This window comes from Lagenorhynchus albirostris, chromosome 7 (genome assembly GCF_949774975.1).
Source record: "Lagenorhynchus albirostris chromosome 7, mLagAlb1.1, whole genome shotgun sequence".
Taxonomy (NCBI): Eukaryota; Metazoa; Chordata; class Mammalia; order Artiodactyla; family Delphinidae; genus Lagenorhynchus; species Lagenorhynchus albirostris.
In genome coordinates this window covers 34,352,555-34,457,863 of record NC_083101.1, presented here as the reverse complement: position 1 = coordinate 34,457,863, position 105,309 = coordinate 34,352,555, and the positions used below count along the sequence as shown (strand labels likewise).

The following is a 105,309-nucleotide window of genomic DNA, read 5'->3' as shown; positions in this document are numbered from 1 at the left end:
AACTACTAAGTGGTTAGTGACTGGCTTGTGACCCACAGGATACAGCAAGAGTGACGGGAGGTCATTTCCAAGATGTAATGACAGACAGTCTGTCCCTCCCCTCTTACCTGCTGTCGCCTGTGTTCCCTCCCCCTCCCTTCCCTCCCTCCTGCTCACTGCCTCTTCCCAGCCCCACACCTCTCTACTGCGCTCTCTCTCTCTCTCTCTCTCTCTCTCTCTCTCTCTCTCTCTCTCTCTCTTTCTCTTTCTCTCTCTGTTATATCTCTGGATCTGGGAAAGCAAGCACCCATGTTATGAGCTGCGCTGAGTAGTCGTCCACCCAAGCGCGAACTGAGGGAATGCCCAGGCCAACAGACAGAAAGGAACTCAGACTCTAGGTCCGAACAGAATCCTGCAGCCTGTGAATGAACTTGGGAGCAAGTCCTCCCCAAGTTGAGCCCAGATGAAGCCACAGCACCTGCCTGTGAGACACCTTGAAGCAGAGCAACCCAGCTACGCCGTGAACAGATTCCCAGTCCACACAAATGGTGAGATATTAAATATTTGTAGTTTTAAGGTGCTAAATTTTGGAGCAATGTTGTCAGAGAGGAATACACAGCTAACATAGGCTGCGGGCCCCATGACCCAGTCCCTCCCTCCTCCCCTTGCCCTGCTCCCCGCTCCAGCCCCGCAGCCGCCTCCCTACACCCTCTGGCCAAACTCACTTCTGCCTGCCAGTCTCTGCCCCAGTGGTGCCTTCTCCCTCTTGTCATCCGGTCCCAGAAAATGTCACCCCAGGGAGGCCTTTCAGGGTCTCCTACCCAGTGACTCCCTCATCCTCCCTCATGGCACCCTGCTTCATTTCAGGCAGCGCACTTGCTCTCTCCTTTCACATGTCCCTGGTGTCATGCTTTTGTCCATCTCCCCTCCAGACTATGAGTTCCTTGCGGGCAGAGACCACTCAGTCATCTTCTGTACTGCACCTGGCCTCCCAGGGCACCTGGAACAGGCTGAGTGCTTGGCTGCTCAGTGATTAAAGGGGAGAATTTGGGAGCACCTCCCTTCTTGATTTTTACCAGCTCAGTCTGTGGAGATGAACACTAGTAACAGGAGGTCGAGTTGCCTCTGAGGCCGGGGGACAGCCAGAATGACCTCTGTGTAACTCTTTCTGCTCCAGTTGCTCCCCCGAAGCTTGGTGGACACCATAGACCCAGGAGGCTGCCTGCCCCCTGGCGTCCAGCACTAGAACTGCAGCCCCAGGCCGGGATACGGCCAAACCAAACAGGCACCTTTATTTGTGTGACCTTTCAAGGCAGTTGCTCTCCAGAGTCCCAGATAAGCAAAGAAGCAGGACCTGCAGGCTTCAAGGGCAGTGCCAAGGACCTCGGAAGCCTCCCTTGCCCCCTCTCTCTGTCCACCCCAGGTGTCCTCTTCATGCGTGAGGCATCCTCATCTCGGCCAAGACAGTGATTCTACCCCCTGCTTCCAAATGAGAACCCTGAGGGTCCAACAAGAGCTAGTCCTGTCCCTGGACATTGGACTTGGTTTGTGGTGCCTCTGCCACTATGACAAGGAGATATATGCCAGAGGAGAGACCTGTCTTGTCCAAGGTCACATAGTGATTCAATGGCAAAGCTCATACTTTGGTTAGGATTAGATTCGGCTGCATATATCAAGAAATCCCAAATAATGGTGGTATAAACAGGGGAGAGAGATTTATATCTTTCTCATATTAAAGAACCCTAGAGGCAGGCAGTCCATACTAATCCTGGGCTGTCCATCATGGAAGATGATAGATCATCTGTCCTGCTCCAGCATCTTAGTATATAATTTCCATCATCAAAATGGTCCAAAATGCCTGCTGGGGCTCCAGCCTGGACCAGCCATCATGGCTGCCTTTCAGATGGCAGAAAGGAGAAAAGAATGAGGGCACAGGGGACCCCCTCGGCTCTGTCAGTTCCATCTGACCTCCTCAAAATCTCACACCATACCTCTGGTCACATGGTATTGGCCTAAACTTCGTCTGGTCACTCTTATAGCTGCAGGAGAGATTAGGAACTCTAGTCTTTTAGTTTGGTGAATTGCTGCCTGTATTCAAACTTTCTCTGTTTCTAAGCAAAGGGAGAATGAAAACTGCGAAAACTACCAGTGCTCTCTCCCTACACAGAACTCCAAGATGAAGAGAAGGAGATGGTGTTATTTTCAGAGGCATAGGGCATTTGCTCACCTACCACAGGCTCTCTTTTCTTGGTGTTTATTCATTCACAGACAGAACAAAAAGTCTTGGCTCCAAACCAGGATATATGAGTGGGACCCTTGCTTTTTGTTCTCAGCAAAATTATCAAAATCACTCTGTTGGCTTTTGTCTGCTTGTCCCTTGTAAGTAGATCTGGGAAAATCCTTTCCTATTTCATAAATGGAGTGGGGTGGGGTGGAGTGGGGATTGCGGGGACTTTTAAGCAAGCAGCGTGTTCCTTAAAAAGATGTATCAAAATTATTTCTCTATAAGTCAAAGAATAGAATGCATTGACCCCACCATTTTTGACCCTCATGGTGAATATAGTAGGAAAAATAATCCACAAAAAATAAAACTGATAGTGGTTAAAACTGCTCATGGTAAACTTTATCATTAACTAAAAATTAGTGGAAGAAAAATATATTTGAAAACATTTTGATACGTATAATTTGACCCTGGAAAACTGACTTGGTAGAAAGAATGATCCCTAAAATTTACAATAACAGAATCTATAGTCAGTAAATTATGATGTGGACCCCAAATAAAGTAATTTACATTTAAAAATTGATCCTGATAAAAATAATTTCAGTGAATTGAGAATAAAAGTGGATAACCTAGAATTGATGTTCTGTTATATGTTTTATCTAATATTATCTCATTTACTTTTCTAAATTTATTTTTTATTGAAGCATAGTTGAATTACAGTGTTGTGTTAATTGCTGCCGCACAGCAAAGTGACTCAGTTATACATATATATACATTCTTTTTCAGATTCTTTTCCATTATGGTTTATCATAGGATGTTGAGTATAGTTCCATGTGCTATACCGTAGAACCTTGCTGTTTATCCATTCTCTGTATACCAGTTTGCATCTGCTAACCCCAGACTCACACTCCATCCCTCTCCCACCTCCTCCCCCTTGGCAACCACCAGTCTATTCTCTATGTCCCTGATTCTATTCCTGTTTCATAGATAGGTTCATTTGTGTCATATTTTAGATTCCACATTCATTTACTTTTTTAATACTTAATAAACTTCATATTTTAGAGCAGTTTTAAGTATATAGAAAAAGTGAGGAAATAGCACAGAGTTCCCATATATTCCTTCTCATTGTCCCTCCCCCGCAATTTACTCCATTTTTTAACCTTGCAATAATGTGGTTCATTTGTTAACATTTATGGACCAATATTGGTACATTAACAACTAAAGTCCATAGTTTGCATTAGGGTTCACCGTTTTTGTTATACAGTTCTGTGAGTTTTGACAACTTCGTAATGTCATGTATCCACCATTACAGTATGGCCCAGAATAGTTTTACCACCTTAAAATCCCCTGTGCTCCACCTATTCTTTCCTCTCTCCCTCCCCTCAAACCACTGACTACTGATCTTTTCACTCCCTCTATAGTTTTGCTCTTTCCAGAATGTCAGATAGGTGGAATCATACATTATGTGGTCTTTTCAGATTGGCTCCTTTCACTAAGCAATATGTATTTCAAGTTCCTCCACGTTTTTTGGTGGCTGGATAACTCATTCCTTTTTACTTCTGAATAATATTCCGTTGTATGGATGTACATAGCACTGTTTGTTTATTCAGCCACCTACTGAAGGGCACCTTGATAGCCTCCAGTTTAGGGCAATTATGAATAAAGCTGTTAAATATTTGTGTGCAGGTTTTTGTGTAGACATAAGTTTTCAACTCTTGTTGGGTAGATACCTAGGAACATGGTTGCTGTATCATATTGCTGGTGAGACTATGTTAAGCTTTGTAAGAGACTGCCAAGCTGTCTCCCAAGGTGACTGTACCATTTTTGCCTTCCCACCAGCGATGTTGTTCCACACCATCACCAGCATGTGATGCTGTCGGTTTTCGCATTCAGCCCTTCTGATGGGTGTTTGGTGGTATTTCGTTGTTGTTTTAATTTGCAGTTCCCTAATGATATATGATGTTGAGCACCTTTTTATATGCTTCCTGCCATGTGCTTATCTTCTTTGACGAGATACCTGTTCGGATCTATTGCCCATTTTTAAATTGTTTGAGTTTTGTTTCTTGAGTTTGTGAGAGTTTGTTTTCTCTGTGAGACCTTGTTTGTCAAGATGCTGTTGAATTTTAGGAGTTCTTTGTGCATTTTGGATATGCTTGCTTGCCGTCTTTATATCTTCTTTGCTGAGGTGTCTATTCAGATCTTATAACCATTTTTAAATTGGATAGCTGTTTTCTTATTGTTGAGTTGGAAGAGTTCTTTGTATATTTCGGACAATAATCCGTTATTAGATAGGTGTTTTACAAATATTTTCTCTCAGTCTGTAGTTTGTCTTTTCATTTTCTTAACAGTGCTTTTTGCAGAGCAGAAGTTTTTAATACCAATGAAGTTCAACTTACCAACTTTTTCTTTTGTGGATCAAGTTTTTGGTGTTTTATCTAAAGAGATTTTGACAAACCTAAGGTCACCTAGATGTTTTCCTATGTTATCTTCTAGGAGTTTTTAATTTTCCATTTTCCATTTAGGTCTGTGCACCATCTTGAGTTAATTTTTGTGAAAGGTCTACGTCAAGGTTCATTTTCCTTTGTTTGCATGTGGATGTCCAGTTGTTCCAAAATCCTTTGTTAAGTACTGTCATTTCTCCATTAAATTACCTTTGCTACTTTGTTAAGAATCAGTTGACCACGTACATATGGTCACCTTAGTTTTGATAAAGGAGGCAAGAATATACAATGGAGAAAAGACAGCCTCTTCAATAAGTGGTGCTGGGAAAACTGGACAGCTACATGTAAAAGAATGAAATTAGAACACTCCCTAACACCATACACAAAAATAAACTCAAAATGGATTAAAGACCTAAATGTAAGGCCAGACACTATCAAACTCTTAGAGGAAAACATAGGCAGAACACTCTATGACATAGATCACAGCAAGATGCTTTTTGACCCAGCTCCTAGAGAAATGGAAATAAAAACAAAAATAAACAAATGGGACCTAATGAAACTTAAAAGCTTTTGTACAGCAAAGGAAAACATAAACAAGACAAAAAGACAACCCTCAGAATGGGAGAGAATATTTGCAAATGAAGCAACTGACAAAGGATTAATCTCCAAAATTTACAAGCAGCTCAATATCAAAAAGCAAACAACCCAATCCAAAAATGGGCAGAAGACCTAAATAGACATTTCTACAAAGAAGATATACAGATTGCCAACAAACACATGAAAGGATGCTCAACATCACTAATCATTAGAGAAATACAAATCAAAACTGCAATGAGGTATCACATCACACCGGGCAGAATGACCATCATCAAAAAATCTAGAAACAATAAATGCTGGAGAGGGTGTGGAGAAAAGGGAACCCTCTTGCACTGCCGGTGGGAATGTGAATTGGTACAGCCACTATGGAGAACAGTATGGAGGTTCCTTAAAAAACTAAAAATAGAACTACCATACGACCCAGAAATCCCACTACTGGGCATATACCCTGAGAAAACCATAATTCAGAAAGAGACATGTACCACAATGTTCATTGCAGCTCTATTTACAATAGCCAGGACATAGAAGCAACCTAATTGTCCATGACAGATGAATGGATAAAGCTCATGGGGTTTAAAACAATGGCTGCCAACCTCCGTCAGCCTTTCAGCAATCAAAAGCAGCAATGAGGCAGTTAGCACTCAGAATACACAACCCAATATTTGGAAGACAAGGTCCTTATCTCTCATCCTGGCTCCAGCAAGTGCATCAGGAACATGGCTCTAAGGCTGCTTGTCACAAGAATGGAGGTTGGGGGATTGTAGCTATACCATGCAAAATTTGCTGAAGTTCACCCAGATTTACCAGCCTCTTCATGAAGCTCTCCTCTGAATGCTGTAAGTATAGTTGGACTAGACTCCAGAGTTCCAAAATAATTTTTCAGACAGTGGTGGCCAATTCAGCAGTTGTTTAGGTAGAGTGATGGACTCCTGGAGCTTCCTATTCCACTATCTTACATGATGTTACTCTCAATACCTTTTGTGGCTGATAATATTCCACTGTATGCATGTACCATATTTTGTTTATCCATTCATCATAGGGAGGATTCTACTGTTTCTCTTCAGCCAATAGGTGGAACTAGGGCCCATGGGTAGACATTCTAGAGAGGGAGCTTTGAGATCAAAATGGCATTTTGACCTTCACAGCTGCCTGCCCAAAAAAAGAACAGGGCTCACACACAAAGGGAAGTTCCCCACTGATGCAGAGGTGGTCCACGCAGAGGTGTGACATATTGGAACTAGCCAAGAAGGGCTCCCTGTCTAGTTGATTGGCCTGTTGATGCCAACAGTAATCTGGAGAAAAATTAAATCACACTCCTCCATTGTTCTCCATTGTACCATCCAGGACCCACCAGCCCTGGAGGTGAACAGAGAGCCTGTCCAACTTCCCCAGGAAGGAAAGGGTACAGAGAAGGAAATAGGAGGAACTGATTGGAAACTTTTGGAGCTCTATCTGAAAAGAGAAATTCTAGGGATATAGAGTGACAAAGTAAAGCTCAAGGCTCTTTCTGAACAATTGTCAGCCCAGAAATTGGTTTCTGGATTTGGGGCAAGCTATTTGCTCACCTATGTTATGTAGGGTCTGTGGCTCCTCACAGAGGTTTTGATAGGGGAAATATTTTTTACTCGGTTTTCTTTTTTAGTGTAAGATTATAACACATTTCTCTTTATAGTAAAAGCAAACAGAAAATCAGTTAGGATACAGTGGAATAACAGGAAGAGTAAACTTGACCTAATTAACATGCATAAAATAATACACACAAAAACTGAATAATACACACTCTTCTTAAGTACACCTGGAACATTTCAAAAATTTACCATATTATGGACCACAAAGTAAGGTTCTACAAATTTCAAGCAACTAAAATCATACAAAGTATATTCTGGGTCACAGTGCAATTTATTTAGAAACCAGTATCAAATATTCTACTGGAATATCCCTGTTGATTTAGAAATTAAGAAAATATATGCTTAAGTAAATCAGGGCTCAATGAAGAGAATATATTGAAGATTATAAAATAGTTTTAACTGAAGGATAATAAAATTATCAAGTATCAAAATATGTACGTTATAGTTAGAGTCATGCTTAGAGAAAATTTAGAGCTTTAAAAAGCACATATTCAAAAAGAAGAAAAGCTAAAAGTCAATGACTTATGCATCTATCTCAAAAAGTTTAAAAACAACAAAATAAAATCCAAAGAAAATAGAGGGAAGGAAGAAATAAAGTTAGCATAAATTATATAGAAAATAAATAATAGAGAAGATCAATAAAATTCAGATATTGTTTCTTTTAGGACATTAGTAAAATTTTTAAAACCTCATATTGATACTAATGAGAAAAAAAGAAAAAGGATGAAAAAATCATTATCAGCAAGAAAAAGGGGACATGGACATGGATTACGTAGACCTGGAAAAGTTTACAGTAGGGTAATATGGACAACTTTTTGCCAGTTTGAAAATGTTGAAGTAATGGAAATTTCTAACAATATACTTTTTAAAAAAAATCTTCATTGGAGTATAATTGCTTTACAATGGTGTGTTAGTTTCTGCTTTATAACAAAGTGAATCAGTTATACATATACATATATCCCCATATCTCTTCCCTCTTGTGTCTCCCTCCCTCCCACCCTCCCTATCTCACCCCTCTAGGTGGTCACAAAGCACCGAGCTGATCTCCCTGTGCTATGTGGCTGCTTCCCACTAGCTATCTATTTTACATTTGGTAGTGTATATATGTCCATCCCACTCTCTCACTTTGTCCCAGCTTACCCTTCCCCCTCCCCATATCCTCAATTCCATTCTCTAGTAGGTCTGCGTCTTTATTCCCATCTTGCCCCTAGGTTCTTTATGACCATTTTTTTTTTTTAGATTCCATATATATGTGTTAGCATATGGTGTTTGTTTTTCTCTTTCTGACTTACTTCACTCTGTATGACAGTCTCTAGGTCCATCCACCTCACTACAAATAACTCAATTTCGTTCCTTTTTATGGCTGAGTAATATTCCATTGTATGTATGTGCCACATCTTCTTTATCCATTCGTCTGTCGATGGGCATTTAGGTTGCTTCCATGAACTGCCTATTGTAAATAGTGCTGCAATGAACATTGCGGTGCATGTGTCTTTTTGAATTATGGTTTTCTCTGGGTATATGCCCAGTAGTGGGATTGCTGGATCATATGGTAATTCTATTTTTAGTTCTTTAAGGAACCTCCATACTGTTCTCCATAGTGGCTGTATCAATTTACATTCCCACCAACAGTGCAAGAGGGTTCCCTTTTCTCCACACCCTCTCCAGCGTTTGTTGTTTGTAGATTTTCTTATGGTGGCCATTCTAACTGGTGTGAGGTGACACCTCATTGTAGTTTTGATTTGCATTTCTCTAATAATTAGTGATGTTGAGCAGTTTTTCATGTGGCCTTTATTCTTTTTATACATTTTCCTTCATTTGTTTCTTAAGTCCCTTATTTCATTCATCAGGTATACAAAGAGGTGGCATGGCATTGCAGGAAGAGGATGGACTTGACATCTCTTGAATAAATATTTATTGTTAGCCTGCCTATGTGTGCCAAGCACTGGAACATTGCAGTCACCATGATTAGAGCTATATATAAATATATATGCTTTGTAAATAAAGCTCCCATAATTACAGTGATATTAACAAGTGGTTTATAGTTCAACCTTCAAACACATTTTCAGCCACATGTACTGCACAGAGGGAGGGAAATTCTGTGTTAGTGCTGACATACTGTACTGCTCTCAGATTAAGAACCACTTTGCTAGAGAAAATCTCCTCTAGTGGCTTACCCTGGCCAGCAGCTAGCTAGCTCCTTTCTTAGACAATAGCTAGTCCCCAGGTGTTATAAATTTCTAATTGCAAATATAAAACATCCTGTTTTAAGGAAGTTGCTGCTGAGAACCAGGGATCCAGTTTTAAATGAAAAAGACTAAGTGTGAGGGCATGAGAAGACAATTGGGAGGAAGACCAGCTCCTTTACATGTCGTGGGGAGATGTGACTTAGTGTGAAGTGAACTCCAGGAAGAACCCCCAAAAGAGTGGTTTTATCTTCCTCAACTGGTGGTGAGTGCTGGGGAATATCAGGTAATGTGGTAGTGGTGGGATGCAGAACTCTAAGAAGCATATGTATCCAACCCTATGTCTGCTGGAGTAAATAAGAATGTCTTGTTCAGCTTCTCTTTGGGTGGGATTGGCTGCCGGGGGGTTTCTAGAAGCAGCACCCAACTCTATATGACTCTTTTATAACAAATATTTTGTAATCCCCTCTTCTACTCCCCTGAAATGAAATTCACAGATAAAGTAGCCTAGAAAATTGACTGTATAGTAAAACTGTGAAAAAGTTATTTGTGTTTATATGTAAAGCAGAGTTTTTTCCTCTACATGAGTGACTGGCAAGACAGTCACATGTGAATTAGGACAAGGACAAGGTTAGAGAAACTTCTCCAAAATGGGGGACTGTTCTGTACACAGCAGGACAGTAAGCGTCCAGCTGGCCCGCTAAATGCCAGGAGGTGCCCCTGATCATTGTGACAACCAAAAATAACCTTGTGAAAGTCCAAAGTGCCCCTGGGGGCTTCCCTGGTGGCGCAGTGTTTGAGAGTCCACCTGCCGATGCTGGGGACACGGGTTCGTGCCCCGGTCCGGGAAGATCCCACATGCCGCGGAGCGGCTGTGCTCGTGAGCCATGGCCGCTGAGCCTGCGCGTCTGGAGCCTGTTGCTCTGCAACGGGAGAGGCCACAACAGTGAGAGGCCCGCGTACCGCAAAAAAACAAAAACAAAGTGCCCCTGGGGGGAGATGTTGATCCCACAGAGAACCACTGATGAATGGAAATTGACCAAACAGCCCCAAGAGAATGCTCTTTTGCTATTTATTGGGTTAACTTTGCCACTTAAGGGAATCTGAGGCTAGAACAAGACCAAAGGGCTCCCAATTTAACAAAAGACCAAGCCCCAAATGATTTACCCAAAGTCAAACAGCACAGGGGCAAAGGTCCTCCCTGAATAGTACACTTTTAATCTGAACCCGCACTTTGTGAGCACTGTCTGCTTCTTTGATTTCAGGGTCAGCTAACCTGCACGGAGCACCTGCTGTATGCTATGTTGTTTCTTCTCCCTGCCTCCTTCCTTCCTCACCCCTAACATCTAGTAGAGTATAATTTTTGTACCAACTGGTTTATTGACTGTTACAGAATCATTAATACTGTAGTTGGTTGCCTTGCTTACAGTATTTGTTACGCCACCTCCGTGCCCTACCCCACAACTGGGCCTTTAACCAGATGATAACTCAATGTCTGCATCCTTGGAATCATCCTTATATCTGGTCCTTGTCCAAGGCTGAGCGGTGTGAATGACCCACAGCTCGAGAAGGGACCAAGATGTTCTCTGAGAGCCAAGACCCTCCCCTGTGGGTCTAGGACCTTTCTCTACACAGTATGGCTTTAAGCTTTCACTATCCCCTGTTTTCCAGTGCTCCGTGCCTGTGTGGCCTCAACAGCTTTAGCAATCAGTCCCTTCTGGGGATTAGCCTCTTTTAGCTGACTCATCTTGGAGGCCTTTGTGCGCAGATTAGGGAGTTTTGCTTGATCAGCACATCCTTAGCTTTACCAGGGCCTGGATTTTAGCAGGATTCCCAGAATCTCTGTCGTTTGTTTTTTGTTTTGTTTTATTTTGTTTTTCCTTACTCAGTTAAAACGAATGCAATTGTCTAGAAATTTCTTTCCATTTTGTTCATGAGGCAATAGCTGATGGGAGAGGGAGTGATCATGGTGTCAATGATTCACCAAAAGTAGATCTGTCCAAAGATTCCTTTTGTCGTGGATCTATTTTTCCTGACCTTTTATGTAAGCAGAAATCCCCAGGAGGCTGGACTTCATCCACATACATACCTTTGAACATGTTGTCTAGCTTCAAGAAGGAGTTAAAATTGTTATTACTAAAATTATTTGCATTTAAATAACAGGGTAAAAAGACAAATAAAATCTTTTCAAGCTGTTCACAGGGAGATAAGACATAGAATCACTTCCTACATCCTCCTCCACTGCAAACAAGTTTGAGGGATAAATAAGGGGCTCCAGGAGCTTAGCCACAGACCCACTTTCAGGTGGGGACTTCAAGGAAGATTTCCCGGGAAAGGAATTACCTAAGACACTGAATAATACCACAGCCAAGTCCCGGGGGCTCATTTTGTTGTACATAAAGTGATAGAAATGAGAGTTTTGGGTTTGGTCTTCTTTTTGGAGGCATTATAGAGAAGATACAGGCAAAATCAGATGGGAAGTGAGATGAGGGCAACCAGAGGTGTCTAAAATTGCCTCTCTAAATTTTGGAGGGTGGGAGAGCTACCTATGGCAGCTGTGAAGTCAGAGAGGCTCTGAGAGGGAGGATGAGGTGTGTCTCTTTCTTGGGCTCTATTGCAAACACCAAAACACCCATCAGGTGAGATAAAAACAAAGTGAGCCACAGGTATATTCTTGGAACGTTGTTGCTATTTCCCCTTAATTCTAAATGGTGTTTGCTGAACTGAGAGAAGGAGGGGAGGGCGGGACAGAGATTCAACTCAACCAACGGCTCTGGCTCTGTCTGCTTTTTACAGGTGTTTTGGTGTTTGTGTCCAATGTGGTGGCTCTCTCCAAATGAACGGTCTCCCCAGGTGTGGATAAAAATACTTGAAGGGCTTTAGATGAAGGTTTCACACTTGAAATATTTCCTCCTTTCTCAGCCCAGGATAAACTGGCAACAAATCCATCTTCCTTCCTCATCCTTGGGCCTCACAGCTGGGCATGCCCTTTCTATGATAACCTCTCTTGGGAAGTATCTGGATGGGCACAGAATGCTTGCCAGGCTGCTGCCTACTGGCCAGCTGTTCTTGATCCCCCTACTATCCGCCTTGCCTACCCCTGAAAGCCACCTGAGCAGATCATTAAGGACCTCTTGACAGCCCTTGGGGATGGGAAGGGTGCCTGCCTTTCCTGAAAGAGTGACCCAGATGCTCCTGGCCCCCACTCCTGTCTTCCAGGGATGAGCTTGAGCTTTTGCTGAGAGAGAATGCCTTCCACCTGAGTCTTGTCCATTCTGAAAATTCTGCTTTACAGCCTCATGACATATGCCTTCATCTAAGGAAGTTTTTAACAGGGGTTCATAGTAGGACTTCAGTCTACTGAAACCTTCTCTGAAATCATGTGCCAAATTTTGTATCTATCTGTTGCTTTCACGTATTCTGACTCCTTTCCCCACAAAATGGTAAGAACCATTGTGTTCAAAGAGTAGCCAATTTGTGTCATCTCTGATGTCCCTTAATTCCCCTGAAATCCAATTATATCCAGGGCATGGGAATTAATTTTTGAGCTCCCTGGGTCTTGGACCATTCCCAAGGAAAATAAAAACAACTTCGTAGCCTGTCCTTGCTATGTCAGCTACCCAAGGACTTCTGAGAACCTCCTGATATGTGTCAGCCAAAAATCTACCTGCCAGAATGGACACTTCACCCAAGCACATATCTGAAGGGGCAATAAACACATGAAAAGATGCTCAATATCATTAGTTATGGGGAAATGCAAATTAAAATCTCAATGTGATATCTTTACAGATCCACTGGCATGGCTAAAATTAAAAAGTCTGACAATTCCAAGTATTGGACAGGATTTGGAACAACTGGAATTCTCATACATTGCAGGAAGGTAGAAGAAGGGGAGCCCAAAATGATGTAGTCACTTTAGAAAATAATTTGACAGTTTCTTGTAAAGTCAGACATACACTTTATCCTACAGCTATCAATTCTATTCCTAAGTCTTTATGCAAGAAAAGCACATGACCACACAAAGACCTGCATGTGATTGGTATAGCAGTGTTATTTATAACAGCCCCAAACTGGAAACAACACAAAGGTATATCAAATGTGAATGGATAAACACATTGTGACATATCTATACAGCAATAAAAAGGAACAGACTACTGATATATGTTTACAACCTGGTGATTCTCAAAAGCATTATGCCAAGGGAAAGAAGCCAGACAAAAAAGACTACAAACTGTATGATTCCATTTATATGACATTCTAGAAAAGGCAAAGCTATAGTGACATAGATCAGTGGCTGCCAGGGGCTGGAGGTAGGAGGAGGAAATTAACTGTAAAGGGGCACAAGGAATTTTTTTGAAATGGTGAACTTGTTCAATATCTTGATTGTGGTGATGGTCACATGTCTGAATACACTTGTCAAAATTCATCAAACTGTACATTTAAAATATGTATTATATGTAAATTATTCACCAATATAGCTGACTTGTTTTTAAAAACTAGCTGCAGAGCATCATTTTTCTTTATATATAGGACAGTCCAAACATGGAACTCTTTTTTGCAAGGATAAAGGATCTCAGACTTGGGGTCAACACATATCATTTTATGATATATTTTACATATTGGACTCTGGAGTTTATCCTAATTTCCTACTCCAACTGGCACTCTTTCAATTGGGAGCTGCTTTTTACATCTTTCCCATCTTAAATGTGGAGCCAGGGGATGTTACGAGCACTGCAGAGTCCAAATTGTGTCTGGTTGTATTTTAGGTCTATTAAATCCACTGCAGTGTTTGGAGCAGACTGGAGGGGAGAGAAGGAAGAGATCTGAAATAGAGTGAAATACAGCACTGGGGATGGAAAGAAGTGCCAGGGAGAGATATTTCAGCAGACTTTGTCAGGGACTAGATAAGGGGTATAAAAGAGAGCAAACAGTGTTCAGAGAAGACTTTGAACAGTTTCCCATTGCTTTTGAGAAAAAGCCTGAACTCCTGAGCATGGGCTATCAGGCCTTCCATAATCTACTTCCAGTCTCCCTCTTCATTGCCCACTGCCTCTTTTCACTGAATCAGAAGCTCTGCAAGCACAGAATTCTGTTACTTAACAGCAGCTGTTCAGTACATACTGGTTGTATATACATATATACAAATGTCCATTCACCTACTGATGGACACTTGTGTTGTTTTCATATTTTGGCTATTACAAACAAAGCTGCTATGAATATTCTTGTCCAGGTCATTGTGTGGACATATGCTTTCATTTCCCTTAGGTAAACCGTGGCAATAGAATTGCTGGGTCATATGGTAGGTGTAGTACATCCATACAATGGAATACTACTCAGCAATAAAAAGACAAACTATTGGTGCACACAACAACATGGATGAATCTCAACGTGCTTCTGCTGCGTGAAAGAAGTTGCATACTCTCCCACCCCAGCAAAAAGACAGCCAGGATGTATGATTCCATTCATATAAAATTCTAGAAACAGCAAACTAATCTATAGCAACAGAAAGCAAACCAGCAGTTGGGAGGGCAAGGGACAGTGAGGCACATAGGGTGAGGATTATAAAGGTGCATGGGGAGGCTTTTTTGGGGTGATGGATATGTTCATTATTTTTATGGAAGTGATAGTTTCACAACTGTATACATATATCAAAACATCATACTGTACATTTTAAATATGTGCAGTTTATAGTATGTCAATTATACCTTAATAAAGCTGTGAAAAATACTGTTTGAATAAATAGCAGGCCCTCCGTAAATGCATATAGAATGAATGTAGAGAAATGTTCATTGTTGGTTTAAGGGATACAAACCAATATGCCCAATAAATATTGGTAGAATTAATGTACAGAAGAAATATGTGACTAAATAGTAGGTGTTCAATAATTTTATAAGGAATGAGTGAATGAATGAATGTATTTGACAAATGTTTATGTCAGCCTATCATGTGCCTGGGACTATCCTAGGCTCTGGGAATAGATTGGGGAACAAAACAAAGATCCCTGAGTTCACAGCTTTAATTTGAGGAGGACAGTAAACAATGAAAAGATAAGTAAAACACATATAGTGTGCTAGACAGGTGCCAAGGAGAGAGAAAGCTGAGAAGGGGGACAGGGAATGTCAGGGAAGGAGACTGACATTTTTGAGATTGTGGCCACCCTCCTCCCAAGGGTGACGCTTGAGAACAGACCTAAAGGAAATGAGCGGACCAGGTGGGTATCTAGGAGAATAAAAAATGACGGCCCCAGAATTGAAGAAAAGAATAAGCAAGAACTGAATGAAACTTCTGACGAATGAAACGTAATACCAAGAGCGCGTAAGTGCTAATAAAGACGGCTGCGGCCCGGACCCTCCCGGCCCGCCGATCCTTGCGTTGTCCACGAGGAGGCGCTCCTGCTCCCGCCCCGCAGTCGCCTTCCGCCAATGCGTGGGCACGCGCAGAAACCGCTAGGCGGCGTCGGTTTCCCTTCCCACGCGCGGACGCCAGCGTGGGCCGACGCAGCCGGGGTGCCCGCGCGTGCGCAGAGCCGAGGCCAGTCTGCCCTTGGGGCGGGGCGGAGCGGGGCGGAGCCAAGCAGGGCGGGGCGGGGGTTTGAGGTGATTCCTGAGGCGCGGCGGCTGTTTCAGCCGTGCCGGGAAACCGAAAGTGGGCGGCGGCCACGGCTGTAGCGCTGGCGGAGACGGCGGTGGGAGCCGGGCCCAGAGGCGCGGGGACGGGCCGCGGGCCCGCAGAACAAGGTGAGAGCAAGTCCTGCTGGCTGCGGGAACGACAGGTGCCAGGCGAGGGCGGACGAGGTTTCGGGCGGGCGCGGCGCACCTGGGTGACTAAGAGGGACAGTGGCCCAAGCGGAACTCGAACGGACCCGGGGCCTCTTCCCAGCAGCCGCAGAGGATGCCCTGGTCCCCACCCCGGAAAGCGGGCTGGGCGCCAGGGGAGTTGGCGTTCCAGAGCGTTGTGTTTTAAATCTCTGATGGGACTGTCTGGGGTTCACCTGGGAGTCGGACGGACCCCTGCCGCCTGGGAAACTCAGTGCAGTGGGGGCAGTGCAGCAGGGGGAGGGCGGGTGTGTGGACCTGGGGTGGGAGGTGCTGACCAGGAAGTGGATCCCGGTACCGGCGGGCGGACGCCAGCTGCCCGCCCGGAGCAAGGGACATGCGAGCCCCCTGACTGTTTGAACTCCCACACCGTGAGCTTTTAAGTTCCTCTCTTTACAGACCCGCCCCTGCGGGCCGCTGGAGCAGTGCAGGACACAAATACTATCCGTTTCTCTCAAACCGTGAGCATCTGAGCCCCGGGTGGGTACAGCGCTCCAAGTTAGGAGGGAAATATGAATCCATGAGTGAGTTATCTTAACTTTCACCGTGTTCCCCAATAGTGTCAGGTTCTCAGCCTCAATTTAATGGGAGGGGACTTGGAGCCGGCACAACTGTTCTGCTCCGATCCCCTTGAGTGAGTAGGTACAATACATTTCCATACATAACCAAGGGCACCACTCACTCCCAAACAATTACAAAGAACCGGAAAGGGAAATAGCTATATTAGAAAAAGTCTTGGCCCAAAAGGATTATGAAAGCCATTCTGCAAAACAAAAACATCACTGACCTGTGTCATCCCTCCATCCCTATCCTCCACCCCCCATCCCTATCCTCCACCCCGCCCCCCCCGCCCCTTTCGTGCAGGTGGAAAAACTGCAGAAAAGTGCCCTGCCTAGTGATATACAACTTAAAGCCAGAGGTGGAACTTAGACCCAAGTTCCGGCCGCTTTGATGTATAGGTGTTGCATACTGCAAATAGCGTGGGCTTTGCAGATTTGGGTTGGAATCTGGGCTTCTCCACTTGCTAATTGTGTGATCTTGAACAAATTACATACTTTCGTTGAGCCTGGTTTTCTCTTTATCAATTGGAAATATTTAACTTACTCTGCAAGGCTTTTGTGAGATAACTACTGTAATTCCTTTGGCTCATAATAATAGTCAAAAGTGTTAACTCTCTTCCTTCCACCAAACTTGCCGTATTTTACATAATTGGGTTTCAGTTTCTTGGATGCAGGGACACATCTTTAAGTGCTCTATGTAATATAAATTGGCACATGGTGGAGATTTTTGCAGTTCCATTCAACTGATATTCATGGAGCATCAGTTACATGCACAGGACCGTGCCGGGGGTAGGGAATTGCTCTGGGGCCAGCTGGTTTAGAACCCACGTCTCCTGTGCCCCAGTCCAGGGCCCTTTGCCAGCCCACAGCCCCCCTCTTTGCTAGTTAAACACAGTGAACTCTGAAGCAGCAGTTGGTGGTTCCTTCGGATTTCAGTCCCTGTAGATTGGAAATGAAATGTAATCTCTGCTAATGCCCTTTTAAGTGAACTGACTGAACATGGCTGAATGAACTATTGTATTTTGTACCAAGAGATTTAAACTCCTTGAAGAACCTCTCAGAAGTTCTCTGTGCAATATAATCTAGTTGGAGACCTAATATGAACGTAAAGGAAAAATACTTTATAATCCAACTCTAAGTGCCTACTCTGTGTTTGATCAAGTGCTATTTCTAAGAACTGAGATTTGAGGTAGAGTGAGTACTTTGCCTCTGGGCACTTTCGGGGTCAACACATAAATACAGAAAGGACAGAAGTTCCTTGGTGCCTGGAGTGAAATCTAATTTCATATTTATGTGAATTGGTTTTTCTTTATGCAAAACTGACTTTCTCCTCCCTCTGTTCCCACCCTTATGCTTTTGAAAGCTTCATTCTTTTCAATATTTCCTCATTGGGCCAATTTTTTTAAAATGTTGTCTTTCAAACAAGCTAGAAGTATTGATAATTTGTCATTTTGAGCTGAAAATGTGTGTGAGGATATATGGCAGTTAGAGCTTCTGATCGGCACAAGATACTCAGTGTGACCCCAAAGCAAACTCGATATTTTAGCTATGCAGCTTTGTCAGGAGGAAGCAAACCCATGATTTCCGTTAGGTCTTTGGACCCCCGTTTCAGCACTTGAAGGACTCCAGGGAAAGTTGAGAACCATGGATCTTGCCCATCCTCCTTATCTTCCATATGAAAAAAGCGACCTGAAGTGACTTGCTCAAAGGGTCATAGCTAATGAGAAGAAGACTGGGATTAAGACCCAAACTCCTAACTAAGCCATTTAGGATCTCAGAGCTTTCTCCAGTATGTAGATTTATGGAAAGCCTATATTATTCATACTACATAATTAGTAATGCATGTATAATTTGGAGGTTGAAATTGCAATAATTAAAAAAGGAAAACTGCTCTCTAAAGATACCCTGAGGGAGTATATCACCACCTGAGGGCATTAATTACTATCTTTCTTTTTTTTTTTAAACAGGATTTTAATTTAATAAATTTTATTTTTGGCTGTGCGTGGGCTTTCTCTAGTTGTGGTGAGCGGGAGCTACTCTTCGTTGTGTTACACGGGCTTCTCATTGCAGTGGCTTCCCTTGTTGTGGAGCACGGGCTCTAGGCATGCAGGCTTCAGTAGTTGTGGCACTTGGGCTCAGTAGTGGCTCACAGGCTCTAGACCACAGGCTCAGCAGTTGTGGTGCACGGGCTTAGTTACTCCGCAGCCTGTGAGATCTTCCCGGACCAGGGATCAAACCCGTGTCCCCTGCATTGGCAGGTGGATTCTTAACCACTGCGCCACCAGGGAAGTGCCAACTGTCTTTTTAAAAAGAGTTGGTAAAGGAGTAATTAAGGTGGTAATAAATAGACTATAATTGGAAATAAAAGATAGCATGTTAAACTGTTGCAAGATGAGAAATCACCTTGGAAGAGTCTTAGACAAAAACCTTCCCTCTCTTAGGCTCAGTTTATTGATTAGTAATAAGGGGTTTTGGATAGACTAGATGATGCCTAAAATCTTTTCAGCACAGACATTCTGAATTTTAAGGGCCTGGCTTGTTGCTAAAATAGTGTCTTCATGGAAGAAGGCAGCCATTTACCAGAAGTATGTGCCCTAAGGAAATACTAAAAATTGAGTAGCTGACTAAAGAAGGTAAGAGATTGCTTGGTGATTTCACTTTACCCTAATGATTCTTCAGATTTATTTGTGGGTTTAGTGCCACTCTTCAAGTCAAATTTATGACACACAAAAAAATGCAATGAGGAAAATGAGTCAAATGGTACAGTTGGAAATAGTTGAGAAAAGAGGAACTGAGAGGAGAGAGCATATACGGGAGTGAGACCAGCTTGGCTAAAGGTCTTTGGGCAGCAGGATTGAGGAAACTGCAGCTACAGGAAGCAGATCACATGCAAACGATGGTAATGGTAAAGGCAGGTATCCAGAGGACACCAAAACCTGCTTCTTCAGAATAAGACTCTCCCGGGACCATTTTTAGGTGTATTAGAGAGAAAAGTTGTGAATTTACAAATACAGTTTTGAAAGTGAGAATTATTTTAGGCTATTTACATTGTTTAAACCTTGCTTTCCTAAAGGTTGTCGTTACTTTCCCCTACTCCTTGCCCCACTTCTTGCACATTGTTAGCATTTCGGGATACTCAAGATTAATTGTATAGCAAAATAGAAAAGGAACAGTATAAAAGGATTGAATTTTTGCAGCAGTTGGCAAGTATTTTGGATTTGGGTGCCACACCCTTAAATCAGAATGTGGCAATCCCCATTTCATGCCACTTTAAGGGGTAATCACTAAATATGCCCCAGGGTTGTTCTCCGTATTCCCCAAGTCAGATTTACTTTCAGAAGCCAACTCTGTACATTTGGAGCAGCTGTCTGAAAGGATGCCCCATTTTTGGGAGCCAGAAGACCTGGGTTCTTGTTGTGGGTCTGGCCATAAAAATATGTGAGGCCTGGAATAATTACCCTGGACCTCAGTTTCCTCATTTAAAAAAAATTTTTTTTTACTTTTATTTATTTATTTAATTTTGCGGTACATGGGCCTCTTACTGTTGTGGCCTCTCCCGTTGCGGAGCACAGGCTCCGGATGCACAGGCTCAGCGGCCATGACTCACGGGCCCAGCCGCTCCGTGGCATGTGGGATCTTCCCGGACCGGGGCATGAACCCGTGTCCCCAGCATCGGCAGGTGGACTCTCAACCACTGCGCCACCAGGGAAGCCCTTTCCTCATTTTTAGACTAAACAGTTTGGAGGAGATGGTGTGAAGGTGCCTACTAGCATTCCGCGCTTCTCTCTCGGCTCCCTACTCTGAGGTCGGGCCCACTGTCCTGTCCTGTGCTGTTTTACAATGTCCAGGGACATTGTGGGACATGGCAGTTAAGAGGCTTTTGCCTACTAGTTAAGTGCGAAATCTTGGAGGAGATCTGGTAGCTTTCTTACTAAGCTTGCCAGGTCAAGTATGTTAATGAGGCAAGTAAGAAAACCTGGGAAAACGCTAATATTTCAAATTTGATGCTGTACTAAAAATTTCTCCAGTACACCAATGTCTGTATTATTGCACTCTTAGCTGTGTAATGCAGGTATTCATAGGTAGTTTGCCATCCATACCATGTTTCTAGGAAAATGTAACTACCGAATGTCAAGTATTGTGGTAAGCACATATAACTCTATTTTTGACACTTGTCATTCAGAAAGAGAGGCAAGGAAAGGAGGAGAAAAAGAGTGAGAGGAAGGACATGAAAGTCAAGTGCAATCTGTTGTGATCCTTGTGGCCAGTTTCTTCCTCCTTGACTGGGGTCTTTGCTTGCTGACCTTGGTCAGTTTTTGAGATTAAAATACTCTGATTAAATAATTCCCCAGACTCACCTCCACTTTACTCTGCTCAAGCAGAGGATTCTTATTCAGCTCAAGCTTCCTCTTTATTATCTAGGGAAACCCTTAAGAATTTTAACCTGAATTTAAAGAGATGACCAACTTGATTTCTCCGAACCTCACGTAACTTACGGTCACCAGGGCTTACATAACATTCTCAAAATAAAAGTACGAATTTGAATTCTCTTAAACTCTAAATTGTATTTATCACAACGCTTTTAGAGAGTAGAAATAAGTAGGAAAGTTGAAAGATCAAAATGGCAACTTAAGAAATTTGGGAGCCACACATCATCAAAAGATCTACAAACAATAAATGCTGGAGAGAATGTGGAGAAAAGGGAACCCTTCTGCACTGTTGATGGGAATGTAAATTGATACAGCCACTATGGAGAGCAGTATGGCGGTTCCTTAAAAAACTAAAAATAGAATTACCATATGACCCAGCAATCCCACTACTGGGCATATACCCTGAGAAAACTGTAATTCAAAAAGAGTCATGTACCACAAGGTTCACTGCAGCACTATTTACAATAGCCAGGACATGGAAGCAACCTAAGTGTCCATCGACAGATGAATGGATAAAGAAGATGTGGCACATATATACAATGGAATATTACTCAGCCATAAAAAGAAACGAAACTGAGCTATTTGTAATGAGGTGGATAGACCTAGAGTCTGGCATACAGAGTGAAGTAAGTCAGAAAGAGAGAGACAAATACCGTATGCTAACACATATATATGGAATTTAAGAAAAAAAAATGTCATGAAGAGCCTAGGGGTAAGACAGGAATAAAGACACAGACCTACTAGAGAATGGACTTGAGGATATGGGGAGGGGGAAGGGTAAGCTGGGACGAAGTGAGAGAGAGGCATGGACATATATATACTACCAAACATAAGATAGATAGCTAGTGGGAAGCAGCCGCATAGCACAGGGAGATCAGCTCAGTGCTTTGTGATTGCCTGGAGGGGTGGGATAAGGAGGGTGGGAGGGAGAGGATATAGGGATATACATATGCATATAGCTGATTCACTTTGTTATACAGCCGAAACTAACACAACACTGTAAAGCAATTATACTCCATTAATAAAGATGTTAAAAAAAAAAAAGAATTTTGGAAGCCACTTTGGAGGAGTTGCCATTGAGGCACTTCACTAATAGTTGAAATTCCCATGATAAGCTTCCTTTTGTGCTTCTAGTGGATGACATCCGAGATAATAAACTTGATTTTTATAGTTAGAAGAAAGTATTCTTATATGCATACTGTTTCCAAAAGTTCTTGAGTATAATTGCCATTTTCAGAAAACCTCAAAAAATGCCATGATAACCAAGGAATTAACAAAATTTAGAGCATTCTATAGCAATATAGTAGATTAGAAAATAATAAGTTTTTTAAGCTTTAGTTGTAACATTCTTTTTGTTCAGTGCCTGAAGTGATATTGCTAATGTTGGAATTGCAAACTGGGCTGGAAGAAATTGACAAACATGAGAACAAGACATACATCTAAACAAGATGTACAACCACATTTACCCTTCCAGGTTTTACTGCACTTACCTGTTTCTCATCATCTTTGAGATCCTCAGTCCTATAGTCCGGGGACTGCCCTTCCCTCCAAAAAGTTGTATACAAATAGAGAATTATAGTATTCCTTGAAAATAGCATACTTAAAAAAGGGGAGGGAGAGGGATGCCTAATTCAGATTGTAGCCATGTGGTCAAGCGTTGCTTCCCAGTCTCCTCAAGTATCAGGTTCTTTTTTCTAATTTTTAAAAAAACTTTGTGAAACTTCACACATGAGTAGTTGCACTTCTAATATCCGTTGGTTGATAAAATATATAACTACCAAAAGCTGTTGTAAATTCAATATCGTGTTTGTGACTCTCAACAGTATCTGCACACTGTTTGAAAAACAGGAATACATGTAAGTATGAGACACTTACCAGTGTTCAAGCAGTGCTTGCTTACACATCGGGATGTGTGGACTTTTTGCAGTAATGCTATGGCCCAGACCTGAGCCTGCTCATTGAGAACTCTGGCTCAGAGTGGAAAGGCCCAGAAATAAACTGTGTGATGAATCTCAGTCACAGCTTGGTGACATAATTGGCTATCTCAATCAGTTTACAACAGTCATTAAAATTTGCAAATAATTTTTAATAACTTAAATTTAAGATTATTCCTTTAACTGCTCACATGCACTACACTATTATTTTAGTGAGTAGGAGAGAAAAGGAGTGGTGTTAGTTATATGGAGAATTTCTCATTCATTCACTCAATATGTATTGAGCTCTTTTTGTGGGCTGGGCACTAGGGATTCAGCAGTGAACAAAACCCACCGAAATCCCTGCTTTCATGGAGCTTACATGCAAGTCAGGGAGACAGACAGTAAAATAAAGAATATTGGATGGCATAAGTGCTACGGAGTAAAATAAGGCAGGGGAAGGGTAAAGGGAGTACTGGGCAGCCGGCATAACAGTTCTGGTTTTGAATAGGGTGACCAGGGAAGGCTGTACTGAGAAGGTGACATTTGAGCAAATACCTGAAGGAGGTGAGGCAATGAGCTGTGTCTACCCTGGGACAGAGGGACTGGCAAGTGCAGAAAGAAAAGCAGTGTGGAGTGGAGTGAGTGAGAGAAAAGGGGAGGAGGAGTTGAGGTCAGAGAAGTGGGCTGGGTGCAGATTGTGTAGGGCCCTTTTGGCCCCTCGGAAGACTTTGGCCTTTAGTCTGAGTAAGACAGGAAGCCCTTGGAGGGTTTTGAGCAGAGGAATGACGTGATGGGATTTATGATTTAAAAGGATCACTCTGGCTGTGATGTGAAGAATAGATTATCTGTGAAGTGGAAGCAGAGAGACCTGCACAGAGGCAGTTGCCTCAATCCAGGCAACAAATGTTGTTGGCGTGGACTAGGGTGATCACCATGCAGGTGGTGAGGAGTGGGGCAACCATGAACTGAGCCTGTCCATCTTCATGTGTCACTTAGTGGTGGGGGGATTCGGCGGTGGAGAACCACTAAGACCAAATCCCTTCATCTTACAGATAAGAAGGCGGCTGGGGAGAAGGGATTTGTCCCAGGAAAAGAAGTGCTCTTTGCGTAGTGGTATTGAACTTGGGGAACACAAGCAGGAAGAGGAGGTGTGTGCACAGCCTTCCGCAATCCCCCATCTCTCCCCCAAATAAAGTCAGAATCAAGGTATCATCTACTAGTTGTCAATAGCTTTACTCTTGAAAGAAACATTAAACTTCCTTGGTCGTAACTGTGGATTTAACTATGATAATATGTGCATTTAAGAGAGTGAAACTAGGAGGTTATGTGTGTGGCAGGAGCCTCTCTCAGGTCAGGTTGGGAAGTCTAACTTAGAAAAATTAGTCTAACAGTTGCCAAGAAATGAAGATAGGCAAACATGAGGTTAGGGAGGGTGAGAAAAGTGAAAAATAAGGATGAGCACTTGTGTGCCACACAGATTAGCACTGTTTTTTTAAATTTATTTAACATTATCATCAGTTGCTCACTGTAAATACATACCTTTTATCTGCATGAAGCCTACCTGATAGTCTTGGGGTAGGAGGATAGGATAATCAGGATAGAGGCCATAAGACTACTGTATCTTGGCAGAGTCTAGGTCCCCAAAGAAGAAGACACATTCAAAGAGGGTGGGATTAAGGAAGCAAGCACTGGGCAAAGCCTTACAGCTTTTACTGTATTCTGTGGCAATTAGACAAGCTGTATATGTGGGTGTATGACCTTCTCCCTCCCCAAAATGTGTTAAGTGCTGTGTTTGGGAGATCCCTGATGACAGCTGTTTCAGAACAGAAATAAGGAAGATAGAGGGGAACATTTCAGAGAAAGTGGCCTGAAATTGCTCTCCTTAGGATGGAGGGACCAGGAGTCTTTCATACAGGGCGACCTGTAAAACAAGCCTCTGGTTAGCTTCTAAGATGGGGTTAGAACTGTCTATTCAAGCCAGTATCATATCGGAGTTCTGTTATATCTTAATCATAGGATTTCCATTATTGAATAGAATGCATTTATTAGAGATTTTTTCTCCCATAAATTAGTGGTTGCTGTCTACCCCCTAAGTAGCTGGGGAAAAGTAGACCACAGTGGGAAGGTAACAATGGAACAGATGCTCTTTCCAAAAAGAAGGGAAGGAGGAGGCAGTAGAGAAGGTGATGGGTATGTCCTTCATACCGAAACTGTGGCAGGGGAATTTAAAGTTGTTCTGACTAGGGAGGAGCCAGATATGCTAAATAGTCTAGTTTGATCCTGGTACACTGCTTACACCCAAGAAGGTATATTCCCACATGGGCACTGACCACCTGACTTTATACCTACAAATAATGTGTATATAATTCATAGTCAGGGCCCACTTAGATATGCAGATGTACAAAGAGGTAAAGGCCAGTTTTACTCAGAGGAGCTCTAGATGAGTAGGTGGGAGGGATTGGGTTTGAAGGAAAGAAGAGAGTAGATAGATAGGTAGGAAAGGTGGAGGTCAGAGAGAGAAAGTTGAGAAGGCTTGGCACTAGGAAGTTAGCAAGTGATCCTTTAGTTTCTCCTCTTGCAAATTAAAACTTGGCCAGCCCGCTCGCTTTGTGGTTTTTCTTACTTGAGGAAATAACTGTATACTAAAAGTTCAATGATCTTTGAATCATGAACCATTGTAAATCAAAGCATTTCTCTTGTAATCAGGAGTTTACTATTTAAGAGCCAAAGTTCATACTTCAGTTTTAACATCTGGCAACCTTGAAATATAGGTCCCGAAGCCAGCCTCTCTTTCCTTCTCACCAGCATACTCAAAATGTAGATGGACATCAGGAGTAATGCAGGTGCTCAGACTCTATAGCTGTTGTCTTTCTCTGCCATGAATTTTTAGTCTTTAGAGTGCCTGTCTCCAGTTGTCTCGTTGACTTGGGATCCATACCATACCTTTGAGTAGGCTGAGTCTACTGTTCATTTCACAGGACTGTTTTTTTTCTTCTCTTCAGTTTGCTTTACTGTCTTTCTTGATTGTCTTGTCTCCTGTTGTTAATTCTTCAGGGTTTTGTCTTTTATTTTTTTCAGTACCAGTCAGGGTAATATGATAGAAAGAATGTGGGCTTTGGCATCAAACAGACCAGGACTAAAATCCTGGCTTCCATACATCCTGTGATATGTTGGTTATTTAACATCTCTGAGCTTTGGTTTTCTTATTTACAGAATGAGAATAATACTTTCCTTCCATAGTTATGGAAGTTAATCTTCAGATAGTCCAATTCTCAGAATTTACACGAGAAAGAAAAATATATATCTTTGCAGAGCAGCTTCATTTATTTTTTATTGAAGTATAGTTGATTTAGAATGTTGTACTAATTTCTACTGGACAGCAGAGTGACTCAGTTATACACATATATACATTCTTTTTTTTATATTCTTTTCCATTATGGTTTATCCCAGGAGACTGGATATGGTTCCCTGTGCTATACAGTAGGACCTTGTTGTTTATCCATTCTAAATGTAATAGTTTGCATCTACTAACCACAAACTCCCAGTCCATCCCTCTCTCTCCTTTCCTCCCCCTTGTCAACCACAAGTCTGTTCTCTATGTCTGTGAGTTTTTTTCTGTTTGGTAGATAGGTTCATTTGAGCCGTATTTTAGATTCCACATGTAAGTGATATCGTATGGTATTTGTGTTTCTCTTTCTGACTTACTTCACCTAGTATGAACATCTCTAGTTGCATCCATGTTGCTGCAAATGGCATTATTTCATTCTTTTTTATGGCTGAGTAGTAGTCCATTTTATGTATGTACCAGATCTTCTTTATCCATTCATCTGTCAGTGGACATTTAGGTTGTTTCCATGTCTTGACTATTGTGAATAGTGCTGGTATGAACATAGGGGTGCATGTATCTTTTTGAATTATAGTTTTGTCTTGTTATATGCCCAGGAGTGGGATTTCTGGATCATATGGTAACTCTATTTTTAGTTTTCTGAGGAACCTCAATACTGTTTTCCATAGTGGAAAGCAGCTTTATTTTTAATACCCCAAAGCTGGAAGCACCCCACATGTCTATCAACATTTGAATGGATAAACAAATTGTGGTATATCCATACAGTGGAATACTACTTATCAATAAAAGGGGATGAACTACTAGTGAGTATTGTTTATATATTCCAGTTACCAGGTATGCTATGAAAATATTTTCTCTTAGTCTGTGGCTTGTCTTTTCATTTTCTTAACAGCCTTTAGAAGAGCAGAAGTTTTAAATTTTGATGAGATCCAATTTGTCGGGTTTGTTCATCATGGCTCTAAAAGTTCTTTGCCTATCCCAAGGTCACAAAGATTTATTCCTGTTTTCTCTAGAAGTTTTACAGTATTAACTTTGTCATTTAGGACCTAAATGATTCATTTCAATTTAATTTTTGTGTCTGGTATGAGATTCATTTTTTGTGTATGGATGAATAGTGTTCCAGCACTGTTTGTTGAACTTTCTCCATTGAATTTCCTTGCTATCTTTGTCAAAAATCAGTTGACCATTTATGTGTGGGTCTATTTCTGGACTATGTATTCTGTTCCATTGATGTGATTGTCCTTTTGTCAATGCCACACTATTTTGACTAATATACCGTTATGGTAAGTTTTGAAATCAGTCTGATTGCACCAGCTAGGACCTCTAGTGTGGTAATGAATAGGAGTGAAGAGAATGGACATTCTTGCCCTGTTCCCATTCTTAAGCAGAAAGCATTCATTCTTTCACTATTACATGTGATGTTAGCTGAGGGTTTTTCACAGATACTCTTTATCAGGTTAAGGAGGTTCACGTCTATTCTTATTTTCTGAGAGTTATTAAAATAAATGATTTTTAACTTTGTCAAATGTGTTTTCTTCACCTATTGATATCATGTGGTTTTTCAACTTTAGTCTGTTGATATAGTCAGTTACATTGATTGACTTATGAGTGTTGAACCAACCTTGCATTCCTAGAGTAAACCATAGTTAATCATAGTGTGTTATTTCTCTTACATATTGTTGGATTTGATTTACTAATATTTTGTTAGGATTTTTTGCACTTACGTTCATGAGGGATATTGGTCTGTACTTTTCTTATAATGTCTTTGGTTTTGGTATCAGCATAATGTTGGCCTCATAAAGTGAGTTCAGAAGTGTTCCCTTCCTCTCTACTTTCTGGAAGAGTTTGTGTAGAAGTGGTATTAATTCCTTCTGAAGTGTTTGGTAGAATTTGCCAATAAAGTCATCTGGGTTTGAATTTTCCTTGTGTGAAGGTTTCTAACTACAAATTTAATTTCTCTAATATTCTTAAGGATATTAAGGTTATCTGTTTCTTCTTGAGTGAGCTTTAGAAATTGTCTTTCAGTGAATTCGTCCATTTCATCCAAGTTACCAGATTTATTGGCATGAATTGTTCATAATATTCTCTTTTTAATGTCTATAGGATCTGTATTTATGGACCCTTTTTCAATTGCATTATTAGTAATTTGTGTCTTCTCTTTTTTTCCCCTTGATTAATCTGCCTGGAAGTTATCAATTTTATTGATGTTTTCAAGAGCTAGTTTTGGTTTCATGATTTTTTTCCTTTACTTTTTTTCTATTTAATTACTTATCTGTTTCACCATTCCAGTACTGATTTTGCTCTCATCTTTATTAATTCCTTTCTTCTACTTCCTTTTGGTATAATTTGCTCTCTTTTTTTCTTAAGGTAGCAGATTAGATCATTGATTTGGAATGTTTGTTTTTTTCTAATATAAGCATATGATGCTGTAAATTTCCCTCCAAATATTGCTTTAACTGCATCCAGCAATTTTTTATATACTGCGTTTTCATTTATTTAAATGTTTTCTGGTTATTTGGAGGAGCTTTCCTCTTTGACCCTTGGTTATTTAGAAGTATGTTATTACATTTGCAAATACACAGGGATTGTTCACATATTTTTCTGTTACTCATACCCAATTTAGTTTAGTTCTGGTCATAGAATACACTTTGTATAATTTCAATTATTCTAAATTGGTTGAGGATTGGTTTCAGCCTCAGAATATATTCTATCTTGGTCAATGTCCCATGAGCTCTTGAAAAGAATGTATATTTTGCTACTGTTGGGATGGAGTGTTCTGTAAATATCAATTAGACCAGTCTGGTTGATGGTGTTGTTCAGCTCCTCTATATCCTTACTGATTTTTTTGTTTACTGGATCTACCAATTACTGAGAAAAGAGTTTTGAAGTCTCCAGTCATAACTCTATTGTTTTCTCATTCATGTATTTTAAAACTCTAATGTTAGATGCAGTCACATTTAGGATTGTTATATCTTCCTGATTAATTAATTCCTTAATTATTATGTAATGTCCCTCTTTTTAAAAAATTTATATTTTATTTATTTATTTTTGGCTGCTTTGGGTCTTCATTGCTGCATGTGGGCTTTCTCTAGTTGCTGCGAGTGGGGCTACTATTTGTTGCAGTGCACATGCTTCTCATTGTGGTGGCTTCTTTTGTTGCAGAGCGCGGGCTCTAGGCATGTGGGCTTCAGTAGTTGTGGCACATGGGCTCAGTAGTTGTGCCTCATGGGTGGGCTCTAGAGCACAGGCTCAGTAGTCGTGGTGCACGGGCTTAGTTGCTCCGTGGCATGTGGGATCTTCCCAGATCAGGGATCAAACCCATGTCCTCTGCAATGGCAGGCGGATTCTTAACCACTGCGCCTATCAGGGAAGTCCCTGTAATGTCCCTCTTTATCCTTGGTAATATTACTTGTTCTGATATTAATATAGTCATGTATTTACATGCATATCTTTTTCTATATTTTTACTTTTAACCTATGTGTTTGTATTTGAAATAGGTTTCTTGTAGATAGTATATAGGAAAATCTTGCTTTTATATCCACTCTACCAATCTCTAACTTTTTAATCAGGATATATCAATCATTTACACTTAACGTAATTATTCGTATGGTTGACTTTATTTTATTTTATTATTTTTTAAAATTTATTTATTTGGCTGTGCAGCACGATTGTGGGATCTTAGTTCCCTGACCAGGGAATGAACCTGGGCCCCCTGAACTGGAAGCACAGAGTCCGAACCACTGGACCTCAGGGAATTCCCCAGTATGTAGTCCTTTTTTTTTTTTTTTTTAATTTTTTAATTTAATTTTTTTATACAGCAAGTTCTTACTAGTCATCAGTTTTATACACATCAGTGTATACATGTTAATCCCAATTGCCCAATTCATCACACCACCACTCCCACCCCACTGCGGCTTTCCCCCCTTGGTATCCATATGTTTGTTCTCTACATCTGTGTCTCAACTTCTGCCCGCAAACCAATTCATCTGTACCATTTTTCTAGGTTCCACATACATGCGTTAATGTACGATATTTGTTTTTCTCTTTCTGACAAACTTCACTCTGTATGACAGTCTCTAGATCCATCCACGTCTCAACAAATGACCCAATTTCATTCCTTTTTATGGCTGAGTAATATTCCATTGTATATATGTACCACAACTTCTTTATCCATTCGTCTGTCAATGGGCATTTAGGTTGCTTCCATGACCTGGCTATTGTAAATAGTGCTGCAATGAATATTGGGGTGCATGTGTCTTTTTGAATTATGGTTTTCTCTGGATATATGCCCAGTAGTGGGATGCTGGATCATATGGTAATTCTATTTTTAATTTTTTAAGGAACCTCCATACTGTTTTCCATAGTGGCTGTATCAATTTACATGCCCACCAACAGTGCAAGAGGGTTCCCTTTTCTCCACACCCTCTCCAGCATTTGTTGTTTGTAGATTTTCTGATGATGCCCATTCTAACTGGTGTGAAGTGATACCTCATTGTAGTTTTGATTTGCATTTCTCTAATAATTAGTGATGTTGAGCAGCTTTTCATGTGCTTCTTGGCCATCTGTGTGTCTTCTTTGGAGAAATGTCTGCCCATTTTTGGATTGGGTTGTTTGTTTTTTTAATATTGAGCTGCATGAGGTGTTTATATATTTTGGAGATTAATCCTTTGTCCGTTGATTCATTTGCAAATACTTTCTCCCATTCTGAGGGTTGTCATCTTGTTTATGGTTTCCTTTGCTGTGCAAAAGCTTTGAGGTTTCATTAGGTCCCATTTGTTTATTTTTGTTTTTATTTCCATTACTCTAGGAGGTGGATCAAAAAAGATCTTGCTGTGGTTTATGTCAAAGAGCATTCTTCCTGTGTTTTCCTCTAAGAGTTTTATAATGTCCGGGCTTACATTTAGGTCTCTAATCCATTTTGAGTTTATTTTTGTGTATGGTGTTAGGGAGTGTTCTAATTTCATTCTTTTACATGTATCTATCCAGTTTTCCCAGCACCACTTATTGAAGAGATTGTCTTTTCTGCATTGTATATCCTTGCCTCCTTTGTCATAGATTAGTTGACCATAGGTGCGTGGATTTATCTCTGGGCTTTCTGTCTTGTTCCATTGATCTATGTTTCTGTTTTTGTGCCAGTACCATATTGTCTTGCTTACTGTAGCTTTGTAGTATAGTCTGAAGTCAGGGAGTCTGATTCCTCCAGCTCCGTTTTTTTCCCTCAAAACTGCTTTGGTTATTTGGGGTCTTTTGTGTCTCCATACAAATTTTAAGATTTTTTGTTCTAGTTCTGTAAAAAATGCCATTGGTGATTTGATAGGGATTGCATTGAATCTGTAGATTGCTTTGGGTAGTATAGTCATTTTCACAATACTGATTCTTCCAATCCAAGAACATGGTATATCTCTCCATCTGTTGGTATCATCTTTAATTTCTTTCATCAGTGTCTTATAGTTTTCTGCATACAGGTCTTTTGTCTCCCTAGGTAGGTTTATTCCTAGGTATTTTATTCTTTTTGTTGCAGTGGTAAATGGGAGTGTTTCCTTAATTTCTCTTTCAGATTTTTCATCATTAGTGTATAGGAATGCAAGAGATTTCTGTGCATTAATTTTGTATCCTGCAACTTTACCAGATTCATTGATTAGCTCTAGTAGTTTTCTGGTGGCATCTTTGGGATTCTCTATGTATAGTATCATGTCATCTGCAAACAGTGACAGTTTTACTTCTTCTCTTCCAATTTGTATTCTTTTATTTCTTTTTCTTCTCTGATTGCCATGGCTAGGACTTCCAAAACTATGTTGAATAATAGTGGTGAGAGTAGACATCCTTGTCTTCTTCCTAATCTTAGAGGAAATGCTTTCAGTGTTTCACCATTGAGAAGGATGTTTGCTGTGGGTTTGTTGTATATGGCCTTTATTATGTTGAGGTAGGTTCCCTCTGTGCCCACTTTCTGGAGAGTTTTTATCATAAATGGGTGTTGAATTTTATCAAAAGCTTTTTCTGCATCTATTGAGATGATCATATGGTTTTTCTACTTCAATTTGTTAATATAGTGTATCACATTGATTGATTTGTGTATATTGAAGAATCCTTGCATCCCTGGGATAAATCCCACTTGATCATAGTGTATGATCCTTTTAATGTGTTGTTGGATTCTATTTGCTAGTATTTTGTTGAGGATTTTTGCATCTATATTCATCAGTGATATTGGTCTGTAATTTTTTTTTTTTGTAGTATCTTTGTCTGTTTTTGGTATCAGGGTGATGTGGCTTCATAGAATGAGTTTGGGTGTGTTCCTTCATCTGCAGTGTTTTGGAAGAGTTTGAGAAGGATGGGTGTTAGCTCTTCTCTAAATGTTTGATAGAATTCACCTGTGAAGCCATCGGGTCCTGGACTTTTGTTTGTTGGAAGATTTTTAATCACAGTTTCAATTTCATTACTTGTGATTGGTCTGTTCATATTTTCTATTTCTTCCTGGTTCGGTTGGAAGTTTATACCTTTCTAAGAATTTGTCCATTTCTTCCAGGTTGTCCATTTTATTGGCATAGAGTTGCTTGTAGTAGTCTCTTAGGATGCTTTGTATTTCTGCGGTGTCTGTTGTAACTTCTCCGTTTTCATTTCTAATTTTATTGATTTGAGTCCTCTCCCTCTTTTTCTTGATGAGTCTGGCTAATGGTTTATCAATTTTGTTCATCTTCTCAAAGAACCAGCTTTTAGTTTTATTGATCTTTGCTATAGTTTTCTTTGTTTCTATTTCATTTATTTCTGCTCTGATCTTTATGATTTCTTTCCTTCTGCTGACTTTGGGTTTTGTTTGTTCTTCTTTCTCTAGTTCCTTTAGGTGTAAGTTTAGATTGTTTATTTGAGGTGTTTCTTGTTTCTTGAGGTAGGCTTGTATAGCTGTAAACTTCCCTTTTAGAACTGCTTTGGCTGCATCCCATAGGTTTTGGACCATCGTGTTTTCATTGTCATTTGTCTCTAGGTATTTTTTGATTTCCTTTTTGATTTCTTCAGTGATCTCTTGGTTATTTAGTAACGTATTATTTAGCCTCTATGTGTTTGTGGTTTTTACGGTTTTTTCTCTGTAATTCATTTCTAATCTCATAGCGTTGTGATCAGAAAAGATGCTTGATGTGATTTCAATTTTCTTAAATTTACCAAGGCTTGATTTGTGACCCAAGATGTGATCTATCCTGGAGAATGTTCCATGAGCACTTGAGAAAAATGTGTATTCTGTTGTTTTTGGATGGAATGTCCTATAAGTATCAATTAAGTCCATCTTGTTTAATGTATCATTTAAAGCTTGTGTTTCCTTATTTATTTTCATTTTGAATGATCTGTCCATTGGTGAAAGTGGGGTGTTAAAGTCCCCTACTATGAATGTGTTACTGTCGATTTCCCCTTTTATGGCTGTTAGTATTTGCCTTATGTATTGAGGTGCTCCTATGTTGGGTGCATAAATATGTACAATTGTTATATCTTCTTGGATCGATCTCTTGATCATTATGTAGTGTCCTTCTTTGTCTCTTCTAATAGTCTTTATTTTAAAGTCTATTTTATCTGATATGAGTATTGCTACTCCAGCTTTCTTTTGATTTCCATTTGCATGCAATATCTTTTTCCATCCCCTCACTTTCAGTCTGTATGTGTCCCTAGGTCTGAAGTGGGTCTCTTGTAGACAGCATATGTATGGGTCTTGGTTTTGTATCCATTCAGCAAGCCTGTGTCTTTTGGTTGGAGCATTTAATCCATTCACGTTTCAGGTAATTATCGGTATGTATGTTCCTATGACCATTTTCTTAATTGTTTTGGGTTTGTTTATGTAGGTCATTTTCTCCTCTTGTGTTTCCCACGTAGAGAAGTTCCTTTAGCATTTGTTGCAGAGCTGGTTTGGTGGTGCTGAATTCTCTTAGCTTGTCTGTAAAGCTTTTGATTTCTCCATCGAATCTGAATGAGATCCTTGACAGGTAGAGTAATCTTGGTTGTAGTTTCTTCCCTTTCATCACTTTAAGTATATCATGCCACTCCCTTCTGGCTTGTAGAGTTTCTGCTGAGAAATCAGCTGTTAACCTTATGGGAGTTCCCTTGTATGTTATTTGTCATTTTTCCCTTGCTGCTTTCAATAATTTTTCTTTGTCTTTAATTTTTGCCAATTTGATTACTATGTGTCTCGACCTGTTTCTCCTTGGGTTTATCCTGTATGGGACTCTCTGTGCTTCCTGGACTTGGGTGGCTGTTTCCTTTCCCATGTTAGGGAAATTTTCAACTATAATCTCTTCAAATATTTTCTCGGGTCCTTTCTCTCTCTCTTCTCCTTCTGGGACCCCTATAACGCGAATGTTGTTGTGTTTAATGTTGTCCCAGAGGTCTCTTAGGCTGTCTTCATTTCTTTTCATTCTTTTCTCTTTATTCTGTTCTGCAGCAGTGAATTCCACCATTCTGTCTTCCAGGTCACTTATCCGTTCTTCTGCCTCAGTTATTCTGCTATTGATCCCTTCTAGTGTATTTTTCATTTCAGTTATTGTATTGTTCATCTCTGTTTGTTCTTTAATTCTTCTAGATCTTTGTTAAACATTTCTTGCATCTTCTCGATCTTTGCCTCCATTCTTTTTCTGAGGTCCTGGATCATCTTCACTATCATCATTCTGAGTTCTTTTTCTGGAAGGTTTCCTACCTCCACTTCATTTAGTTGTTTTTCTGGGGTTTTATCTTGTTCCTTCATCTGGTACATAGCCCTCTGCCTTTTCATCTTGTCTATCTTTCTGTGAATGTGGTTTTTGTTCCACAGGCTGCAGGATTGTAGTTCTTCTTGCTTCTGCTGGTATGGTTGACTTTAAATCTGTCATTTTGCTAGATGTTTTCTGTTTGCCTTTTCTGTTCTTTTTGTTTCTGTTTTCTCTTTTTTCCTACTTTTTTTTTTTACTTCTACCTAGTTTTTTTATTGAATTTCTATTTTGTTTTACCTGTACTACTACTACTGGCTTATTAGTTATGCCTCTTAAAAAATTTTAGTGGCTGTCATAAGTTTTACAACATATCTCTTTATTGCATTCCTCTTTGAAATAATATTATATTACTGTATGTATAGTATAAGAACCTTCCAATAGTATACTTCCAGTTCCTTTCACTCATTCTTTGTGCTGTTGTGGTTGTACATTTTACTTTTACATATATTGTACACCCCACATTTTTGGTGATGTCTAGATCTTGATTGTGGTGATGATTACATAGTATATATGTGCTTTCAAAACTCAATAAACACTACACATAAGTATTTTATTTTATGTAAATTATACCTAAATGAAGATTTTAATATAAATATAAACATATATTTTAATATAAATATATGTGTATATATACATATATGTGTGTGTATGTCTTTCTGTCTGTAGAGAGAGTGAGAATATAGACCTAGTATAGGACTTTCCTAGACTATTTACTATTTAATTAATTTACTGTTTAATTAATAGTATTAATTAAATGCCATTGGTGCTAGTGGTGACAATTTGAAGACTTAATGTTTAGTAGAGCCAAGTACATAATGCATACTTAGGTTATTTACCATTTAAACTTTGCCATCTTTTGAGTATTATATTTATAATCAAGAGTACCTGCAAATGAGCTATTTTGTCTCCTTTTTTAAATGGACAAATGAGGAAATTGCTAAAACTGTATGCTGTTCTTCCTTTATGTTTCTAAACCAGAGAAAGAGCAAGATTGTCTAGAATTCTGTGAAGTCCGATATAGTATCCACTTGCCCTATTTAATTTAAATTAAAATTTCAGTTCCTTAGTCATGCCACATTTCAAGTGCTCAGTAGCCACATGTGGCTAGTGGCTACCATGTTGGACTGCACAGATATAAAATATTTCTATAATCACAGAAAGTTCTTTTTTAAAATATTTATTTATTTATTTATTTGGATGCACTGGGTCTTAGTTGCCGCATGCAGGATCTTCATCGCCACGTGCAGGATCTTCGTTGCATCATGCAGGATCTTTAGTTGCAGCGTGAGAACTCTTAGTTGAGGCATGTGGAATCTAGTTCCCTGACCAGGAATTGAACCCAGCCTCCTTGCATTGGGAGTGCGGAGTCTTAGCCACTGGATCACCAGGGAAGAAAGTTCTATCGGATAGCACTGTTGAAGGAAAAATTAGCAAGTTGTCCATGGCTTGCCTTTCTCCTTCCTGTAATGAAAGGCTAAATCTACGTTTCGTGGCTGCTTGGATGTCCTTCTCTGAATTTATCTTCATTCTCTTTACCATTAGTCCAAAGAAAATATGAGTGATTAATCTAGAAAAATGCCTGTTACTGATCAATGAAAATCCTTAGCCAAGGTCCCCATGGATTTCTTTGGTACCTAAATTTATTAGTCACTTTTCTTTTTTCTCTCACTTGACCTGTCTGTTATTGCATATGACATTTTTGAATATGCCATTCTTTTTGGCTTTTTCCTCTTTTTGTTTGTATGACACTGTGACTTTGCCTTTTCTACTTCTATCTCTCTGGTCCCTTTTTCTTAGCCTTTTATAGGTTCTTGTTCCTCTGCGCATCTCTTAAATGACAGCCTTCCATAGCAGTCCATCCTTAACCTTATTTTTAACTCCCTGGACACCAGATACCACATATATGCTGAAGGCCAACAAATCTATAAGCAGTTCAGATTTCTAACCTAAGTTCCTAATGAATATAACTACGTGGCTGCCCTAAGAGCATCCCAACCTCCATATGTCCAGAACGATTTCACTCCCTTCCTCTCTTGCGAACCTGCCTCTACCCCACCTAAGTGTGGGCCATTACTATCCACCATGCTTCTAGCTAGAAATCTGGGGCCTCTCTCATAATTCAAACCAGTTAATCAGTTCCCGTGATTCCTCTTCCTAATTACCTCTGATACTGATTTTTTGTTTTTTCCCAAGGCCCTGTTTTCAGATCTTCCATATCTTCAGTTCTTACAACTCATTTATCTTTCTCCTTCTAGTTTATTTTCCCTGCTACTGAGGAGTGATCTTCTTAAAATGCAGAGCTGATCATTTTATTCTGCTATTTAAAATCCCTCCAAGGTCTCACATTACTTTTGGCAAAAATGCAAACATCTTAGCATATCCAGTAGTCTCTTCTGGGTCTGCCTCTTCTCACCTTTCCCACCCCCATCTTTCAGTCCTCAGCTTAGAGCCTTTGTTCATTCATGTCCAGCCACTTAACTGCCTGGGGTTCTCAGAACCAGCCATGTGCTTCTGTCTCACTTCTGTGCCTTTTGAATTTTCCGTTCCCTCTACTTGGGGCTGATACCTCTCCCCATCCCCCACCCCCACCCACACACACCCTTTGCTTCCTTGACTGGCCGATTTCATCTTGTCCTTCAGGACTCCATCAGGCCTCCTCCCGTTTGGGAAACATTCCCTGATATTGTCCCTCCCTGGGCTAGTCTTTGTGCCTTCCTGACTTCCCTAATGTTCTCATAGTATTCCATGCTTTTCTCTACCATAGCAGTTATTTCCCTGTATTGTAATAGTACAGAAAGTATTCAATAGTAATTTATGAAATACTCAAACAAGTGTAAACTCTGAAAATATATTTGAATTCACAGACTAATGCATCATTATAGTAACCTTCCACTGTGTTCTTATAGGTGAAGATGCTGGAAGCAGATCTGGTTTCAAAAATGCTACGAGCTGTTCTACAGTCTCATAAGAGCGGAATAGCATTACCCCGGCTCCAAGGAGAGTACAGATCCTTAACTGGAGACTGGATCCCCTTCAAGCAATTTGGTTATCCTACGCTAGAAGCCTATCTGAGAAGTGTGCCAGCAGTTGTCAGGATAGAGACTAGTAGATCTGGAGAGGTAAGAAGGTGATTGTGTGTTTCAGAAGAGTCAAACCAATTCTTAATTGCCTGTCTTGCACTTCCAATCTCATAATTAGGGTAGAAGTCAAAGTGAAAAGCACTAGCCAAGATTGGTAGTGATAGAGAGAACAGCATCCACAGCACAGCCAAGGTTCTCATGTCTTTTGTTTTACCCTCAGATTCTTTCCGTTGTAAAAATAAGGTTTTAACCATATTAAATTAAAAATTTTCAAGTTAAACTTTACCCAGTCTCACTGTCCAAACTAAATGTACTGGAGACCTTAACTGCCTGAATGTCATACCCACTCATTATAGACCTGCTACAGCTGTTTTTGCCTACGTCACTAATGACTTCCTGATTACGGAATCTAGTAGACACTTTAAAATTCTCATAATTTGACCTGACTCCTATCTATTCCTACTGTCTGGATCCTAGTTCAGCCTCTAATTGATTGATCATCACTTTTGGTTATTACAGAGTCCTCCCTACTGTTATCCCTGTCTTTAGTCCCTAGCCTGTTCCTCACCTTCACACTTTAGTAACAGTGATCATGTTATTCTACAATTTTAAATCCTTTGGTTTCTCTTGAAGAATATTTTATATATAACATGGGCGATTAGGTGGTAGCAAGTGAATTTTTTACTGCATATACTCTATGACCCAAAAGTTTCACTTCTTGGTTTCTGCCTAATGTACAGTATGAAAGATATGGACAAACCACCATCCAAGACAGAAAGGCACCCATCCCCACAATCAGTACCTTTTTCAGGGTACATTTCTATATATGTAAATATGTAGAACAGGTCTGGAGTATTTCTCACCAAAAATTATAATAGTTGTCCTCTTGGGAGGGGGGTGGGTAGGGAGGCAGTGGATAGAGGAGAAAAGGAGCCCAGGATTGGGAGAGTGGTCAGAGGTTCACGTAATCTGTAATAAATTTTATATAATGAGAAGGTATAAACTAATTAAATATTATATTAATAATAAAACTTTCTTCAGTGACCCTGGTTCTCCCAGACAGATTTAAGCCCTCCTTTCTGTCTGCTTGGCCCGTTGTAATACATCCAGTATTACACATGACATAATGTTTTCTGTTTAGTCTCTTTGCCTCTCTTTCCTTCATAAGTTTCTTGAGGATAAGGGATTTTTTTTTTACCCCTAACAGTAGGTGTTTAATAAATATGTGTTGAATGTATAAATGATCAGATATCTGAATGAATTAATTAATAATTTAGTAATGCTTCATATACTTACTATGCTATAATTCACTCAACTCTTTATTCTCCTATTTTGGACACTTTTAATGTTTCCAGGTTTTGACTATTAAAATAACCCCTAATGCACGTATTTGGGTATGTAACTTTTTCTTCTTTTGAAATATATTCTTACATTTTCAGGAATGGAAATACTGGGCCAAAGAATAGGAACATGTTTTGGCTTGTGGTGTAAAGCCTCACTGCTTTCCTGTTCTAGATTTCAACTTAGAATCAAAGACTTTAACACTAGATGGTTCTCTAGAGATAGTCTAATCTCAACAGTCTACATTCTTTTTTCAAATCCTTTTTCAAATATCCTATATATCCCACCATTTTTTTTTTAAAGATAAAAAACTGAGCTACTGTATTTTAAGTAGGTGCCAGAGGGTCCAGGCCTCTGCTTACCCTGTCTTGCCCTCACAGCCCTGAGGCACCTCCATGGAATTCTGTGGCTCCATTGAACAGTTTGAAAACCCCAGATCTAAGCTCTTCCCTGTTTTACAGCTGATAATACTGAGATTTTAGAAGTAAACTGGATTGCCCCAAGTGACCCAGCTAATCCATTGCAGTGCAAGACTAGGATTTAGTGGTCTTTGGGAGACCACTAAATACAAATAGCAGTTACAAGTGTGTACTTTGAATTCAGAGAGATAGCCTAGCTGTGTGGCTTGAGAAGTTTGTTTAACTTTCCTGAGCCTCTGTTTTCCCATGTGTAAAATGGGAATAAAATATATCTCACAAATTATATGAGATAATATATGCAAATCACAGGTTTCGTTTGGTTCATTTGTTAATCCTACAGTACCTAGCACATTTTAGATGCTTAATAAATACCTGTTTAAGGAATAAGTGAAAGTTTCAATTTGAGGAGAGATTATTCAGTGTGCCGGACTATGCTTGATTTCTCTTGCAGAAAATATAATTTAGCTCTAACATTATCAAAGAGAGAGAGACATGAATATTTGCATACAGCTTGATTTGGGACATATAAACACACAAAGATGCACTTTGAAAAATCAGCCTTTAGGTACCAGTGAATCTGAGAAATGTTTCTCCTCTTGCCTTGCCTCTCATAATTAGATTACCTGCTATGCCGTGGCCTGCACAGAAACTGCAAGAATTGCTCAGCTTGTGGCTCGTCAGAGGAGTTCTAAAAGGAAAACTGGTCGGCAAGTTAATTGTCAGATGAGAGTAAAGAAAACCATGCCATTTTTTCTAGAAGGTAAGATCTTTTCACATGCTAAAATTTTAAAGCCTGTCTATGAATATACTGTCAGATGGAAATATTGCTTTTATTCATGATAAACACCTTTATTTGTTAATATTCATATGTCAAGGGAGAAGTCCTGAAGCTAGTATTTCCATTTGAAATTAAGTGAACATGATAAGCATGACTTATTAAGTAAAGTAATTATACAGTGTGAAATAACTCAGCATAGATTTTTTTTTTTTTTAGCATAGATTTTAATTAAACTTATTATGGCAAAGTGTGGTTTTACTCTTTATTTTGGGGGAAAGGCTCATCTAGAATGTTGGATGAACCAAGAACCTCTAAGTTAATGTCTTATTTAGGAAATCATGTCTTTTACTATAAATCCTCTATTTTCAGAAAAACGTGAATTATATAGTACATAAAGGTATTATAGGCAACTCAGCCTGTGTTTACTGATCATTTATCTCAAGGAGCTTATAATCATTTCTAAAACTAAATTCTCAAGAAATAGTTCAATGATGGTAGAAAAGAGTTGATGCCTAAATGCCACAAGGAGCATTTTAGACAAAGGAGCAATCATTGTGAGAATGGCAGTGAAGGGCTTCATGGCAAAAGGGAGACTTGAACCCAGACCTCTAACAGTTGGAAGAATTTAAATTGAAGGAGAAGAGATGGGAGGACTGAGATCATGGCTGAGTGTGCTGCATTTGTAAGAATGTGAGGTGACTGCCACCACGTTACTTGGTGAGTAGAGGGAAAGTAATGGGCTAGCCTAGCAAATGAAGCCACGTTTTGAAGAACCTCATCTGCTAAATACACACCAATCTACTCATCCCCTGCTAACCGACCCTCTAGTGACCATCTCCTCATATTCTTTATTTTTTTAAAAAATTTATTTATTTTTTTAACATGTTTATTGGAGTATAATTGCTTTACAATGGTGTGTTAGTTTCTGCTGTATAACAAAGTGAATCAGCTATACATACACATATATCCCCTTATCTCCTCCCTCTTGCGTCTCCCTCCCATCCTCCCTACCCCACCCCTCTAGGTGGTCACAAAGCACCGAGCTGATCTCCCTGTGCTATGCGGCTACTTCCCACTAGCTATCTGTTTTACATTTGGTAGTGTATATATGTCCATGCCACTCTCTCACTTCGTCCCAGCTTACCCTTCCCCCTCCCCGTGTCCTCAAATCCATTCTCTATGTCTGTGTCTTTATTCCCGTCCTGCCCCTAGGTTCTTCATGACCATTTTTTTTAGATTCCATATATATGTGTTAGCATACTGTATTTGTTTTTCTCTTTCTGACTTACTTCACTCTGTATGATAGACTCTAGGTCCATCCACCTCACTGCAAATAACTCAATTTTGTTTCTTTTTAGGAATGAGTAATATTCCATTGTATATATGTGCCACATCTTCTTTATCCATTCATCTGTTAATGGACACTTAGGTTGCTTCCATGTCCTGGCTACTGTAAATAGAGCTGCAATGAACATTGTAGTACATGACTCGTTTTGAATTATGGTTTTCTCAGGGTATATTCCCAGTGGTCGGATTTCTGGGTCGTATGGTAGTTCTATTTTTAGTTTTTTAAGGAACCTCCATACTGTTCTCCATAGTGGCTGTATCAATTTACATTCCCACCAACAGTGCAAGAGGGTTCCCTTTTCTCCACATTCTCTCCAGCATTTATTGTTTGTAGATTTTTGATGATGGTCATTCTGACTGGTGTGACACCTCCTCATATTCTTACAAACTGTTCTGAGAATAGAGACCGACAGAAAACATCTGGACAGGGGAGTGACATAATGAAACCATGGTTTTGGGAAGCTAATCGATTCCGTTATGTATGCCTGACTTTGTAGGAAAACCAAAAGCAACCCTCAGACAACCAGGATTTTCTTCAGATTTTTCTATCAGCAAAAAACCTAATCCAACACTGTTAAGAGACAAAGGAAACTCTCTTGGAGTTAAATCTGTTGCTGAAATGCCACCTTACACATTACATACAACTATTGGAAATGAAGTATTCAAAGATGTTCCAGTGCAGAGACATGTGACCATGTCTACCAACAACAGGTATTTGTGCTTTATCTGACTAAAAGGAGACGTTTGGTGAACGTAGGATAATAAGTATTAAACATGTGTGTTCAGGGTAAGAAGGAAGTACTTTCTGTTTTGTGTAATACAAGTTCACATGTTAGTAAAGAAATGCATCATTACTAGTTAGTCCACTTTCCTGGCTGCCTAAATGTCATTCTCTGAATATCTCCATTTTGTATTTGTTGTGCGTTATTGGTAATCTCTCTTTGTAAAAATTATTTTAAAAGCTCTCACAAATTGATCTAAGATGCTATTTCAGCATAACTTACTTTTTCTGAAAACCTTTCTTACAATTAATTTTGTAAGTTTTAAATAAAATCTGATTGATTTGTACACTCTGCTGTGTTCCAATAATTATACCCTTAATTATACAGTAGCATTATACATCCATGCATCAGAATACTGGACTGGAAGTAATAACATAACTTTAAAGTTTTAGTTTGAATGCTGCCATTCACTAGCCAGGTGAAATAAGTGAAATTATTTCATCTTTTGGGGTTGTGGTATCTTCATTTGACTAATGAAAATGTTAACTGGGTGATCTCAAAGTTCCTTTCTGGCTGTAAATTTTATGGTTTTATGAGGTAACTCAGGTGAGCAAACTACAACTTATGGACCATTGCCTGTTTTTGTAAATAAAGTTTTATTGGAACACAGCCACATTCCTTTATTTATATATTGTCTGTGGTTGCTTTTACACAACTACAGAGTTGTGCAGAGACAGTATGGCCAGCAAAGCCTAAAATATGTACTGTTAAGACCCTTCACAGAAAAAGCTTGCCATCTCCTGATGAATCAGTATCACATTCTTCCATCCTGTTTGTACCTCTGCAAAACAAATTTTGTTGTATCACGTTCATTTAAATCAGTGTTCAAAACTTCCATTTTGTATAAAAGATAGTCCCCTTCCCCCCAAGCACTCCCCCTACACTAGACTATTTAGAAATAATTAATTTTGTTAAGTTAGGTAAAAGGGTACTAGTTTTTTATATTTTGGTATTTTTTATAAAGTAACCCTTAAATATTTTTCATAATGGTATATATTTAATGGTGCTTATGGTTAGTTATTATAATTTTTGATAAGGTCTAGAAAATACATAATTAAAATTTGGATCTTGACCCAAAGCACTAGTTATGTCCAGTATGTGACTGAGGTACCATTGCCTTCTCTGGTTGTGGGCCTAAATTTCAAGATTTTGAATTGAATCTATAAAATGACAATCCAGGCATCCTGGATTGTGGTCCCAGAGGAGCATTCTCCACCCCATGGCCTGGTGTCTCCTCCTTCTCATCTAGTGCCACTGCATGGCCCAGGTAAGTGCCTTCCATCCCTGCAGGTAGCACTAGCAGTGATTGAGTGGGGGCCTTGCCAGCACCAAGCAGCCCACAGAGTAGGCCCAAGGTGGTGCTCTCTGACCTGCTGCCTAGTGTGCTCCCAGCCCTCCTCCCCAGCAGCAGGGGCCCAGGGAAGTGTATTCTGCTGTACCAGATCAGAATAGCACCATGAGGGCCCTGAAAACTAAATTATTATTGGAACCACAGCCTACAAAAGTGGGCCAGGAGGTATATGATAAACCTAAACCGAGTAACTGCCTGCTAAAATAGGACATTCGTAACTGATTCACTTTGTTGTAGGGCAGAAACTGACACACCACTGTGAAGCAATTATACTCCAATAAAGATGTAAAATAAAATAAAATAAAATAAAATAAAATAGGACATTCATCTTAACATATGTCCAAATGTCCAGGTTACAATAAAAAAAGTCAATCTTTATACTAAGAGGCAGGAAAATGACAACTTGATTGAGAAAAGATAACCAACAGACACGAACATTATGATGAATCAGATGTTGGAATTATCTGACAACGATTTTAAAGCAGCTGTTGTAAAAATGCTTCAGTTTGCAATTGCAAATACTTTTGAAAAAAATGAAAAAATAGAAAATTCACCAAAGAAAGAGAACATACAAAAAAGAACCAAATGAAACAACCAAAATAAAAATGCAGTGTATGAGCTCAATAACAGAATGAATACGATAGAGCACAGAATTAGTGAACCTGAAGATAGAACAATAGAAATTACCCAATCTGGACAACAGAGTAAATAGACTTAAACAAAACAAAATAACTAGCTGAACCTGAGGGGCCTATGGGGGGAAAAAACATCTAGCAGAGCCTTAGGGACCTGTGGAGAAAATAAGAAAAGATCTAATATTTGTATTATCAGAGCCTCAAAACAAAGAATGGGACTGAAGGAGTATTTGAAGGCATAATGGCTGAAAACTTCTCAAATTTGCCTAAGGACATAAACCTACAGGTTCAAGAAGCTTAGGAAATCCCAGACAGGATGAATCCAAAGAATCCCACACCAAGGCACATCATAATGAAACTTCTGAAAACTAAAGACAAAGAAAAAATCTTGTAAACAGCCAGAGAGAAATGACACATCACCCATAGGGGAATACCAGTTTTAATGACAGTGGATTTCTCATTCACAGTCATGGAGGAATCATGAAGGAAAGTAATGGCACATTTTTAGTGCTGAAAGGAAAAAACCTATCAACCACAAATTCTGTATCCAGCAAAAGTATAATTCAGGACTGAAAGGGAAATAAAAACATTCTCAGATGAAAGAAAACTAAGAGAATTTGTCATTAGCTGACTTACTCTTAAAGAGTGACTAGAGGAAGTTCTCTCAACAGAAAAGATGTAATATAAAATGGCTTGGAACTTCAGAAAGGAAAGAGCAAAATGGGTAAAAACAAGTGTAAATAAATGGATTATCCTTCTCATGAGTTTCTTAAATCATATTAGTTTGAAGTAAAAATTATAACACCATCTGATGAGGTGCTAGCATATGTAGAGAAAAACTTAAAGCAATTGTATTTGTAAAGTAAGGAGGGCAAGGAGACCTAGATGAAAGTAAGGTTTTTACACTTGAAGTGGCAAAACATTGAGATGAGTAGAATGTGATGTTATATGTGTATTGAAATGCATAAGCAACCAATAAGAAAACTATACAAAGTGATATACTAAAAAAACATTATAAGTAAATCAGAATGGAATTTTCAAAAATGTTTAACCCACAAGAGTGCAAGAAAAGATAAATAGAAGAATGAGAAACAGGGAACAAATAGAAAACAAATAATAAAGTGCAGACATAAGCCCTAACAAAACAATAATTACTTTAAATGTAAAAACACATGAAAATATGTTCAACTTCATTAGCTATTAGGGAAATGTAAATTAAAACTACATTGACAGAAAAAAAAAAACCCTACATTGACAGGGACTTCCCTGGTGGTCCATTGGCTACGACTCCGTGCTCCCAGTGCAGGGGGCCCGGGTTCAATCCCTGGTCAGGGAACTAGATCCCACATGCTGCAACGAAGTTCCCACAGACAGCAACAGAGATCCTGTGTGCCACAGCTAAGACCCGGTACAGCCAAATAAATAAATAAACATTTTTTTAAAAAACTGCATTGACGTATCACCACAACACACCTATCAGAATGGCTAAAATAAAAAATAATGATACAATAATAGTAGGGGACCTTAACACCCACTGGCATCAATGGACAGATCATCCAGACAGAAAATCAATAGGTAACAGTGGTCTTAAACAACACAACAGACCAATTGGACTTAATAGCTATCTATAGGACATTAAATCCAAAAACAGCAGAATACACATTCTTTTCAAGTGCACATGGAACATTCTCCAGGACAGATCACATACTAGGCCACAAAACAAGCCTCAACAAATTTAAGAGGAAGAAATTATATCAAGCATTTTTTTTCTGACCACAATGGTATGAAACTAGAAATCAACTGTGGAAAGAAAAATGGGAAAAGAAGAAACATGTGGAGACTAAAGAACATGCTGCTAAAAAACCTTGGTCAATGATGAAATCAAAGAGGAAATCAGAGGGCTTCCCTGGTGGCACAGTGGTTAAGAACCTGCCTGCCAATCCAGGGGACATGGGTTCGAGCCCTGGTCCGGTAAGATCCCACATGCTGTGGAGCAGTTAAGCCTGTGCGTCACAACTACTGAGCCTGTGCTCTAGAGCCCACAACGCACAACTGCTGAGCCCACGTGCCACAACAGCTGAAGCTCACACACCTATAGCCTGTGCTCCACAACAAGAGAAGACACCTCAATGAGAAACCCGCATCCCACAATGAAGAGTAGCCCCCGCTCGCCACAACCAGAGAAAGCCTGCGCACAGCAATGAAGACCCAATGCAGCCAAAAATAAACAAGTAAAATAAATAAATTTAAAAAGTTTTTAAAAAAAGAGGAAATCAGAGAATACCTCAAAAGACAAATGAAAATGGAAATAGAACTTTCCAAAGTTGGGATGCATCAAATGCAGCTCTGAGAGGGAAGTTTATAGCAACATAGTCCTTCTTCAAGAAACAAGAAAAAATCTCAAACAACCTAACCTACCACCTAAAAGAATTAGAAAAAGAACAAAGCCCAAAGTCAGCAGAAAAAATGAAATGATAAAGATCAGAGAAGAAATAAATAAGAGATCATAAAAACAATAGAAATGATCAATGAGACCAAGAGCTGTTTTTTTAAAAAGATTAAAAAATTGATAAACCTTTAGCCAGGCTTACCAAGAAGAAAAGAGGGGGCTTCCCTGGTGGCGCAGTGGTTGAGAGTCCACCTGCTGATGCAGGGGACGCAGGTTCGTGCCCCAGTCCAGGAGGATCCCACATTGCCGCGGAGTGGCTAGGCCTGTGAGCCATGGCCGCTGGGCCTGAGTGTCTGGAGCCTGTGCTCCGCAGCGGGAGAGGCCACGGCAGTGAGAGGCCTGCATACCGCAAAAAAAAAAAAAAAAAAAAAAAGAAAAGAAAAAAGAGAGGACTCAAATAAGTGAAAGAGGAGAAGTAACAACTGATACAACAGAGATATTAAAAATAAATCATAAGAGAATACTATGAACAGTTATATGTCAATGAAATGGACAAATTTCTAAAAACATACAGCCTGCCAAGACTGAAATAAGAACATACAGACAATTTAAACAGACTGGCCACTAGAAGTGAAATTGAATTTGTAATAGAAAAACTCTAAGCAAACAAAGTTCAGGGCTGGATGGCTTCACAGGGGGATTCTACCAAACATATAAGAAGAGCTAATACCTATCCTTCTCAAACTATTCCAAAAAACTGAAGAGGGAACACTCCCACATTCATTCCATGGGGCTACCATTATCTTGATACCAAAACCAGACAGAGATACTATAGAGATAGAAAATTACAGGCCAATATCTTTAATGAATATAGATGCAAAAATCCTCAACAAAATATTATCAAACCAAATCTGACAATATATAAAATGGGTCATACACCATGATCAAGTTTGGATTTATTCCAGGGTCACAGGGATGGTTCAACATTTGTAAATCAATCAGTGTGATATACCACATTAACAAAAGGAAGGATCAGAATCACATGATCATCTCAAGAGACACAGAAAAAGCATTTGACAAAATTCCATATCCATTCATGATAAAAATTCTCATCAAAGTGGGTATAGAGGGAATATATCTCAACATAATAAAGGCCATTTATGACAAACCCACAGCCAAAATCATACTCAGTGGTGAAAACCTTCCCACTAAATTCAAGAACAAGACAAGGATGCCCACTCATGCCACTTCTATTTAACATAATATTGGAAGTCCTAGCCACCAGCAGTCAGAGAAGAAAAAGAAATAAAAGGTATCCAAATTGGAAGGAAAGAGGTAAAACTGTCATTACTTGCCAATAACATGATACTTTAAATAGAAATCCCTAAAGTCTCCACCCCAAAACTATTAGAGCTAATAAATGAATTTAGTAAGGTTGCAGGATATGAAATTAATATACAGAAATCTGTTGTGTTTCTATACACTAATAATGAAATATCAAAGAGAGAGTAAGAAAGCAGTCACATTTAAAATGATATAAAAAAGAATAAAATACCTAGGAATAAACTTTGCTAAGGAGGTGAAAAACCAATACTCTGAAAACTATAAAACATTGAGGAAGGAAATTGAAGATGTTACAAAGAAGGAAAGATATCCCATGCTCTTGGATTGGAAGAATTAATACTGTTAAACTGGCCATACTACCCAGAGCAATCTACAGATTTCATACAGTCCCTATCAAAATAGCCAGGACAGTTTTCACAGAACTAGAATAATCCTAAAATTCATATAGAACAACAAAAGACCCCGAATTGCTGAAACAACCTTGAGAAAAAAGAACAAACCTGGAGTATAACCCTCCCAGACTTCAGACAATACTACAAAGCTACAGTAATAGAAACAGCATGGTACGGGCACAAAAACAGACACATAGATCAATGGAACAGAATAGAGAGCCCAGAAATAAACCCATGCACCTGTGGTCAATCTAGGACAAAGGAGGCAAGAATATACAATGGAGAAAAGACGGTCTCTCTAACAAGTTAGTGCTGGGAAAACTGGGCAGCTACATGTAAAATAAGATACTAAAACATTCTCTCACACTATATACAAAAGTAAACTAAAAATGGTTTAAAGAACTAAATGTAAGAACTGAAACCTTAAAAGTCCTAGAAGAACACAGGCAGAATACTCTTTGACATAAATTGTAGCAATATTTGTTTGGATTTGTCTCCTAAGGCTAAAGAAATAAAAGCAAAAATTTTAAAATGGGACCTAATTAAACTTAAAAGTTTTTGCACAGCAACGAAATGAAAAGACAACCTACACAATGGCAGAAAATATTTGCAAATGATGTGACCAACAAGCGGTTAATATCCAAAGTATATAAACAGCTCATACAGTTCAATATCAAAAAAACAAACACCCCAATCAAAAACGTGAACAGAAGACCTGAATAGACATTTTTCCAAAGAGGATATACAGTTGACCCCAGGCACATGAAAAGCTCAACATCACTAAGCATGAGGGAAATGCAAATCAAAGCTACAATGATGTACCATCTCACACCTGTCAGAGTGGCTATGGTCAAAAAGTCAGCACATAACCAGTGTTGGAGAGGACGTGGAGAAAAGGGAACCCTTGTACACTGTTGATGGGAATGTAAATTGGTGTAGCCACTATAGAAAACAGTATGGAGATTCCTTAAAAAACTAAAAATAGAATTACCATATGACCCAGCAACTCCTCTCCTGGGCATATGTCCAGAAAAAAAACAAAAACACTAATTTGAAAAGATACATGCACCCCAGTGTTAGCAGCACTATTTACGATAGCCAAGACACAAAAGCAACCCAAGTGCCCATCAACAGATGAATGGATAAAGATGATATGGTATATATATACAATGAAGTATTACTCAGCCATAAAAAAGAATGAAATTCTGCTATTTACAGCAATGTGGATGGACCTAGAGAATATTATGCTTAGTGAAATAAGTCAAAGACAGGTACTATATAATATCACATTTATATGTGGGATCTAAAACATACTACACGTGAATATATCAGCAAAAGAGAAACAGGCTCAAAGTCAAAGATATAGAAAACAAACTTGTGGTTACCCAAGGGGAGAGAGGAGGGGGAGGGACAAATTAGGGGCATGGGATTAACAAACTATTATGTGTAAAATAGATAAGCAACAAGGATTTACTGTATAGCACTGGGAATTATCTTATTAGCCATTATCTTATAATAACTTACAATGGAGTATAATCTGCAAAAATACCGAATCACCATGCTGTACACCTGAAACTAATATAATATTGTAAGTTAAATATACTTCAATTTAAAAAATAGTGATAATACTGAATCTGGCAAGGATACAGAGAAAATGGATCACTCATACATTGCTGTTGGGAATATAAAATTGTACAACCACAATAGAAAATAGTTGGGGAGTTTCCTTTTAAAAAAATAAAACATGATACCACTATATGACCCAGGAATTCCACTCCTATACATTTATCCCAGAAAAATGAAAACTTAGATTCACACAAAAACCTGTACACAAGTGTCCATAGTAACTTTATTCATAATACGCCAAAACTGGCAAAAACCCAGATATCCTTCAGTAGTTGAAAGGTTCAGCAAACTGAATACATCCACACTACAGAATACCTCTCAGCAGTAAAAAGGAATGAACTATTGACACATGCAACAACATCAGTGGATCTCAAGGGAATTATGCTGAGTGAAAGAAGCTAATCTCAAAAAGTTACATACTATGTGATTCTATTTATATAACATTCTTGAAATGACAAAATTATAGAGACAGAGAACAGAGAAGTAGTTGCCAAGTGTCAGGGGTTGGGGAAGGGTGAAGGGTGTGGCAATAAAGGGGTAGAAAGAGAGACCCTTGTAGTGATGGGATAGTTCTGGATATTGATTGTAGTGGTGGTTACATGGACCTATATGTGTAGTAAAATTGCACAGAACTATACACACACATGTGTATGTTTAAAACTGGTGGAATTTGAATAAGTTCTGGATTATACCAATGTCAGTTGCCTGGTTTTGATATTGTACTATGCAAGATGTTACCCTTGGGGGAAACTGGGTGAAGGGTACATGGGACTTCTATGTACATTTTTTGCAAATTCCCATGAATTTATAAATATTTCACAATAAAAGGTTAAAAATTGATAGCAAAATCTTTTTATATGGTTTTAGTTTTGAGAATTAATATAGTATATGCTTTTGTCTTTTGCCTTTCTCCATAAGAATTTTGAATTCCATATAGTTGAATATCTTGTACATTATTGTACAATGATTTCTAGAACTACATACCTATTTGTCTTCATCTGTCTGACTTTGTATGGATTATATTTCAGACTATTTTAATTATACACTATTAAAGATGTTGTAAAACATCTTCATCAAATCTTTTTTTAAAGAGCATAATACAAATTGAAAGATACATTTAAAGAGAAATCTAAATACCATCTGGTGGCAGAGGTTATGGGCTGCCTTTCTAATTATAAAACCAAAGAAGTTGCTCTTACCAAAATAGAGCAATAGCAAAAGATTTTATTTCTAAACTTATGAAATATTAAGCAGTAATATTAAGTAGTATAAGTTATTATGAGCTTAAACTTTTTAGAGTCACAAAATCTTTAGAGTCACTAATGAAAGCTATAAATTATCTTCCCAGAAAAATTAATTTGTGCACATATACATGCATCTTTGTATACTAATGCAGGGAATACATGGGCCCCAGAAGCCCATTCTCAAAAACTCTGGTTAAGAACTCATGCCTGCTGGTTAACAAACTGGAGGGTTCTAGAAAAATAATATAACTGATATTCTCTAATATTGTAGGTATCAATCTAAGTTTACCATGTGTCTACAGTAAAATAGAAAGAGGGGCCAAAAGTGAGGATGTACGATTGATTTATGGTTTCTCTGGGAAATGTTTATTTCTAAAAAAATACAATTCATGACCGTTGTATTTTGTTAAAATGATGAGATTATTAAAATTTGGTTTTTTAATGTATTTATGCATAAAACATAAATGAGTATGGCACTGAAGACCAGGGTTCCATTAGGCCTAGAATGAGAGAAGAAATTGCTGTATATATATTGTAGTGAGTAAGATCATGGACTTTGGATATGAATAAAGGACTGTCTGGCATTAGCCAATGGGAACCATGATTGAAAAGGCATCTTTCAAGTATTAAGTTAAAGTAAATGAATGTAGGTTTCTGAGATCTTGTAGGTTTAAAAGTCATGTACTAAATATTTACAGGAAGCATTTTCTAAAATACATTTATTGCTTTCTTCTGATTACAAAAGTACTAATGTGTATGGTATAGACAATTTGCAAAGTAGAAGAAAGTAAAAGGAAGAAAAAAGTCACCTCTAATCCAGACATAAATGTAACCATTAAAAATTAACTTTCTACATTATTTATTTATATAAGTTTTTAAAAATACGTATTGGGTCATGATGTATATTACTATTTTATAACGTGTTTTGAAAGGCAATATATTGTGAACATTTTCCATATCATTAAGTACACATCTCTGTTATCATTTTTAGTGTCAGGCTAGTCCATTGTCCAGTCACTCATTGTTGAATATAAATGATTTTCACTATTGTAAGCAATACTACAATGAACATATTTGTAGAATGATCCTTGCATATATTCACAACTAGTTCCTTAGAATAAATTGGTAGAAATAGACTCTCTGGGTAAGAGGGTATACACACTAAGGCTTTACTAATTTGTGCTCTAAACAGATTATACCAGTTAGATTCTTCTAGAAGCATATGGGAGTGATAGTTTGCTTGTGCACTTGCCAACATTGGGCATCAGTGTTTTATTTAATACTCTAAAAGGTGAAAAAATGTACATATGTTTTAATTTCTATTTCTTTGATTTTGATTCTTAAGGAAGTTACATTTTTTCATATGTTTATTAGCCCATTTATAGATCTTTTGTAAATTACAGGTTTTTGTCTTTTGTTGCTTTTTCTTTCTAATCGGTAAAATGATTTATAAATTAAGGATGTTGAGCCTTTTGTCCTGTAATATGTTGGCAATTTTACCAATGTTGGCAAGTTTGTTTAATTATGGTATTTTTGGTATACAAAAACTTTAAAATTTTCTATTTACATCTATTAATCTCTACCTTTATGGCTTCTGCCTACAGGTGTTATGCTTAGAAAAGCATTTCTACCCCCATATTATGTAGTATGTCTTCTGTTTTCTTTTAGAATTTTTATGGTTTCAGTTTTTGCATTTAAACCTTTAATTAATCCAGAATTAATTTTGTTGTATAGCATGAGAGTAGGAATCCTGTTAGCCAGATGTCCTAATATCAATTATGACATAATCCTTTCTTTCCCTGCTGGTTTGAAACACTATCTCTATCAATACTAAATTGTTATAAATATATGACTCAGTTTCTGGGCTTTCCATTTGAAATCACTGATTACCTGTCTATTCTTTAGCAGTGCCAAACTACTCAGATTATTATAACTTTATAATAAGTGTTAATAACCTTTACTTTTTACTTGCTCCTCTCTCTGCCTCCTAATTTAGTTGGTTGCTTTTGTCATGTGCTTTTGTTAACACCTACTGCCCCTATTATAGCACTTAGTAGACTTTGTTCTTACATACAGATTCTGTCAGTTCATTAATTATCTGTTGTGTAACAGGTTATCACGAATTTAGCAGTTTACAGCACATACTTATTATCCTGTAGCTTCTGTGAGTTAGGAATCTCAGAACCACTCAGCTAGATCCTCTGCTTCAAAGTTTCTCATGAGGTTGCAATCAAGGTATCGGCCATGGCTGGGTCAGCTGAGCAGGAATCCCCTTCCAGGCTCACTCGTGTGGTTGTTAGTACAATCCATCCCTTTTGAGTTGTCCCTTAGTTCCGTCTGGCTATTGGCCAAAGACCACCTTCAATTTCTTGCCATATAGCCCTTCCTAACATGGCTATTTGCCTCATCGAAACCAGCAAGAGACAGATTATGCTAGCAAAGTGGAAATTAGAATCTTCTGTAATCTAATTATGTATAATCCCCTCAACCTTGAAGTATCCTATTGATTAGAAGCGAGTTACTCAAAGGGAGGGGATTACACAAGGTTGTGGATACCAGAGGGGAGAATCACTGGGGGCCATCTGCTAGCTGCTTGCTACAGTCACTTTTCTCAACTATACGTGTAGTCCATGAGAATAATGGTACCTTCCTCTTGTTTAATCATTACCCTCTGACACAATGCCTGGCATGTAATAGTAGGTCCTTAAATAAATATTTGTGGGATAATAATGTGTCTCTAATAAGTGGCATATGTTTGAGTTGGGAGTTTTTTTCGTGGGGGGACAGTCTAAGTATTTAAGAAACAAAATAATAAGTCTTTTATACTTACTGTTATAAAACTGGTTGGACCTCTATTATCTTATTAAGTTTGTTTTCACATGTCCCTGCGGTTTTCCTTGAACATCTTTCTTTTGCTGTGTTGACAGGTTTCTTTCCTGTGCATTAGGCCTACCAGTGTTTGCATGATAGCAGTCTCTGCTGTATCCTTGCCGTACTTTCACTCTTCGCTTACATCCCTCTGCTTTCTGCTAGAGCCCTCACAGCTGACTCAAAGCAGGGGAAGATTCCAGTTTACATTTTTAGGGCTCTGGTGCAAGGGAAAGGATTGCTGTCTCCCTGCCAGTTCTGCAGAAGTAGGAGCTGGATATGTTTTTGGCATCTTCTGTCATTACCCAGATGCATTAATACACAAGTGTGATGCTCTTATAATTGCAGAGCATCGTATACTAAGTAAGCTTTTGCTGGTAGCCTACAATCTGATAATTTCTTTTAGAATTAAAATATTTTGAGGAGATGTGCTTCATTTCAAAGAATTGATCTAATTTTTAGAGTATTCCATACTATTGAAAAATTGCGAAATAGGTGTACTGTCACTATCACCACTAGTCCCGTACCTACCGCTGGGCAAGATGTACTCTTTGATTCATTCAGTCATCCTATTCATTCTTACAGCATTCACTCTCCCTTGCATGTACCAAGCACTGCCCTAGGCACAAGAAACACAAGTAATTAAGACACTTGGGGTATAGTGAGGGAGACAGACATGAATACAAATTATTTCACTTTGTGGGTGGTGGTGGGGGGTATTTCTTTGTCTGCATATTTAGAAAATTTTTCTACATATATCCAGCACAATTCACATAAAAATTTTTTTGGTGAGGGTATGAGGTGGGAAATCTACATTTCTTTCCTAAGTAGTTAATTGAATTTTAATTTACCTTTTTTTTTATACCTTAGGTTTAGCCCAAAGGCATCCCTTTCGCCACCTTTTCAGATGCATCTCTCAAGAACCTGTATTAAGGAAATGAGTGGTATGTTTTCTAAACATTATTTTCGTAATACATTATGGTTTCTGGAGCCTCAGAGCCCCCCCAGAAATATCTAATGGTGGCTTTTGACATTTGTTCTCACCTTCTCCCACTTGGAATACATCTCTCCTCCCCTCTTTTTTGATTTCTTTAAGTTATGAATTGAAGTGATCTAAAGAGAAAGTAATACCTCCAAGGATATCATTATTATTCTGACTTGAGGCCTTCCTCACACCAGACCTATTCTGTTTCACTTCCACGTGTTACCTACAGAGATATTTGTGTCCCTTGTCACTCTCTTACACATTAGAGAGTAAGATTTAAAGCACATAAATAGGGGACTTCAACTCATAAAATAGTTCCAGATACTCTACCAGGTAAAATCTGGGCCCCTAAACTATGTGCATTGGCCACTAAGCATCTAAATAGGAATATAAATATATAAAATCCAAAAGGACTGTTAAGAAATCAATAGAAGACATAATAAAGTTGAAGAATCTGAAGATTAGAAGTGCACACACTCATCTTGTCTCCTTCAACCAACGTGTAAATTCCCTGCTGTTAGACCCACCCAAGGGATACAGTATTTTCAGAAATTTTGCTGCATGAAATTTAAATGTGGTTTTAAATGATTTGCTGCTTTAAGTGTGATTCTTACTGAGTTGAAATCATTTTTTTCCAAAGGAATGTATCTCCAGTATTTCTCATGGAAATTAATTGAACAATTTGATTTTTGTTTATATCAATTACTTTTACATATGCATTTTCTGAAAAATGACTACTCAGTAAAGTCATATACCCTTTAGAGGCTGTAAATCCTTTACATTAGAATAAGCTTTTTCTGCAGAACCAGGAGGACTTGTTTCAGGAGGATTATGATTCACCCAGCAGCTGATTTACACACACTTATACATAACCTCTCCTACCTGCTGGCAGCCTAAATTACTTCCTTGATTTGTTTAACAAAAGGTACAGAAGCTTAGCTGACTTCAGTGGCCCCACAGAGCAGGTGCATTTGCAAAGCCTCCAACTATATGTCAGCTGCTGACACTCTCTCTTTAAGGGAGGGACTGGCCAGTTCCAAGAAACTTATCTTTTCTTTCTTCCTGGTTCTTTTATATATCATTATTTGGGAAGAACTTTATAAATTAACTGTGCCTTTAATAGGAAATGTATGTGGACATCCTGGACCCTTCTGTTGGCTGAGCCAAACTAAGTCTCAGCAAGGGCAGGTCTCGTGCCCTATGGTGGGTAAAGGAGAGTCAGCATCCAGCCATACTCAAGGAACAGCTCTCCCTTTGGCTTCCTGGCATCCTCAAAGGCCAGCATCCCCAAACCAGCCTATGTGTCTCCAGCAGCCAGTTTAAAAAATAAAATAAAATAAAAATTGTTGAATCCCAGCAGAAATGCTATATGATTAAAATATGAATATATTTTGCTTATAGATGGTAATTTTTAAAATATTCTGATCTGTATCCCAGTGAAATTTAGAAAAGGTTTGGAATTAATTTCATAGTTCTTAAAATACCAGAAATATCAGCTATTGGGGACACTTAAATTTCTTTATTGCCTTAGGATGTTAACTCAGGCATTCTAAGTTTTAAATAAAAATAAATGTAAGAGAGCTAGCCAAAACTTTATAAATATTCACTTATGAAAAATGAATGATTTGGATTGGAGAAATAAAAACAAATCATTAATAGTTATGAGCACCAAACTTTTTATTTATGTTTATAAACTGAACCAAACCTTTTATTTATGTTTATAAACTGATTATTACAGGTGGATCAATTTTTGAACTTTCATTTATTGCTAAATTATTTTTTCTCATTAATAAAGGGAAAAATTGGGCTTCCCTGGTGGTACAGTGGTTGAGAGTCCGCCTGCCGATGCAGGGGACACGGGTTCGTGCCCCGGTCCAGGAAGATCCCACATGCCGCGGAGCGGCTAGGCCCGTGAGCTATGGCCGCTGAGCCTGCGCGTCTGGAGCCTGTGCTCCGCAACGGGAGAGGCCACAACAGTGAGAGGCCCGCATACCACAAAAAAAAAAAAAAAAAAAAAAAGCCTGGACAATTATTTAGTTTTTATAAAATGTTCTTTGATCTTACTATTAAGGCATTATCCTTAGGCTTTGTAAAATATAGCTTTAAATTTATCATTACATATATACCATTATTGTCTAAAATTTAACCTTTCTTAGAAAATGATTGGTTAAATAATAAATTTCATTATTCTTTATGAGTTTAAATTAAACTATGACGAATCCTTGGAAAATAAAGGGACTAGGTTCCCTCTCTGAGTGGCTGTTGACCTTCCTGGTTATTTCAGGGTTAAAACTTAGAATGAAATTGTCATGGTCCTGCTCTCCTAATCCTGCTCTCTTTGAAAGTCCCTTAACCCCCACAAGCCTGAAGTATAACAAAGCCTGAAGACACAAATACTAGGTAATGGGGATAATCTAAAATGTTAAGCATTCTGGTTAATTCTATCATATTTTTTAATTTAAAGATAATTTAAATCAGGCTGTTGAAAAACCAAATGTCACGCCTCCTGCCTCTTACACTTATAAAATGGATGAGGTTCAAAACCGCATAAAGGAAATACTAAACAAGCATAACAATGGCATTTGGATATCTAAGCTTCCACATTTTTACAAAGAATTATATAAAGAAGAACTTAATCAAGGAATTTTACAACAATTTGAACACTGGCCTCATATTTGCACGGTACGTTTCTTCTTATTCCTCCCTCCTGATGCCTCCTCCCTGCCCCACTTTCAGATTTTGAGTTGTTAGTAATATCACCTTTTATTTGGGGAGCACGAAGCTCTTTACATAATATTACTTCATTAATCTTTATGACTAAGATTAACACATACTGGTTCTTATTTATAGGAGAAATATGTCATGGCTGAGGTCTGTGTGTGTTGTAATTGCTGTTTTTATAGATTTTAAGTTATTTTTAAATGCATTTAATATGTGATAATATATATACCATTTTGTATTGAGCTGTTACCAATAGATATTGATGGCTTTGTAATTTTAATAACTTGAACTTAACTGGTAATTGAACGTTTTTTGTTAGCCTCAAATTTTATATTCTTGTTCCTGAGCATTTTTAAAGACATTCAGCTGAACAAATTTTAGTTATTTTGGCTAATTATTTATAGAATACATCTAAAAAAATTAATACAGCGTTCAGATTTAAACTATTCACAAATTTCTTTGGAGAAAAATATTGAAAAGTGAGCTGACATCTATTTCCATGCCTCTTCCTATTTGAGAATCTATTATAATAAAACGATGGCTCAGAGTAGTTTATTAGAAATCTTTTAGTTCATCCAGAGATAGAGACAACTAGATTCTTAAAACAAAATAACTAATTTTTAGATGTTTCTTAATGTTTTTATTTACATAGAATATATTCAACAAAATAACTTTTAAATTAGCGATTACTTGGTGCTTCTAAGCTTATAGAATTGAATATGCATGACAATTATTGCTTGGTAGAGGGCTTTCATTTCTTTAACTTAATATATATTTTGGCCCCCAACCCTGTTGGGCAGAGTGTGGACCACTCTCTCTTATAAGCACCTGACCTAAAGACAGCATGTATTTTTATAACCACTTCTTCCTCCAGGGCACTGACACCCACTCCAGTCCCATGGGCTTTCCAGTCAAGAGTCATCCATCCATCCATCTATCTGTCTTATTTGTTCTTACATCATTTACTCTGCACCTGCAGGTACCATGCACTGCTTTAGGGGCTGAGACCACCTTAGGGCAATGTGATGTGCTGATGAATATACATACAGTGTGAAGTGGGAAAACAAGAAGAAATGTCAAACTCTGGAATTATGGCTGTTTCCCTACCTATAAAGTCAAGAATGATCATAAGAATGTTATCCCTGATTTATGTTGAATATGGGGTTTATTCTTGTAGTGGGAATTCCTAAGGTTGCTATTCAATTCATTCCATTTTTACTCCTTTCTGAAAAGCATATTCTCACTGGATGCAGGTTTAGCAGCATTTGAGGACCCCCTTAGGTTTCCATAATCTTGAAGGGGACTTTTGAGGTTTCACCAGGCTGCTTGATTTGAAGGTTCAGGGCCTGGAGCTCCTTTTTGGAATGCATATGGTTCTTTTATTTTTTAAATCCATAGACATTCATGAACTTATGTCTTCAATGAACTTTAAGCCCTTTTATTGTGAATATACACATAAAACTCACTATTAAGCTTCGATAGAGAATTATCTTTAGAGTAAAAGAATTTTAAATAAACTTCACAGATTCTTCTTAATGTATTATGTTTCTGGTCACTTTGTTTTACACTGCATGATAATTACTAGTATTTGTGTAGCTTAATTTATGACTTTTGGGGGGAAATTTTCATCCTCGCTTCTCTGCATATCTGCAAAGCCTCAAAATTTCTCTTGCTAGGACTGCAGGAGAGAGAGTACCTATCTCTTTGATGTTAAAACTTTATCTAAAATGGGTGGTTTCCTACTAAATTTCAGGTGCTAAAATGACTGATTTTTAATTTTTTGGTTGCTTATATGCATCTATGTTGCATGATTATTTTCTGTCCAGGCAGTGAGGGTGGAATGTGAAGCAGAAATGTAATATATCTTTCTTATCTCCATGCTGTTTCTCTCAATTTTGAGTAGGACTGTTTAGGTGCAATCACTATCAGTTGTCAGGTATGAGAATTTACTTAGTGAAGCATTGTGCCTAGGATGACAAAAACTGCCAGTTTTAATGACATCTGTTGATATTTTTCAAAACTTTTTTTAATAGCTCTGATTTTTTTTTTTAACAGCCTACTGGTAAACAGTTTCAAACTGTTATACCATGTTTATTTTTAGGCAGTTTTAAACAGTTACACCATGGTTAATTTCCCTTTCTTCTGACTTCTTGCTTTTCATCTTGCTGAAAAGCAGGAACACTGATAGCATGCCCAGGGCTGATTCTACTGCAAACAGGGTCAGACAGGTTAGAACACAGTGCAGAAATTTTAGGGTAAGAAAGACTTAGTAATGTGTATCTCCATGTTGTTGTGTAACTGAAGAAGAAATCTGAGTGCAGTGTACTTCTTTATTTAAAAAAAAAAAAAAGTGCTTTCTCCCCTCAGTCATGTAAAATGTCCCATATAAAAATATTGAAAACTAAAATTATAAATGAAATAAAAATCACCTATCATCCTACCTCCCAGAGATAATCACTTGCAGGATTTCCATTTTAATATAGGATGGGTAGCATCAGCTCAAGGGACCAAATAAAAGCTCTGAAATTTTACCTTCATGAAGGTTTAATCAGCTATACGCTATAAGTCACTTTACAAGGTTGTTAGATGGTATTTTGATGCAGGCAGAAGGATGCTTTGAATCTGTTGTTCTTAACCTTTTGGATCTCTCTGACAACAAAATGTGGACTGAGAGTTTTGAAAGCTAAAGAGAATATAAAATCATATTAACAATGGTGACCCAGTTCCACAGTGTTCCTAGGCAACTTTCGAGGGAAATGGAACTTGTGCAGAAGCTGTCTTCAAAAGGCAAAGAGCCCAAGATGGCAGGCTTGACCAGTATCCTTGATGAAGGATACTGGCATCTAAGAATTGCCATTGAGTCCTAGGAGAAGGATAGCAACGTCTCTTGGCTGTTCTAAAGTGATGGCCTTATTAATAATGTTCTCCTTAATTGTTGTATTTGGCTAGTATTAATAAAATGCTTCTGTGAGCCACCCACTGACCTGGGTGCTAAGAATAACAGTAAACAAGACAGACCTGGACCTTGCCCTTACGGAACTTACTGTCCAACAGGGAAAATAAACATTGAGCAGATAAGGGCAAGCCTGCAATAGTTATGAAGGAGAAATGCAGGGTGCTAAGGAAACATGTAAACAGGAGGATGAGACGTAGTCTGATGAGTCAAGAAAAGCTTCCCAGAGGAGGTGTCTGTTACACTAAAACCTGAGAGATGAGTTGAAGTAAGTTAGACAAAGGTGGGAATGCTGGGGAAAAGGCACCTCAGACAAAAGAAACAGCTTGTGCCAAAGCCTGAGACAGAAAAACATGGCTTTTTCAGAAAATTGTAAGAAATTCAATAAGAAGACAGTGGCTCAAGAAGAAACTCAAGAGGCAAATGGGCCAATTCACTTTATTAAAGAGTCATAATTTGGTGGAAACTTAGCGGGTCCCTGCCATGAGGTCACACAGAATCCAGAGCCTCTGGCCGACTTCAGTTTCTAGTAAAATTTCAAATCTTGTGACAATTACTGTTGAACATGAGAGATTTTGTTGAAATCCTCCACTCTGAAACATGGGTGGAGAAATGTCTCCATTCCTACCTGAGACAGAATATCTGTCTTTAGTGCCTTACCTGAAGCTGTGTGGAGAGCTGGGTGGCTCGTTTAGAGCCAGACAGGAATAGATGCACTCAGCTGAGAAGGCTCTCTGACAGTAGCCTCAAAGACCTATAGCGTAGGAGCATTGGGAGGCAACTTCAGGATAGTGGGAAACATTCTGAGTTCACCTGGAAGCACCTCAGGCCTTAATTACAAAACATAACATTTAGTGAATGAGAACATAAAATGTTGTAAATGAGAAAAAATACCTAATGACATTAATTATTCATGCTTTTATAAAAAGGTTTTACTGTTAGGCTGTATTTTATATGTCATTTTTCTGTCCATTAGAAATCACTGAGCTTTAAGTCATTTAGTCCTCTAATACCTCAGACTTTTAAAAATTCCTAAAGTTCTGGATTGCGTCAATATAGCAATTTCTGTAATATCAAAAGAGGCAACAGCAGTTCTGCCACTTACGTATTTTTGTATGTTCAGGAATTTGTCTTAACTTTAATTGTGGTAATTAATTATATAAGATAAAGCATCTGTCAGCCCATGCAAAATGAATTGCCTCTTTTTTTAAAGCCTAGATATTTCTGGGTTAAAAACAAATTGAATTTCTAAGGAAGCGAACATAAGTGAAACAGCAGTGATATATCCTCAGGCTTAGTGGTGTTGATACAGTCTATGCAGCCATTCCAGCAGAAGCAGCAGTGAGAAGTAAAGCTAGGACTTGAAAGTACAGCCATAATATCTAATTGGAATCCAATTTCCTTTCTAACTTTTCATCAGCAAAAAGAAATATGCAATGAACACGTTGGAACAGTTTTTAAATTCAATTTCAGTGACCATCTGAATAGAAGAAAGATAAAAGAGCACTGTGGCGAAATCAGAATAGGGCAGTAGGGGAGTAATGTGAAATTGCTGTTCTGGAACTTGAAACAGAAAATTACCCATAAAGCCCAATAGTACAGTAGAAAGAGTTTGGGCTTTGCAGTTAGGCTTTTGCCCTGGCCATTTCTTAGTGGTGTTACTTTCAGCATATAAATCTGGGCTTCAGTATGCTCTAAAATGTGACTGTTTCTTCCCATCTCTTAGGGTTGTTAGAATTAAGTTACACAAACTATAAACAGCTGCCAGTACAGTATAGAAACATAGCAGGTACATAGGGGACTTCCCTGGTGGTCCGGTGGTTAAGACTCCGTGCTTTCAATGCCGGGGGCATGGGTTTGATTCCTGGTTGGGGAACTAAGATCCCACATGCCGCACAGTGTGGCCAAAAAAAGAAAAAGAAAAGAAAAAAAGAAACATAGCAGGTATATAGGAAAAGACAGCTGTTATTTTTCCAGGAACAGTCTAGCTTAAATGCAAGCAAGTTAAAACCCACTGGTAATTTCCCCCCAAAAGTCATAAATCAAGCTACACAAATACTAGTAATTATCATGCAGTGTAAAACCAGAGGCATACCCAGCAAGCTCTACAGAGGAGCCTATCTCAATGAAAACAGAGGAAATGCTAAAGAGGGCAGAACAAAAGTTTAAATTGAAAAATAAGAGCAGTGGATACAGGAACTAAAACTCTTAGATGAAGTGAATTTCTGCCATCCTAGAGGAGCAGATCCTGCTCCCCGCAAAGGTAATGAGAAGCATATCTAGTACCTGCTTAGCTTAGAATGCACAGTGAAAGCCGCAGCTGCCAGCCAAGATCATGCCCAAAAGGTCTGCACACAGTTAACCAGGATAGTGTCTTCCTGAAGGGGACCTGTGAACAAGGGCCTAACCTTGGGCCACACTGAAGGAAAATGGCTTGAAGTTTATCCAAACATAAATGGTTGTAGTCAGCATCGGTGCGAAGTCCTTACTAGGAAAGGGATGGGAGTGAAAGAGTATTAGCCTTGAAATACATAAGTCTATAAAACTACTTACCCAAGATGGTGGAGAAAGAGTTTCTCTGGATAGGTGGTTTGTGAACAGACAGGGTACCATCTACAAAGAACTTTTTTTTTTTTTTTTTTTTTTTTTTTTTAGTGTACGCGGGCCTTTCACTGTTGTGGCCTCTCCCGTTGCGGAGCACAGGCTCCGGACACGCAGGCTCAGCGGCCATGGCTCATGGGCCCAGCCGCTCCGTGGCATGTGGGATCTTCCCGGACCGGGGCACGAACCCGCGTCCCCTGCATCGGCAGGCGGACTCTCAACCACTGCGCCACCAGGGAAGCCCTACAAGGAACTTTTTACCTTTACCTTTGATTAAACCTCTGTGGAATATGCCACAAACACCTGTACTTTCTTAAACAGAAGCGACTAAAAATTATAACCCTTTCTGAATAATCTTGGGCGTAGCATGAACTGCCGCAGAGAGGGTGGCAGTTGTAGGTGGTCTGGAACACTGAATTGGGTGTTAGCTCATCTCAGTGTATTATCCTGCATTCAGTATAAGCCTCACCCACTACCCTTAGAGGCTTCAGATCTGAACCTATCAGTTTGTCTTCACTGTGGCCCAGTCAGGCCATTGGGGACCATTTCCTCGTCTCTTTCTCAGTTGTCTAACTTTCCCAGCACTTCTCAGCATTAACACAAAAAGACTGAGCTCTGTAGAAGGTCATCAACCAGTCTTTCTGTCTGTGAACTTGGTAATCATAGGGTGCAAGCTTCTGGTCAGTGACTCTTTGATGTTGTAGTTGTTGCTAGGTACCCAGAGGTCTTTACTGCCTGCTGAAATTGAGTTTTTTAATTGGTTTGTTTTTGAGTTCCAAGCCACTGCTAATAGTTGGAGTGCTGGAAGGCAGGTCTCCAGGTAAACGTGATTTTACCATACTGTCTGAGGTTGGTATTGGGTGGTGAACGTATAAAATGAAATTTAGAATGTAATTTAAAGCTTCAACACAAAAAACTGCTACCCAATGGAAACAAAACTGTGTCTGAATGACACCCATACAACTGCTTTGAAACTTTCTGATTTAATTGGACAATACCAATTCTGTTACAGAATCCCAAAGAAAATTCTAATTCCATAAGAAACAGTAAGTTTACCTCAGCAGCCTATGCTGCAGAGTTAGCAGGTGAGCCTTCATAGACTCAAATGAGTTTGGCTTCAAGAACTTTACAGAACAGGTAAATTAGGAAGAAGTAAAGACCTCTTAGAATTAAGAAGACAATTTCTAGGCATATAGCATGAAGACTTCTATTTGTGTGAACTTACAGGGCTCCTGAAGAAGTTGATATTTTAAGCCCTTGAGTCTCACATCTACCAAACCTAGTCTGTCAACTCCAAACTTACAAAAACTCAGAGGGATGTGAGAGAAGTATCTCATTCAAGTTGTGATTCCAAATGAGGCAGAAATCAAGCTAAATATAATGAACTTGTGGGAATAGAAGGTTTAAGGCATGTTAGATACTAGAATCTTCTGATGATCACCAGAGGAGATGGCTTGAACTCCATGGTGTAAGGAGTTAATCCTTTAGGTTACTACCTGTCTCTGCTGTTGGGAGGTGGAGGTAAGGACCCATACATAGTAAATCTATGGAGTTCCAGGTCATGCCAGTTTCCAGTCATTGGACTGGCGATTTTTTGGGTGAATATCCAAAACCAAACACAAAACTGAAGAGCCACAAAACAATGAAACCGTGGAAGAAAAAGGCAGGATTATGATCCTGAGTCTTCTCCTATAGAACAGGAGGCCTTTTGACCCCCTTCTCAGGTATGTACCTGAATCAATTAGACTACAGGAACTATTGGGTTGGCCAAAAAGTGCCTTCGGTTTTTAAGTAAAAATAAAAGGCACACTTTTCATTTTCACCAAGAACTTTATTGAACAACGTACTCACCCTTTTGTTCCACTACTTTCTGCCATTTTTCAGGCAACTTCATAATTCCATCTTCCCAAGATTTTTTATCTTTTTGAGCAAAGAACAGTTCCAGGTGCCTTTTACAGTCTTCCAGGGAATTGAAATTTTTTCCATTAAGAAAATTTTGTAAAGACCTAAATGGAAATTCGAAGGTGCAATAATATCTGGTGAATACGGCGGATGAATCAGAACTTCCCAGCCAAGCTGTAACAGTTTTTGCCTGGTCGTCAAAGAAACATGCGGTCTCACGTTATCCTGATGGAAGATTATGCATTTTCTGTTGACTCATTCTGGATGCTTTTTGTCAAGTGGCTGGTTTCAGTTGGTCTAATTGGGAGCAGTACTTGTTGGAATTAATCGTTCAGTTTTCCTGAAGGAGCTCATAACAGAGGACTTCCTTCCAATCCTACCATATACACAACATCACCTTCTTTGGATGAAGACCAGCCTTTGGTTGGTGGTGGCTCATTTTGCTTGCCCCATGATCTCTTCCGTTCCACGTTATTGTACAATATCCACTTTCCATCGCCCGTCACAATTTGTTTTAAAAAACAGAACATTTTCATTACGTTTAAGTAGAGAATCAAATGTGGAAATATGGTCAAGGTTTTTTTCGCTTAACTTATGTGGAACCCAAACATCAAAGCGATTCACATAACCAAGAAGGTGCAAATGATTTTCAATGCTTTATTTGGATATTTGAGTATGTTGGCTATCTCCCGCGTGGTATAACGTTGATTATTCTCAATGAATGTCTCGATTTGATCACTATCAACTTCAACTGGTCTACCCGACCATGGAGCATCGTCCAGCGAGAAATCTCCAGCACAAAACTTCGCAAACCACTTTTTAAAATTTATTTATTTATTTTTGACTGCGTTGGGTCTTCATTGCTGCGCACGAGCTTTCTCTAGTTGCGGCGAGTAGGGGCTACTCTTCATTGCAGTGCATGGGCTTCTCACTGTGGTGGCTTCTCCTGTTGCGCAGGATGGGCTCTAGGCACGTGGGCTTCAGTAGTTGTGGCTCACGGGCTCTAGAGCACAGGCTTAGTAGTTGTGGCGCACAGGCATAGTTACTCTGCAGCATGTGGGATCTTCCCCGACTAGGGCTCGAACCCATGTCCCCTGCATTGGCAGGCAGATTCTTAACCACTGAGCCACCAGGGAAGCCCCGCAAACCACTTTTGACATGTTCGATCAGTCACAGCACCTTCTCCATACACTGCACAAACCTTATTTTTGCGTTTCAGTTGCGTTTTTACCTTTCTTGAAATAATAAAGCATGATATGTGGAAAATGTTGCTTTTTTCTTTCATCTTCAGTATTAAAATGGCTACACAAAAATTCACCAGTTTTGATAAGTCTTTTTTTAAATGCACACTGATATGACGACTGTCACAATACAATCTAACAAAATCGTTTCAATTGAAATTAAAAACAACTAAGTGCTACTAGAACCATCTTTCGGAAAAAAACGAACGAACCTTTTGGCCAACCCAATAGAAGTTGTAAAAGCACCCTCCTGAAAGATCCAACTGGAATGATTAGCAGCTGATTATCACACTAAAGAAATAATAAAAGCCATGTTTCAAGTAGCTATTGACTTACCTTGGTCATTTATGAAGGCCAGAAGACAGCTGTTCTGTTTTGGGGGATGAGACAAGAGAACAGCATGTAGATCTGGTCAGATGTACCAGAGCACAGTGAAGAGTGGACACCATACTGTAACCCACATTCCAGCAATTTCTTGCCTTTGGGAAGATTCTCATAGGCTGGGAATAGATATAGTAATAGGTGTTGTTTCTAAGCCCATTGACCAGAAAATTAAAAAGAAGACACATGTTCTGGAGGACAGATGGTGATCACATTGGAATGCCTGAGAAAAGCAAATTTTCACTTTCATGAAAAATTTAAAACAAAGAGTTTAAGTTGAAAAAAATTACATTTGTCTTAAATTACATATATTTTAAATTCTATACAATATGAGTTTCATGATCTTTTCCTTTGAATTGAGTAACCCTTCAGCTGTTCTCCAAAGATTGGCTAATGACGTACGTGGACCAGGCATATTTTCCATGTCACTAAATTATCCATGAATAGTTGTCTAACATGTTGAAGAACATCTGCATCAACTCCAGTTAGTGTCAGGTTCTGTTCCTAAAGTCAGGCTTATGTTTAATCTTAGTAGATGCTAATTTGAATTTAAAGAGGCCAAATTACTAGAGAACAAAGTGGAATTAGGCACATAACTGGCCTATGAGATGAAGAAGAAGCCAGTAAAAATTGGAAAGTGGCTACTATTCAAGGAACTAGTCATTTGGGGATTGCTGGGGGCTGGGGTAGGGTATCTGCTTTAAACAATGAAAATAAAACTGCTGAGGAAACAAACCTGCCTTCTAGTTCAGATGATTATTTGGCCATTGTTTGTACTTTGAATAAACTCAGGCTTATTGGTCAAAAATCTACTTTATAGGCTGACTGGCAAAGCTTGATATAAATGCTACTGGCAAAGCTTGATATAAATGCTCCAGACAAAGCCCTGGAAGCTTACTACTTCCAGGTGATCTTTAAGCATTATTCTGGAATAAAGGCCAGAAAAATGGGAATTCTTCTCTTGTCCTGACCAAATTCACATCAAGTGGACCTAATATTCATAACTTCTGTTAAGATAGTAATCCCCGGGCTTCCCTGGTGGCGCAGTGGTTGAGAGTCCGCCTGCCGATGCAGGGGACACGGGTTCGTGCCCCGGTCCGGGAGGATCCCACATGCCACGGAGCGGCTGGGCCCATGAGCCATGGCTGCTGAGCCTGCACATCTGGAGCCTGTGCTCCGCAGCGGGAGAGGCCACAACAGTGAGAGGCCCGCATACAGCAAAAAAAAAAGTAATCCCTAGTTAGAAGAACTCAGTGTGCTGGTCATGTTCAGAGGTCATGTTTAGAGGTTTGACAGGTTTGACAATTACATTGTTAGGTAATTGGTCCTGATTGCATCTAAAGCACAGGTAGGAATGGAAGCTTTGAGGCCAAGAGTGGGGGAGATTAGTAAACAAACATTGAAGTATCTCCTATTCCCAGTTAATTTATTGGAAAGAAAAGGATCATTAAACTGAAGAACTGTTGTCCTCTTTTGGGTTAGAAGAAGCCATGTGGACAGGTAGGACATGTGGCTTGTGAGAGTTATTTTAGATGAATAAGATGGACTATATTCCATTGAAATTAGCCTCTGCCATCCACTTCAGAGAAGGTGTTGCAAAGAGTTGAGAAGATGTTGCTAGGTGAAGACTGAAGAAGGGTTTTAAGATGGGCCCAGCAGGCTCAGCTGGCTTTGGATATGGAGGACTGCCATGTCTAAATCTAAAATTGTACTAACCGGGATTCTTTTTTTGTTTTTTTAACATCTTTATTGGAATATAATTGCTTTACAATTGTGTTAGTTTCTGCTTTATAACAAAGTGAATCAGCTATACATATACATATATCCCCATATCTCCTCCCTCTTGCGTCTCCCTCGCACCTTCCCTATCCCACCCCTCTAGGTGGTCACAAAGCACCGAGCTGATCTCCCTGTGCTGTATGGCTGCTTCCCACTAGCTATCTATTTTACATTCGGTAGTGTATTTATCTCCATACCACTCTCTCACTTCCTCCCAGCTTACCCTTGCCCCTCCCCATGTCCTCAAGTCCATTCTCTACGTCTGCGTCTTTATTCCCGTCCTGCCCCTAGGTTCTTCAGAACCATTTTTTTTAGATTCCATATGTATTTGTTAGCATACGATATTTGTTTTTCTCTTTCTGACTTACTTCACTCTGTATGACAGTCTCTACGTCCATCCACCTCACTACAAATAACTCAATTTTGTTTCTTTTTATGGCAGAGTAATATTCCATTGTATATACATGCCACATCTTTTTTATTCATTCATCTGTCGATGGACACTTAGGTTGCTTCCTTGTCCTGGCTATTGTAAATAGAGCTGCAATGAACATTGTGGTACATGACTCTTTTTGAATTATGGTTTTCTCAGGGTATATGCCCAGTAGTGGGATTTCTGGGTCGAATGGCTGTTCTATTTTTACTTTTTTAAGGACCCTCCATAGTGGCTGTATCAATTTACATTCCCACCAACAGTGCAAGAGGGTTCCCTTTTCTCCACACCCTCTCCAGCATTTATTGTTTGTAGATTTTTTGATGATGGCCATTCTGACTGGTGTGAGGTGATACCTCATTGTAGTTTTGATTTGTATTTCTCTAATGATTAGTGATGTTGAGCATCCTTTCATGTGTTTGTTAGCCGTCTGTATATCTTCTTTGGAGAAATGTCTATTTAGGTCTTCTGCCCATTTTTGGATTGGGTTGTTTGTTTCTTTGATATTGAGCTGCATGAGCTGCTTATAAATTTTGGAGATTAATCCTTTGTCAGTTGCTTCATTTGCATATATTTTCTCCCATTCTGAGGGTTGTCTTTTCATCTTGTTTATGTTTTCCTTTGCTGTGCAAAAGCTTTTAAGTTTCATTAGGTCCCATTTGTTTATTTTTGTTTTTATTTCCATTTCTCTAGGAGGTGGGTCAAAAAGGATATTGCTGTGATTTATGTCATAGAGTGTTCTGCCTATGTTTTCCTCTAAGAGTTTTTTATATTGTCTGGCCTTACATTTAGGTCTTTAATTCATTTTGAGTTTATTTTTGTGTATGGTGTTAGGGAGTGTTCTAATTTCATTCTTTTACATGTAGCTGTCCAGCTTTCCCAGCACCACTTATTGAAGAGGCTACTAACTGGGATTCTGTATGACAAGTGAAAAACTTACATAGAAATAGAATTCTGTTTTATTTTTCCATTTTCTCAAAAAGTATATTTCTCAAATCTTTTCTGGATACCCAGTCTGTGTCCTTGTATCTTAAGTGTCTTAAAGCACAGTGAAGATAGGCATTTTAAGATTCCAGATTTTAAAATGTGAGTCTTTGGAGAGGTAGGCTAACCATTGAGAGCAAAATGAGGAGTGTCCCAAATGTTTGTGTTTCCAGCCTTAACATTAAGGACACAAATTGTGAATATCATATAAATACCATCCAGAGTGTCACACGGTGTCAGCTGGGTCAACTGTATTTATGTTCTCTCTTCCTAAGCATTATATAGAAAATTAGTAAATGAAGTCAATGTTCTTTACTGACAAGCTACTCACCCAGCAACTTTAATATTCTATTCTTCTTGGGGAAGGGGGTACTTCTTGTAAGCTTGTATTATCACCTTAGTGGTCTGCATAGCCTCCTAAGGTCTTAAATTTCAGCTAAAGAATAGGTGAATAGGATATGACAGAATAGAAGATTTCAGAGGGCTATGAGTACTAACTTCAGTCTAATCGGAAATTGAGAAATTCTTTTTGTAAAGGACCAAGTAATAAATATTTTAGGTTTTGCAGGCCAAGAGCTATGTGACTGTCACCCATAGTCTGGCACAACTACCCGACTCTGCCATTGTAGTGCAAAAGCAGCCATACGCACTACATAGAGAATGGCTGGGGGCCAATAGAACTTTGTTGATGCACACTGAATTTCATATCATTTTCATGTCACGAAGTAATTCTTTTGATTTTTTTTCAGCCATTTAAAAATAGAAAAACCATTCTTAGCTCATGGGCTATGGAAAAACAGGTGGCACACTGCATTGGGCTGGAGCCAGTGGTGTGCTGACCCCTGGTCTAGAAGTGGAAAGGCTTAGAACTTGGAAAAATGGTGCCATACATCAGTTTCTCTTTTCCTCCTTCTCTCATATTGAAGCCATGCCTCTCTGGAATGTTATGAGAAGAAAATTAGAAATTGGATGGTATACAACTGCTGGGCATTCTTAAGTCTTGTTCATTAGAGGGACAACACTTTTAGCTAACTTTCTACTGTAGTTGTTGGAAAATGTGTGCCTTACCTCTGGACTGACCTTCCTACATAATGGAAAGCTGAGGGTTTTCTCAGGACACTGCAGGAAGAAGAGAGACAGCACCTCAGTTTTGCCTGAATATTTCCTAGCTTTCTTCCCAGTGGTTTATTCCTGACAGTTCTGATACCTTTTCATGGTTTCATTCCTCCTTGTATTCTGTCAATTTTGTAAGCTGTTGCTTTGTATTTGTTAGAGAAACTAGGTGAGACAAAACTACTTGTCAGAGAAACTAGGTGGTGTACAGGGCAGAAGCTCTCATGATTTCCTAGGGTTATTGGAGGTCAGGTGCTTCACATGGGAAATTCATACTATTTCATTTCCCTGCTTGTTACTGAAATGTGGTGCATGATCATGTTTGCAAGTGAAGGCAGTGTATTAAAGTCTTAGTGACTGAGAAGAGTAAAATGTACAATTTTGTGTTCTCTTCATAAATTTGAAAAGTGTTTCTCTCAAATTTAAAATGCATTAATGTGCTCTCAGGTTGTTTTTAGCCATTAAAATATCTGTCATTTGCTGTATTTAAAAATTTCAGGTGGAAAAACCTTGCAGTGGTGGTCAAGATTTACTTGTTTATCCAGCTAAGAGAAAGCAGCTTTTGAGAAGTGAACTGAATGCTGAAAAAGTGCCACCATCCCCACTACCTGCTCCAAAACAAATACCACCACTCAAAGGGTGTCCAACAGTTATGCCAGGAGACTTTAAAGAGAAAGTTGAGGAGCTGCTGGTGAAATACTCAAGTGGTCTTTGGGCCAGCGCACTCCCCAAAGCATTTGAGGACATGTACAAAGTGAAATTACCTGAGGATGCCTTAAAAAATCTTGCCTCGCTTTCCGATGTATGCACCATAGACTACATTTCTGGAAACCCTCAGAAGGCCATTCTCTATGCTAAACTTCCACCACCCACTGACAAAATCCTAAAGGATTTAAAGGATGCAGAGCAAGCACATGGAGATTATGATGTCAAGTCTGTGATTGAACAAGAATATTTGCAGATAGAAAAAAACATTACCAAAAGTACCGATACCTTTATGGAGACTGTAACAATTCCTCCGTTAATCATTCCAACTGAGGCATCCCCATCTGTACTGGTGGTTGAACTGAGCAACACAAATGAAGTGGTTATCAGGCAAGTTTTATTTTCTAATTCTTTAGAATCCTAGTGTACTGTTGCTACTTGGCTATTCTTCATATAGATGCTGGTTGAGGAAGAATAATATATTTTTAGTTCTATAGAGTTATATTGAAGTATAATGTTTAAAATAACTATTTTTGCGAGAAAAGATTTCTTACAGTTTTAAAAATTGAAATGATGATATGGTCTGAACATGAAAATAATCTATGTCAAAAGCATAATGGTAACTGTATAAGTCAAGAGCAATACCTAGTCCATAGAAAGAGCAATCACCCACTAGGTAGGTAATACTGTTTAATCTGGGATTACGTAGTGTTTCCTAAAAGTCAGAATAGCTAAGCACCGCCTTCTAGTGTAATGCATCAGATTAGCCCTCTGGTTTCTCGAGCCTTTTGATATCATTGCCTGGGAGAAGGAATTATTGCCTAAGTGGCTAATGATAACTGGAATTCCAAAAAACAGTTCGGTTCAGGCACTTGATGTGGACTTTTGGAGGAAATGTAGAATACATAGAAAATGTTGAAAGACTATAATTTGCTGTTTCTGACTTGGGATGAAGAATGGTAACCACTGTAGCTGGATCTCTGGAGGCAGCAGCCCAAGGTGTGGCTGTGGCTGGAACAGAACAGAATCCAGGCTCCTTCACCCAAAATGTCCCTGTGCGTTGGACTCTTACTCTTCCCAAGGATCATAGCTGAGCTGGGAAGATCCAATGAAAGGCCACAAAAAATAATCAAAGTCCTATACAGCAAACCTACTGAAGCTTTTCTGTTTGAACAAACTAAGTCTGATGATGAAGTGAGAATCAAGTATCTTAGGATGTTCAAACTAGAACATGTAGGAGCTTTGTTGAGGTCCTTTTTATAGAGGGGTGGTAAATGTATAGAGCTTTTATTCTAAGATGTGGTATGGCCTGAAGATAGAAATAGCTTGCTGAGGGTTAGGGTTCCTACTGTGGGTCACTAATAAACTGAGGTAAAGGAAGGATGTTGAGGAGCACATTGCTAACTTTTACCATTTGACATTATAAAGAAAATCTAAATCTGCTTCCTTGGCAGGATCCTTTGGTATCTGTTACCAGTAGTCATTGGTGCCACTTTCAGAGAGCCAAGCACCCAGCACTGGACTGGATGAATCATGTGATTTCTTACGTTCTTCCCAAGATCTGGCAAGAATCTGGATCAGTTCCAGGGCTTCAATAGGATGGGGGTTCAATCTACTCCAGGATGATTAGGTCCAGGGTCCTCAGGTTATCTAGATCCCTTTTTCAGTATAAGTTAGAATCCCAGAGCCGGCATTCTACGTGTTCATTAGGGTGGCTGGCAACCAGCAAGCATGATGGGTAATGTCTGCCCTTAGGTTGACCCTAGGTCATTAGTGTCTCCCCACCACCCTGACCCCAGCAGGCTGAGCCCTATTCTACATCCACACCTTTACCCAGGCAGTAGACTCTGGAAACTAGTAGGCTTGTGACTCATAAAAGTTACAGGGAGGTGCCGTGGCAGGACCCTTAGGTCAAGTATGGGAATCTGTTGTCTCCAGTCTAAAAATTAACTTTGTAAAACTTTGTATTTATGGCATATCTAAATTGGCCTGCATATCATTCTTTGTTCACTTGCTCAGGTAATTTGGGGATAATGTATGACCTTATTCTTGCCACTACCCACTCTTATACCAACTGTCATATAACCTCCTTACCCCGCCCAGGCATCGTTCTCTGTTGGTGGCTACAGAGAGCAGAAGCTGCCTGCAGATCTCATGCTGCTTCTCACCACCTCCCTCCTCCCTGGCAGGAGCCCATGCTATGCAGACTACCAGACCACAGGCTACAGCCTAGGCCTCTGCCAGTTGAGCTCCCAGGACTGTAGCAGCGCTACCAGGAGGCCCCATGAGACTCCAGGTCCCAAGGAAATGGGCACTTGAGCAGAGCTGCAGATCTACTAGGAGACTCCAGAGCCAAGAGTGCAGCTGTATTCCAGGCAGTACCCTAACATTTGTAAAGCTCAGTAACCTTAAATGATAGAGTATGACAAAGCTTTTACAGCTGTTTCTGGAGTGAATAATATGCATGTCATATTTTGTTTTAAAATAGCCATTGCCTCCAAAAGAGGCATTATTTCCACATTGTGTAGGGCTTTTAAAAGCTTTTTTTCCTCTAGTAACAAATAGGTTGACTCTGGTTTCTTCTGTCCTGCTGATAGTTACCAAAAATACAGGAAGATACTCCTAAAAGGAATAGTTTCTGAAAGCTGTATAGGACCACTTGAGCCCTGAGTAGAAGCTAGAACAGTTCAAAGAGCAATGTTCTTGTGGCATATCCCCCATCTCGCTGGCCAGGTGATTCTGGTGCTGGTACAGCATAGCCTTCAAACTCAAAAGACTTCATCCCATGGCTGAGATACCTCCTGTTAAAGGAGCCAGGTTTGATTTGCCAGGTTTTCCATCCTGGAAGGAGGCCTTTGTTGGAATCATCTCTGAAGACTAAAGGACAAGGAAGCAGCAGCCTATTTATGGCAGAAAGCAAAACAGTATGTTTTGATAACATAAACTAGGACAAGGTGATTGCAGTTGTCAACAGCCAAAAATTGTAGAAAGGGGATAGAAGAGTATCCTGGAAAAAAACATTTCTTAAAGAGCATGCAACTTAAAGAGGCATTTATCTAGAACATGTCATCTCTTTAAGGGTATCAGAACTCAACATTTTGTTGTAATTTGTTCAAATTTGTTCAGTAAGTTGGAGGGATGGGTTGTCACATGGTTCTATCTATTGTTTTCAAGGGTTTGTTTTTCTCTAGGAGGAGTCAGATTTCATTGGTTTTCAGAGATTGAGACTTGTTCAGACCCAGCCTTAGTTAAGGCAGAACTATCAACTACATTCTCTTCTCAGAAATCTACACACATCTGCAGCAGCCTGAGTCAAAATCTCAGGTTGACTCTTGCTCATCTGGCTTCCACTGGTGTCTTCCTTTCCACTTCCTCCCTTTCCTTCCCTTGAGTCTTCTCTCAACCTGGTCCTCCCTGACTGCTTACTGTTATATTCTCTAGTTCTCTGGATTGTTGTTGAGCATTTGCTCTGTTGTGTGGTGTGTTGGACCTTGGTCTTTTTTTGTGAGCTCCACAGTATTGTATTCTCCTTTTTCAAGGTACAATTGTTGGGCTTCCCTGGTGGAGCAGTGGTTGAGAGTCCACTTGCCGATGCAGGGGACGCGGGTTCATGCCCTGGTCCGGGAAGATCCCACATGCTGCGGAGCGGCTGGGCCCGTGAGCCATGGCCACTGGGCCTGTGCGTCCGGAGCCTGTGCTCCGCGACGGGAGAGGCCACGGCAGTGAGAGGCCCGCGTACCGCAAAAAAAAAAAAAAATATATATATATATATATATATATATATATATATATATATAATTGTTTACTAACTCCATGTTCTCCTCCCTGTCAGTGTAAGCAAGTCTGAGCCTGGAACCAAAGATGACTGTAGAAAAACAGAGTAATATTAATGAATTCCTGTAGCTTTCCTTCTTCCAGGTTGCTTCATTTGTGTTCTCTTCCTTTAATTTAGGTATGTGGGCAGAGACTATTCTGCTGCTCAGGAATTAATGGAAGATGAGATGAAGGAGTATTACAGTAAGAACTCGAAGGTCACACCAGTCCAGACTGTGCAGATTGGCCAGTTGCTGGCTGTAAATGCTGAGGAGGATGCCTGGTTACGGGCACAGGTCACCTCAACAGAAGGGAACAAAATAAAGGCAAGCATTATGAAGGCAAACATTATTTTTCAGATGAAAATGTTACATCTAATATTCTGTCCTCTCTAAATATTTAGTTTTCCCCAGAAGTTGAAAAAATAGTATCTGTAAAAGATTATCTCTGTCAACTGTTAAGTCAGTGGTAGTTATATTATCTTAGAGTTTTAGTTTAAAAAAAAGAAAAAAAATTCTTCTCCATTGTTGTACCATAACCCATGATGTAAGCAGGAAAAAAATCTCTATTCCTATCCCCCAAGGTTATATAATGAATACTGATCAGAGCTCTGTGGGCTTCTTATCAAGGTCAATACTTTGGAGTGAGGGAAACCATACTGATTAGAGGAGATGGCATTCTTCTCTCCCTTCTTGCACAGCCAGCTGAGGAGAACCCCAGATAAGACTTGGGCCATGCCCCAAGTCTTGCCCTCTTGGTCATCTTCGACATCTTGGAAAGGTCAGAGGGCTCGTTCACCAGTCTCTTCCCTCAGAGGCTCTAATACTTCCAGACTTGACGACATTCATGGTGATCATCCTCTGCCCCATTGCCTCTTTTTTCCCTCAGCTCAGAGACCCAGAATCAGAACTCATTCACGAAGGCACAGTTTTGTCTAAATTTTGTAAGCAGGGTTAGCACATCTCAGAACCCTTAGCACTGCAGGGGGCGGGAAGTCCAGGTGAACAGGACCCCAGTCAGTGTGGCCCCATCACTGCTTTGTGCTCAGTGAGAAACCTGAGTGGCCTCTAGTCGATAGGAGATAACTGCCCCAGACATTCCTAGCTAAACTTCAGTCTACTTGCTGACCGTTTCCCTGCCCTTAGGAAGTCCAATACAACTTAAGCTATTTGAAGGCACAGGGATTGCTTATGAAGAGAAGAACCATACAAACCCCGGTGACATGTTAACAGTGCATCAGTGTTTATAATAAATGCTGCAAATACTCCACAAGGATATCTCCTAGTCTGAGATCTATAAGGCAAAAATAACTTGGGCCTTCCCCTTCCTTCCTTACTTCTACTTTGGGAGTTTAAGCTCTGGAGTCAGTTAGACCTGAGTTTAAGTCCCAACTCTGCCACTTCTAGCTGTGTGGCCTTGGGAAAGTTATTTAACTTCTCTGATTCCTTACCTATAAAATGAGACACTATCATTATGCTAGTATCTGCCTGTTAAACTTTTCATTCATTTTTTTCCACTGTCCTAGGGCAGGAGACAAGACTGACAAGTCCTTGTTCTCAAGAAGCTTATATGCTAGTAAAAAAAGACAGATAATGAACAAGTATACAATAAATAAACAGGACAATTTAACAGCAGTGAAAGAAATAACCAGGGTGCTGTGATAGAAAACAAATTTGAAGGAAGGGATAAGCAGGGAGATGTGATCTGGTTTATTTGCTTCAAAGATTGTTCCAGTGCCTGTGTGGGGCATGGATTGTAGTAGTGTAGAGAACATGGATTGTCGTAGTGTAGAGAAGGAAAGTAAGACTGGCTAGTTGGCTGTTGCAGTAGCCAGCAACTTGTAACCTGAATTAGGGTAGAAACAGTGGAGACACAGGTAATGGGACGTATTCAGGATGGATTTGGAGGTAGAACTGACAGGACACTAATTCATCGGATGTGGAAGAGAAGAAAGGAGAAGATTCAGGATGGCTGCTGGGTTTGGGACTTGAGCAACCTGGTGGATACTGGTGCCATTTATTGAAACTGGGAAATCAGGGGAAAGAACCAATATATAGGAGAATCAAGAATTTTGTAGGACCTGTTAGGTTTGAGAAAAGCTATCAGATTTCACCTGGACAAGCCTGGAGCTCAGGGAGAAGTCAGGACTGGAGATGAAGCAGCAGGGTGGGAGGCATCAGCGTGTAGGTGCTACTTGAAGCCATGGGCCTGGGTCAGATCTCCTTGAGGAAGAATCACCCATAGAGCAGAGAAGGGGACCCAGAACTAGGCTCTGAAACACTTCAGCATTTAGATGGTGGGTGTGAGAGGAGCAAAGAAGACTGTCAGAATGGCCAGAGAAGGAGGAAAACCAAGAAGGCAGTGTCTCGGAAGCCAGAACAGGAAAGTACCTCATAAAGGAGGAAGCAACCGGCTGTGTCATTGCTTCTGAGAGCTGTGAGCTGGTGTGAGGAATAAATAGAGCAGCTTGGTGTGTTTTACGGTGGCAAGCCCTTAAGGCAGCAGTAGTTGTGGCAGTCCTGGCCTCATCTTGTTCCCCATATCCCATGAACCAGACAGAGATGAATTTTACCCTTTATTAGGAGAAACCCCAGCTACTTGGAAAGTCTTGTTTCTCTTGAATTTTACTGTGCCTGACAGCAAGAACAGGTTCCCTCCTTGCTTTCCACAGAGCTTGCTGAGTATGAGAAACAGGAACATGCGGTCACCCCCTCAGGTTGGTGCCAGTTTGGCCTGGCGCAAACCCACATCCCAGGGGTGTTTTCTGGTTATTACTCAGGTGGTGCTGTGAGACCTGCGGCCACTTGAGGGAGCCAGAGATCCAGGAATGAACTGGGGCCCGGTGCCGCAATTATGAGCCTGCTTGTGCTGATCTCAGGGCCAAAGGACACAGGACAGAGGGTGGTGAGAGTCCAGCTGGACAGTCCATGGGCAGATGTTTTATGAGCTGCAGATGACATACAAATACATGGTATCGTGATTCAAAAGAAGAAAGAAAAGAAAACAAGCTCCAGACATTACAGAAACCCTTTGAAGATTTTAGAGCAGTATTCTTTAGTCTCTTAGTGCTAGGAGTACATTCGAAATTGCCCAGGAGTCATGATTTCACATACTATGTCCTATTCACAGACACGTTGTCTCCATTTTAGACCTAGGAAGAGCAGAATCCAAATTGTGGGTGTTGATAGCTATTAAAGGACACAAAAAGCTGCGTGAATCCTGAGGCCTTTGGGAAGGAAAAGCAGGTGCTAATTAGGGGTTGGAGAAGTGGCTGGCTGTAGTGTGGGGACCCTGCCAGGGATCAAGGCCTCGGCGGGCACTGAGTCAAGATATGGACTCTAAGAGATGATCCTTTCCAACGTGGGATATACAGGCCCCACAGACACGGCTATCAGGTGGTCAGGGAAAGGCGTTAGTCATCTCTCTATTCTTTTCTTCCTTAGATTCTCTGATAGGGAGAATTTTTGTTCTGTATACTTACTGTCAGAATCTTGGTGCTCAGAAGCTGTGGACTTTATTTTACTGCAGAAAGTAAAACTCTGTATTACTTGGTATTTCTTTGCCATGCCTTTGCCCTGCGTTTTTGTGATTTGTTCTGTATTTGTAATAACCATCTGCTTTAATTAGAGAAGCGTACTAAGTTTTCAACACTTTCCCTCTGATTCCTAGTTATCATTCTAAACCACAGCTTAATATCTCTAGATTTATTTTTCTCCAAAAAGAAAAAGCCGTTGGTTATATAGTCCTTCTCAACTGAAGGTTTTATTAATACACTAAAAATAATATCCAGGCTCTCCATGATCTGTGATGGTGGTGAGGAAGTGCCTTGCAAGTCTCTGTAAACACAGAGCTCTGTCCAGCAGACTGGGACCTTCTCCTGAATTGGATGAAGCCCTAACCCAGCTGCACAGCCCCCCAAAAACCCAGAATTACCTACCTTTACAGTGTAGAATTCCATGTTATCCAGCCATGACATCATTGTTGTCATTGACAGAAAGCATCTCGGTCCCTGGAAGCATAACAGCTGAGAGCAAGCCGTCACAAGTGCTGCTCTGGGGATTTAGAATCTGATAAATACCACCAGTGTGATGCCTCCTCTGGAAATAAATAAGGATCTGCCTAAGGAAGCAGATCCTTAGTGGAGTTGTGTAAATCAAGAAAGAATAAGGTGATGTAGGCATTGTGCCAGCAAGGAAAGGGCGGGGACAGTCAGGGCTGGCAGACCAGGTACGTGTGCTGCTGAGAAGCTGACAACAGAAGGCATCGGAGTTCAGCACTCTTCCCTCTTCTCCCCTTTGTGGCAAAGGCGTGGCAGAGGAGTGCGGCCTGGAAGTCAGGAGCCCTGGCACCCCTGGTCCCATTCCCAGCATTCCTCTTCCGGGCTAAGTCAGGGGCACCTCCCCTGGCATTTTCCAGGCAGTGGTGCCACTTCACATGCCGATTATGGGGTAAAATGAAGCCAGTTCAATGCATCAAGTGATTTTTTTTTTTTTTAAGAAACAAGGATAAAGAATTTTATTTGAACCTAAACGTTGTTGTTTCTGTTATCATTAGGTATGCTATGTTGACTATGGTTTTAGTGAAAATGTTGAAATGAGCAAAGCATACAAATTGAACCCGAAGTTCTGTTCACTGTCATTCCAAGCTACGAAGTGTAAGCTCGCAGGTAAAAGGAACTTTTTTTAAAGTACTCTCCACTTTGACAAACGTATGGACCCCAAGCGGGGAAAGTTGGGGCCGGTGTGTGGGGGGGATGAACTGGGAGATTGGGATTGACATATATACACTAATATGTATAAAATAGATAACTAATAAGAACCTGCTGTATTTCTCTTTGTAAGATTTGATCATTATAAAAATGTTATAATGTTTTAATATATTTTTGTTACATTATATATAACATATAGCACATTTAAATTTATTATTAAAAAGCCTGTTGGACATCTGAGAGGGTTTGGTTGCTGTTGCCGTAACTGCCCTAGTAACAGCTGTTCGAGGCCCTGTATCGTGGGATACAGGATCAGTGTAAATCATGTTGTTCGACCTGTTGTAAAGTGACTCCCAGCTTCGTTCCCACTGAGATGGACTCCGTGGGTGCTGCTTGTTAGCAAGGAACACTCCCTTGTGCACCCAAGCACGAGTCCAGCTGTGGGTCATGTGCGGTCTCTGGCACTGTCACGTATCACTGTTCTTTTCTTTCCTCCTCAAGGAAGCGTAGAGAAATGCACATGTGTGAGAGTGACGTGTAGGGATGACCTGAAAGTATGGGGGGCACATGTTAATGATGAGGAAAGACATTGGAATATGTATGCCTCATGCAGGAGAGCCAGAGCTATATTCAGAAAACGATCAGAATTGTTTTCATGAAAATTAGACCTGTGAAGAAATGCCTCCTTCCCAGCAGGGATGTCTTTATGTCAGAGGAACTGGATTTGGCTCTCTCTGTGAGATAAATCTAGAGTAATTTAAAAATACTGTTACAAACCTGTGGGAGTTAGTTTTGAAAAGAACGTATCAAGAGCATAGGAAAAGATTTAGGATGCTGAAATGAAAGCTTTGATAAAAGCTATACAGGTGTGTGTCTGGAGAACAGAATATGAAAAAGAGAAAGGTAGGTCAGAAGGAGTCTGTAAACTTTTGCTTACAGATTTAAAGGGGAAAAATATAGAAATAGACATTGTAGTACCATTGGGGAAATGATGCCCTAGTTTAATTAGTTTAATGGATTAACTTGGAGTTGTCATATTATGTTATATGAAATTACAATTTTCCAAGAATTTAAAGAATAATTAGACTGCAATAAAATTCACCTAATACCCACATTACATTAAACAGTATTTTACCTTTCTTTCATAAATCTGAAAGTTCTTTGGTATCCTCAGGGCCATGATGGTTTACTTAAAAAGAAAGAATGAAAGGGAGGGGGAAAGGTTGTCTAAATTTTCAATAAGTGCATGTTCATGCAAGAAATAATTGTGCATATTTAATTAGAAAATGAAAAAACCAAGGGTATATTTTTAGGAAGAGTGTTACAAATACATGAGTGGCAGACATAATTGGATGACAACTTCTTTACGTGTTAGTCTTTTTGTTTTAAATATGTGTTTGTAAGTAAAGTGAAGGCTGTTTCTCCTAAGGTAGAAATTCAGATTGATCGTCAACTTTTCTTCTTGTTTTAAGATTGCCCGCCTTCGTGTAATCATTCAAAAGGGCATTCATGTTATAATAAATATTTTTAAACCTAAGGGTGGATGGTATAAAGAAGATTGTATAACAAAGCTTCCCTATAAAATTTAAGAATTTTGTAGTAGATTCATAATTGTAATAAGTAACCAAAACAAACACAATCTCTGCATCTTAAAATGATTCTTCTAATTAAGTAGAAATTTAAATATTCAATATTTTTCAGGGTTGGAAGTTCTAAGTGATGATCCTGATTTAGTGAAGGTGGTTGAATCTTTAACTTGTGGAAAGATCTTTGCAGTGGAAATACTTGACAAAACTGATATTCCACTGGTTGTTCTGTACGATACCTCAGGAGAAGATGACATCAACATCAATGCCACCTGCTTAAAGGCCAAATGTGACAAGTCACTAGAGGTTCACCTTCAGGTACCACTGTGACCACTGTTGTCTATTCACAAGTATCACAGGAAAGAAATTCACCAGAAAAGAACGTTGTACATTTTAGGCTAACACTAGATAGAGACAGATTACGTATGTATTGGAAAAAAAAAGGAAGGAAGGGAGCTAAAAGGAGGGGAAATGCCAAAATATAAATAGTAATTATTAAGAATTGGATTTTTGTTTTATTTTCCAGTTTCCACAATGAGCATATATTAATTTTATATGAAATTATTTTGCAAAGATAATAAAGGAGGATAATTCAAATGAAGGGAAAATTAGATCAGTGACGATGCTTATTAAATTGCTAGCTTTAACATTTTTTAAATGTGAAGAACATAGATGTCTGTACGAAAGGACACTTTTAAATAAATTATAGAGCAGCCACTTGAAAGAATAGGATGAGATGTTAAAAATGATCATTTTTAAGGCTTCATAGCAACATTGGGAAAATATTTGTTTTAATAAGTAGAACAATAGTAAATTGCCTTTATATTATGATTTGACTAAAAATGGCTAAAATTAAACCTTTACTGTGATTATAATTTTTAAAAGTTACTAAAAATTCCTGTGGCCCATGGACGTGAATTAGAAAGTAAACTGATAATGGGATTGATTTTGTGAGAGTTTTTTATTTTTATTTCTGTTAATGCTGCAAAAATATGTTTTATATAATAATTCTTTTTCTAAATTAATGGGGAGAAGATAAACCAGAGTTAAAGCAGAGCTAAAAATACTCTTAGCCTTTCAGACAGTAGAAAGTGGTAATAATATAATGTGTGTAAAATGTCTACTCTGTGCCTGACACAAATGATACCAGATATTCCTTTTGGAAAGAGTGGTATGCAAACTAGTTTTCCACATTTACGTTATGAATTTCATTCTATCTGTCCTCCAGCTTGCTTAGAAGATTGAAAAGCGCAGAAATTTTCAGTGAGCTATTTAGATAGATACCCTTAGGTAGGTAAGAGCTGCACTCTGTTCTCACATCCTTGGTGTGTCCTTTGTTTCAGGTCGATGCCATGTACACAAATGTCAGAGTGACTAATATTTGCTCCGACGGCACACTCTACTGCCAGGTGCCTTGTAAGGGTTTGAACAAGCTCAACGACCTTCTGCATAAGATAGAAGAATACTTTCATTGTAAGGTATGGCCAAGCAGCATCCACCTCTAAGATGAGTCCTAACATTGCAAACAAGAGGAATCACTAAATTGTACATGTGTAGTAAGTTTTGTGTATTTTAAGGTAGACTGTCTAAAATAGAGGGTAAGAGCCCCAGACTTCAGAATTTAAAACAAAAATAAAAATCCCCACTAGTTTCTTCATGGTAAAATGAGGATAATAATAGTGAGTACCCACAGGATTGTTATGAGGACTAGTCACAAGGCTGCTTATTATTAGCACAGGGCCTGGCACATAGAAAGTGTGCAACAACCGGTAGATTTGTCATTCACAAGGTGCAGTTGATGAGCCTACAGTGCAGCTGCCTGTGACTGTCTGCTCGAGCAGCTGGCTCCTCTGCCTGGGCAAAGACGGAACCATGGAATTTAGAAGGAGAATAAAACTTCCGAGGCATCACTCTCCAACCTCTTTATGGTCCCTGAGAGAACCTGCGCCTTGGAAAATGTGGTTGTGCAGTTTACATTTATTAGTAATCTCTTTTCCCTTTAATTCTAGTATTATTTTCTGAATCAGGATCTGTAGGGGTTTTGTTTTAAGGTCCTAAAGGGATTTCCTTACCTCCATTTGGACATTATAGTTGTAATCCACAATATGCTGTGGTTTCCAAGTGACTAAACTCTGATGCTGCTTCATCTCTGACCCCCTCACCTGGAAGTGAGCCCTTGCCTCTGACCTACAGAGCACCCCGAGTGCCTCATGACACTTGTATGCAACATTGTTTTAGCTGTTTGGGTATTTGTTTGCTTTACTAGAGTATAGGCTTCCTGAGGGCAGAGACTGAGCCTCACCAGCTTCTGGTAAGTACCTAATTCATTTAGGTACTGTAGTAACTTATCTAGTGTCTTACATAAAATAGGTATTCCAAAATATTTGCTGAAGTGGATTAAACTTGTATTTAGACTACAGCCTAGAATCGAGACGTTATTAGATCTATAGCTTTACCTCTTTCTGTTACAGATGTCTTAGCTTGTATCTCAAGGTCATTACTGAAGTTTGATTTGCTGATCTATCCTAGAGAAATCTGAGACATCCAGAGGGTGACTGTAGTTACTCATTTGCATGCATGTGCTTATAATCTATAATGGTGAAAAGCACTCTTGATAGTTCTTAGTGCCCTGGAAACTCAAGTGGAAGGAGACATTGCCTGTGGGGAGAGTAGAAACATTCACCCTGAAGGAAAGAGGCAATGGCAGGTCCCCCATTTCAAGCTACAGCAGAGGAGGAGGATGAAAACATTGAACAACATTGAACTGGCACTGATATCCATATTTGGGTTGATAACGTTTCTTTTGTTTTGGATTAAAATCTTATCTTTGAATCTTGAATGTTAAAAGATGAAAAGAGGAGGCCTTATGAACTGCTTCCCTTTCATACAGGCTGTTCATTTTATCGGATTCATCTCCCCTCTTTGTGTTTAACTGATGGTGCCTGAGCCTGGATGAATTATACTGACCTCCATGCTAACATTTTTAGACATTTTAACAAGGCTGATTTATGAGCCATGTGCAAGGAAGAAGGGTAGATGGCTGCCACCAACATATGAGAAACAAGGCAGAAGCCCTACAACCCCTGTACATGTGCTGCGTCCACTGTAGCACACACCTCACCGAAAGTCTGATCACATACGGGTGAAGCAGCTTGCCTGTGCCACAGCGGTGTTTTTCTCATGGTGTAGCAACGTGCTCTTTGCTGAGAATAATAAGTGTCATGCGTTTCTGTTTTGCAGCACATGACCTCTGAGTACTTCGTTTCATTACCCTTCTGTGGGAAAATCTGCCTCTTCCATTGCAAAGGAAAATGGTTACGAGTAGAGGTAAAATCAGTCACTTGACTTTTTTTAAACTTAAGATGAAATATTTCAGACATATAAATGAGGTTTTTAAAAAATGGAGTAAGCATCCATATACTCATCACCAGTTTAAGAAATAAAACATGATACATAAAACCAATATACAGTTGATGCTCCCTGTCTGCAGCCCTTTCTTTTACTCCCACCCCTGGGGGAGCTACCAGCTGAATTTGGTGTTTCTCCTTCCTATTCACTGCTCTAGACTTTTACTATATTTGTGTCTAAACACACATACTCTTACTATCTGTATATTTCAATATAGAGATATTTAAAATGTAGAAGTGAATAGTATATATAATATTTATAGTAAAAACATGAATAAAGTATAACTAAATGAATGAATGTCTTAAAAATTTACACAAATTGTAAGATGTATTGATTCTTCTATAACATGCTTTTTCATTCATTATGTTTGTGATGTAATCTGTTTTCCCTGCTGTATGCTGTAACAGTGTACGAATATGCCAACATTATCACTCCATTCTTCTGACAATGGATATTTAGATTGTGTCGAATTTTTTGCTATAAACAGCACTACCATGACCCTTCCTGTGCATATCTCCCAGGGTACGTATGTAGGAGTGGAATTTCTGGGCATAGGGAATGCCTAATTGCTCTCCAGAGTCACCCCTCCCTCGAGGGGTAGCCCTTTGGGTGTTCTGGCTTCTTGGGGGCATCTCATGTCCTCCCTCACCCCTGCCCAGGATGGCTTGGGTTTCAGTGTTCACAAATTCCTCTATTTCCAGGGCCTAATAATTGTTTTATTTTCTTACAAGCTCAGTTATGAATTTGCAAGGAGGTTTGTTATATTTTGTCATAGATTTCTGTATGTTTTTCAAAGGTACGTTTTGGATTTTTGTGGTTTCTTTCTTTTCTTCGTCTTCTTCTTCTTTTTTTTTTTGATATCTATTTTGCCCAGTTAGTAAAATTGCAAATCTGGGCTTGATTTTTTTTTTTTTTCCACAGTGGTGCTTAACCTAGGTGCAAAGACCTCTGCTTACAGGGAGCGCCTGGACCCCTCCCCAACAATTGTATGCAAATTATGTGTGTGTGTGTGTGTGTGTGTGTGTGTGTGTGTATTATGTATTTTGGAGGGGAAGTATTCATAATTTTCTTAAGATTCTCAAAGAAACCAACCCTAAGTAAGAATCATTGCTTTATTGAGTTTTATTACTGCATAGCAGCATTGTGATAACTTAATTGTACTGATTTTCCCTTTATTTAAGTAAATCTTGGTCATGGCCACTTTAATGAAAGCATCAGTTTTGAAATAATTATTGTCAATGTGAATGTGTGTCAAAGTTGAGATCTGGAGTTATATGACTAAGATTTGGGTGCTTAGTATAAACTTCAAAACATGATTTGTTAAAAAGAACACGACATTATCTGAATTTTAAAGCTCTGTGCTGTTTAGTGTATAATATATAAATGCACAAATACTTAATTTTTTAACCTTTTATTTTGAAGTAATTTCAGACTTTTAGAAAGTTGCAAAAATATTTTAAGGAGTTCCCGTATGCCCTTTACCCACCATCTCCAATTGTTAACGTCTTACATAACGATTATCAAAATCAGGAAATTAACATTGGTACAATATTATTAACTAATCTGCAGAACATACTGACATTTCCCAGATTGTCCTCCATATGTCCTTTTTCTGGTCCAGGATCCCAAGATGTATTTAGTTGTCATGTCTTCTTAGTTTCCTCCAACCTGGCAGTTGCTCAGTCTTTGTTGTTTGTGGCCTCTTGAAGAGTAGCAGTGTTTTGTAGAGTGTCTCTCAACTTGAGTTTCTCCGTGTGTGGAATCAGGCTATGCCTTTTTGGCAAAAATACCTTCTCAGTGTATGCTCAAATACTTTAGATTAATATCTAGTATTATTTGTATTACTATCAAGTTGTGTATTATCTACTTTTGAGGTAGCAAAAGTGTTCATACTCTTAGTGATGCATAGAAAGTTAAGGAAAGAAAGATGATTAATGAAAAGCAGATCCTGTGTTTAAGTGATGTATTTGCTCTTGACATTGTAACTTGTCTAAACTTGTCTAAACTATAGTGCCTATACATTCTGAACTTATTCTGTAAGTCCAACCAACTTTATTCAGTGCAGTGGCCACTACTCTCCCTGTTTCCCTGTAGAAGTGGTCTGCATTCACTCTGCACCATCTTCCAGTCAGTCCTCAGTCACTGCCACATGACTTCTGCCCACACTCCATCACAGAGCCTGTTCTTGTGAACAGCGTCTTAATTTTGCAGTTGTATTAGTATCTTCCAGGTCTTGCGTACCAGACCTCTTTGCTGCATCGAACAGTGTTGAAACTTGAAATTCTCTTCTCACTGGGCTACCATGTTATCAAATCCTAATTTTCCTCATGATAGTCTAATAATTCCTTCTCTTATTTTTCACCCAAACCTCCTTCCACCCCCACTTCTGAAATGTCAGTGTCCCTAAGTCCTGTCCAGGCTCATCACTCTTCTCGGCCTCTGCATCCTTCTAGGTAATCCTATCTCATAGTTGCAGGTACCATTTTGGCCCTAATGACTCCCAAATTTGTTTTCCAGTCCTTGATGGGCTGCAGATTTGAGCAAAAAGCCAGCCTAATTGTCCATCTCACAAACTCTTTTAAGTTCTACATGTCTGAAACCAAAATTATCTTTCCCCATCCTTACCTTTCTCCCTTATCTCTATTTTAGTGGTACCTCCATTCATGCAGCCATGCAGGCTGTTTCTTAAGAGTTATCTTTGACTCCTTCATCTTCCTCAGCCCCAAGTGCAACTAATCACTGAACACTGCTGATTTTACAACTTTGTTAATTCTTGCCTGGAACACCGCAGTACCACACCAACTGGTTCCTCTGCCTTCACTCCTGTCTTCCTCTAGTCAAGCTCCGTATCACTAAGAGTAGCAACCCAAAATGCAAATAATTATACATCCAACTTATGACGAGACTTACTGTTTCCATGACACTAAATGCTTTTTTAAACATGACTGATCTCATTTCATGTTCACAAAACCCTGTTATCCCTGTTCTTACTGATGAGGAAAGTCATCCAGCTAAAAAGTGGGAGAGCTGAGATTTAAAACCAAATCTATCTGATCCTAAAGCCCTCACCAGCAATTTTAGAAAGCTGACCATCTCATTCTTCTACTTAAGGCTTGACATTGGCTTCTCATCTACAGGGTAAAGTCTTAGTTCTTGAAGGCATGATATCTGCTTCTCTTAGACCTTGCCTTTGCCTGTCTCCCAGCCTCACCTCTTGCCTTGCCCGGCCTCTCATTTTATGCTCTAACGTAACCAAAATGCTTGTAGGCCCCACACGTAAGAAGTATGTGTGTGCCTTTGCCCATCCTCTCCCCTCTATTTGAAATGTCCAGATTCGCCCCTAACTGGACTCCTACCAACCTGGTTTACTCCCATTCATCATTTAAGGTGCAGCTCTGAAAGGACATAAATTTGTGAAATTTATGAAATTCCAGTTTGTGAAAAAGGAAATACAAATGCCCAGTACATATGATTATTTCTTAAAGTAACAAATTTGTGTAAACAAATTTACACAACTTAAATTATCCAGCCAAAGTGATTTGATAGATAAGTCACAATGTATGTATATGATAGACTTAAATAACATTAAAATGACATAGAAGACAAATTACATGAAATATTTTTATGAGACACTGAGTGGAAAGCAGTCAACTATGAAATAGTATCTACAAATGTTTTGTAATTCTTGTAAATCTAATCTTTTGTGAATCATGGGTAAAAGACTAGAAGGATAATTGTAACCTATAGTAGATTACAAGTGATTTTTATATATTTAAGTATATAAATTTTCTACAGTGGAGGCATTTTACTAAAATAAGAAGAAAAAAAAGTAAATTTTTAAAGAAAAGTACCAATTCTAGGCATTCCCTCCTCCTGAAAGCTTGCCCTAACACCTGCTTCCTGCTGGGTCAGGTACCCACCCTCTGTGTTCTCACAGTACCCCAAGCGCAACTTCATTATTGCCTTTACTACATTATAGTATGGTTATGTATTTGTGTCGTCTCTCATGGCACTAGGAGCTCTTTGAGAAGAGGAAGTATATCTTTGCAGCCTAGTTATGCCTGGATATAACAAGCATTCAACAGATACCATCCATACCAATATATATGTTCAGTATGTATGTTTGAATAAACAAATACATTTTAAAATATTCCTCCATGGGACTGTTTGTGTTTATCATGTCTTAGATTTAAAAATTTATGCTATTATATTAATCAAGCATTCTCTCGGGCAGTAGAAAAAGGCTTCACTTCTGGCAAATCTGACTTCCAAGACGAAAGTGGCCCAGTTCTCAACAGTCATCATACCGAAGGCACCACCACGCTTAGGTAGCAGTTAGTGCAGTTGTAGGCGTGAGATCTCAGCCCAGATAACCACCTCCATGGGGCTATATTTGGCCACTGTAAATATTTAACAATGGCAAGTGTCACAATGGCATTTTAGGGGCATATTAGGGGAGATTGTGGCATTTAAAGGTGCATCCAGAATCTTACATTGTGTTCTTGCCATTTGGCCACAGGTAGGTAATTATTGCTTTGATTCAGTGTGTAACTTACCCATTTTTTTTTAAACATCTTTATTGGAGTATAATTGCTTTACAATGGTGTGTTAGTTTCTGCTTTATAACAAAGTGAATCAGTTATACATATACATATATCCCCATATCTCTTCCCTATTGCATCTCCCTCCCTCCCACCCTCCCTATCCCACCCCCCTAGGTGGTCACAAGGCACTGAGCTGATCTCCCTGTGCTATGCGGCTGCTTCCCACGAGCTAGCTATTTTACGTTTGATTGTGTATATATGTCCATGCCACTCTCTCACTTTGTCCCAGCTTACCCTTCCCCCTCCCCGTATCCTCAAGTCCATTCTCTAGTAGGGCTGCATCTTTATTCCCGTCTTGCCCCTAGGTTTTTCTGATCATTTTTTTCTTTTTTCTTTCTTTTTTTTTAGATTCCATATATATGTGTTAGCATACAGTATTTGTTTTTCTCTCTCTGACTTACTTCACTCTGTATGACAGTCTCTAGGTCCATCCACCTCACTACAAATAACTCAGTTTTGTTCCTTTTTATGGCTGAGTAATATTCCATTGTATATATGTGCCACATCTTCTTTATCCATTCATCTGTTGATGGACACTTAGGTTGCTTCCATGTCCTGGCTATTGTAAATAGTGCTGCAATGAACATTGGGGTGCATGTGTCTTTTTGAATTATGGTTTTCTCTGGGTATATGTCCAGTAGTGGGATTGCTGGGTCATATGGTAATTCTACTTTTAGTTCTTTAAGGAACCTCCATACTGTTCTCCATAGTGGCTGTATCAATTTACATTCCCACCAACAGTGCAAGAGGGTTCCCTTTTCTCCACACCCTCTCCAGCATTTATTGTTTGTAGATTTTTTGATGATGGCCATTCTGACCGGTGTGAGATGATATCTCGTAGTTTTGATTTGCATTTCTCTAATGATTAATGATGTTCCCATTTTTGACAAATGACACAAAGTATCATTGGGCTTTCTGACTAAGCTATAAAATACCAAAATGTGTCATGTTTTAAAAATACATAGTATTGGGACCTCCCTGGTGGCGCAGTGGTTAAGAATTCGCCTGCCAATGCAGGGGACACGGGTTCAAGCCCTGGTCCAGGAAGATCCCACATGCCGCAGAGCGTCTAAGCCCGTGCACCACAACTACTGAGCCTGGGCTCTAGAACCCACGAGCCGCAACTACTGAGCCCGCACTCTAGAGCCCGCAAGCCACAACTAGTTAGCCCGCACACCTAGAGCCCGTGCTCCGCAACGAGAAGCCACCGCAATGAGATGCCCGCGCACCGCAACGAAGATTAGCCCCCACTCGCCGCAACTAGAGGAAGCCCGCGTGCAGCAATGAAGACCCAATGTAGCCAAAAATAAATTAATTTTAAAAAAGACCAAGTTTAACTGTAAAAAACAAAAACACATAATATTTACCTACTACAAGTAAAATTCTGTCTCTGAATTCTCTCTATTATTTCTTCATTGCTAAGACACAGTATTTTTTTTTTTCCTTCACATCCTAATACTTTGGAGAACAGACTGTATCTTACGATCAGCAGTATATAATAATGTATCAAATTGTTTTACAATCAGTAGTATCCTAGAATTGAAAACATAGTAATTATTACTATATTTATGAATTAACAGCAAGATGTTGAAATCAATTCTACTATAAAAATATCTATTTGGTAAATAAGTACATTTTAAAATAAGAGAAAATTCAATCAGCACTGATAGTTTTTGTTGCTTTTTATTTGCATTTTAGAGCTGTACAAAATGTAATTGCACAGAAGCATTGTGGCCTTTTGGATATGCTAATAAATCAGCCAACACTTGTCTCATTGCAGATTACGAATGTTCACAGCAGCCGGGCTCTTGATGTTCAATTCCTGGACTCTGGCACTGTGACGTCTGTGAAAGTGTCCGAGCTCAGGGAAATTCCCCCTCGGTTTCTCCAAGAAATGATTGCAGTACCACCTCAGGTACTATATGTTACAAGCCTAGGAGATTGGCTGAAAGGGATTTGGATGTGTTCATAATCACATTGTGAGATGCTCTCTCAGTGTTTGATGATGATTGAGTTTAACAAAATTGGAAATGATCCAAATGGTGGCTCACTTAGACAAGAAGACCAGTGAGACTTACAGAATATTGTTTGATAAATGTTTGTTTTCAAGCATGTTGAGTCATCAGGCTATATTGTCCAGTTAGAGGTTCCACTTTAATAATTAGATGCCAGTGCTGGCTTCTACACAGTTTCAGGATATTATATGTAAATATTTACTTCCAGAGTTCTTAATTTAATTAGGTAACCATTCTCTTCGGATATATGTTTATATTTAACCTTCATAGATTTTAGTGAAAAGATTAACTTCAGTCTATCCTTCCTCTCTTGATAAAAATTCAAGTTGATAAGAAGTTTGAATTATTTTGAATTAATTAAAATTATTAATAGCTATTTCCTACTTAGGGGAAGTAGAGTTTGTACAGAAATCCATCATGCTTTGAAAATAAAATTGTTCAACATTCTATAATTTCAAGGGGCCCCTTGACCTATATTTACCGGAAGATTTCTTATGTATCAAAACTCAGTGAATAAAAAGTACTTGACCATAATTAGCATGGCTTTTATAATTTCTCTCACTGCAGTCACTGTTGCCTTTCCTAAAATGACTATTACAGAGAAGCTGTTTAACTTGAGTTCAAGCCAATTTTCAGAATCACATTTTTTCTTATTGCTGCTCAGCATAATATTGAAAATTGTTAGACCTTTAAGTGCTTTCACTTGATAACACCTCTGGCCTCTGTACCCCTTGTTAGAACATCCATCTAGGGCCAGCCTTACCTAGAAAAGGTTTCCAGGGCTGGAGGAGTTGGGTGATCTGTCCCACTGCTTCTGACTGTCTGAAAATTACACAGGTGTACTTTCTTGGTAAAAGCCACTCTAATTTTTTCTATTAATCTTATCTGGATTTTTTATTTGATAGATGCGAAGTTGGGGGAACCTTTAAAACAAGCTAGGGCAAGCCTCTCGCTAACAGCATCTCCCCAAGAGGTTCAGAGTAGCAAACTGATGGCCTGTTGGCCAAGGCTGACCCATGAATATTGGGTCTGGGCCCTTGGCTCGTATAGTGTTTTAAAATGTGAATTAGTTGTCTGCTTCTAGCTTCTCTTGACCAACTAGAAAACATGACTCTATTGAGCAGTCCCCTTTATGGCACAGTGCTCTGTGGGAGCTTGGGAAGTGACGTTCTCCTCTGCAGGGCTTGTGCTCTCCAGTGCGCAGGCCCCAGCTGGCCCGCCTCACTCCCTCTTTGCCCACCTGGCACCTGCACTAGTAGAGTCTGCTCTCTTTGCTCTAAGTGACCTCCTCCCCACCCAGAAAGGTACCTCATGCAGGGGGCACAGTGGGAGACTTGGAGCCCCCAAGGATGAAGGGAGGGTGTACGACAGGGAGGTTGGGGCTCAGAGAGGAAAGAAGAAATCTAGGAATCCTGGAAGTAAGTTGCATCTCCTGCATAAAATTGCCTCCATCAATTCAAAGGCTCCCATGAGACTGGAGGGAGTCCCTGGGGTTACCTTTTCCTCCCTGATGTAGCCATTCTGCAGAAGCTTGTGCAGTGATGGTGGGAGGTAAAAAGCATCAGGGAAAATGAGGCTTTTAGGTGTCACTGGGTTTTAGTTTTTCTTTCCCTGCTTAATTCTCATTACAACCTCCTTCAAAAGGTAAGTACAAATGCCTGGGGTACTCAGCAAATGCTTCATTCAGCCGGAAGCCTCCACAGAGATTTTTACAACAGGAGTCAGATTTCATCCAAATGACACTCATTTTTTTTTTAGTTGGGCATAAAGGGAAGACCTAGATATAAGTCCCAATCTTGTCTTCATGACTTTGTGATCTTACACAGGTTAGTATCTCTGAGTCTGTTTCACCGTCTGTAAAATGAGATCACAACACTGGCCTGCCATGCAGAAGTATTGTAGGGTGAGAAGTATGTGAAGTGCCTGGTATAACCCTGGTTCATGATAGGAGTAAAGACAATGGTAGTAATATAAATAGATCAGGAACATAGCAGATGCTCCAGCCCGAGAACTGTGATTGTCATTATTAGCTATTGCTGTTGCTTGCTCTCTACCTTGGCAACATTTGACTTGTAGGAAAATAATATTGACACTACTCATAAGTACCTATTTTAAGATGGTGTGTCCTCTTTTCCGTTGTGTTTTCTTTTCAGGCTATAAAGTGCTGTTTAGCAGATCTTCCACAGTCTATTGGCATGTGGACACCAGATGCTGTGCTTTGGCTAAGAGATTCTGTTTTGAATTGCTCAGACTGTAGCATTAAGGTTAGTTATCTTATTGGTCTTGATAAAAGGGGGCTGTCAGCCAGAAGGACTCTCTTTTTTTTTTCCCACTTGTTTTTGTGAAGGAATTTTTTGCTGTAAACTGATGCTTTTACCTCCGACACACTTTTATAGTCAGGAGGTTGGTTACATGTGTAGCTATAAGATATCTGATGGTTTGATTTTTATTTAAGAATTTATCCTATATCTCCAGTGTTACTTTTAAACCCTTTATATAATTTTTTGACTATTAATAAGGTAGCAGGTAGTTCCGTGCTCCTATTTTGCTCCATGATAAGGAGTTAAGTCTGCAACAGAGGACCATGTATCTCTTGATAAATGTTTCTAAAGACCATTTAAATAAGTCCGGTATTTCTTTCTTTTATCCCTAAAGTAAAATGGATTATAAACAAATATTTGCTTGTAATCTTGGTTTTTGTCTCTTCCTAAAACTTATTTAAACTGCTTTATTTCTTTCACTAGCGTGTTTCTTTTTCACACTCTTGCATCTTCATATCAAAAACACTGCTCATATTTCCAAGAATAGAAATGTAAGATAATATTTCTCTATTTTAACTGATGTAAATAGTGTTATCATTTTATATAAGCATTTAACAATGTTAGCACTGAAATGTCCTTGAGAAATATCTTCGTGAAGACCTCTCACTTATTCGAGCCCACACTGATTTTCCTATCTTCATTCTCCTCTAGGGTTTATCATGTGCAATCACACAGTTATATACCATTTTATATTCTTCAGTTGCCACATGAATGTTGTTTTCTCAGCTACATTTTCAGCTCCTAAAGCCAGGGTATTGGGTAGTCAATAAAAATCTTTTTAATGGTTGATTTTTGAAACGGTGTTTCTGTACCTTAAATATCAAAATGAATTAGCAGTCAGTACTTCATTAGCCCTCCAAAGAATGAATTTAAATAGACTCCTCTTGCTAGGAGAAAAGCTTTTAAAGTAAATTACTTTAGAAGGATTGCCTTGCTGGTGTCTCCTTGTCTTCATGCCTGTGTTCCTGCCTTTCATTTCTAGCCCAATTTGGTAAAAGATAGATGTGGCTAGAAGTGTCTCATTTTTGTTATTCCTGAGATAAACCAGAGGAGCTGATGAGAAGAATTAACAGTCACCCAGCCCTTTGGGACACACAGTCCAGTTATCAACGTGTGGTGCTCCCATACAGACATTCACCCCTCTGACAGAAAAAGGTAGCCAGGTAATCAGAGGTCTCCTGGGCGAAAGGTGCAAAATGGTGACTATAATTTTGGCCTATTCAGTGGAGCTTTCTTCCCCTTTTTCTCCCAAGGTCCCTCTCCTCTCATGTAACTGGGGGAAAGGGAGAGGAGTGAGAGCAGATATTAGGACCAAACAAGGACTTTGGACCAAAGATCCCAAAGGGTATGGTGAAGGTCCAAGCTTTTTCTTTCCCTTCCCTGTCTGAGGGTACACCAGCATTAAGCAGAATTCTTACAGGACATTTTGCCGTTTTTATTATTTTTTATTGTTGAAGTTGGATGATGAGCACATGGGGATTCATTGGGTTACTCTTTCTTCTTTGAGTGTTTTAACATGTCATTAATATAAAAAAATTAATCATGATATATAGAATCACTTCCTCTCAGTGTTAATGACCTCTAGCCAGTCATAGATATTCTCAGTTTTTAGAGGTTAGTAAATTTTTCATTTCCACCAGCTTGCCACTGGTTTCTAGACTACTTGGACCTACGAGCTTATTCATCGCTACAGCTGTGCTAGATAATTCATCTGACCTCAAATAAAATGATTTTAGCAAGTTGGGTTCTTTGCAAAATGCTGTTTTATAATATTTAAAGTTAATATTATAACCACCTCAGAATTCAGCGTGAACTTGGATTTCTTTAAGTTGGTTTTGTGTGTTTTCCAAAGGTGACAAAAGTGGATGAAACCAGAGGGATGGCACATATTTATTTATTTACCCCCAAGAACTTCCCCGACCCTCACCGCAGTATCAATCGCCAGATCACAAACGCAGACTTGTGGAAGCATCAGAAGGATGTGTTTCTGAGTGCCATATCCAGCGGAGCTAGCTCCCCCAACAGCAAGAGTGCGAACACCTCCATTGTGGGCAACACTGGAGAGAATTTCAGAAAGAGCCTCTCGGATATCCTCAAAAAGTCGTTGGTAGACCATACCAGCTCTTTCTCCATGGAGGAGCTGCCACCTCCTGTCCACTTGTCCAAGCCAGGGGAACACATGGATGTGTACGTGCCAGTGGCCTGTCACCCGGGCTACTTTGTCGTCCAGCCGTGGCAAGAGATACATAAGCTGGAAGTTCTGATGGAAGAGATGATTCTTTATTACAGTGTGTCTGAGGAGCGCCATGTGGCAGTGGAGAAGGACCAAGTGTATGCTGCAAAAGTGGAAAATAAGTAGGTCCTTGGACAGACAGAGCCTTTTATTCTCCTCCTAAGAAAAACGTGTAGAATGATACCAAGAGTCCTTAATCCTTGCAGGGGGACTTGGAACTGCACAAATGGGAATTTTGAATGTGAAATGAGACCAATGAATTGTGCAATTTTCTAATATTTAAAATGATGCCATTTATCTAAAAATCTAATGACCCTAGTGCTGTTAAAAACCTCATTATATCTAAAGTGAATGTTTAAATATTTTTTCTACTTTCCTATGAGAAAAATATTTTTTTATTTAAGAAATAATGTTTTTTATTTAATGACTTTCTAAATTTTAAAAATAAAATGTTTAGGGGCTTCCCTGGTGGCGCGGTGGTTGGGGGTCCGCCTGCCGATGCAGGGGACGCAGGTTCGTGCCCCGGTCCGGGAAGATCCCACATGCCGCGGAGCGGCTGGGCCCGTGAGCCATGGCCGCTGAGCCTGCGCGTCTAGAGCCTGTGCTCCGCAACGGGAGAGGCCACGGCAGTGAGAGGCCCGCGTACCGCAAAAGTAAATAAATAAATAAAATAAAATGTTTAGGGCTTCCCTGGTGGCGCAGTAGTTTAGAGTCCGCCTGCCGATGCTGGGGATGTGGATTCGTGCCCCGGTCCGGGAAGATCCCACATGCCGCGGAGCTGCTAGGCCCGTGAGCCATGGCCGCTGAGCCTGTGCGTCCAGAGCCTGTGCTCCGCAACAGGAGAGGCCACAACAGTGAGAGGCCCGCGTACCGCAAAAAAAAAAAAAAAAAAAAAAAAAAAGAAAACAAAGTCAGTCAACCAACATAACCCTTGTTAAACTACTTATGTATTTCTTCTAGTTTTTTTCCTATACATATTTATACAATTGGTATATTACTATATATAATTTCATACCTACTTTTTCACTTAACATAATTCTGTGAACACTTTTCCATGTGATGAGATTTCTTCATAAACATTTTAATGGCTAAATATTCCATCATATAGAGAAATCATAATTTACTTATCACTTTCTTTTGTAGGTTTTTTTCTCCCAGATTTTTCACTGTTACAAATAATGTTGAACTTAAATCTTTGTTCGGCTCTCTGATTATGTATTTATGAGATAGATTCCTAGAAGAGAAGTCACTTGTTTAAAGATTACAGGATTTTTGATATATGCAGTCAGTTTCTTTCTAGAGAGCTTGTGGCCCCCTTTATAAGGTGCAACAGTGCCTATTTCACTGCTCTTTGGCCTTTGGACAGTGAGAATCATAATTCCTTACATTTGTTTTAGCACTTTCAGTCTGTTTTCTCACGTTTGCACATTTGGATCCACACTCTCCTCTCCTGAAGCCCCCAGGATGTGCTGGTTCCAACCCAAGGAAGCCCAAGTTCCTCAAGCTATATGCTCACTCCGGGAAGCCCTGGACGATGGCACAAGCTCCCGCTCCCCCTTCCCTTTGCCGGCTTTCTTAGGGGAAATGTGCCAGCTTATTTGACAATGCTGAACAAAAAGAACAATCTCTCCCCCTACCCTCCCTGTCCCAACACACAGACATACATACACACCCCCCAAAACTCAACTTGAAAGGTCAACTGCTTATTTTTTTCTATAAAATGCTTTCATTCATTCTTTTGTTTGTTTGTTTGTTTTGCGGTACGCGGGCCTCTCACTGCGGTGGCCTCTCCCGTTGCAGAGCACAGGCTCCGGACACGCAGGCTCAGCGGCCAAGGCTCACCGGCCCAGCCGCTCCACGGCATGTGGGATCTTCCCAGACCAGGGCACGAACCCGTGTCTCCTGCATCGGCAGGCGGACTCTCAACCACTGCGCCACCAGGGAAGCCCCTCATTCATTCTTAAGATAACAAGTACAGGCATTTATAAAATTTTGTTATTTTTATGGGAGGAAAAAAACTAGTTTTCAACACTTAAAAGTGAAAAGTATAATAGCTCTCATTCTAAAAAGCATTCAACTTCTATGTCATAAGCTTTTCATCTTTAAAAAATATTTTTACTATGTCATGTTATTTACAATCATAAGCATAAATGGGTTCCAATTTGCCTCATCAGAACTCTTTGTTATTGGATAGTTTAATCTCAGTTAAAGCCAAGCTAATGCTAACTCTTATCTGAGGAGCAGATTAATGATGATTAGTGGTGGGGAGGTGCCACTTGGAGGGAAGGATCATGTGAAGATCTCTGAACACTGGAGATCCGTAGTGTGGGACTTCAGACTCCACCCCTACTCCCCCATGGATTGAACAGTTCTGCCTCAGGACTCTGGGGCTTTAATCAGTTAATTTGTCCCAGATAATCAAGGGATGTCTTATATATGGGAACAGATTACCTGATATTTTTTGAAACTTTATGAACTGAATCAATGTAAAGTGTTCAGAGCTTCTGTCTTGCTTACAACCCAGGACTATTTACTAAACCTTGTTCCCAGCTCTGGTAAGTTAAGATTTAGGAATTTCAGGTACAGTTTTGATTTACAGTGATTTCCAAATCTATCCCAATTTAAGAATAACCTGGGCAGCCTATTAAAAATGCAGATTCCCCTTCCTCACCCCAGGCCTCCTGAGTCAGAATCTCTGGCAGTAGAACCCCAGAATCTGTGTTTTAAGTAAACTCTCCAGGTGATCCACATGTAGCCTTGCACTGAAATTGGTAATGTCGTCAAAACTGAAGCCTTTATTTAAGCTCTTAGTTTTGAAAGTTGAAAGCTAAATAGAAATGCAACACATAGGTTTCCTGATGGTTCTCTCCTCACAGCTCTGTACCTCTTATTTATAGACTAAAAGCACAGACCATCAGTCATTTGCCTTGTACAGTTTAAAGACAGTGATATTGGTGGAAACCAAATGTTTTTATCTCCGTTTACACTTATATGAATTAGCAACCTGCACCATACTGGCATTTCCACATATGGAAATTTCTCTTCAAATTAATCTAAAGTTCTTATTTGCACAGCTTATCTTCATTTTAAGAATACTTATAATAATGGCTGCCATTTGCCAACTGCCTGTTATATGCCAAATTAATGTGTTAGGCACTTCATATGTATTATTTCTGCAAGTAAATTAAAACTAAACATTACACATGAGATAATTGAGGCACAGAGAGGTTAAATAAAGAGCCCAGAGTTAACATGACTGAAAAATGGCTCAGTGGGACTCCAGCTCAGGTCTGTTTGGCCCCCAAAGGTCAGGTCTGTTTGGCCCTCAGGTCATGTACTTATTATGATACCTTTCTGTGTCCCTGTTGTCTCTGTGATTCATGGGTAATTGCTTGCTTCACTTTGGGCTTATCTGAAGGTTTCTAGAGTTCCTCCCAGAACCCCCCAATTATATACAGTGTTTGAAGTTGGCCTCTTTGTAGCTTTTTTTTTTAATAAGTTTATTTTATTTATTTTTGGCTGCACTGGGTGTTTATTGCTGCCCATGGTCTTTCTATAATTGCGGTGAGCGGGGGCTACTCTTCGTTGCAGTGAGCAGGCTTCTCACTGCGGTGGCTTCTCATGTTGCAGAGCACGGGCTCTAGGCACGCGGGCCTCAGTAGCTGTGGCACGAGGGCTCAATAGTTGTGGCTCGCGGGCTCTGGAGCACAGGCTCAGTAGTTGTGGCGCACGGGCTTAGTTGCTCCGCGGCACGTGGGATCTTCCTGGACCTGAGATCGAACCCGTGTCCCCTGCATTGGCAGGTGGATTCTGAACCACTACACCACCAGGGAAGTCCCGAAACCATTCTTATTAAAGATATAGAGCTCATTACCGAGTCCAGTGGCTTCTGCTAACTCAATCCTAGTTGACCTCCCTGTAACATGGAATGCTTTACACTACTTGTCTCTTGGTTTCTGCAGCATCACTCTTTTCAGGACCTCCTGCTGCCACCTACCTTCTATTCCTCAGTCTCCTTTTACTGGGTAACCTTCTTTTGCCTTAAATTTTTGTGTTTCCCAGGATTCTGTCCTCACTTCACTTTTTTTCAAACATTCTCTGCTGAAGCATTCTCATTCTCTCTCATAGCTTCATAAACTACCTTTATTTTGATGACCTTCCCCCCTACCAACTCTAATCTGTATCTGCTGCTTCAGCCATTCTCCTGAGCTCCAGACCTTTGGTCCAGATGCTACCTGGATAGCCCTAAAGTATCTTGCCTGGAAGTCCCTGAATTAATGCATTCTCCATACCTGGTCCCGCTTGCTTCTCTCTTTCCATCTTCCACACATGGACCTTGTCCCCATAGTATGGCCATTTCCTGTCTCCCCATCAAAGTGAAGGGATCTGCCAGCCTTGTCCTGATTGTGCTCTGTAGCACTGTTTCCTCCTGCTTAGTGGTGGTTTTCCTTTATTAGCTCCGTGAGGCCTGTAAAAGGGTATTGAGTGAACAAATTGCATCAAATGAGCCAGTGACAAAGCAGAGAATAGTAACCTTTGGAAAAGAAGAAGCAGTCTCTTTAAAAACTTCTACAACAGCATAGTTTTATATTTTAGTAAATAACATTTGTATTAATTTTCCTTTTTATCAAAAAATGTTGCCCTTAAAGCAGGTGTTGACTTTGTGCGTTTTTTTCTTCCTTTTTACTCCAATGCACATCTAGGTGGTACAGGGTGCTTTTAAAAGGAATCCTGACCAATGGACTGGTGTCCGTGTATGAGCTGGACTATGGCAAGCACGAATTAGTCAACATAAGAAAAGTGCAGCCCCTGGTGGACATGTTCCGAAAGCTGCCGTTTCAAGCAGTCACAGCTCAACTAGCAGGTAACTTCTGGGGAATTTGGACTCATGACACAATAGTAGTATATATTGTCGTTTTGTCCTGGGTACAGAATCATTGGCCTATTGATAATTTTTAATGATCTCTCAAGGTCATGCCCTTCCACTATATCTATTTCTGTTTTTCCATATTCCTTTCTGTCTCTGGTTTCATGTATGAGTATTTTTCTAAAACTGTAATCTTCATACAGGTACAGTATTGCATTCTGCTTTCACACTATTGCTTTTTGGGTGGTTGTTTGATGGTCCTGATAACAATTTTTAATAGCTGCAAAATATTCTGTTTAATCATTGTTTCCCTATTGTTGAACATTTAGGTTGTTTACACTTTTATTGTAGTATTGAGGAAAAAAACCCACAGCTACATATATTAGCCAAAACAAGCAAATGGAAACAATGAGACAAATAACCAACAGGAGAACATTGCGCGATTAAGATTTCATAATTTATTGCAGGAATTATAATGCATCTACGTAATGGACTTTCACAATTATAAAACATTCCTGGCTCGTAGAATATGACCATTTTCATGGCCAAATCAGTTTCCACTTGCATCGCAACTAACAACACACAAGTGTGTGATTTCACCACACTCACACCAGCCTGTTGACTGTCATAAAATCTGAGGAGCTGAGTTAATAGGTGTAGAGTGGTACTTCTTTACGATACTGTCGGATGAGATTTGTTTTATCTTCTGTGAAGGCAGTGCAGATATCTGTGTGCCCTCTACCAGTAGGTAGCATGGGTGCCTAGCTGAAACTCCACCCAGAGAGCTGTCACCGTGAGCAGAGGGTGCGGAGGCCAAGAGGGCTGAGGGGTGCCGACACCTCCAGTTGTCTGGAGGTCCTGCTCTGCTGGGATAGGGCAAGTTATGACCACATGTGCAACCCTCATTCCTCACCCCCCGCTCACCCCATACACTTAGCAGTGGCAGAACTGACTTGATCTCAGAAATGAGAGAAATTATGTATATAAATTCTTCTTATTGACAGCGTTTATTGAAGATATATATATGTAGATAGATAGGTAGAAAGAGAGAGAGAGAGAGATTGCCTTATTTGAAGTATTTTCCAGTTTCTTTGTGTCTCCTACTAGAACTCAAAGGAAACTCCCATGGTAGACAGATATGAACCAAAAATGGCATCTTACACATGGCATGACTACCACTGATCTGCTTTGAACTCAAACTTCTAAATGGTTTCTTCAGAATTAATGGCTACATTTTTCATTTTCACTTTTTAACATTCAGGTTTTTCTAACAACACATTTTGTTAAACATGACAATCAAACGGCCCAGTGAAGGGATCTCCGTGAGGGAGGATCGCATGGCCCCATCATCCCCACCCCGGCTTCGTGGCCACAGTCACTGGTGTTCCCTGTGCAGGGGACTCTACAGCTGCTTCATTTCACTGAATTCGTGCCAGTGCTGGGAGGCTCAGGCTCTGTTACAGTCACTGAAGCAGCAGCTTATAGACAGTTCTAGGCTTCTCTCATGGGAAATTCTTAGTAATCAAAGAATTTAGCCCACTCACTACACCGAAAAGTCTTTTAAATTATATGTGGAACGCCCAGACCTTCATCACTATGGGGCATAATTTATATATCTAATCTAACATATGTGAACTTAATTTATGTTAGTTAATAATACTTCTTGAAAAATACATATTCTTGTCTCAGTTTTGTTTTAAAACCTAATTCAGAATTCTCTAACTTGAGCTCTCGAGTTTAAAAGTCATGGGGATTTAGAAATGCATGGGACTTAAAATTCATCTGGTCCAACCACTTTATTTTACAAGAAGTAAACTGAGGCCTGAGAAATCAACTGGTTTCCTCACGATCATACCATTTGATAGAGGAAGAGCTGGGAATAGTAACTGAGTCTCCAGACTTTCATTCCAGTGCTTTTACCATGGTGATGTATGTAATTTAAAATACTGTTGGGCTTCCCTGGTGGCGCAGTGGTTGAGAGTTCGCCTGCCGATGCAGGGGACACGGGTTCGTGCCCCGGTCCGGGAAGATCCCACATGCCGCGGAGCGGCTGGGCCCGTGAGCCATGGCCGCTGAGCCTGCGCATCCAGAGCCTGTGCTCCGCAACGGGAGAGGCCACAACAGTGAGAGGCCCCCGTACCACAAATAAAATAAAATAAAATAGAATACTGTTAAGTGTATTAATTCTTCTTCTTTTCTTTTTGTACTATATCTGGTTCATCAGGGAAAAAAATCTGTAAATAAGAGAAATGTCATTGATATTGATATTTCATTCTCCATCAGTCTATATCTACATATACTTTACGGAAATGGGCAGTCATTATTATAACTTCATTTTATATCACAGCATTAAATCTCAAATGAAATTTGTTTCTGTAAGTGAAGGTTTACAGAAATAACCCCATTCAGAATAGAAAAACTGTAAGCAAGACTGTTGTAAGATTCTTCAGCATCTGTTTTGCAGTTAGGCAAATCTAAGCTGGTGTGTTTAACTACTTTGGGACTATTTAAATAGTTTTCCATTATAACGGGTCAAAGAAAGGCTCATTTGACCCCTCATTGATCTGCGAACTCCCTTCCTCTTAGGAGTGAAGTGCAGCCAGTGGTCTGAGGAGGCTTCGATGGTGTTTCGAAATCACGTGGAGAAGAAACCTCTGGTGGCATTGGTGCAGACAGTTATAGAAAACACTAACCCTTGGGACCGGAAAGTAGTGGTCTATTTAGTGGACACGTCACTGCCAGACACAGATATCTGGATTCATGATTTTATGTCAGAGTATCTGGTAGAGCTTTCAAAAATCAATTAATCACTGCTTCTGAGACCCTGACAACTAATTCAGATTTTTTTTAGCAATAACAAAATGTAGTAGGCTTTAAAAAAAAAAAATCTTACCTCTGCTACATGGCTCTGACTGCTGTGCGGGATTGAAAAGAATATGTTTGTGTTTGATGAAAGATATTTAACAAGTTTTGTTTTAACAGAGTTGACTTTTCAAAGAGAATTGCACTTGAATTATTACTATAATATTAGAATAAAATGTTTATCAATACAAAAACTGACTATCTTATCATTTCTTATGATCTTAAGGTGAAGAGTTTCCCTTTCTATTCATGTCGTCTTCCTTGTGGTGCTCGGTTCTTCTCCAGTTAGACTGAGAATTCCGTGACTTAACCCTACCCTGGGGTAGTGATGGGTCCCAAAGCAGGTGCTCACCACACCATGTGAAGTCTCTCCAGAGTCTTTAGCCCGTCAGCATTGCTAGTGGTGCTGCTGGAGGAACAGCCCAGGCAAACCAGCACGTCCTGATCACCCCAGATCACCCCAAATCTTGGGTGGCTTATTGCCCAGAGAGTCTGGACTGAAAACGCAGGCCTTTACAGTCTCCCTGCCCAACCTCCCTGTTTACTACTCCTTGCGCCAGCCACACTGGACCTTCCCAAACCCCTGCATGTTCATCTAGGACTACTGATACTCTAAAGGAAGCCTCACTTCCCTCCAGACCACTCTTATTCTTTTC

The 105,309-nt window shown here is 39.5% G+C and overlaps 1 protein-coding gene across 2 annotated transcripts; it reads left to right on the top strand.

The window, feature by feature from the left end:
- Positions 1–15,654: 15,654 nt before the first annotated feature.
- On the top strand, positions 15,655–104,831 carry TDRD7 (tudor domain containing 7). Of its 2 annotated transcripts, none has more exons than XM_060154797.1 (17): positions 15,655–15,789; positions 37,749–37,961; positions 40,301–40,442; positions 42,305–42,518; positions 55,309–55,382; positions 57,888–58,105; positions 72,031–72,626; positions 76,189–76,375; positions 80,604–80,715; positions 82,459–82,661; positions 83,687–83,821; positions 85,584–85,670; positions 92,136–92,270; positions 94,524–94,634; positions 96,544–97,046; positions 101,628–101,788; positions 104,378–104,831. In XM_060154797.1, the coding sequence occupies exons 2-17, from the start codon at positions 37,755–37,757 to the stop codon at positions 104,596–104,598; spliced, it is 3,306 nt and encodes a 1,101-aa protein (XP_060010780.1). In that variant the 5' UTR covers positions 15,655–15,789; positions 37,749–37,754; the 3' UTR covers positions 104,599–104,831. The 2 variants fall into 2 exon arrangements, with proteins under 2 accessions (XP_060010780.1, XP_060010781.1); XM_060154798.1 differs by lacking the exon at positions 15,655–15,789 and adding an exon at positions 23,895–23,921.
- The last annotated feature ends 478 nt before the right edge of the window (positions 104,832–105,309 follow it).

Bases quoted from the DNA above. Each gene is read 5' to 3' on its own strand.
- TDRD7 (XM_060154797.1), top strand. From the start codon at position 37,755: ATGCTGGAAGCAGATCTGGTTTCAAAAATGCTACGAGCTGTTCTACAG. The intron at 72,627-76,188 runs GCAAGTTTTATT...CCTTTAATTTAG, and splicing joins ACAAATGAAGTGGTTATCAG to GTATGTGGGCAGAGACTATT. The intron at 80,716-82,458 runs GTAAAAGGAACT...AATATTTTTCAG, and splicing joins TACGAAGTGTAAGCTCGCAG to GGTTGGAAGTTCTAAGTGAT.